The sequence below is a fragment of the Ursus arctos genome, chromosome X, assembly GCF_023065955.2.
Source record: "Ursus arctos isolate Adak ecotype North America chromosome X, UrsArc2.0, whole genome shotgun sequence".
NCBI lineage: Eukaryota > Metazoa > Chordata > Mammalia > Carnivora > Ursidae > Ursus > Ursus arctos.
The window spans coordinates 61,982,175-62,126,353 of NC_079873.1; the positions used below are offsets into that span (position 1 = coordinate 61,982,175).

The 144,179-nt window shown below is 38.3% G+C and overlaps 1 protein-coding gene across 1 annotated transcript; it reads right to left on the reverse strand.

The window, feature by feature from the left end:
- Positions 1 to 11,839: 11,839 nt before the first annotated feature.
- On the reverse strand, positions 11,840 to 68,573 carry LOC113242127 (fibronectin type III domain containing protein 3C1-like). The gene is given in 21 exon segments (XM_048213798.1): positions 11,840 to 12,181; positions 12,678 to 12,799; positions 25,766 to 25,932; positions 26,578 to 26,790; positions 27,130 to 27,404; positions 56,661 to 56,810; positions 58,604 to 58,717; positions 58,931 to 59,022; positions 59,782 to 59,887; positions 59,998 to 60,114; positions 60,676 to 60,770; positions 61,336 to 61,474; positions 61,704 to 61,790; positions 62,966 to 63,140; positions 63,226 to 63,347; positions 63,462 to 63,515; positions 64,226 to 64,364; positions 64,715 to 64,774; positions 66,819 to 66,961; positions 67,295 to 67,347; positions 67,859 to 68,573. Coding segments are annotated over 21 exon segments (3,480 nt in total).
- Positions 68,574 to 144,179: the final 75,606 nt, after the last annotated feature.

Below are 144,179 nucleotides of genomic sequence, written 5' to 3' on the forward strand. Positions count from 1 at the left end.
GTCTGTTTTTGTGCCAGTGTCATATTGTTTTGAATACTGTAGCTTTGTAGTATAGTTTGAAATCTGGGAGCTTGATACATCCAGCTTTGTTTTGTTTTGTTTTGTTTTCCCCTTCTCAAGATTGCTTTGGCTATTTGGGGTCTTTTGTGGTTCCATACAAATATTAGGATTATTTGCTCTAGTTCTGTGTAAAATTCTCTTGCTATTTTGATAGGGATTGCATTAGATCTGTAGATTGCTTTGGGTGGTATGAACATTTTAACAATATTGGACCTTCCAGTCCATGAGCATGGAATGCCTTTCCATTTCTTTCATCAATTTATCAATGTTTTATAGTTTTCAGAGTACAGGTCTTTCACCTCTTTGGTTAGGTTTATTCCTAGGTATCTTGTTATTTTGGGTGCAGTTGTACATGGGATTGTTTCCTTAATTTCTCTTTTTACAACTTCATTATTGGTGTATAGAAATGCAACAGATTTCTAAAAAAAAAAAAAAAAGAAAGAAATGCAACAGATTTCTGTACATTGATTTTGTATACTGCAAATTTACTGAGTTTGTTTATCAGTTCTAGTGGGTTTTTGGTAGTCTTCCAGGTTTTCTGTATATAGTATGTCATCTGCAAATAGTGCAAGTTTACTTCTTTCTTACTGATTTGGATGCCTTTTATTTCTTACTGTTGTTCAATTGCTGTGACTAGGACTTCCAGTACTATGTTAAATAAAAGTGGTGAGAGTGGATATTATTGTCTGGTTCCTGACTTTAGGGAAAGGCTCTCAGTTTTTCCCCATTGAGGATGATATTAGCTGTGGGTTTTTTATATATGGCCTTTATTGTGTTGAAGTAAGTTCCCTCTAAACCTACTTTGTTGAGGGTTTTTATCATGAATGGAAGTTGTACTTTGTCAAATGCTTTTTCTCCATCTATTGAAATGATCATGTGGTTCTTATCCTTTCTTTTAATGATGTGATGTGTCAGGTTGATTGATATGCAGATATCGAACAATCCACAAATAAGTCTCATTTGATTGTGGTGAATGATTTTTTTAATGTACTGTTCAATTCATCTTGCTAGTATTTTGTTGAGAATCTTCTCATCCATCTTCATCAGGAATATTTTTTTACTGGTGTCTTTATTTGGTTTTGGTATCAGGGTGATGCTGGCCTCATAGAATGAATTTGGCAGTTTTTGTTCCTTTTTCATTTTTTGGAATAATTTGAGAAGAATAGGTATTAACTCTTCTTTAAATGTGTGGTAGAATTTGCCTGTGAAGCCATCTTTCATTTGTTGGTGTTTTTTTTGATTACTGATTCAATTTCTTTGCTGGTTATTGGTCTTTCAAATTTTCTATTTCTTCCTGTTTCAGTTTTGGTAGTTTATGTTTCTAGGAATTTATCCATTTCTTCCAGGTTGTTCAATTTGTTGGCATATAGTTTTTCATAACAATCTCTTAAAATTGTTTGTGTTTCTGTGGTATTCTTTATTTTTCCTCTCTCATTTGTGATTTTATTTACTTGGGTCCTTTCTTTTTTTCTTGATACATATAGCTAGAGGTTTATGAATTTTATTGATTTTTTTCCAGAGAACCAGTTCCTGGTTTCATTGATCAACAGATCAATTGTTTTTTAAGTTTCTATATCATTTATTTCTGCTCTAATCTTTATTATTTCCTTCCTTCTGCTGGTTTTAGGGTATCTTTGTTGCTCTTTTTCTAGCTTCTTTAGGTTGTATATTTGAGATTTTTCTTGCTTCTTGAGGTAGGCCTGTAATGCTATATACTTCCCTCTTATGATTGCTTTTGCTGCATCCCAAAAGTTTTGGACCATTGTGTTTGGACCATTTTCATTTATTCTTGCATTTATTTCTATGTATTTTTTTAATTTCTTCTTTTATTTCCTGGTTGACCCATTCATTCTTTAGTAGCATGTTGCTTAACCTCCATGTATTTGTGGTCTTTCCAAATTTTTTCTTGTGATTGACTTCTAGTTTCATAGTGTTGTAGTAGGAAAGGTGCATGGTACAACTTCAATCTTCTTGAATTTGTTGAGGCTTTTTTGTGTGGCTGATATATGGTCTATTCTGGAGAATGTTCCATGTGTACTTGAAAAGAATGTGTATTCTACTGTTTTAGGATGGAATGTTCTGAATGTATGTGTTAAATCCATTTGGTCCAGTGTGTCATTCAAAGCCATTATTTTCTTGTTGATTTTCTGCTTAGATGATCTGTCCATTGATGTAAGTGGGGTATTAAAGTCCCCTACTATTACTGTATTAATACCAATGAGTTTCTTTATGTTTATTATTAATTAATGTATATATTTAGGTGTTTCCAAGTTGGGGGCATAAATATTTACAGTTGTTCTTGATGGATAGACCCCTTAATTATGATAGAAATGCAATAGATTTCTGTATATTGATTTTGTTTCCTGTGACATTGCTGAATTTTGTATCAGTTCTAGCAATTTTTTGGTGGCGCCTTTAAGGTTTTTTTATATAGAGTATCATGTCTTCTACAAATAGTGAAAGTGACTTCTTCCTTGCCGATTTGGATGCCTTTTATTTCTTTGTGTTGTCTGATTGCTGTGGCTAGGACTTCCAGTATTATGTTAAAGAACAGTGGTGAGAGTGGACATCTCTGTCTTGTTCCTGACTGTAGAGGAAAAGCTTCAGTTTTTCCGCATTGAGGATGATATTAGCTGTGGGCCTTTCATATATGGCCTTTATTATGTTGAGGCCTGTTCCCTCTAAGCCTACTTTGTTGAGGGTTTTTATCCTGAATGGATGTTGTACTTTGTGAAATGTTCTTTCTGCATCTTTTGAGGGGATCATAGGGTTCTTATCCTTTCTTTCATTGACATGGTGTATTACGTTGATTGATTCGTGAATATTAAACTATGCTTGCAGCCCAGGAATAAATCCCATTTGATAGTGGTGAATGATTCTTTTAATGAATTGTTGGATTTGATTGGCTAGTGTTCTGTTGAGAATTTTTGCATCTGTGTTCATTAGGGATATTGTCCCGTGTTCTCTTCTGTAGTGGAGTCTTTATCTGGATTTGGTATCATGGTAATGTTTCCCTTGTAGAATGAATTTGGTAGTTTTCCTTTCATTTCCATTTTTTGGAATAGTTTGAGAAGAATAGGTATTCTTCTTTAAATGTTTGGTAGAATTCACCTGTGAAGCCATCTGGCCCTGGACTTTTATTTGTTGGGAGGTTTTTGATTACTGATTCAATTTTGTTGCTGGTTATCAGTCTGTTGAGGCTTTGTATTTCATCCTGTTTCAGTTTTGGTAGTTTATATGTTTCTAAAAATTTCTCTATTTCTTCCAGGTTGTCCAACTTGTTGTCATATAGTTTTTCAAAATATTCTCTTATAATTGTTTCTATTTTTGTGGTTATGTTTGTTATTTCCCCAGTCTCCTTTGTGGTTTTATTTATTTTGTCCTTTCTCTTTTCTTTTTGATGAGTCCGGCTAGGGGTTTATCAATTTTTTTAAAGCACTGACTCCTGGCTCCATTGATCAGTTCTATTTTTTTTTTTAGTTTCTATATCATTTATTTCTGTTGTAATCTTTATTATTCCCCTTTTTCTGTTGGCATTAGTCTTATTTTGTTATTCTTTTTCTAGTTCCTTTAGGCGTAAGGTTAGGTTGTGTATTTGAGATTTTTTGTACTGTTTGAGGTGGGCCTGTATTACTATATACTTCCCCCTTAGGACCGCTTTTGCTGCATCCCAAAGGTTTTGAACCACTGTGTTTTCAATTTCATTTTTTTCCATGTATTTTTATTTCTTTGATTTCCTGCTTGACCCATTCATTGTTTAGTTGCATGTTGTTTAACTTCATGTATTTGTGGCCTTTCCAGATTTTTTCTTGTGGTTGACTTCAAGTTACATAGTATTGTGGTCAGAAAATATGCATGCTTTGATCTCAGTCTTTTTGTACTTGTTCAGTCCTGATTTATGACCTAGCAGTACCTTTAGGGATTTACCTCAGCCAAGCCCACTGACCTTTAAAACTCCAGGCTTTAAGACACGCTGGTTGCAAGAACTCATGAAAATCAGTCCTTCTCATTTTCCCAGCCAATGACTTTGGGGAAGTGTTTCCCTTATGCATTCCCATTTGTTCCTCTCTCCTGCCTTTCTCCATGACCATGGCTCCCTCCCCTACATAGTACCTGTGATCCATTTCTCCCCCAAACCACATCTCTACACTTCCTACCTTCTTCACTGTGGCTTCCCCCCCTCCCCTTTAGTTCTGGAGTTTGTTCTGTCAGTCTTCAGGTTGATTTCTGGGGTATTTAGAATGATTGGATAGTTATCTAGTTGTGTTTGAGGGATGAGATGAGCCTAGGGTCCTCCTACTATGCCACCATCTTAGCTCCTTCCCTTAATGCAGCTATTAAATTAAATTAGTTATACCATTACTTTTATAATTATTCATATTATTCAATAAAAGAAGACTAGAAAGCCATCACCAAATTGCTAATTATAATTATTTTTATTTTTTATTTTAGTTTATTTTTAAAGAGTTTTATTTATTTGAGACAGAGCACAAGTGGGGGTTGGGAGGAGCAGAGGGAGAGGGAGAAGCAGACTCCCTGCTGAGCAGGGAGCCTGGTGCGGGGCTCAGCCCCAGGACCTTGAGATCATGACCTGAGCCTAAGGCAGACGCTTAACCAACTGAGCCACCCAGGCATCCCTAATTATAATTATTTTTATATGATAGTTCTACAAGTGATTTTTATGTTTTTGTAGTGGTGTATTTAAATTTTTCATATAAACACACATTCCTTATGTAACAATAAAACACAATGCTTATAACTTATAAGTGGTGTGCTACAACTTTCTATCTCCTCATTTTTCTGGGAAAGTAAGAGGGTCATCTCTGGTCCTTCCATGGGATTGCTAGCTTAGTGGATAAATAATATGTGGAAGAACTGGTGCCCAGATTACCCTCTTGGGCCTACAGTCATGATTATTAAGGAAACAGGAATTTATTTTCTGGAACGTCTAGCTATTTAATAATTTTACCCATTTTTTGCACATCTAGTGTTCACCAGAGTGTCACTTCTCTCACAGTATTTGAGAGTAGAATCGTATAATCATAACTTTCATAGAATTTTAGATATTACAACAATGGAAGAATCCTTTCTATTACATTCCTGACAGATGTAGCTCTCAAACTTGTAATGATGAGAAGTTGAATTCAAGAATCCTTGGAGCAGCCAACTCCATTGTTGGACCTTTACTTGTTAGGAAAACGTTTCTATTGCGAATTGAAACTGGCTCCTGTTACTTTTACGTTGTTGATTCTAGTTCTACTTCAGGGAGCTAGAATCATTGCCTTCACTCTGCAATAGACAGCCTTGCTTGCTTATTTTTCTTCCTTTCCAAAGGATAGTTTTAGACCAGGTACTACCATTGACCACACAAAGATCAGTTTGCCAATCTGTACAATAAGAATAATCATAAGGATGGAGTAAGGATGAATGAGATAGTATCTAATGACCCCTAAAAGAAATTATGAATCCATTAGAAGAAAGGAGCTTCACCAAAGCAATTTAATATCATATGTGATTATTCAACATTTAGGTTGAATCTTGACGTTGAAGAATATTACTAACAAAGCAAGCATCCAATGAGATTACACAAACTTCTTATTCTTTTTCCTGCTGTTGCTGCTCAACTCATCACTCAACTGTTAGAATCATATTCTTTTACTCAGAATTCCTCTGATTTTGCTCTCTAGGGCATAATTCAATTTGCTTATAATACAATTAGACCCCATTGTCACTTCAGAGTAGATGACTATAACATCAAATGAAAGTCAAGGTTTGCCAGAAACTGTTAACTCACCTCTAGATAATAATATATTTTTTAACTTTTGGAAGCATGATAAAGATTTTTGTAGATGAGCTCAAAAAGACTACATTTTAATTCAGATTAAAACATCTGATTGTCTCCTTTATGTGTAGAAATTATATTGGTTAGATTGTCCTCAGCTTCAAGTAACAGAAACTCTGACTCAAATTGTCTTTTTTTTGACCAGTCATTATCTTTTTAATTTTCATGATAGCTTTCCCTTTTTAAAAATATTAAGCACTGGAGGAGATAATGCTAAGTGAAATAAGTCAAACAGAGAAAGACAATTATCATATGGTTTCTCTCATCTATGGAACATAAGAACTAGGAAGATCGGTAGGAGAAGAAAGGAATAAAGAAAGGGGGGTAATCAGAGGGGGGAATGAACCATGAGAGACTATGGACTCTGAGAAACAAACTGCGGGCTTCAGAGGGGAAAGGGGTGGGGGAATGGGATAGACTGCTGATGGGTAGTAAGGAGGGCACGTATTGTATGGTGCACTGGGTGTTATATGCAACTAATGAATCATCGAACTTTACATAAAAAACCAGAGATGTACTGTATGGTGCCTAACATAATGTAATAAAAAAAATTAAGTATTTAAGGGATGCCTGGGTGGCTCAGTCAGTTAAGCATCTGCCTTTGACTTCGGTCATGATTTCAGGGTCCTGGGATCAAGTCCCACATCGGGCTCCTTGCTCTGAGGGGAGCCTGCTTCTCCCTCTGCCTGCCACTCCCTCTGCTTGTGTGCTCTCTCTCTCTGTCAAATAAATAAATAATCTTTTTAAAAATATTAAATATTTAATATGTAGCTATTAAAAACAGACTCCTGCACAAGCAGTGGGCCAAATAAGAAATCAAATGGCAAATCAAAATATGTCTCAAAACAAAAGAAAAACATAATATTCCAAAACCTATAGAATGCGGTAAAAGTAGATGTTAGAGTGAAATTTATGCTCTAAGTGCTAGTATTAAGAAAAAAACAACATTACACCACAAGGAACTAGAAAAAGAAGAAAGGTAGCTGAAATTTAGTAGAGGAAGGAAGTAACAAAGAAAAACCAGAAATAAATAAAATACAGACCAGAGTAAACAATAACATAACATTGAAAGCAAGGACCAGTTTTTCCAAAAAATAAACAAATTTGGCAATGCTTTAACTACATTAACTGATGAAAAATAGAGAAGACTCAAAAACCAAAATGAGAAATGGAAGAGAAAACAATACAACAGATAATCACAGAAATACATAGTGAGATAAGAGATTACTATAAATAATTATATACTAACAAATCAGATAACTTAGAAAAAAACCAGATAATTCCTAAAAATGCACAAGTTATCAAGATGGAATCATGAATCTTGAATCTAAGAAATGGGAAATCGTCTTCGACCAATAACAAGAATGAAAGTTGACTTAGGAGTCAAAAATCTCCCAGCACAGAAAAGCCTAAGACTACATGGTTTCATTGAAGAATTCTATCAAACATTTCAAAAAAATAATTATAATCTTTATCAAAATCTTACAAATAGTAGAATAGAGGGAACACACTCAAACTCATTCTATGAGGCCAGTATTTTTTTAAATCTTTTTAAGAGATTTTATTTATTTGAGAGCGAGCGACATAGCAAGAGAGAGTACAAGGGGAGAGGAGAGGGAGAAGCGGGCTTCCCTCTGAGTAGGGAGCCCAATGTGGGGCTCAATCCCAGGACCCTGGGACTATGACCTGATCCGAAGGCAGAAGCTTAACTGATTGAACCACCCAGGGGCCCCCAGAACGTACTTTTTGATAAAAGTCTGCCTTCTTTTGTTCAGTGTATCTGTGGGATTCATCTGTATCACCAGTGTATCAGCAGTTCATTCTTTTTCACTGCTAAGTAGGATTCTATTATATTTTTGTGTATGCTTTTGTTTGGACTGTCACCATCCTCTGCTCTTACCTGGCAAGTTCCAAGAGCCAATGGACCACAGTAACTCCTGCCACAACCACGTTCTGCTCTCAGAGCTCCTTCTCTTTGATCCAAGGGAGAAAAAGCTTGATGCCTCACTTAGTACTTACTTCAAGGCATGGGTAGGATACAATTTCAGAATAAAAAGGAGTTTTTTTCTGGATTTACCTGCATTGATCTGCTCTGTCAATATATTTACTAACCACATGTTCAGACCAAAGTATTCAAAAACAGTCATTCTCTTAGCAGGGAGTTTTAGGGGGCTTGTAGTTTTGGTCTTATATTGCTGTGTCCTTTGCATTAGTAACAGGAGTATGGACATGCTTTTCATTTTATGCAAGCATAACTATCAGATCGCAGTGATGCGTAACTAACGCCATCCCTCCATGTTGAATTCCTGGTGGCTTGTGATGAATTGCGTACCTCACCAAACACTCTTATCCACATCCAGTGAGGCCAGTATTATCCTGACACCAAAGCAGGATAAAAATAACGCAAGAACAAAAAGTCTAGTTTGTCCAGTACAACCTTTGCTACTCCAGCTTTCTTTTGACATTCATCTGCATGATAAATGTTTCTCCACCCCCTCACTTTCAATCTAGAGGTGTCTTTACATCTAAAATGAGTCTCTTGTAGGCTGCATATAGATGGGCCTTGTTTTTTTAATCCATTCTGACACCCTTTGTCTTTTGATTGGAGTGTTTAGTCCATTTACATTCAAAGTAATTATTAATAGGTATGTATTCATTGCCATTTTATTACTTGTTTTGTCTTTGTTTCTGGAGATCTCTGATCCTTTCTTTTTTTATGATTTGTGGATTTTCTTTGGCGATATATTTGGATTTCTTTCTCTGGATTTATTTGCATATTTATTTGTGGTTTTTGATATATGGTTACTATTAGGTTTGTATATAACGTCTTCTGCATATAGCACTCTATGTTAGGTTGATGGTCATTTAAGTTTGAACCCATTCTTTACTCCTCCTCACGTTTTAGCTATATGTTGTTATATTTTATATCCTTTTACTTTGTGAGTTCCTTGGCTGATTTTTAAAAGAAATACTCATTTTCACTACCTTTGTATTTCCTACCTTTATACTGTTAGTTTTGTTCTCTCCTTTCCACTCAAAAAATCACCTTTAATATTTTCTGCAGGGCTGTATTAGTAGTCATGAACTTTTTAAGTTTTTGTTTGTCTGAGAAAGTCTTTCTCTCTCTTTCTATTCTGAATGATAGCCTTGCTGTATAGAGTATTCTTGGCTGCGCATTTTTCCGACTCAGCACTTTGACCTATCATGCCACTCCCTTCTGATTTGGAAATTTTCTGCTGAGAAATCCCTTGCTAGCCTTATGGGTTTTCTTTTGTAACTCACTGTCTTTTATCTTCCTCTTTTAAATTTTTTTCTTTATCACTATATTTTGCTAATTTATTACAAAATATCTTGGCAGGCATCTTTTGTTGAGTTTGTTGGGAGTTCTTTGTGCTTCCTGGATCTGGATATGTTACCTTCCCCAGATGAGGGACGTTTTCAGCTATTGTTTCTTCAAATAAATTTTCTGTGCCCCTTTCTCTTTCTTCTTCTGGGACTCCTAAAATGTGAGTGTTGTCATGTTTCATGGAGTCACTGAGTACCCTGTCTGTTTTCATGTTGTATAATTGCTTTTTCTCTCTTGTTCAGCTTGATTACTTTCCATTACTCTGTCTCCTAGGTTATTAATTTCTTCCTCTGTTTCTTGCATCCTGCTGTTCATTACATCAAGTGTATTTCCCATCTTTTTTTAAATTTATTTTTTTAAATTTAAATTCAGTTAATGTTGAATGTATTATTAGTTTCAGAGGTAGAGTTCAGTGATTCATCAGTCTTATATAACACCCAGTGTTCATTACATCACGTGCCCTCTTTAATGTTCATCATCCAGTTACCCCATCCTTCCACTCCCTCCCCTCCAGTAACCTTCAGTTTGTTTCCTATGATTAGGAGTCTCTTACGGTATGTCTAGTGTATGTTTCTCATCTTGTTTATTGAGCCCTTTATCTCTGCCATGTTATTTCTTTTTTTAAAAAAAAGATTTTATTTATTAGTTTTAGAGTGAGAGCGAGAGAGTGTGAGCAGGGCGGGGAGGGGCAGAGGGAGAGGGAGAGAGAGAGAAGCAGACTCACCACTGAGCAGGGAACCCGATACGGGGCTCCATCCCAGGACCCCGGGATCATGTCCTGAGCTGAAGGCAGATGCCCAACTGACTGAGCCACCTAGGCACCCCTGCCATGTTATTTCTTATCTCTGTGTTAAGGGTCTCACTCATGTCTTCCACTCTTTTCTCAAGTCCAGTGAGTATCCTTAAGATCATTACTTTAAATTCTCTATCAGGCATGTCATTTAAATCTGCTTCATTTAGATCACTGGCCATGGCCTTGTCCTCTTCTTTCATTTGGGATAAATTTCTCTGTCTTCTCATTTTGTTTAAGTTTTTGTGCCTTTTTCTCTGTGTTAGGAAAGTCAGCTGTATCTCCTGTTCTTGGAGGGTAATAGCCTTATGAAGAAGAGTTCCTATAGTACCCTGCTGTGTAGTGTCTGCTGTCCCCCAGGGCCTCGTGCTTTTGGGAGTGTCTCCAGTGGGTACTGTGTTTGCTCTGCTGTTCTGTCTTGGCTGCTTTATCCTTTGGGCTAGTCATCTGCAGAGTCTCTCTTTGCCTATTGTGGGCAGCATATTTGGTCCCTGGCCTGAATGTGGCACATTTTAACTAGGTGCGCTTTGGTCTTTTTGTGAAATGAGATGTCACCTGGCTCTGCAAAACTCCTATGTTGGGAGCTGTGGCATGAGCAGAGGTTTGGCTGGTCTTCTAGGGGATGGGGCCTACTGTGCTGGGATTGAGGCACACATGACTAGGAAGGGGGATTCCATGGGAGTGTGAGGGGGGCAGGGCTCAGTGTAAGCAAGTTAGGTAGCAAGTTTCAGTGCTGTGCTGGTTCCCACAGGTGGCCCCGTGCTTATGCTGAGGGGCAGGTATAGGAAAATGATGCCTGACAGTCCCTTTTTCGGGGTCTCTCTGTGAACATTCTCTTGAATGGGCTCTGAGATGAGTGCATAACCTCCCCACTGTGTGCCCTAGGCACTCTTCAGATTGCTGTTTCCACGCTGTGTATCCATAGGTTGTTTGCCTGCCTTTTTTTCCAGAGCAGTACACTGCGCTATGGGCTCTATCCCAGCCAAGCCCACTGACCTTTAACACTCTAGGCTTTAAGCCCTGCTGGTTGCAACAAACCACAAAATTTGGCCCCTCTCACTATCCAAGCCAGTTGCTATGGGGATTCATTTTCCCCACCAGCTCCCCTGTGTGCTAGTCTGTCTCTCACCAGAAGAAATCATTTTAATATAATATGTACAAATATGAGTTATTACATGTATGTTTAATCATTCTGATTACAGGGTAACCACCACTGGGAATATTTTAAAGAGTTTATAATAGTATAAAATGGCTCTCCACTTTCCAACTTCTACTCACAAAGTGCCAACAAGTTACTATTTACCCACTATCAAAGTAATTATCAGGGTACAAGCCAAACAGCTGAATATGTTACTTTGAAAAAATTACAGTACAGACAGTTGGTAGATATGTTTTTATTATTTCATATGAATGTAAGTTGACATATAGAATTGATTTTTCCCACTTAAAATTCCAAAATGCTCTCATAATTATCAAAATTTTGCAAAATATTACTTAGAAAAATTAAGGCAGAGAATAGTTTTCATGAGAGGTTTTAGATAGTTTTACATAATAGTGGAAGTGTTTTTGTTGCTAACGTTCTCAAATTTAAAATAGACCTATTTCCTCATAAAATCTCTTCTATTGTCACAATGAATTTCTTGAGTGTAAGGCAGTTCTTTTACTGTCAGATAAATGTTTACAAGGGTTTCTACCAAATGAGATTTACATTTAAATAAGAATTGAGATGCATCTAGCAATTTCTATATTTGATGTAATTTGTTTTAGAAATTCCTAAAAAGGTAAAATGCATAAAAATACATTAGTTGATTAGAAAATGTTGAATTGTAACAGCACACAGAAGAGCAACTAGTGCAAATCCTATCACAAGGATTAGAACAAACGTATCATCAGTCATTTCTATCGTGGGCTTTTCATCTTTCTCTTCACCAGTGCTGCTTCCCCCCTTTCCTCCACCACCTTTTCCAGGCCCTGGATGTTGCTTGTGTGTTGAGAAAAGAACACTGGGGCTATATGGTCCCCAGAGCTCTTCTTGTATTCCAGCAGAATTCTGATATTGGCGTCCAGCACAGACCTTGAAGCGATAATGTGAATTTGTCACAAAGTTGGAAAAGGAGAATGAAGTGTTTGGTCCTTGGTATATCTAAGGAAAAATGAGACAAAATGCAAATTATATTGTCTTACCAAATAAAAAAGTACGGTATAGTTTTTGGCAACAAGAAAACTATGAATTAACCCATTCACCTCATAAATATGTTCAAAGCAAAACTAAAAGTTTATGCTTACAGTCTCTAATATCATGAGGACCCAGTACTGTTCAGGTAATTTTGTCCAGTTTAAGAAATAACAAAGACTTAAAATTGTTAAACTTTAATTGTGTTTGGTTTGGAATGAGTTGTGCATGTGATCAGTGAAACCTAGAAATATCAAATCATTCAATAGTAATATTTTAATTGAATGAATAAGGCAATTGTCCCCAAATAATATGTACATAAAGCTTTAGGGAGAAGGTAGGACTTTTGAGTAAGATTTCATTACTTTAAATATTCTAAAAGGATATCTTACTCCTCAACAAGAGCTCAATTCCCAGTAGAATATAAAATTATAAAATTTTGAAGACTGAATTTGCAAGAATTTACCAGGTCAGTTCCTTTTTGACTGATGAGTTGAAGATTGTAAACAATGGGATCTCCTTTTATTGGCTCCAAAGACTCCCATTTGATCTCACAAATATTGCTATTCACATGCTGTAATTTAGGTGCTAGAAAAAGAGAATTTCAGTTTAGAGGGTTTCATTTTTCCTAGATAATCTTGAATATGTTGAATTCTGATACAGTTTTCCATGATGATTAAAAGGCAGTCCATGTAGTCTTAATCTAAGAAATATATAGTTATAGTTCTTATTATAAAGCCTTTTGCAATACCATAAGGCATCTGAATGATTGTACTAAAAACTTTTAGAACTTAAAACTGTCAATAATGCATGTTTTGTTTGTTAGTAAGACCTTATTACAAGTTTTATTACTGTTGTTTAATTCCTACTGGTATAATCTTTTGCATTGTATTTTTATGGTGCGTCATACATTTGGAAGCATTTCACATACATTAACCATTTTTTAAAAGATTTAATTTATAAGAGAGAGAGAGTGGGGTGAGGGGCAGAGGGAGAGAATCTTTTTTTTAAAATAATTTTTATTGTTATATTAGTCACCATACCGTACATCCCCAGTTTTTGATGCAATGTTCCATGATTCATTATTTGTGTATAACACCCAGTGCACCATGCAATATGTGCCCTCCTTAATACCCATCACCGGCCTATCCCAATCCCCCACCCCCCTCCCTTCTGAAGCTCTCAGTTTGTTTCTCAGAGTCCACAGTCTCTCATGGTTCATTCCCTCTTCTGTTTACCCGCCCTTCATTCTTCCCTTCCTTCTCCTACTGATCTTCCTATTTCCCATGTTCCATAAAAGGGTGAAACCATATGATAATTGTCTTTCTCTGCTTGACTTATTTCACTTAGCATAATCTCCTCCAGTCCCGTCCATGTTGCTGCAAACGTGTAATCGTTCTTTCTGATGGCTGAGTACTATTCCATTGTATATATGGACCACATCTTCTTAATCCAGTCATCTGTTGAAGGGCATCTCGGCTTCTTCCACAATTTAGCTATTGTGGACAATGCTGCTATGAACATTGGGGTGCACATGGCCCTTCTCTTCACTATGTCTGGAGAGGGAGAGAATCTTAAGCAGACTCTGGGCTAGGCGTGGAGCCTGATATAGGGCTCAATCCCATGACCCTGAAATCATGACCTGAGCTGAAACCAAGAGTCCAGTGCTCAACTGACTGCACCACCCAGGTCCCCCACATACATTAATAATTTTATTTTAGGATCATAGCAACTGTGTGAGGAAAGGAGGGCAGGATCTTTATTTATGTTATTAGTCTCTGTACATTTCAGGAAAATGGGTCTTAAATATATATATAAGATGAGAATAAGGCATTATTGTGGTCTAAGTCATGTTTAATTCCAGTATGTTCCAGTTAGCTTTTCACTGAAAACAAACTACTTCATAATAGTGATTGGAAGTGTATGGAAAGATTGGAACAGCTGAATTTCACAACTGAGAAGGAAAAAACCGCTCAAAGCTTGAGCTTTCATGACTGCAAATTGACCTTGTTATGTATTATAGAAAGCAGTTTATTTCACTGTTCAAATAGGGAGATGAAATTCAGAGTTTCAGAAAATACCAAATATATACTAATTACCAAATATGAGGTTACAAATTTGTACTCAATATGTACGAATATGTACCATATACTAAGTATATTTTTTTAACATCAGTATAATTATACCTGTCAGTTGATGTTTTTTTGTGTTTTAATCTATTTGAGAAAATGTGAGATGTAGCAAGGAATGGATATCATGACAAAGTAGAAGGAGAACTATGATGGGGATCAGGAGCCTACCATTCCAATTTTGGCTCTGCTACTGGCCCACAGTGTTCTTTAGTTAGGTTACTTACCTTTCAGGGAATTCGCTTCTTTCTCTTAAAAAGTGGCTGTGGTGGCTGGATTAGTTGATTTCAAAGTTATTTTTAACATATTATTATTTTTAGGGGTAGAGTAGTAGGACCCTAGGCTTGTCATGACCCACTAACACTACTGATAACTATCAGATCACCCTAAATACCCCAGAAGTCGACCTGAAGACTGACAACAAACTCCACGACTAAAGGGAGAGAAGAGGCCACATTGAAGAAGGTAGGAAGTGTGGAGACATGATTTAGGGGAGATATGGATCCAGGATGCCGTGGAGAGAAGGGAGCCCTGGTTATAGAGAAGAGTGAGAGAGAGAGGAACACACAGGGGAATGCACAAGGAAAATGTTTCCTCATAACCATATGGTTGGAAAAGAGGAGGGCCTGAATTTCATGAGTTCTTGCAACCAGTGAGTCTTAAATCCTGGAGTTTTAAAGGTCGGTGGGCTTGGCTGGGATAGAGCCCGGCTCTTGGAGAGAATGCAGGCAAACCACCCAGGGGCATACAGTGAGGAAACAGGGATCTGAAGAATGCTTGGGGCACATGGAGGGGGGATTATTCACTCTTCTTGGAGTGCTTCTTAGAGAGGCATAGTTTATGGAGATACCTCTCAGTGAACAAAGCAGATGGCTGGCACCATTTCTCTCCCTGGGCACTCAGCATAAACACAGAGCCACTTATACTGGCTGCCTAACTTTTTTTTTTTTAAAGATTTTATTTATTTATTTGACACAGAGAGAGAGACAGCCAGCGAGAGAGGGAACACAAGCAGGGGGAGTGGGAGAGGAAGAAGCAGGCTCCCAGCCGAGGAGTCTGATGTGGGGCTCGATCCCAGAACGCTGGGATCACGCCCTGAGCCGAAGGCAGATGCTTAACCACTGAGCCACCCAGGCGCCCCAGTGGCTGCCTAACTTGCTTACACCAAGTCCCACACCCCTGTGCTCTGGCAGTTCTGCCCTTCTCAAGCAAGCTTGTTTTGTCCTAGTGCAGCAGCCCCCTCCCCTAGAATAGCAGCACTAAACCTCTACCCACACTGTGTCTCCCAACCAGAGAGTTCTGCAGGGCCTCAGTTCTAGTGGAAGTTAGTATCAGGTCTCATTTCACAAGAAGATCGGAGCACACCTAGTTAACACTCACCACATTCAAGCCATAGCCCAAACACTGCCCAGAGAAGGCAAGGAGATCCTCTACAGATGACTGGCCCAAAGGATAGAGTGGACAAAATACAACAGCAGAACACACACAGCACACAGCATAGACACTTCCTGAATTGCAAGGTCTTGGATACCACATGACCTCTTCCTCATAAAGCCATTACTTTCAGGAGCAGGAAACATAAGTGGTTTCTCTAACACAGAGAAGAAGGAAGAGACTTAGACAAAATGCCATGATGGAGGAATTTATCCCAAGTGAAAGAACAAGGTAAGGCCACGTCAAGAGATCTAAGGGAAACAGATATAAGTAACATGCTTGATAGAGAATTTAAAGAAACAATAAAAAAATTTTAAAAAGCAACCATCAGGGGTACTTACTGGGCTTGGGAAAACAGTAGAAGCCATCAGGGAGACCCTTACCCCAGAGATAAAAGAGTTAAAAAAGAATAAATCAGAGATGAAGAATGCAATAAGTGAGATTGGAAAGAGGCTCGATGCAATGAATAGCAGGCTGCAAGAAGCACAGGAATGAATTAATGACCATGAAGACAAAGTAATGGAAAATAATGAAACTGAACAAAAGAGAGAAGAATTATAGAACAAGAGAATAGACTTAGGGAACTCACTGACTCCATCAAATGTAGTAACATATGTATGATAGGAGTCCCAGAAGAAGAGAGAGAAAATGGGGCAGAAAATTTAAGAAAATAAATAATAGCTAAAAACTAAGGGAGTTCATGACCACTAATCAGCCCTGTAAGAAATATTAAATATTAAATATTTTCCACTCATTGAGTGGAAAGGAAAGACCAAAAGTGACAAAGATAGGAAAGGACCAGAGAAAATCTCCAGAAACAGCAAAAAAACAAGTAATAAAATGGCAATACATATCTATCAATAATTGCTTTGAATGTGAATGGATTAAATGCTCCAATCAAAAGACATAGGGTGTCAGAATGGATAAAAAACACAAGACCCATTGATATGTTACTTATAAGAGACTCTTATTTTTAAAAAATTTTAAAAAATTTACTTATTTATTAGAGCACGAGCCAGGGGGAGGGGCAGAGGGAGAGGGAGAAGCAGGCTCCCGGCTGAGCAGGGAACCCAACACGGGGCTTGATCCCAGGACACCAGGATCATGACCTGAGCCAAAGGCAGATGCTTAACCAACTGAGCCACCCAGGCATTCCAAGAGACTCAGTTTATTTTATTTTATTTATTTAATGAATTTATTTTATTATATTCAGTTAGCCACTGTATAGTACATCACTAGTTTTTGATGTAGTGTTCAGTGATTCATTAGTTGCATATAACACCCAGTGCGCATCACAACACGTGCCCTCCTTAATACCTATCACCCTGTTACCCTGTCCGCCCACCCCCTCCCCTCTGAAACCCTCAGTTTGTTTCCAAGAGACTCATTTTAGACATAAACACACCTGCAGATTGAAAGCGAAGGGATGGAGAAATATTTATCGTGCAAATATATGTCAAAGGAAAGCCAGAGTTGCAATAATTATATTGGATAAACTAGACGTTAAAATAAAAGATTGTAAGAAGTGATTAAGAAGGGGGGGTGGGGGAATGGGATAGGCTGGTGATGGGTAGTAAGGAAGGCACGTATTGCATGGTGCACTGGGTGTTATATGCAACTAATGAATCATCGAACTTTACATCAAAAACCAGGAATGTACTGTATGGTGACTAACATAATATAATAAAAAAATATTAATAAAGAAAGAAGGGCAGTATATCATAATAAAGGGGACAATCCAACAAAAGATCTAATAATTGAAAATATTTATGCCCCCAACATGGGATCATCCAAATATACAAAACAATAACAAACATAAAAGACCTAATTGATAATAATACAATCATAGTAGGGGACTTTAACACCCCACATACATCAATGGGCAGATCGTCTGGGCAGAAAATCAATAAGGAAAAAATGGCTTCAAATGACACACTGGACCAGATGGTCTTAACAGATATATTCAGAACATTCCACCCTAAAGCCACAGAACACACATTCTTTTCAAGTGCAAATGGGACATTAGCCGGAATAGATTAGATACTGGGTCACAAATCAGGCCTCAACAAGATCATACTATACATTTTTTTCTGACCACAATGCTAAGAAACTTTAAGTCAACCACAAGAAAAAAATTTGGAAAGATCACAGATACATAGAGGTTAAACAAAGGGCCAAACAGGAAATCAAAGAAGAAATAATACATGGAAACAAATGAAAATGGAAACACAGTGGTCCAAAACCTTTGGGATGCAGCAAAAGTGGTAACGAGAGGGAAGTATATAACAATAAGGCCTGCTGCAAGAAGCAAATAAACAACGTAACCTTACATCTAAAGGAACCAGAAAAAGAAAAACACACAAAGCCTAAAGTCAGCAGAAGGAAGGAAATAATAAAGATTAGAGCAAAAATAAATGATACAGAATCTAAAAAGCCCCCAGCCAGATTTGTCAAAAAGAAAAGAGAAAGACCCAACTACCTAAAATCACAAATGAGAAATAACCAACACTACAGAAATACAAACAACTGTAAGACAATATTGTGAGAAACTATATTCCAGCACATTGGACAACCTGGATCAAATGGATAAATCCTAGAGACATAAACTACCAAAACTCAATCAGGAAGAAATAGAGAACTTGAGCAGACCAATAACCAGCAATAAAATTGAATCAGTAATCAAAAAACTCCCAGCAAACATCCAGGCCAGATGGCTTCACAGATGAATTCTATCAAACATTTAGGGAAGAGTTAATATCCCTTTGTCTTAAACTATTCTAAAAACAAACAAACAAACAAACAAACAAACAAACAAAAAAGGAAGGAAAACTTCCAAACTCATTCTTTGAAGCCAGCAGTACCCTGAAACCAAAACCAGAGAAAGACTGCATTAAAAAAAAGAACTATAGGCCAATATCCCTCATGAACATGTATGCAAAAATTCTCAAAGAATGCTAGGAAAGAGAGTCCAAGTACACATTAAAAATCATTTAGTACAGTCAAGTGGGATTTACTCCTGGGCTGAAGTGGTTCAATATTCCCGAATCAATCATTGTGATACACCACATTAATCAAAGAAAGGATAAGAACTATAAGATTATTTCAATGTATGTATAAAAAGCATTTGACAGAATACATCTATTTGTGATAAAAGCCCTGAATAAAGTAGATTTAGAAGGAACATTCCTTGACATAATAAAGGTTATATATGAAAAACCCAGAGCTAATACTCTCCTCAATGGGGAAAAACAGAGCTTTTCCTCTATGGTCAGGAAAAAGCAATGTCCATTCTCACCACTGTTATTTCACATAGTACTGGAAATCCCAGCCTCAGCAGTCAGAAAACAGAAAGAAATAAAAGGCATCCAAATCAGCAAGGAAAAAGTCAAACACTCTTTGCACATGACATGATACTTTATATGTAAAATTCAGAAGAATCCACCAAAAAATTGCTAGAACTAATACACAGATTCAGAAAAGTTACAGGATACAAAATCAATGTATAGAAATCTGTTGCATTTCTGTACACCAATAATGAAGCAGCAGAAAGAGAAATTAAGGAATCAGTTCCATTTATAATTTCACCAAAAACCATCAGATACCTAGGAATAAACCTAATGAAAGAGATGAAAGACCTGCACTCTCAACTATGAAACATTGATGAAAGTAACTGAAGAGGACACAAAGGAATGGAAAGACATTCCATGCTCATGTGTTGGAAGAACAAATATTGTTAAAATGTCTATATTACCCAAAGCAATCTACACATTTAATGCAATCCCTACCACCAGCATTTTTCACAGAGCTAGAACAAACAATCCTAAAATTTGTATGGAACCATAAAAGACCCTGAATTGCCAAAACAATTTTGAAAAAGAAAAGCAATGCTGGAGGTATCACAATCCCAGATTTGAAATTACACTACAAAGCTGTAGTGATTAAAACAGTATGGTACTAGCGCAAATATAAACACATAGATAAATGGAACAGAATAGAATATCCAGAAATGAAAATTGGTCGATGACTGAATGGTCAATTAATCTTTGACAAAGCAGGAAAGAATATCCAGTGGGAAAAAGTCTCTTCAACAAATGGTGTTGGGACAAATAGCCCTTTAATTTGTATGGAATCAGAAAAGGCCCCAAATCGCCAAGGAATTGTTGAAAAGGAAAAACAAAGCTGGGGGCATCACAATGCCGGATTTCAAGCTGTACTACAAAGCTGTGATCACAAAGACAACATGGTACTGGCACAAAAACAGACACATAGACCAATGGAACAGAATAGAGAACCCAGAAATGGACCCTCGGCTCTTTGGGCAACTAATTTTTTTAATGTTTTTTTTATTATATTATGTTAGTCACCATACAGTACATCCCTGGTTTCTGCTGTAAAGTTCGATGATTCATTAGTTGCGTATAACACCCAGTGCACAATGCAATACGTGCCCTCCTTACTACCCATCACCAGTCTATCCCATTCCCCCAACCCCCTCCCCTCTGAAGCCCTCAGTTTGTTTCTCATAGTCCATAGTCTCACATGCTTCATTCCTCCTTCTGATTATCCCCCCTTTCTTTATCCCTTTCTTCCCATGCCGATCTTCCTAGTTCTTCTGTTCCATAGATTAGAGAAATCATATGATAATTGTCTTTTTCTGCTTGACTTATTTCACTTAGCATTATCTCCTCCAGTGCCATCCATGTGGCAGCAAATGTTGAGAAATCGTTCTTTCTGATAGCTGAGTACTATTCCATTCTAAATATGGACCACATCTTCTTTTTTTTCTGTATTATTTATTTATTTATTTATTTATTTATTTTTAAATGATTTTTTATTATATTATGTTAGTCACCATACAGTACATCCCCAGTTTCCGATGTAAAGCTCGATGATTCATTAGTTGCGTCTAACACCCAGTGCACATGCAATACATGCCCTCCTTACTACCCATCACCGGTCTATCCCATTCCCCCACCCCCCTCCCCTCTGAGACCCTCAGTTTGTTTCTCATAGTCCATAGTCTCTCATGTTTCATTCCCCCTTCTGATTACCCCCTTTCTTTATCCCTTTCTTCTCCTACTGATCTTCCTAGTTCTTATGTTCCATAGATGAGAGAAACCATATGATAGTTGTCTTTCTCTGCTTGACTTATTTCACTTAGCATTATCTCCTCCAGTCCCGTCCATGTTGCAGCAAGTGTTGAGAACTCGTTCTTTCTGATAGCTGAATAATATTCCATTGTATATATGGACCACAACTTCTTAATCCAGTCATCTGTTGAAGGGCATCTCGGCTCCTTCCACGATTTAGCTCTTGTGGACATTGCTGCTATGAACATTGGGGTGCATATGGCCCTTCTCTTTACTACGTCTGTATCTTTGGGGTAAACACCCAGTAGTGCAATGGCTGGATCATAGGGTAGCTCAATTTTTAACTTTTTAAGGGACCTCCACACTGTTTTCCAGAGTGGCTGTACCAACTTGCATTCCCACCAACAATGTAGGAGGGATCCCCTTTCTCCACATCCTCTCCAACAATTGTTGTTTCTTGCCTTGTCTATTTTTGCCATTCTAACTGGCGTAAGGTGGTATCTCAGTGTGGTTTTGATTTGAATTTTCTTGATGGCTAATGATTTTGAACATTTTTTCATGTGTCTGTTAGCCATTTGTATGTCTTCATTGGAAAAGTGTCTGTTCATATCTTCTGCCCATTTTTTGATTTGTTTATTTGTTTCTCGTGTATTGAGTTTGAGAAGTTCTTTGTAGATCTTGGATACCAGTCCTTTATCTGTAGTGTCATTTGCAAATGTATTCTCCCATTCCGTGGGCTGTCTCTTAGTTTTTCTGACTCTTTCCTTGGCTGTGCAGAAACTTTTAATCTTGATGAAGTCCCATAAATTCATTTTATCTTTTGTTTCTCTTGCCTTTGGGGATGTATCATGAAAAACGTTGCTTTGGCCGATTGGACCACATCTTCTTAATCAGTCATCTGTTGAAGGGCATCTCAGTTCCTTCCACGATTTAGCTATTGTGGACAAAGCTGCTATGAACGTTGGGGTGCATATGGCCCTTCTCTTCACTACATCTGTATCTTTGGGGAAAATACCCAGTAGTGCAATGGCTGGATCATAGGGTAGCTCAATTTTTAACTTTTTAAGGGACCTCCACACTGTTTTCTGGGCAACTAATTTTTGACAAAGCAGGAAAAAACATCCAGTGGAAAAAAGGCAGTCTCTTCAATAAATGGTGCTGGGAAAATTGGACAGCTACATGCAAAAGAATGAAACTTGACCACTCTCTCACACCATACACAAAAATAAACTCTAAATGGATAAAAGACCTCAATGTGAGACAGGAATCCATCAAAATCCTAGAGGAGAACATAGGCAGCAACCTCTACGACATCGGCCAAAGCAACCTTTTTCGTGACACATCTCCAAAGGCAAGAGAAACAAAAGAAAAAAATGAACTTGTGGGACTTCATCAAGATAAAAAGCTTCTGCACAGCCAAGGAAACAGTCAAAAAAACTAAGAGGCAGCCCACGGAATGGGAGAATATATTTGCAAATGATACTACAGATAAAAGACTGGTATCCAAGATCTATAAAGAACTTCTCAAACTCAATACACGAGAAACAAATAAACAAATCAAAAAATGGGCAGAAGATATGAACAGACACTTTTCCAATGAAGACATACAAATGGCTAACAGACACACGAAAAAGTGTTCAAAATCATTAGCCATCAAGGAAATTCAAACCAAAACCACACTGAGATACCACCTTACGCCAGTTAGAATGGCAAAAATAGACAAGGCAAGAAACAACAATTGTTGGAGAGGATGTGGAGAAAGGGGATCCCTCCTACATTGTTGGTGGGAATGCAAGTTGGTACAGCCACTCTGGAAAACAGTGTGGAGGTCCCTTAAAAAGTTAAAAATTGAGCTACCCTATGATCCAGCCATTGCACTACTGGGTGTTTACCCCAAAGATACAGACGTAGTAAAGAGAAGGGTCATATGCACCCCAATGTTCATAGGAGCAATGTCCACAAGAGCTAAATCGTGGAAGGAGCCGAGATGCCCTTCAACAGATGACTGGATTAAGAAGTTGTGGTCCATATATACAATGGAATATTACTCAGCTATCAGAAAGAACGAGTTCTCAACATTTGCTGCAACATGGACGGCACTGGAGGAGATAATGCTAAGTGCAATAAGTCAGGCAGTGAAAGACAATTATATGGTTTCTCTCATCTGTGGAACATAAGAACTAGGAAGATCGGTAAGAGAAGAAAGGGATAAAGAAAGGGGGGTAATCAGAAGGGGGAATGAAGCATGAGAGACTATGTACTCTGAGAAAGAAACTGAGGGCTTCAGAGGGGAGGGGGTGGGGGAATGGGATACGCTGGTGATGGGTGGTGGGGAGGGCACATATTGCATGGTGCACTGGGTGTTTTACGCAAGTAATGAATCATCGAACTTTACCTCAAAAACCAGGGATGTACTGTATGGTGACTAAAATAATATAATAAGAAAATATTTAAAAAATGGTGTTGGGAAAACTGGACAGCAGCATGCAAAAGAATGAAACTGAGCCACTTTCTTATACCATACACAAAAATGAATTCAAAATGGTTTAAAGACCTAAAGGTGAGAGAGGAAATTATAAAAATCCTAGAGGAAAAAACAGGCAGTAAATTGTTTGACATCAGCTGTGGCAACTTCTTTCTAGACATGTCTCCTGAGGCTAGTGAAACAAAATTAAAAATAAGCTATTTGGACTTCATCAAGAATAAAAGCTCCTGCACAGTAAAGGAAAAAACAAAACTAAAAGGCACCTTACTGAATGGGAGATGATATCTGCAAATGACATATTCGATAAAGGGTTAATATCCAAAACGTATAAATAACCTTATGAAACTCAACATATATTAAAATGAATAATCTAATTAAAAATGGGAGAAATGGGTAGACATTTTTCCAAAGAAGACATACAGATAGCCAACAGGCATATGAAAAGTTGCTCAACATCACTGATCATCAGGGAAATTCAAATCAAAACTGCAATGAGATATCACACCATATCTGACAGAATGGCTAAAATCAACAACACAAGAAACAACTGGTCAGATTGTCTGAAATTAACACAAGAAACAATAAGTGTTGGTGAGGATGTGGAGAAAGGGGAACACTCTTATACTGTTGGTTGGAATGGAAACTGGTGCAACTATTCTGGAGAACAGTTTGCAGGTTCCTCAAAAAGTTAGAAAATAGAACTACTCTACAATCCAGCAATTTCACTAGTAGGTATTTACCCAAAGGTTACAAAAAATACAGATTTGAAGGGGTACAGGCAACCCACGGTTTATAGCAGCATTATCAACAGTAGCCAAACTGTGGAGAGAGCCCAAAGGTCCATTGACTGATAAATGGATAAATAAGAAGTTGTATATTATACAATGGAATATTATTCCACCCTCAAAAAGAATGAAATCTTCCCATTTGTAATGACGTGGATGAAGCTAAAGTGTATTACGCTTAGTGAAATAAGTCAGTCAGAGAAAGGGGCACCTGGGTGGCACAGCGGTTAAGCATCTGCCTTCGGCTCAGGGCGTGATCCCGGCATTATGGGATCGAATAAATAAATATAATCTTTAAAAAAAAAAGTCAGAGAAAGACAAATACCACGTGATATCACTCATGTAGAATTTAAGACAGAAAACATGAACACATGGGAAGGGGAAAAAGAAAAAAAAAAGGAGAGAGGAAAACAAGCCATAAGTGACTCTTAATGATAGAGAACAAACTCAGGGTTGATGGAGGGAGGAGGGTAGAGGATGGGCTAGTTGGATGATGGGTATTAAAGAGGGCACTTGTTGTGATGAGCACTGGGTGTTGTATGTAAGTAATGAATTACTGAACTCTACTGCAGAAACCAATATATTTTTTAAAGATTTTATTTATTCAACAGAGATAGAGACAGCCAGCGAGAGAGGGAACACAAGCAGGGGGAGTGGGAGAGGAAGAAGCAGGCTCATAGCGGAGGAGCCTGATGTGGGGCTCGATCCCATAACGCCGGGATCACGCCCTGAGCCGAAGGCAGACGCTTAACCGCTGTGCCACCCAGGCGCCCCTGCAGAAACCAATATTGTACTGTATGTTAACTAACAGAATTTAAATAAAGTGAAAAAAACCCTGCATTATAATGCAGCATTTGTAGTACTAGGTATTTACCTAAGGAATACAAAAATACTAATTAAAAGGGATACAGACACCCTGATGTGTATAGCAGCATTATCTACAGTAGCCTAATTATGGAAACAACCCAAATGTCCATCAATTGATGAATCGCTAGGAAACAACCCAAATGTCCAGTTGATGAATGGATAAAGTAGTGGTATATATTTACAGTGAAATATTATTCAGCCACAAAAAGAATGAAATCTTGCCATTTGCAAGGATGTGGGTGGAGTTATAGAGTATTACGTTACATGAAATAAGTCAGTCAGAAAGGCAAATACCATACTTCACTCATATGTGTAGTTTAAGAAACAGAACAAATGAGCAAAGGAAAAAAAAGGAGTGAGAATTAAACGAAGAAACAGACTTAACAATAGAGAACAAACTGATGGTTACCAGAGGGAAGGTGGATGGGGTGATGGATTAAATAGGTGATGGGATTAAGGAGTGCACTTGTGATGAGCACCAGGTGTTGTATGGAAGTGTTGAATCACTATATTGTATGCCTGAAACTAACAGTATACTGAACGTTAACTAATGGATTTAAATAAAAACTTTCAAAAAAGTAAAACATTATAATTTATGGAGTCTTATCAAATTCTAAATTGGACCTTGAATCCATAATTAAGTACTAGAGGCTTTTGCTATTATATTGTTCAACATTTAAAATAGACTATACTGCAGAACGTTATATATGAGCTAGTGGAACTCATATTAATGCAACCTTCATTGTCTGGCTTATAATACTTACCTTTAAGTGTGGCTGGTGGAGTTTTGGATGTAGTGAAAGTATAGATACCAGACAGTGGTCCCTCACCAGCTTCATTACATGCTTGGATTTTAAATTTGTATTGTGTATATTCACTCAGTCTGTGCACTTTGTGAGTCTGACAAGGTCCATGGTAAATGATAGAAAATCTGGGAGTGGGAATCAAGATGGGAGAAGCAGTATTATTAATCAAAGGTCATTTAAATACAAGTAACTCTACATAACTGACTTGAAACTGGGTCCTCAATAAAGCCTAAATAAATCAACATGAAGCCGGGTGGGTACAACACAAAAGGAAAAAAAAAAATCAGGTTGTAATATCATAATGGCAAGATGCTGGCTTTCGTATTCCTCTGGTAACTTCTATTCCTTGGTATTAATGTGTGTTATATAAAGGAAGAAGTGTTTTGAAAGAGCAAAAACACCTAAATTATCAGTAGAAATTTAAGAAAGTATATATAGGGGTGTCTGGGTGGTTGAGTTGGTTAAGCATCTGCCTTCAGCTTAGGTCATGATCTCAGGGTCCTGGGTTGAATCCCTCGTTGGACTCCCTGCTCAGTGGGGAGTCTGCTTCTCCCTCTCCTCCCCGCTCATGCTCACTCATCTTGCTCTTGCTCTCTGTCGCTATCTTTGTCTCTCTCTCAAATAAATAAATAAATAAGAAAGTATATCTAACATAATATACTGCTTTCACATCTATCAGTTCATTGAAACCACTTTGGATTATACATTTAAGATAGGAAATTTTAAAACATTTTTATTAGAATACATGTTAAATAGTACAAATAGCTTACCTTCCAGATTGATTTCCTATTAACAAATTGTAACTTATAGGGTTGGAAAGTACTCCTTTGCTTGAAGAGCTACACCATTTCAGTTTGAGGCTCTGGTGTCCATAGACCACACAATCAAGATGTGGAGGATCAGGTGGTAGTGGCTTGGTTTTGGTTCTTATTGATTGGCTAAAAGGGCTTAGTCCATAATGATTGATAGCTTGGATTCTGATTCTAGTGGTAAGAAAAAAATTGAACTATTAATTTGGATTTAGAAAGGAAAATAAATTTCTACATTTAAACTATGCCTCTAGCCACCCTGTGAAAAGATATTGACCATGCTATTATACTGATTATTATAGACAATTTTTTGAGGCCAAAATCTTGAATTTGCATAATCAGTACTGACAATTTTTGATGAGGAGAAACTGGCTCTTAGTAATGCCAAATTTTTCTAAAACAGTAATATTCTCTTTCAAAAAAATGTGTAGATTATATAAAACAAAGAAATGTAGATTTGTTCAAAATTCTCAAAAAACTTCATCTACCCAGAGTAAGATACAAGCAACTTACTTGTATGTGGTATCAGGCTGTAGATTTTTCAGAAGACACTCTGTTACTCTTTCAACAGTTATAATTTTTCTGTCTCCATATTCAATGTTATATCCAGTGATTGGAGAGCCATGACAATCTGGTTCCTCCCATTGAATAGCAATGCAAGATGATGCCAATTTGGGAGGAACTTTGTTTTCAACTTCATGTAGCATTAGTACTACTGCTGGTACAGTTGCTGGTGTGGTTACTGTGCCAGTTTCTCCGAACAGTCCAACTCCAGCTACATTTGCAGCCTGAAAAAGTATATTCTGTTAGAGCTTCATTATTTTGTTTTGTGCATAAACCATTTTGTTGTATAAAAACAAGACAAAAATTTTAACCTCAAATTCTAAGAAAATGTTTTTTTTAAAAAATTGAGATAGAATTGCTCTATAACATTGTGTAAGTTTTAAGTGTATAACATGTTGATTTGATACTTTTTTGTTTTTTTAGAGAGAGAGAGCATGCAAGTGGTGGGAAGGGGGAGAGGGAGAGGGAGAGAGAGAATCGTAAGCAGGCTCCATGCCCAGCACAGAGCCTGATGTGCGGCTTGATCTCATGACTCTGAGATCATGACCTGAGCTGAAATCAGGAGTAGGAGGCTTAACCGACTGAGCCATAGGCACCTCTGATTTGATATTTATATATTGCAATATAAAACAAAAATGATTTGAAGATGCTCACAGAGACGCCAAAATCTTTAGGTTGCATACTTAGGAAGGGGAAAAGTCCAAATATGTGAAGGTAAGTGAAGAGTGCTAATATGGATATTTCAGAAAAAATATACCTGAGCTGAACTCATCACTTAGCCAACCAAAGTTTCTTTCTTTCCTTTATTTTCTAGTTACTATCTCTGTTGGTGGTAGCCTGAATTTCACATCAGTTCTCTAAGTTTTATTGATTTTGTAATTTTTTAAAATTTCGAGATCATTGTGGACTTAAATGTATAATTTACACACTTTACCCCAAAAGGAACACTTTGCATAACTATAGTACAATATATAATCTGGAAATTGACATTGATAAAATCCATTGACATTATTCAGATTTCACCAGTTTTACATGCACTCATTTGTATAATGTTATATGTAGTTTTATTACACGTATAGCTTAATATGACGACCAACAGTTAAGATATCCCATTGCAATATCCCTTGTACTACACTTTTATACTCACAGCAACTTCCTTCCCTCTTTTTCTAATCCTTGACAACTAGTAGTTTATTCTTTAACCTATATTTTTGCTATTTCAAGAATGTAATATAAGTAGAATAATGCAATATGTAAATTTTTCAGATAGACTTTTTCAGTCAGCATAATTCCCCCGAGAGATCCATTGAAGCTGTTGTGTGAATCAATAATTTGATTCTTTTTATTTCCAAATAATGAACCATGGTATGAATGTACTGCAGTTTTTAAAACTATTTACATGTTGAAGGACATCTGAGTCATTTCTAGTTTTTGGCTTTTACAAATAAGAAGTTATGTTTTTATTGTAGACATAAGTTTTCATTTCTCTGGGGTAAGTGCCCCAAGGTGCTGGACATATTAGTAAGTGCATGTTAGTTTTGTAAGAAACTCCCATACTATTTTGCAGAGTGGATATAATTCACACCAGAAATGTATGATTAGTCCAGTTTCTTTACATCTTTGCCAGCATTTAGTGTTTTTACTATTTCTTATTAGCCATTCTGATAGGTGTGTCATGTTATCTCATTGTGCATTTCCCTAATGACTAATAATGTAGATATTTTCATGTGTTTACTTGCCATCTGTATATCCTTTTCTGTGAATGGTCTGTTCATGTCTTTTGCCTGTTTTGTAATTGGGTTGTTTGGGTTTTTAATGGTTGACTTTCAAGAGTTCTTTATATATTTTAGGTATTAGTCCATTGTCAGTTGTGTGTTTTCTAAAGATTTTTGTCCAGGCTGTTCTTGTCTTTTTTGTCCTCCTCACAGGGTCTTATGCAGAGTAAAACTTTTTAAGTTTGAAGAGGTCAGGGGCACCTGGGTGGCTCAGTTGGTTAAGCGTCTGTCTTTGGCTCAGGTCATGATCCCAGGGTCTTGGGATCGAGCCCCATGTCGGGCTCCCTGCTCATTGGGGAGCCTGCTTCTCCCTCTCCCTCTGCTGCTCCCCCTGCTTGTGCTCTCTCTCACTCTCTCTCTCTCTCCAATAAATAAAGAAAATCTTTAAAAGTTTGAGGAGGTCAAATTTATCAATTTTTCATTTTATGGATTGTGCTTTTGGTATGAAGTTTAAGAACTCATTGCCTACATTAGATCCTGAAGATCTTCTGTGATTTTTTTCTAAAAGTTTTATAGTTTTATGTTTTAATTTTCAGTTTTCTATGGTCCATTTTGAGTTAGTTTTTATATAAGGTACGAAGTTTATGTTGATTACTCCAAAGAAGACATTCACATGGATTACAGACACACAAAAGGATGCTCAACATCACTAGTCATCAGGGAAATGCAGATCAAAACTATAATGAGATATCACCTCACACCTGTCAGAATGGCTAAAATAAAAAAAAACACAATAAACAACAAACATTGGCTAGGATGTGGAACAAAAGGACTCCTCTTTTTTTTTTAAGATTTATTTATTTATTTATTTAATTTTTTAAAATCCTTTGAGACTTTATCGAACTGTTACAGTACATCATTGGTTTTTGATGTAGTGTTCCATGATTCATTGTTTGTGTATAACACCCAGTGTTCCGTGCAATACATGCCCTCCTTAATACCCATCACCAGGCTAGCCCATCCCCCTCCTCCCTCCCCCCTAAAGCCCTCAGTTTGTTTCCCAGAGCAAAAGGACCCCTCTTGTTCTATTGGTGGGAATGCAAACTGGTGCAGCCACTGTGGAAAGTGGTATGGAGGTTCCTCATAATGTTAAAAACAGGACTCCCCTACAGTCTAGTAATCACACTATTTACCCCCAAATACAAAAACACTAATTCAAAGGGATACATGTACCCCCTTTGTGTGTTGCAGCATTATTTACAATAGTCAAATCGTGGAAGCAGCCCAAGTATACATCAATAGATGAATGAGTAAAGGTGTGGTATATATGTATGATAGAATATTATTCAGCCATAAAAAGGAATGAAATCTTGCTATTCGTAATGACATGGGTGGAGCTAGAGAGTATAATGCTAAGTGAAATAAGTCAGAGAAAGACAAATACCATATGATTTCATTCATATGTAGAATTTAAGGAACAAAAGAAATTAGGAAAGGAAAAAGAGAGAGAGAAACCAAGAAACCAAACTCTAAATATAGAAAAGAAACTTTTGGTTACCAAATGGGAAGGGGGTGGGGGGATGAGGTAAATAGGTGATAGGGATTAAACAGTGCACTTGTCATGATCACGGGGTGATGTATGGAATTGTTGAATCACTATATTGTACAGCTGAAACTAATGTAACACTGTATTTTAGCTATATTGGAATTAAAATACAAAAAGTGTGATAGCTATTCTGACAGGTGTGGAGTAATATCTTATGTAGTTTTGCTTCGTATTTCTCTGATGTTTATTAATGTTCATCTTTTTATGTACCTGTTGGACATTTGTATGTTTTCTTTGGAAATATGTCTATTCAGTTGCTCTGCTCATTTTTATTTTTATTTTTTATAATAATTTTTTATTACGTTAGTCACCATACAATATATCCTTAGTTTTTGATGCTCATTTTTAAATTGAATGATTAGTATTTTGCTATTGAATTATATGAGTCCCTCATATATTTTAACCTTTTATCAGATATATGATTTCCAAATATTTTCTCCCATTCCATAGGTTTCCTTCTAACTTTTTAAAAAATATTGTATTTATTTATTTGAAAGAGAGAGAGAGACTGAATGAGAGGGAGAGGGAGAGAGAATCTGAAGCGGACTCCACAGTATCACAGCCTGACACAGGGCTCAGTCCCACAACTGCAAGATCATGAGCTGAGCTGAAACCAAGAGTCAGAGGCCTAATTGACTGAGCCACCCAGGCACCCCACCTTTTAACTTTTTTAATGTTTAATTTGCTGTGCTGAAGGATTTTAGTTTGATGTAGTACCACTTATTTATTTTTACTTTTGGTGCCTATGCTGTTGGTGTCAAATCCAAAATATCATTGCCACAACTATGTCAAGAGGCTTACCCCCTATGTTTTCTCCTAGGATTTTTATGATTTCAGTTTTTTTTTGTTGAAGTCATTAACTCATTTTTGATTGATTTTTGTGTATGGTGTAAGATAGTGGTTCAGTTTCATTCTTTTGCACATGGCTGTCCACTTCATTATTTAGAAGAGGTAATCCATTTCCTCTTGTATTATATTCCACTTGTATTCCTCTATTCTTGGTTCCTGTGATATAAATTAATTGACCATATGTCCTGTTTATTTCTGGGATCTGTATTCTGTTCCATTGATTTATGTATTGGTTTCTGTGCTAAAACCATAGTGTTTAGAGGAGGAGTTAAGATGGCGGAGGAGTAGGAGACACCTTTTTCAGCTGGTCCCCCGAGCCGAGCTGGATAGGTACCAGACCAGCCTAAACAACCACGGAACCAGCCTGATACGCAGGAAGATGCATCTGGATCTCTACAAATGAACATCTCCAGTGCTGAGTATTGAGGTACGAAGCGGGGAGCCATGAAACCGTGCACAGATATTGGAAGATAAATGGAAGGGAGAGGGAGCTGCCGCGTTCGGGCGCTGGGAAGCGGCAGCCGCTTGCACGGGGGAGCGGGCGGGGCTTGCGGACGGCACCCGAAAAACAGCAGATTGAGACCGTGAGCCAGAAGCGCGCGCCACCAGGCATCTCACGGAACACCGGAACCCAGGTGTGCTCACTGGATCCAGACTGAGACCGGGAGCTTCCACACATGAGGAGCATGTGCGGGGCGGCTGGCGGCTGGCAGCGTTAGAAACACAAAGGACAGAGACGCGCCGGCCCTGGAAGTGAGGGCTAGGACGCTGGGTGTGGGGCGCACATCCCGGGACGCTGCAGGGTTGAGCAGCACCAACAATAACAGAGTTAAAGTGGCTAGAACATTAGTAGAGAATGAGCCGCAATCCCTCTGTTCTGTGACAGAGGCTGAAATTTGGCCGCGGCTGCTCTGACTCTCAGAAAAGGCACAGCAAACCACCAGGGAAAGCCGCCAGAGAACGAAAGCCTGGAAATACCGGCTCAGAGAGTGCCCATCCCCATCCCCCCTCGCAGGGGACACGGAGACTCTACCCAAACAGGGTTGCCTGAGTATCGGAGCGGCAGGCCCCTCCCCCAGAACACAGAAGGCAGGCTGAAAAATCAAGAAGCCCACAACCCGGGCGCCTGGGTGGCGCAGTCATGGAGCGCCTGTCTTCGGCTTAGGGCGTGATCCCCGCATTCGGAAAGGAGTCCCTCATCAGGCTCCTCCACTGGGAGCCTGCTTCTTCCTCTCCCACTCCCCTGCTTCTGTTCCCTCTCTCGCTGGTTGGCTGCCACATAAATAAATAAATAAAATCTTTAAAGAAGAAGCCCACATCCCTAAGATCCCTATAAAACAAGGGGCACGGCCTGGGACCCAGTCAATAATTTGGGCTCTGGAAAACCACGCAACCTCTCCTCATCAGAATGACAAGAAGGAGAAGCCCCCCCCCCCCAGCAAACAAAAGACAGTGAGTCTGTGGCCTCTGCCACTGAAATAATGGATATGGATGTAACCAAAGTATCAGAAATGGAATTCAGAGTAACGATGGTCAAAATGATGAGTAGAATTGAAAAAAGTATTAACGAAAAGGTTACTGAGAATATAGAATCCCTAAGACAGAAATGAGAGCAAATCTGACAGAAATTAAAAATTCTATGAGCCAAATGCAGGCAAAACTAGAGGCTCTGAGGGCCAGGGTCACCGAAGCAGAGGAACGGGTTAGTGAATTGGAGGATGGGTTAATAGAGGAAAAAACCAAAATAGAAGCTGCTCTTAAAAAAATCCAAGCCCACGAATGTAGGTTACGGGAGATTACTGACCCAATGAAACGATCCAATGTTAGAATCATCGGCATTCCCGAGGGGGTGGAGAAAAACAGAGGTCTAGAAGAGATATTTGAACAAATTGTAGCTGAAAACTTCCCTAATCTAGTGAGGGAAACAAACATTCATGTCCAAGAGGCAGAGAGGACCCCTCCCAAGCTCAACCACGACAAACCTACACCACGTCACGTCATAGTGCAATTCGCAAATATTAGATCCAAGGATACAGTATTGAAAGTGGCCAGGGCAAAGAAATTTCTCACGTACCAAGGCAAAGGCATCAGAATTACGTCAGACCTGTCTACTCAGACCTAGAATGAGAGAAAGGGTTGGGGGAGCATATTTAAAGCTCTTTCAGAGAAAAACATGCAGCCAAGGATCCTTTATCCAGCAAGGCTGTCCATCAGAATTGATGGAGAAATAAAGACATTTCAGAATCGCCAGTCACTAACCAATTTCGTAACCACGAAACCAGCCCTACAGGAGATATTACGTGGGGTTCTATAAAGGTAAAAAGGCCCCAAGAGTGATACAGAACAGAAAGTCACAGCCAATACAAACAAAGACTTTACTGGCAACATGGCATCATTAAAATCATATCTCTCAGTACTAGGTCTTAATGTTAATGGCTTAAATGCTCCCATAAAGTGCCACAGGGTTGCAGATTGGATAAAAAGAAATGACCCATCCATTTGCTGTCTACAAGAGACTCATTTCAAACCCAAAGATGCATTCAGACTGAGAGTAAGGGGATGGAGTACCATCTTTCATGCAAATGGACCTCAAAAGAAAGCTGGGGTAGCAATTCTCATATCAGATAAATTGGATTTTAAACTACAGACTATAGTTAGAGACGCAGAAGGGCACTATATTATTCTTAAAGGAAGTATTCAACAAGTGGATATGACAATTATAAATATATATGCCCCCAACAGGGGAGCAGCAAGATACACAAGCCAACTCTTAACCAGAATAAAGAGACATATAAATAAAAATACATTAATAGTAGGGGACCTCAACACTCCACTATCAGAAATAGACAGAACACCCTGGCAAAAACTAAGCGAAGAATCAAAGTCTTTGAATGCCATACTCGACGAGTTGGACCTCATAGACATATATAGAACACTACACCCCAGAACCAAAGAACACTCATTCTATTCTAATGCCCATGGAACATTCTCAAGAATAGACCATGTTCTGGGACACAAAACAGATCTCAACCAATACCAAAAGATTGAAATTATCCCCTGCATATTCTCAGACCACAATGCATTGAAATTGGAACTCAACCACAAGGAAAAATTTGGAAGAAACTCAAACACTTGGAGACTAAGAACCATCCTGCTCAGGAATGACTTGATAAACCAGGAAATCAAAAACCAAATTAAACAATTTATGGAGACCAATGAGAATGAAAATACAACAGTCCAAAACCTATGGGATACTGCAAAGGCAGTCCTAAGAGGGAAATACATAGCCGTCCAAGCCTCACTCAAAAGAATAGAAAAATCTAAAATGCAGTTTTTATATTCTCACCTCAAGAAGCTGGAACAGCAACAGAGGGACAGGCCTAATCCACACACGAGGAAGCAGTTGACCAAAATTAGAGCTGAAATCAATCAATCAGAAACCAGAAGTACAGTAGAGCAGATCAACAGGACTAGATGCTGGTTCTTTGAGAGAATCAATAAAATAGACAGACCACTGGCAAGACTTATCCAAAAGAAAAGAGAAAGGACCCAGATTATTAAAATTATGAATGAAAAAGGAGAGGTCACGACGAACACCATTGAAATTGGAAGGATTATTAGAAATTTTTATCAACAGCTATATGCCAATAAACTAAGCAATCTGGAAGAGATGAAATCCTTCCTGGAAACGATAAACTACCAAGATTGAAACAGGAAGAAATTGATTTCTTAAACAGGCCAATTAATTATGAAGAAATTGAGTCAGTGATAAACAACCTTCCAAATAACAAAACTCCAGGCCCGGACGGTTTTCCTGGGGAATTCTACCAAACATTCAAAAAAGAAATAATACCTATTCTCCTAAAGCTATTTCAAAAAATAGAAACAGAAGGAAAGCTACCAAACTCATTCTATGAGGCCAATATTACCTTGATCCCCAAACCAGGCAAAGACCTCCTCAAAAAGGAGAATTACAGACCGATCTCCCTAATGAATATGGACGCCAAAATCCTCAACAAGATCCTTGCTAATAGAATCCAACAGTACATTAAAAGGATTATCCATTACGATCAAGTGGGATTCATACCTGGGATGCAAGCGTGGTTCAATATTCACAAATCAATCAGCGTGATACATCATATCAACAAGAAAAGACTCAGGAACCATATGTTCCTCTCAATTGATGCTGAAAAAGCATTTGACAAAATACAGCATCCTTTCCTGATTAAAACCCTTCAGAGTGTAGGAATAGAAGGTACATTTCTCAATCTCATAAAAGCCATCTATGAAAAGCCTACTGCAAATATTATTCTCAATGGGGAAAAGCTGGAAGCCTTTCCCTTAAGATCAGGAACTCGACAAGGATGCCCACTCTCGCCACTATTATTCAGCATAGTACTAGAAGTCCTTGCAACAGCAATCAGACGACAAAAAGGGATCAAAGGTATTCAAATCGGCAGAGAAGAAGTCAAAATGTCTCTCTTCGCAGATGACATGATACTCTATATGGAAAACCCAAAAGAAGCCACTCCCAAACTATTAGAAGTTATAGAGCAATTCAGTATCGTGGCGGGATACAAAATCAATGCTCAGAAATCAGTTGCATTTCTATACACGAATAACGAGACTGACGAAAGAGAAATTAGGGAATCCATCCATTTACAAAGGCACCAGGAACCATACGTTACCTTGGAATTAACTTAACCAGAGACGTAAAGGACCTATATTCTAGAAACTATAAATCACTCTTGAAAGACATTGAGGAAGACATAAAAAGATGGAACGATATTCCATGCTCATGGATCGGAAGAATTAACATAGTTAAAATGTCCATGCTACCCAGAGCAATCTACACTTTTAATGGTATCCTGATCAAAATACCGAGGACATTTTTCAAAGAACTGGAACAAACAGTCCTTAGATTTGTATGGAAACAGAAAAGGCCCCGAATCTCCAAGGAACTGTTGAAAAGGAAAAACAAAGCTGGGGGCATCACAATGCCGGATTTCAAGCTGTACTACAAAGCTGTGATCACAAAGACAGCATGGTACTGGCACAAAAACAGACACATAGACCAATGGAACAGAATAGAGAGCCCAGAAATGGACCCTAGGCTCTTTGGGCAACTAATATTTGATAAAGCAGGAAAAAACATCCGGTGGGAAAAAGACAGTCTCTTCAATAAATGGTGCTGGGAAAATTGGACAGCTACATGCAAAAGAATGAAACTTGACCACTCTCTCACACCATACACAAAACTAAACTCCAAATGGATGAAAGACCTCAATGTGAGACAGGAATCCATCAAAATCCTAGAGGAGAACATAGGCAGCAACCTCTACGACATTGGCCAAAGCAACCTTTTTCATGACACATTCCCAAAGGCAAGAGAAACAAAAGATAAAATGAATTTATGGGACTTCATCAAGATTAAAAGTTTCTGCACAGCCAAGGAAAGAGTCAGAAAAACTAAGAGACAGCCCACGGAATGGGAGAATATATTTGCAAATGACACTACAGATAAAGGACTGGTATCCAAGATCTACAAAGAACTTCTCAAACTCAATACACGAGAAACAAATAAATCAAAAAATGGGCAGAAGATATGAACAGACACTTTTCCAATGAAGACATACAAATGGCTAACAGACACATGAAAAAATGTTCAAAATCATTAGCCATCAAGGAAATTCAAATCAAAACCACACTGAGATACCACCTTACGCCAGTTAGAATGGCAAAAATAGACAAGGCAAGAAACAACAATTGTTGGAGAGGATGTGGAGAAAGGGGATCCCTCCTACATTGTTGGTGGGAATGCAAGTTGGTACAGCCACTCTGGAAAACAGTGTGGAGGTCCCTTAAAAAGTTAAAAATTGAGCTACCCTATGATCCAGCCATTGCACTACTGGGTGTTTACCCCAAAGATACAGACGTAGTGAAGAGAAGGGCCATATGCACCCCAATGTTCATAGCAGCAATGTCCACAAGAGCTAAATCGTGGAAGGAGCCGAGATGCCCTTCAACAGATGACTGGATTAAGAAGTTGTGGTCCATATATACAATGGAATATTACTCAGCTATCAGAAAGAACGAGTTCTCAACATTTGCTACAACATGGACGGGACTGGAGGAGATAATGCTAAGTGAAATAAGTCAAGCAGAGAAAGACAACTATCATATGATTTCTCTCATCTATGGAACATAAGAACTAGGATGATCGGTAGGGGAAGAAAGGGATAAAGAAAGGGGGGGTAATCAGAAGGGGGAATGAAACAAGAGAGACTATGGACTATGAGAAACAAAGTGAGGGCCTCAGAGGGGAGGGGGGTGGGGGAAGGGATAGACCGGTGATGGATAGTAAGGAGGGCACGTATTGCTAGTGCACTGGGTGTTATACACAACTAATGAATTATCGAGCCTTACATCGTAAACCGGGGATATAATGTATGGTGACTAACATAAAATAATAAAAAATCATTAAAAAAATAATAAAACCGTAGTGTTTAGGTTACTATAGTGTTGTAATACGGTTTGAAAGGAGGAAGTGTTATGCATCTCGTTTTTTCTTTGTCAGGACTTCTTTGGCTATTTGGTCTTTTGTGGTTCCATAGAAATTTTAGAATTGTTTGCTTTATTAATGTGACAAATGTTACTAGAATTTTTATAGGGGTTGCATTGAATCTGTAGATTCTGTGATAGTTATAGATATTTTAACAACATTAATTATTCCAGTCCATGGGCACAGAATATCTTTCCATTTATATGTGCCTTCCTCAGTTTCTTTCAACAATGTCTTACAGTTTCAGTAAACAGATCCTTCACCTTGGTCAAATTTATTCCTTAGTATTTTATTCTTTTTGATGCAGTCATAAATGGAATTGTCTACTTAGTTCCTCTTTCAGTTTGTTATTAGTGTATATAAACACAACTTATTTTTTTAAAGGTTTATTTATTTATTTGAGGGGGAAGGGGCAGAGAGAGAGGGAGAAAGAGAATCCCAAGCAGAGTCCCCAGTGAACACGGAACCCAACACAGGGCTCAATTCCACGACCCTGAGATTATGACCCAAGCCAAACCTGAGTCGGATGCTCAACCAACTGAGCCACCCAGGTGCCCCACACAGCTTAGTTTTGTATATTGATTTTGTATGCTGTAACTTTACTAAATTCAATAATGATTTCTTTTTTTTAAGATTTTATTTATTAATTTGACACACACTCTCTCTCTCTCTCTCTCTCTCACACAGCACAAGTAAGGGGGAGTGGCAGGCAGAGGGAGAGGGAGAAGCAGGCTCCCCAATGAGCAGGTATTCCCAATGTGGGGCTTGATCCCTCTGGGATCATGACTTGAACTGAAGGCAGACACTTAACTGACTGAGCCACCCAGGCACCCTCAATTATGATTTCTAACAATTTTTTTGGTGGAGTCTTAGAATGTTTTACATATAATGTATCATATGAAAATAGGAATGTTTTACTTCTTTATGATTTGGATGCCTTTTCTTTTTCTTCTATAATTACTCTGGCTAGTAGACCATGGACTATGTTGACTAAAAGTGGCAAGAGTTGAGATCCTTGTCTTGTTACTGATCTTGGTAGAAAAACTTTCAGTGTTTTACTGTTGAGAGTAGTGTTAGCTGTGAGTATGTTATATATGGCCTTTATTATGTCAGGGTATGTTCACTTTCTAACCAGTTTGTTGACAGTTTTTTTTTTTTCTGTGAATGGATGTCTAAATTTGTCAAATGCTTTTTCTATATCTATTTAGAGGATCATATGGTTTTTTATTATATGATTTTTATCTTTCATTTCATTAATGTGGTGTATCACACAGATTGAGTTGCAGATGTTGAACCATCCTTGCTTTCCTGGACTAAATTCCACTTGATCATAGTGTGTGATCCTTTTAATGTATTGTTGAATTTGGTTTGCTAATGTTTTGTTGAGGATATTTCTTGGGGATATTTGCCTGTAATTTTCTTTTCTTGTACTATATTTGTCTGGTGTAGTATTATAATGTTGGTCTCATAAAACGAATTTTGAAGTATTCTCTTCTATTTTTTGAAAGAGTTTGAGGATTGCTATTAATTCTTTAAATATTTGGTATAATTCACCAGTAAATCTGATAGGTCCTGGACTTCTCTTTATTGGAAAGTTTTTTATTACTGATTCAGTTTCCTTACTCATTATTGATCTGTTCATATTCTCTATTTATTCATGATTCAGTCTGTGTAGGTTGTATATTTCTAGGCATATATTCATTTCTCCTACCTTTTTCAACTTGGCATATAGTTGTTCATAGTACTCTCTTATGGTGTTTTGTATTTCTGGGACATCAGTTTTTGTATTTCTGGGACATCCTTTTTCATTTCTAATTTTGTTTATTAGAATCCTTATTTCTTGGGATGTCTGGGTAGCTCAGTCAGTTAGGCATCTGACTCTTGGTTTCAGCTCAGGTCATGATCTTGGGGTCATGAGATCAAGCACTGTATCAGGTTCCCTGCTCAGTGGGGAGTCTGCTTCCCCTCTCTCATCCTCTGCCCCTCTCCCAGCTCATGTATTCTCTCTCTCTTTCTCTAAAATAAATAAATAAATCTTTTAAAAAAGAGAATCCTCATTCTTATTTTCTTGGTAAGTCTAGATAAGGGTTTGTCTGTTTTGTTTATCTTTAACTAAAAACACCCATGTCTTAGTTTTGTTGATCTCTATTTTTTTAGTCACCATTTGTTTCCACTCTGCTCTTTATTTCATTTCTTTAACTAGTTTATTGTTAGTTCATTGTGTTATTTCCTTCATTCTACTAGGCTTAGGTTTTTTTTTCTTTTTCTAGTTCCTTAAGGTATAAATTTAGTTTGAGTACTTTCTTTTTCATTATTGTAGCCCATTTATCATTATGAAGTTCCCTCTTAGAACTGCTTTGGCTGTGTTCCATTAAGTTTTGTATGTTGTATTTACATATTCATTTGTCTCAAGATACTTTTTTTTTCTCTTTTGATTCCTTATTTGATCCATTGACTATTCAGTAGCATGTTGTTTAATCTCCACATATTTGTGAATTTTCCAGTTTTCTTCTTAATAATTAATTTCTAGTTTCATACCGTTGTGGTTGGAAAAGATACTTGGTATCATTTCAATCTTCTCAAATTTATTAAGGCTTTTTTTTGTGACATAACGTATGATCTATCCTGGAGAGTATTCCATAAAGAATGTGTATGCTGCTGTTGGATGGAATGTTCTGTAAATATCTGTTAAGTCCATCTGGTGCTCCTATGTTGGGTTCATCAGTATTTACAAATAGTATGTCCTCTTGGGTTAGGCCATTTTTTACTGTATAGTAACCTTATTTGTCTCTTATTGCAGTCTTTGGCTGAAAGTCTGTTTTGTCAAATATAAGTAGATCTAACCCCTACCTTCTTTTGGTTTCCTTTTGCATGGAATATCTTTTCTTATTGCTTCACTTTTAGGTTGTGTGTGTGTGTCCTTAGAGCTGAAGTTAATCACTTTTAGACATTATATATAGTTGGGTCTTGTCATTTTATCAGCCACTGTGTGCCTTTTGACTGTAGAATTGAATCCATTTACATTTGAAGTAATTATTGATAGGTTTAGAATTCCTACTACAATTTTAAATGTTTTCTGGCTGTTTTTCCAGAATTCTCATTTCCTTTTTCTTCTCTTGCTCTTTGTGATTTAATAATTTTCTACGGTGGTATCCTTAGATTCCTCTCTCTTTCTCTTGTGTATGTATTATAGGTTCTTGCTTTGTGATTACCTTGAGGCTTGTAAAAAACATATTTATAATAGTCTATTTTAAGCTGATAGCAACTTAAGTTTGAAAGTGTCCTAAAGGTCTGTATTTTTACTCTACCCTCCATTTTATGTCTTCAAAGGCACAATTTATATCTTTTTTTTAATTTAATGATTTTTTGTTATATTATGTTAGTCGCCATACAGTACATCCCCGGTTTCCGATGTAAGGCCATACAGTACATCCCCGGTTTCCGATGTAAGGCTCGATGATTCATTAGTTGCGTCTAACACCCAGTGCACCATGCAATACATGCCTTCCTTACTACCCATCACCGGTCTATCCCATTCCCCCACCCCCCTCCTCTCTGAGGCCCTCAGTTTGTTTCTCATAGTCCATAGGCTCTCATGTTTCATTCCCCCTTCTGATTACCCCCCCTTTCTTTATCCCTTTCTTCCCCTACTGATCATCCTAGTTCTTATGTTCCATAGATGAGAGAAATCATATGATAGTTGTCTTTCTCTGCTTGACTTATTTCACTTAGCATTATCTCCTCCAGTCCCGTCCATGTTGTAGCAAATGTTGAGAACTCGTTCTTTCTGATAGCTGAGTAATATTCCATTGTATATATGGACCACAACTTCTTAATCCAGTCATCTGTTGAAGGGTATCTCGGCTCCTTCCACGATTTAGCTATTGTGGACATTGCTGCTATGAACGTTGGGGTGCATATGGCCCTTCTCTTTACTACGTCTGTATCTTTGGGGTAAACACCCAGTAGTGCAATGGCTGGATCATAGGGTAGCTCAATTTTTAACTTTTTAAGGGACCTCCACACTGTTTTCCAGAGTGGCTGTACCAACTTGCATTCCCACCAACAATGTAGGAGGGTTCCCCTTTCTCCACATCCTCTCCAACAATTGTTGTTTCTTGCCTTGTCTATTTTTGCCATTCTAACTGGCGTAAGGTGGTATCTCAGTGTGGTTTTGATTTGAATTTCCTTGATGGCTAATGATTTTGAACATTTTTTCATGTGTCTGTTAGCCATTTGTATGTCTTCATTAGAAAAGTGTCTGTTCATATCTTCTGCCCATTTTTTGATTTGTTTATTTGTTTCTCGTGTATTGAGTTTGAGAAGTTCTTTGTAGATCTTGGATACCAGTCCTTTATCTGTAGTGTCATTTGCAAATATATTCTTCCATTCCGTGGGCTGCCTCTTAGTTTTTCTGACTATTTCCTTGGCTGTGCAGAAACTTTTAATCTTGATGAAGTCCCATAAATTCATTTTATCTTTTATTTCTCTTGCCTTTGGGGATGTATCCTGAAAAAGGCTGCTTTGGCCGATGTAGAGGTTGCTGCCTATGTTCTCCTCTAGAATTTTGATGGATTCCTGTCTCACATTGAGGTCTTTCATCCATTTGGAGTTTAGTTTTGTGTACGGCGTGAGAGAGTGGTCAAGTTTCATTCTTTTGCATGTAGCTGTCCAATTTTCCCAGCACCATTTATTGAAGAGACTGTCTTTACGACCAGATGTTTTTTCCTGCTTTATCAAATATTAGTTGCCCAAAGAGCCGAGGGTCCATTTCTGGGTTCTCTATTCTGTTCCACTGATCTATGTGTCTGTTTTTGTGCCAGTACCATGCTGTCTTTGTGATCACAGCTTTGTAGTACAGCTTGAAATCCGGCATTGTGATGCCCCCAGCTTTGTTTTTCCTTTTCAACAGTTCCTTGGAGATTCAGGGCCTTTTCTGTTTCCATACAAATTTAAGGACTATTTGTTCCAGTTCTTTGAAAAATGTCCTCGGTATTTTGATCGGGATAGCATTGAAAGTGTTGATTGCTCTGGGTAGCATGGACATTTTAACTATGTTAATTCTTCTGATCCATGAGCATGGAATATCGTTCCATCTTTTTATGTCTTCCTCAATGTCTTTCAAGAGTGATTTATAGTTTCTAGAATATAGGTCCTTTACGTCTCTGGTTAAGTTAATTCCAAGGTAACGTATGGTTTTTGGTGCTATTGTAAATGGAATGGATTCCCAAATTTCTCTTTCTTCGGTCTTGTTATTCGTGTATAGAAATGCAACTGGTTTCTGAACATTGATTTTGTATCCCGCCACATTACTGAATTGCTCTATAACTTCTAATAGTTTGGGAGTGGCTTCTTTTGGGTTTTCCATATAGAGTATCATGTCATCTGCAAAGAGAGACATTTTGACTTCTTCTCTGCCGATTTGAATACCTTTGATCCGTTTTTGTCGTCTGTTTGCTGTTGCAAGGACTTCTAGTACTATGTTGAAAAATAGTGGCGAGAGTGGGCATCCTTGTCGAGTTCCTGATCTTAAGGGAAAGGCTTCCAGCTTTTCCCCATTGAGAATAATATTTGCAGTAGGCTTTTCATAGATGGCTTTTATGAGATTGAGAAATGTACCTTCTATTCCTACACTCTGAAGGGTTTTAATCAGGAAATGATGCTGTGTTTTGTCAAATGCTTTTTCGGCATCGATTGAGAGGATCATATGGTTCCTGAGTCTTTTCTTGTTGATATGATGTATCACGCTGATTAATTTGCGAATATTGAACCACGCTTGCATCCCAGGTATGAATCCCACTTGATCGTAATGGATAATCCTTTTAATGTACTGTTGGATTCTATTAGCAAGTATCTTGTTGAGGATTTTGGTGTCCATATTCATTAGGGAGATCGGTCTGTAATTCTCCTTTTTGAGGAGGTCTTTGCCTGGTTTGGGGATCAAGGTAATATTGGCCTCATAGAATGAGTTTGGTAGCTTTCCTTCTGTTTCTATTTTTTGAAATAGCTTTAGGAGAATAGGTATTATTTCTTCTTTGAATGTTTGGTAGAATTCCCCAGGAAAACCGTCCGGGCCTGGAGTTTTGTTATTTGGAAGGTTGTTTATCACTGACTCAATTTCTTCATAATTAATTGGCCTGTTTAAGACATCAATTTCTTCCTGTTTCAATCTTGGTAGGTTATAGGTTTCCAGGAAGGATTCCATGTCTTCCAGATTGCTTAGTTTATTGGCATATAGCTGTTGATAAAAATTTCTAATAATCCTTCCAATTTCAATGGTGTTCGTCGTGACCTCTCCTTTTTCATTCATAATTTTAATAATCTGGGTCCTTTCTCTTTTCTTTTGGATAAGTCTTGCCAGTGGTCTGTCTATTTTATTGATTCTCTCAAAGAACCAGCATCTAGTCCTGTTGATCTGCTCTACTGTACTTCTGGTTTCTGATTGATTGATTTCAGCTCTAATTTTGGTCAACTGCTTCCTCGTGTGTGGATTAGGCCTGTCCCTCTGTTGCTGTTCCAGCTTCTTGAGGTGAGAATATAAAAACTGCATTTTAGATTTTTCTATTCTTTTGAGTGAGGCTTGGACGGCTATGTATTTCCCTCTTAGGACTGCCTTTGCAGTATCCCATAGGTTTTGGACTGTTGTATTTTCATTCTCATTGGTCTCCATAAATTGTTTAATTTGGTTTTTGATTTCCTGGTTTATCAAGTCATTCCTGAGCAGGATGGTTCTTAGTCTCCAAGTGTTTGAGTTTCTTCCAAATTTTTCCTTGTGGTTGAGTTCCAATTTCAATGCATTGTGGTCTGAGAATATGCAGGGGATAATTTCAATCTTTTGGTATCGGTTGAGATCTGTTTTGTGTCCCAGAACATGGTCTATTCTTGAGAATGTTCCATGGGCATTAGAATAGAATGAGTGTTCTTTGGTTCTGGGGTGTAGTGTTCTATATATGTCTATGAGGTCCAACTCGTCGAGTATGGCATTCAAAGACTTTGATTCTTCGCTTAGTTTTTGCCAGGGTGTTCTGTCTATTTCTGATAGTGGAGTGTTGAGGTCCCCTACTATTAATGTATTTTTATTTATATGTCTCTTTATTCTGGTTAAGAGTTGGCTTGTGTATCTTGCTGCTCCCCTGTTGGGGGCATATATATTTATAATTGTCATATCCACTTGTTGAATACTTCCTTTAAGAATAATATAGTGCCCTTCTGCGTCTCTAACTATAGTCTGTAGTTTAAAATCCAATTTATCTGATATGAGAATTGCTACCCCAGCTTTCTTTTGAGGTCCATTTGCATGAAAGATGGTACTCCATCCCCTTACTCTCAGTCTGAATGCATCTTTGGGTTTGAAATGAGTCTCTTGTAGACAGCAAATGGATGGGTCATTTCTTTTTATCCAATCTGCAACCCTGTGGCACTTTATGGGAGCATTTAAGCCATTAACATTAAGACCTAGTACTGAGAGATATGATTTTAATGATGCCATGTTGCCAGTAAAGTCTTTGTTTGTATTGGCTGTGACTTTCTGTTCTGTATCACTCTTGGGGCCTTTTTACCTTTATAGAACCCCACGTAATATCTCCTGTAGGGCTGGTTTCGTGGTTACGAAATTGGTTAGTGACTGGCGATTCTGAAATGTCTTTATTTCTCCATCAATTCTGATGGACAGCCTTGCTGGATAAAGGATCCTTGGCTGCATGTTTTTCTCTGAAAGAGCTTTAAATATGCTCCCCCAACCCTTTCTCTCATTCCAGGTCTGAGTAGACAGGTCTGACATAATTCTGATGCCTTTGTCTTGGTACGTGAGAAATTTCTTTGCCCTGGCCACTTTCAATACTGTATCCTTGGATCTAATATTTGCGAATTGCACAATGACGTGACGTGGTGTAGGTTTGTCGTGGTTGAGCTTGGGAGGGGTCCTCTCTGCCTCTTGGACATGAATATTTGTTTCCCTCACTAGATTAGGGAAGTTTTCAGCTACAATTTGTTCAAATATCTCTTCTAGACCTCTGTTTTTCTCCACCCCCTCGGGGATGCTGATGATTCTAACATTGGATCGTTTCATTGAGTCAGTAGTCTCCCGTAACCTACATTCGTGGGCGTGGATTTTTTTAAGAGCAGCTTCTTTTTTTTTTTTAAAGATTTTATTTATTTATGTGACAGAGAGACAGCCAGCGAGAGAGGGAACACAGCAGGGGAGAGTGAGAGGAAGAAGCAGGCTCCCAGCCGAGGAGCCCGATGTGGGACTCGATCCCAGAATGCCAGGATCATGCCCTGGGCCGAAGGCAGACGCTTAATGACTGCGCTACCGAGGCGCCCCCTTAGGAGCAGCTTCTATCTTCGTTTTTTCCTCTATTAACCCATCCTCCAATTCACTAACCCGTTCCTCTGCTTCGGTGACCCTGGCCCTCAGAGCCTCTAGTTTTGTCTGCATTTGGCTCATAGAGTTTTTAATTTCTGTCATATTTGCTCTCATTTCTGTCCTTAGGGATTCTATATTCTCAGTAACCTTTTCATTAATACTTTTTTCAATTCTACTCATCATTTTGACCATCATTACTCTGAATTCCATTTCTGATACTTTGGTTACATCCATATCCATTATTTCAGTGGCAGAGGCCACAGACTCACTGTCTTTTGTTTGCTGGGGGCGGCTTCTCCTTCTTGTCATTCTGATGAGGAGAGGTTGCGTGGTTTTCCAGAGCCCAAATTATTGACTGGGTCCCAGGCCGTGCCCCTTGTTTTATAGGGATCTTAGGGATGTGGGCTTCTTTAAAGATTTTATTTATTTATTTATCTGAGAGACAGAGACAGTCAGCAAGAACACGAACAGAAGCAGGGGAGTGGGAGAGGAAGAAGCAGGCTCCCAGCGGAGGAGCCCGATGAGGGACTCCTTTCCGGAACGCCGGGATCACGCCCTAAGCGGGAGACAGGCGCTCAATGACTGTGCCACCCAGGCGCCCCGGGTTGTGGGCTCCTTGATTTTTCAGCCTGCCTTCTGTGTTCTGGGGGAGGGGCCTGCCGCGCCGATACTCAGGCAACCCTGTTTGGGTAGCGTCTCCGTGTCCCCTGCGAGGGGGGATGGGGATGGGCACGCTGTCAGCCGGTATTTCCAGGCTTTTATTCTCTGGCGGCTTTCACTGGTGGTTTGCTGTGCCTCTTCTGAGAGTCAGAGCAGCAGTGGCTGAATTGTCACAGAACAGAGGGATTGCAGCCCATTCTCCACTGATGTTCTGGCCACTTTAACTCCATTACTGTTGGTGCTGTTCAACCCTGCAGCGTCCCGGGATGTGCGCCCCACACCCGGCATCCCTACCCTCACTTCCAGGGCCGGCGCGTCTCTGTCCTTTGTGTTTCTAACGCCGCCAGCCGCCAGCCTCCCCGTGCGCTCCCGGATCTCCCGGTCTCAGTCTATGCCCGGTGAGCACACCGGGATTCCGGAGTTCCGTGAGCAGCCTGGTGGTGAGCACCCAGTTCAGGGTCTCAGTCTGCTGTTTCACGGGTGCCGACCACGAGTTCGCCCGCTCCCCCGTGCAGGTGGCCCACCAGCCGCCAGCCGCCCTGCGCGCGTTCCGGGAGCTCCCGGTCTCAGTCTGGATCCAGTGAGCACACCGAGATTCTGGAGTTCCGCGGGATGCCTGGTGGCGCGCGCTCCCGGCTCACCGGTCTCAGCCCGCTCTCTCAGTCCGCTCTCTCGTGGGTGCCGTCCGTGAGTCCGCCTTCTCCCCCGTGTGGGTGGCTACTGCTTCCTGGCGCCCGAACGCGGCGGCTCCCTCCCCCTTCCATTTATCTTCCGATATCTGTGTGCGGTTTCACGGCTCCCCGCTTCGTACCTCAATACTCAGCGCTGGAGATGTTCATTTGTAGAGATCCAGATGTATCTTCCTGCGTCTCAGGCTGATTCCGTGGTTGTTTAGGCTGGTCTGGTACCTATCCAGCTTGACTCAGGGGACCGGCTGAAAAAGGGTCCCCTACTCCTCCGACATTTTAACTCCCCCTCTCACAATTTATATCTTTTTATCTTATGTATACATTAAACTGTTGTAGTTGTTTTTAGTACTTTAACTTTTAACCTTCATAATACATTTATAATTATATTACCCACCAATGTTACATTATAGTATTCAGAATTTAGCTATATAATTACTTTTACCACTGTGATTTATACTTTAATGTTTTCCTGTTACTAATTAGTATCCTTACATTCAGCTTTAAAAGTCCCTTTAACATTTTTTGTAAGGCCAGTGTGTTGGTGATGAACTCCTTCAGGTTTTGCTTTTCTGGCAAATGCTTGATCTCTCCTTTAATTCCGAAGGACAACTTTTCTGGGTAGAGTGTTCCTTGTTGGCAGTTTTTTCTTTCAGCTCTTTGAATATATTATGCTGCTGCCTTCTTGCAAATTTTCTGCTGAAAAATCTGCTGATATTGTTATGGGGGTTCTCTTGCATATAACAAGTTGTTTTTCTTTTGTTGTTTTTAAGACTCTTTCCTTGTCTTTAACTTTCGACAATTATGTGTCTGGGTAATGGGTCTTTTTGAATCATCTTAGTTGGACTTTCTGGGCTTCGTGGATCTAGGTGGCTGTTTCCTTCCCTAGTTTAGGGAATATTTTAGCCACTGTTTCATTGAATAAACTTTCTTCCCCTTTCTCTCTGTCCTTCTTCTGGGATCCCTATAATGCATGTATTGGTTTCCTTTATTGTATCCCATAAGTCCCCTGCTTTTTATTTTTTGTTTTGTTCCTATGATTGTATGAGTTTCACTGCCCTGTCTTCAAGTTTGCTGATCCTTTCTCTTCCACTTGCTCTTGTCTACTGTTCAATCCTTTTATCAAATTTTTCAGTTCAGTTGTTATATTTGTTACCTATGTGATTTCTGTTTGGTACTTTTTAACTTTCTATCTCTTCGTTGAAATTTTCATTTTGTTCATGCATTGTTCTCCTGACCTTGGTGAGTATCTTTATGACCACTACCATCTGGTCCCAGGAATTCAGCTAGATAGCTAACAAACCATTCTGAACAGCTGCAAACTCAACTGGAGGTTGAAGAAAAGAATAGCTGCAACTCTACAAATAGACAAGCGACCATTTACCGCAAGGTAAGAGGTGCAGAGAAGTGAATCCAAGGTGATATATGGGAAGATAGACTGCAGGGAGAGGGAGCCTCTGTCATTCAGCTACCGGCAAGTGGTAGAGCAGAGGAGCACAAAATTAGAACTTTTAGAAGTCTGCTCTGGTAAGGGACATCGCTCAGGCAGCTCAACCAGGAGGGGGTGTGTGGAACCCTAGCTGAGACAGTGTGGTCTCGGGATCCTCGGGGTCACAGGAAGACTGGGGGTGTCTGAGTGTGGCAGAGCTCCCAGGTATCAGAGGAGAGAAGCCGACCACAAAAAGTGAGCCCAGTAGTGGGCTCTCAGCTCGGGGTTGCCATAAACTGTGATCCGCAGCACAGTTGGGCCCCTGTGCTTCAAGCAGGGGCCCAACAAGTGGCAGAACCAGGGAGAGCCCCCTTCCTCACCCGGGAGGAGTGGCGCAGAGTGTGTAGCAGGAATCTGCTGGGTTTGGAGGCTCCAAATGGGGTTGTGTGCCAGAGGTCACAGGCCGTGTGAACATGGAGTGCTGGAGACTAGGGAGGCTAGGAGTGACAGGAATGATTGACTGCTTTTTTCTGAGGGCTCACTGAGGAGTGGGGCCCTGAGCTCCCAACTCCTCCAGGGCCAGAGATTGGGAGGCCGCCATTTTCTTTCTCATCCTCGAAAGCTGTGTGGAAAGCCTTCAGGGAACAAAAGCTACAGAGAGCAAACCAGAGCCGATTACTTAGCCTGGCCCCAAGGGTGGAAAATTCCGCCTGGGCCAAAGACATTTGAGAATCAGTGCAATAGGCCCCTCCCCCAGAAGATGCAAGAGTCTGTGGAGTTTGGTATAGGCAGAGGTGGAGATGGATTGAATTCTGAAGGATCTGTTGAGGGGTCTGGCCTGCGGCATTGCGGCTCTGGGCCAGAGATTCCCCCAGGGCCATGTTTGCTCTGACCCTCTAAAGAGAAGTGGAAAGATGCCAGGGAACAAAAGCCATGCAGCCAACCAGCTCACCTTAAGCCCATCCCCCTGACAAGGAGTGGGGCAACTCCACCCAGGCAAAGACCTGAGAAGCTGAGCAGCTGGCCCCTCCCCCACAAGACGGAATGGAAGAATAGGTGAATAAGCTTAAGCTTAATTCCCACAGGACTGTAAAACTCCAGTGCCAGGGGAAAATAATATAGGGAGCTCCAGGTGTTCCCTCATGACTTGCTTATACTTCAGGCTCAAATTTTAATTTCTTTTTTAGTTTCTTTTCTTACTCATTTTCTTTTCTTTTCTTTTTAACCCTGATCCCATTTCAAATAGATTCGTATTTCCCAACGTATGTTTTAAAGTTGCTTCTTAACTTTTATTTTCTTTTTCACATGTATGTTTTATAGATTTATAACTCATACTAGGCCGTTTTTCACTCTATTCAATTTTATCTTGATATATATGTAAGTTCTGATTTCTTTGCAATTTTGGGATATCATGTCTTCTGACACAGAGACCAAAAATCAAGCAGGAACAGGCAGATCACCCTGCTGTGTCCACCCTGAGAGATTATAATTTCCCTCCCTGCCCCCCTCTTTTTTCCCCTCTTTTTTCTTTCTTTTCTATTGTTTTGGATCATCTTGGCTTTGATGGCATATCTGTGGTAGTTTTTCACTACTTTGGATTTTTTTCATAGGTGCATTTTGCTTGGGTCGTGGTTGATATGTTGGACCCTGTACATTCTCTCAATCATCCCTCAAGAGAATGACTAGGAGGAGGAACTCCCAACAAAGAAAAGAACCAGAGACAATGTCCTGTGCCACAGGTCTAATGGATATGAGTATAAGCAAGATGTCAGAGATAGACTTCAGGGTAGCAATTATGACATTAATAACTAGGCTTGAGAAAAGCGTTAGTGACAGTATAGAATCTCTAAAGGCAGAAATGAGATCTAATCAGGCCAAACTTAAAAATGCTTTGAATCAAATGCAGTCTAAACTGGATACTCTAATAGCCAAGGTAAATGAGGCAGAACAATGAATCAGTGATCTAGAAGATAAGCTGATGGAAAGGAAGGAAGCCTAGGAGGATTAGGATAGGCAGCTAGAAGCCTATGAGAACAGACTTAGAGAAATCAATGACGCCATGAAACATTCCAATGTCAAAATTATTTGGATTCCTGAGGGGTGGAGAGGGAGGACTAGAAGGTATATTTGAGCAAATCATAGCTGAGAACTTCCCTAATCTGGGGAAGGAAACAAGCATTTGTGTCCAAGAGGCAGAGAGGACCCCTCCCAAGATCAACAAAAATAGACCAACACCTCGGCGTATAATAGTGAAACTTGCAAATCTTAGAGCCAAGGAAGCTACCCTGAGAGCAGGTAGGGAGAACAGATTTCTTATGTACAGAGGGAGGAATATCAGAATACCATCAGACCTATCCACAGAGACCTGGCAAGCCTGAAAGGGCTGGCAAGACATATTCAGGGTACTAAATTAGAAAAACATGCAGCCAAGGATACTTTATCCAGCAAGGCTGTCATTCAGAATGGATGGAGCAATAAAGAGCTTCCAGGAGAGGCAGAAACTGAAAGAATATGTGACCACCAAGCCAGCCCTGCAAGAAATATTAAGGGGGATTTAATAAAAGAAGAAAGACCCCAAGAGTAATATAGACCATGAATTTAAAGAGACAATCTACAAAAACAGGGACTTTACAGGAAATATGATGGCACTAAATTCATACCTTTCAATAGGTAAGAATTAATAAGATGGATAAACCCCTGGCCAGACTTATCCAAAAGAAATGGGAAAGGACCGAAATTAAAATCATGAATGAAAAGGAAGAGAACCTGACTAACGCCAAGATAATAGAAACAATTATTAGAAATTATTATCAGCAACTATTAGCCAACAAATTAAGCAACCTGGAAGAATTGGATGCCTTCCTGGAAACTTATAAACTACCAAGACTGAAACAGGAAGAAATAGACAGTCTGAATAGAACAATAACCAATAACAAAATTGAAGCAGTGATCAAAACCTCCCCCAAAACAAGAGTCCAGAGCCACATAGCTTCCCAGAGGAATTCTACCAAACTTTTAAAGAAGAAGTAATACCTATTCTGAAGCTGTTCCAAAAATAGAAATAGAAAGAAAACTTCCAAACTCGTTCTATGAGGCCAGGATTACCCTGATCCCAAAACCAGACAAAGAGTCCATCAAAAAGGAGAATTACAGACCAATATCCATGATGAACCTGGATGCCAAAATACTCAACAAGATTCTAGCCAATAGGATCCAACAGTACATTAAAGGATTAATTTCCACGACCAGGTGGGGTTTATTCCTGGGATGCAAGGGTGGTTGAACATTTGCAAATCAATCAGCGTGATAGATCACATTAAAAAAGAAGAGACAAGAACCATATGATCCTCTCAATTGATGCAGAAAAAGCATTTGACAAAATACTGCATCATTTCCTGATTAAAACTCTTCAAAATATAGGGATAGAGGGAACATACCTCAATATCATAAAAGCCATCTATGAAAAGCCCACAGCGAATACCATTCTCAATGGGGAAAAACTGCGAGCTTTTCCCTTAAGGTCAGGAACATGACAGGAATGCCTACTGTCACCACTTTTGTTCAACATAGTACTAGAAGTCCTAGCCTCAGCAATCAGACAACAAAAAGAAGTAAAACACATTCAAATTGGCAAAGAAGAAGTCAAACTCTCTCTCTTCAAAGATGACATATTATTTTATGTGGAAAACCCAAAAGAATCCACCCCAAAATAATTAGAACTGATGCAGCAATTCAGCAATGTGGCAGGATACAAATCAGTGCAGAGAAATCAGTTGCATTTCTATACACTAACAGTGTGACTGAAGAAAGAGAAATTAAGGAATCAATTCCACTTACAATAGCACCAAAACCCATGAGATACATAGGAATAAACCTAACAAAAGAGGTAAAGGATCTATACTCTAGAAACTACAGAACACTTATGAAAGAATTTGAGGAAGACACAAAGAGATAGAAAAACAATTCCACGCTCATGGATTGGAAGAAGAAACATGTGAAAATGTCTGTGCTGCCAAGAGCAATCTACACTTTCAAATCCATCCCTATCAAAATACCATCAACATTTTTCACAGAGCTGGAACAAGCAATCCTAAAATTTGTACAGAACCAGAAAAGACCCCAAATCACCAGGCGATTGTTGAAAAAAAGAACACCAAAGCTGGGGGCATCACAATGCCTGACTTCAAGCTATATTACAGAGCTGTGATCATCAAGACAGCACGGTATTGGCACAAAAAGAGACACACACATCAGTGGAAAGAATGGACATCCCAGAAATGGACCCTCAATTCTATGGTCAACTAATCTTCGACAAAGCAGGAAAGAATATCGAATACAAGAAGACAGTCTCTTCAACAAATGGTGCTGGGAAAATTGGGCAGCCACATGCAGAAGAATGAAACTGGACCACTATCTTACACCATACACAAAAATAAAATGAGTGAAAGACCTAAATATGAGACAGGAATCCATCAAAATCCTGGAGGAGAACATAGGCAGTAACTTCCTCAACATTGGCCACAGTGACCTCTTTCAAGACATGTCTCTAAAGGCAAGGGAAACAGAAGAAAAAAGGAACTTTTGGGACTTCGTCAAGATAAAAATCTTTTGCACAGCAAAGGAAACAGTCACCAAAACTGAAAGGCAACCTAAGGAATGAGAGGAGATATTTTCAAATGACATTACAGATAAAGGGCTGCTATCCAAGATCTATAAAGAACTTCTCAAACTCAACACCCAAAAAACAAATAACCCAGTGAAAAAATGGGCAGAAGACATGAACAGACACTCCTCCAAAGAAGACATACAAATGGCTAACAGACTCAGGTAACATGCTCAACATCACTAGCCATCAGGGAAATACAAATCAAAACCACAATGGGTTACCACCTTACACCAGTTAGAATGGCAAAAGTTAACAAACTAGGAAACACCAAATGTTGGTGAAGATGGGGAGAAAGGGGAACCCTCTTACATTGTTGGTGGGAATGCAAGCTCGTACAGTCACTCTGGAAAACGGGATGGGGGTTCCTCAAGACGTTAAAAATAGAAGTACCCTATGACCCAGCAATTGCACTACTAGGTATTTACCCCAAAGATACAGAGGTAGTGAAAAGAAGGGGCACATGCACCCCAGTGTTCATAGCAACAATGTCCACAATAGCCAAACTGTGGAAGAAGCTGACATGCCCTTCAACAGATGAATGGATAAAGAAGATGTGGTTCGGGGCGCCTGGGTGGCATAGCAGTTAAGCGTCTGCCTTCGGCTCAGGGCATGATCCCGGCGTTATGGGATCAAGCCCCACATCAGGCTCCTCTGATATGAGCCTGCTTCTTCCTCTCCCACTCCCCCTGCTTGTGTTCCCTCTCTCGCTGGCTGTCTCTATCTCTGTCAAATAAATAAATAAAATCTTAAAAAAAAAAGATGTGGTTCATATATATAATGGAATATTACTCAGCCATCAGAAAGGATGAATACCTACAATTTTCATGGACATGAATGGAACTGGAGGGGATTATGCTAAGTGAAATAAGTCAAGCAGAGAAAGACAATTATCATATGGTTTCACTCATATGTGGAACATAAGGAATAGTGGAGAGGACCATAAGGGAAGGGAGGGAATACTGAAGGGGAAGAAATCAGAGAGGGAGACAAATCATGAGAGACTTTGGACTCCCAGAACCAAACTGAGGGTTACAGAAGGGCAGGGGGGAGATGGGTTAACTACGTGATGGGTATTAAGGAGGGCACGTGTGGTGATGAGCACTGGGTAATATACACAACTAATGAGTCATTGAGCACTACATCAAAAAGTAATGATGTACTATATGCTGGCTAATTGACCATAATAATAAAAAAATAATATTGTATATCACTTAAACTACACTTCAATTGAAAAAAAATAAACTTCTCATTGGGCTTTAGTGACCCAGGGGTAGGAAGAATGTAGAGTGCTAACTAGCCTGAATCACACCACCTTGGTCAGTCCATTGCTGCTGGGTGAGGGTGGAAGTTGAGTTTGCCAACACTAACCCTTCAGGGGATTTAGAATGCTGCTTCCCGCTTCCATCAGAGAGGTGTGGAGGATCATAAGGTCCCTGCTTGGCCATACTGACACTGGTCGTCTGGGGAGTGGGAGCAGAGCACTGCCTGATTTTGCCAGGCAGGGAATGGAAGATTAAGTCTGTGCTTGGCCCTGCTGGAACTGAAACCTCTGGGTAGGGAAACTGGAGCATGTTCTTTGCTTCTGGGGTGGCTTGGATGGTCAGCTTCCCACTCTGCCTATTGGCATTTTAAGGGTGGGGAATAGCAGTAATGTGTGCGGTTTTTTAATTGAGATTTCAATTTCATTTGGCTAGAGTAAGGTGGGCATTCCTTAAGAGATTTTCTCTGGTTAGGCTAGCATTTTCCCAGTCATTTTGTTGGTGGGATGTAGGCTTTTCTTGAAGGTTTTTTTCCTGTCTGTCTCTGTTGGCAGAGCCCCCAGGGGGCTCACTACTGTGTTGTTTTTCAAGTTGTGAGTTCCTTAGGATCTTTTCCTTTGTACATTTTTCTTTCTTTCCATCATTCATAGTCTTTCTATGCTTGTGTGTTGTGTTGTGTGCAGAGCTTTTTTTAGTTGTAAGAAGGAGAACCTGGGAGGTATGGGGATATTCTATCTTGGCTCACATTCCATTGATTTTTACCTCTCAGATATCTTTACAATCCATTAATGTCTTAGCATTCCCACTGTAGCATCCTTAATATTCATAAACTCACCTGTCCTTTGGACAATTGTAGTGGCCTTCTCACAAATACATATTGTCAGACATTTTGCCAAAAAAAAAAAAATAGGTACCCAAAAAAGTTGACAAAGGATTTAAAAAAAATTACTTCCAGTGATGCAAGGCAATCTGGGAGTTGGAGCTTAGATTTTCAGTATTAGGGCTCCTATGATTTGATGGCTTTAGTTTATAGGGACAACATATCAGATCATTCCAAATTTGGATTGTCTTCCCAAACCTTAGAATCATGTGCCTTATAATTCTAGCAGTTCAGAGAAGAAAGATCATTTCCAGCTAAGGTTTTCAAGGAAGCATTCATGCAAATGCTTGGTTTTATGGGAGAAGATAGGCAATGAATAAAGCATGAACAAATGTGCAAAGCATACTTGGGGTGGTGGTAGAATAGACTTGTTTGTTTGAAATAGTTTCTGAAGTTTTTCCTAATTGATAATTATCACTTTGCATACTTTTTAATTTTACAGATTAACAAGTCACTGGATTAGAAATTTTGACTCAGTGGGTCTGAGTGGTGGTGCAGGAATCGGTGTTTTAAACAAGCATTTCAAGTGATTGTTAAGTTCAAGGTAATTTGGGAAACAGAAGTGTAGAGAAAAGAATGGGAGATCAAGTTGGAAAAAAAAGTAGGTTCCAGATTATGTGGGGTTTTAAATGTTAGCTGAAGGAGCTCAGAATGATGTTGCTGAACGTGAGAAATATTTAACGTTTGGAAGTCTGTGACTCCCTTCTAGTCACCACACTGGAAATGGTGCCAGTATTATGGATGTGGATAGTATAGGTTAATGACTGTCATCTTATTTACATTGGAATAACTGTTAGGATTACCTGAACTCTGCAAAAATATGTAGTTGCAGGAATGAGACCTTTAACTTCATAGCTCAGACAAGGGCCAGTGTAAATCGAGTGCATCGATTCTTCACCTTGTCGCCACTCAAGTCTATATTCAGTGATTTCAGCACCATTACACACAGGAGTCTAAAAGATGCAACGAACACAGAAATTGAGTTCTTCCTATAAATTGTTATTATACTAGATATTGTGGAGAGTTACAACATAATTCTTTCAATATCAAAACTCATAATCTATTAAATGGTATGAGACAAGTGTAGAAATAATTAAACATAAGGCAGAACACTATAACATTAAAAGGCTGAAATAAAATTCAGAGAAAGGACTAATACCACATATTTGAAAATTCTTATTTTTAATATGTTAAAATTATTCTCAAATAGGTTACTTAAAAAAGACCAAACTTAGATATATTAATGTTGCTTAATATTACTATTGATTAGTGGGGTCGAACAAATTCCAGTGTTCTCTGGATTTTGTACAGTTCTGTAATCAGACTTGTCATTTGTTATTATCAAACTAAAGCTTTTGTGTCAATGCTAAAAACCCTCTGCTAGAGTCTGGGAAGAATAGAAGAAAAATTCAAATATACATAGGTGGCTTACTAACTAAGCCAGTTTTTAATTTTTCAGCTTGTTTAAATGGGGAGCTATTCACATGGATGCAAAACATTTTTTAAAGCTTCACTAACTCATAGTCATTTGGCTACATTTTTAATGTATCAAGTTGTAGAGTTACATGTACACAAACAGTACCAGAGATTTACCAATGAAACTTTAAAAAATAAGTTCTATAAATTGATTTAATTTTATTATCTCTTGTTTTGGTTTTAAAAATTAAAATAGTCACCTATTGATCACCTATTTGGTTTTCCAAATTTATCAATCTCTATAAATATAGAGTCTGGAAAGCAGGATTACCATAGGATTACCATAGTTTTAGCCATTTATTTATTTATTTATTAAAAATTATTTCATCCATTTATTTGACAGAGTGAGAGTGAGCACAAGCAGGGGGGCAGTCAGAAGGAGATATAGGCTCCCTGCTGAGCAAGGAGCTGGACATGGGGTTCTATCCCAGGATGCTGGGATCATGACCTGAGCTGAAGGCAGATGCTTAACCCACTGAGCCACCCAGGCACCACTCTTTTTTTTTTTTTTTTAAGATTTTATTTACTTATTTATTTTAGAAAGCACGAGCAGGGGGAGGAGCAGAGTGGGAGGGAAAAATTCTCAAGCAGACTCTATGCTGAGTGTGGAGCCTGATGCAGGCTTGATCTCAAGACCCTGAGATCATGACCTCAGCCAAAACCAAGAGTCAGATGCTCAATCGACTGAGCCACCCAGGTGCTCCTGGTCTTAGTGTTTCTTTCTTTCTTTCTTTCTTTCTTTCTTTCTTTCTTTCTTTCTTTCTTTCTTTCTTTCTTTCTCTTTCTTTCTTTCTTTCTTTCTTTCTCTCTCTCTCTCTCTTTTTCTTTCTTTCTTTCTTTCTTTCTTTCTTTCTTTCTTTCTTTCTTCTTTCTTTCTTTTCTCTTCCTCTTCCTCTTTCTCTTTCTCTTTCTTTCTTTTTAAAAAGATTTTATTTATTTATTTGTCAGAGAGAGAGGTAGGCAGGGGGAGAAGCAGGCTCCCCACTGAGCAAGGAGCCCAATGCAGGACACGATCCCAGGACCCTAGGATCATGACCTGAGCTGAAGGCAGAGGCATAACCAACTGAGCCACCCAGGCATCCCTAGTCTTAGCCTCTCTAATAGTACTAGTATCAGGTCTTATGTGTGTTCTAGAACCAGGGTCCGAGATTTATGAATCCTAATCTAAACTCTGACTCCTTAGGGAGTTGTAGACTTTCAAAAAAAAATACTAAACAAATCACTGTGCTCTTATATCCACAAAATTAATAAAAATAAATTCATAACATACCTCCCAACTAACAACAACACAGGTTGGACCCATGCAGGTTAGCACAGGTATACCACATTGAGAAGGAGGGATAGGGACTGGTGCAGTTTCAGACTTCAATGGATGAGATCCAAACTACAAATAAACACAAACAAATAAGAAAACACAAAAATGATTGTGCAGGTATGGTCACTTCCCACCCTGACAGGAAGTAGAAGCATATATTCATCCAAAGTGAAATGAACCATGAATGGGTCAACTGAACGATATAACTTCCCCAGCACTATTCACTGCTTTTAACCAGAAACTGGGTTCTTCAGAAATTAATTTACTCAGTATGCATCTCACTTTGGAACTAGGGCGCCCTTGTTTGTCATCTTGGTTATCTTCTGCCTTTTTGACATCTGCAAGTGCTTCAGAGTTTCCATTAGGATGATTATCTACAAAAATGTACAGAATAAACTTTAAAAATTTGCAAATAATTTTAAGGGTGGTCCTTTAAAATAATACAAAATAATTTTAGAAGACACAATGTCAAAACAATAAAGTAACAAAACTCAAATTATATTAATTTGTGTCAATTAACTTTTAAATTTAATTTTAAAATTTAAAACACTTGTGACAAGATGGGTGGACCTAGAGGGTATTTACTAAGTGTTGTGAGTCAGACAGAGAGAGAAATACCATATGATTTCACTTATATGTGGAATCTAAAAAACAAACCAACCGAACAAAAAAAACCAAAAAACCAGACTCTGAAATACAGAGAACTGTTGGCTGCCAGAGGAGTGGTGGTTGGGGGGATGGGCAAAATAGATAAAGGGGATTAAGAGGTCCAAACTTTTAGTTATAAATAAATCATGGAGATAAAAAGTACAGCATGGGAATATAATCAGTAATATTGTAATAACATTGTATGGTGATAGATGGTGATTATACTTATTGTGGTAAGCATGACTAATGAATAGAATTATTGAATCAATGTTGTACACCTGAAGCTAATATAACATTGAATGTTAATTACACTTCAAAGATTATTGTGATTTCAATTACCAAGTAAGAAAGTTTTCTAAATATTATTTGATTTTGTAGTAAAAAAATGCATTTGCTCTGCTTTAATAACAATTAATTAATTAAAATCAGAGGTTACAAAACAAGAAATTTAGGTGATGTCATTCAAATCATACAAGAAGCCTCACCATATTTGATGTTGGTTTCTCTGGTCTTTGCTTCACCATTCAAGGGTGGAGGATGGCAAGATGCAGGAGCAAGAGTAGGTGTTTGAATAGTCAGTATATCTGAAGGCTAGGAGAAATACCAAATACCTTATGATTATCTTAAATTCAAATTCAGTTTTTTAAAACATTTAGTAATATAGGTCATTTAAATCCTCAATTCCCTCTCTGTTTCCTCACCTGGCTTTGGCCTATAGGTGATGTACAAAAGACTCTCAGTTTATATGTAGTACCAGGTTGCAGGTGATCATATAGAAATTCCTTTGTGGTTCCATTGTAGATTATGTTCCAGGAATTCTCTGAAAGGATAAAAGCAAATTTATCTAATTTATTTATAGGTAGCTTATAAATTTTATGGGTACCATTATTACCTCATGTATATACTAAGAAATAAGCATTTTGGAAATCGTGGCCCAGTTACCTATTTACAATAGTTAAATAATTATATTCCTTATAGAATTAGCCATAAAATAATAAAAGATCAGTAAATAAACATAATTTGCTACTAAAAAATGGAGAAATCCAAGTAAGTCCTGAATTAGTTAATATAGTATTTTACCAATGCCAATTTCCTGGTTTTGATAATTGTACTGTGGTTATGTAAGATATTAATTTTAGGAGAAGCTGAGAGAAGGTTATATACAGGAATTCTCTACACTATTTTGACAACTTCTGCATAAGTCTAAAACTATTTCAAAATAAAAACTTCAAAAAAAATCATGATGCACAGTTGTGATGAGCACCAGGTGTTGTACAGAAGTGTTAAATCATTATATTGTACACCTGAAACTAATATTACGCTGCATGTTAACTAACTGGAATTTAAATAAAAACTTTTTAAAAACCTTATAATTAGACTTTGAAAAAAAATCATGATGTCTTACCATCTGAATTTTCACTAACTTCTAAACTGTAACTTGAAATGTATGTCCCACCATTATCTTTGGGTGGTTCTGAAAAAAAAAAAAAAATTAAAATTATTCTTGAATAAACTTATAAGTCTTCCACTAGAGCATTATCTTATAAATTAAATTTTTTATGGAGAAAAAAATGCAAGCATGAAACTTAATAGGATATTAATATTAGACATGAAACAAGTAAGATTTTAAAGTTCTTTGGAAGAGATTAAAATGCTAACTGTTTGTACCTTGAAGTAGATTTTGCCAGTTTAGAGGCAAAATGATTTGTACGAACATAATTTCTTGTCAAGATGGCATTTATCATTGATGTGTTTTTTTAAATTGTGGCCTCTATATTAGATATAATCTTACTTGGAATAACTATAATTTTTGAGGGCTCATGTAAAATGTAGTCATTTGTTCATGTGTGAATTAATGAGATAGCAATAGAGAACTATAAAAAATGTCATTTACAACTGAACTCATTTATATGGTGAAATATTTCAAATGCAAATAATTAGGAGAGTATTTTATAGAGTGGAGGGCAATTAGAGGAAGATTTCTTCTCAATAGTTAATATTAAGACAGAAAGGGTACATTTTAAATATAAAAACATTACCCCATCCAATTTTTACTCTGTGTGCATAGATTTTTCCCTTTATATATGGTGTTTTAGGGGATCCAGGCTTATCTGGACAGGTAGTATATTTTACTTCTCCACTGGGGTTACTCCTTCCTTCCAGATTGTAGGCAAAGATCTGTTTGAGTAAAAGAGAATACCTTGGTTGACTACTGGAAATAAATATCTGATATGAGAATGTGCAGTTTGCAAATAATAGTATAAAGCAAGTTATTTGAAGATTTCTGAGAGCTAAATGCAAAATAATGTTTAATTTCAACCAAAAAAGGTATTCATTTTTTATCTCCAGTGAAGAATATAATTTAATATTAAAAATATGATACAAATTAATAAATTATACCACATACCCTACATTTGTATGTAGTACTTCTCTGAAGATTTCTTATAGTGCATGAGAGGTCTTCTCCGTTGTATTTAGGTTTAAAACCCAGCCCCTGGAAATGAAAGACAATGAACTTAGGAATTAGGTTTGGGTTCAAGTTCTAACTTCAGCTGATTTTTCCATCTGGGTGGTCCTGAGCAAGTCCCTTAGTCTCTCTGAACCTTAGTTTCTCTATGAAAAAAATGGAGACACTTTCTACTTCAAAGGGCTCCTTTTTTTCAGGATGTAATGAGATAATGTATATGAAGGCACTTAGCATATTAATCACACAGAACTCTTCTTAAATTAGTTGCTTTATATAAAATGTAAAAAATATATAACATAAAATGTACAGCTGCCTTTTAGGTTGAATAGCCTATTTAGTATAGACTTGAAAGTTCAGAATGCAATGAAAAAATTTGCCCATCCACATCAGGAATCCAGGGAGATGAGGAAAGGTTTTGCCCTAGTAGAAGTATGCAGAGGATCCGTATGACCAAGCAAGGTCATCTGGGATTGGCCCAAAGTTGAAGAACTAACACACTTCACTGTGGATCTCTTGTGTTGTTATGGCTGCTGCTGCTTTTAGCTAATCTTCCAGGACTTAGGTACCTTCAGAACTCCCTGTACTGGCTTGCCTAAACTTGGCTCAGCATTGGTTCCATCTAGAACACAGAGACTTGGGAATCACATGGTTTGATTGAGTAGAAATTAGCTTAATCATAGGGAAAAAAAGAGGAAAGCTGAGAAATAGACTCAACTATAGAGAACAAACTGATGGTTACCAGAAGGGAGGTGGGTGGGGGGATGGGTTAAATAGATGATCGGGATTAAGGAGTGCCCTTGTGATGAGCACTGGGTGTTGTATTTAAGTGTTGAGTCACTAAATTGTACGCCTGAAACTAATATTACACTGTTAACTAACTGGAATTTATTTATTTATTTTTAAAGGTTTTATTTATTTGTCAGAAAGGGAGAGAGAGCACAGGCAGGGAGAGCTGCAGGCAGAGGGAGAAGAAGGCTCTCCGCTGAGCAAGGAGCCCAATGCGGGAATCAATCCCATCATGACTTGAGCCAAAGGCAGAGGCTTAACCGACTGAGCCACCCAGGTGTCCCAACTAACTGGAATTTAAATAAACACTTTAAAGAAAGAAATTAATTTAAATGTAAAATTTTTCAGTATAAAATGCATGTAAAATGAATCTAAAACTGAAGTTGAAGATTAAAGCATGTGAAAAGAAAACTTACGGATCCTGCTTCTTCCATTTCTAGTACATAAGTAAGACTGTCATTTGGGTTTGTGTTAGTTGGGGCACACCATTCTAGTGACAAATCACAGATTCCTGCTTCTTTTAGCTTAGGAGGTGAAGGTGTTGGAGGCATAGTTCCTGATGTATGGAAAACTGCTATTTCACTGAAATCACTGAAAAGCAAATTAATATTGGAAAAGTTATTTTCAGGTTCTTATTAAAGTATAGACTTTTAAATATTGCAATAATTCAATGTACCTCAAGCCAAAGTTATTTTTGGCAGCTAGTCTGAATGAATATTTTGTAGAAGCATTCAGTTTAAGGATCTTGTGCTGTTTCATGGTACCCATATAACAACTTTTGAAGCCTTCACCTTTGCCCTTAATAATAGATGCAAAATGTTAGAATATTAAAAAATGCTGCAAATATAAAAATTCATCATAACAATAATATACATTTACAAACAAGTGCTTTTAAGAGATAAAATGGTTTACCTCATCCCATTCCAAAAGGAAGCTGTTTATTTTGGAACCATTATCATTGGAACCCTAAATATATCAGAAAGATAAAATTATGATGGTCTGTTTTTACACAGTATATGTACATACACACACTATATAATTAAAGTGATTGAATCCCTCAGTTTGTTTCCCGGGGTGGGGGGGGGAGGAATGGGATAGGCTGGTGATGGGTTTTAAGGAGGGCACGTATTGCATGGTGCACTGGGTGTTATATGCAAGTAATGAATCATGGAACTTTACATCAAAAACTAGGGATGTACTGTATGGTGACTAACATAATATAATAAAAAATATTATTATTAAAAAAAGTGATTGAAATTACTGTAAAATTAATCTGCTTACATTTTGTTTTTAAAGCCATCCAGATTTCAAAGTTAAAATGCACTTTTTTTTACAGTCTATAAGAGATACCCAAATTCTATGTCTTGTTTTGTTTCCCAAATTTTATGTAATAAAGTTAATAATTAAGAGGTAGATTTATTGGTAGGTACAATTATAAATAAATTTAGATTATAGTAATTGACACTTCAACTTTTACTAATTGAAATTATGATTGACATTTCTTAATTTACTTGATGCTTGACATAGAAAAGAAAGATGATTATGGAAAAAGGAAAAGTGCTAGGGAAATAGGTCAGATGAGGCAGGCATAATTTCATATTTAAATTCAGGACAAAGTAGAAAGAATGTTTTTAAATTAAAACATGTTGAGGAGACTTTGGCAGTAAAATACTTACTTTCCACTGTAAATTCAGGCTGCTCTTGGATCGGTTAATTAGTTTGGGTGCAAGTGGAGGGTCTGGTTCACAACCTGGAGTTGTGAAGCTAACCACTTCAGACATAGTTCTGTGTGCTGAGTTTCTTATGGTTGTAATTCTAAAAATTTAACGACAATTGTAAGTTTTCAAATATTTATCCTTACACGTACTAAACTGGATACTTGAGTTCCCTGATACATATTAGGAGCTAATTAGAAAAAATTTTCTAATAGAGCCAAGTTGGATTGTTACAGGTGATGGCTCCCAAATCACTCTCTCACCAGTACTAAGTGAAAGAAAGAGAACTAATGATGGATTTGGAGGAGGCTGTTTTAAAGCATGAAGAATAGGCCACTCTGCTGGCAAGTAGCAATGTTGACCATAGAAATCAAAAGTAGTAAACTGATATAGACCGGGGAGTCTGCCTAGCTACAGGGTGGGTGGGGTTGTGTAGGATGGAGTTCTTACCTTATAAAATAGGCCGTGGATGGTTGTAGATCAAGTAGAGTAAATATAACCCCATCACCACTGTGAACATAATATTTGTTTATAAATGATCTCACAAATATTTAATAGCTAACAGTCTTTTTTTTAATGTTTTTTATTATATTATGTTAGTCACCATACAGTACATCCCTGGTTTCCGATGTAAAGTTCGATGATAGCTAACAGTCTTAATCCTACATATTCAAATGATAAACAAAGAAACACAATTTTCCTTGAAATTTAGATAACTTTAGCCTATTTTATATGAATGCAAAAAAGCGATACTAATACTACAAGTTCTTCATTTGCATGTGAAATTAATATGGCTTTATGAAGTGAAATTTTATAATTTTTCCCACTGCAACTTCTTCACACTGTAATAATACAGATTTGTCTTTAATTAGCTTATTTAAAATAGTGTTGATATGAAAAACCTGAAAGATACTGTGCATCATGCAATTTATTCATTCAATTACAAAAGGAAATCTTTCTGGGGAGGGCACCTATTTGCTACAGTGGATTGAGTGGCTGTGCTTCCACATCTATATCTTCCTGAAACAGTCGTAAGTACCTAGGTGTACTCTACCAACTCAAAGAGTTCTTTCAGGCTCCAACCCTAGAAATTGCCTCCAGAAAGAGCTAAAAGATTATTATTTTTAAGCAAAGGCTGATACTTCTAAGCAAAGACCACTCAAGGGTATAGGGTGATAAGAGTATTTTTATAAAAAACATATTTATGAAATACATAACACCAGAAAAAGACCAGCGTGTAACCTCCTATAAAACTTAATTTTATAAGTAGCTTTTCATCACATTTTACATATTCCCATCCCTCTACCCAATGGAGAAGATTGTGTATTATAATTCTTAAATTTAAAATTTCTAGCTGCTAATTATAAAGGAAGTAAAACATTACATGATAACCAATTGCATTTAAAATTTCACTTTGAGTCTCTGAGTAAAGATGACAAATTCTAATAAATGAAGTTTAAGATGTATTATGATTTTTAAAGTGCTGTAGAGACAGCTCCAGATCTCTGACTAATTTCTTGCATAATTGTTTGGTGAGCAAAGGAATTTCTTCTTCCTCACTTGGGATTTCCTTTCTACTGTGCCTTTCTCTGTCTGTTCTCTTTCAGATTACATGTTCCTATTCAGTCGAGAAGCAGTTTATTCAGAGTGGTTGGGTATGCTCTTGCTGTGTCCTCCACTGTATCCTCCCTAGTCCTGGTTGTATTTTTTTTCCTGGTTGTATTTTCTGAGCACATTCCTAAGCTCATCCTGCTGCTAGCATAGCTCCACATTATAACTAGCTTCTGTAATGAAATTTCCAGGAGAGTCTCTCTTAAATCCAATTGCAATGGATTTGCATAGCCTACCATAAAGTGAAACTTTTTTTTTCCCCCTAAAATGACCGAAGTGAAAAAAGAGAAGGGAGAATTGGAGGGAACATTTTCTTCCCTAAGTCTAAACTTTTCAAATAGGAAAGCTGTAAACTGAAGAGAATGGATCAGTTGATATTTAAGATCCTTCTCAGCACTAACATAATTATGATTCAATGAATTTCATGGACTGACCTGGCAACCACCCACCATTTATAAAACTATTTTAGTATAAAATTGCATTCAAAGCTTGGAAAAAATGGCAGAAAAAATCTTGAGAACTCAGCCTAGATTTAAGTTGAGGTCTATAAATTATCATATGATTTCAGTCATTTATGGAACATAAGAAATAGGAAGATCGGTAGGAGAAGGAAGGGAAGAATGAAGGTGGGTAAACAGAAGGGGGAATGAACCATGAGAGACTATGGACTCTGGGAAACAAACTGAGGGCTTCAGAGGGGAGGGGGGTGGGGGATTGGGATAGGCCAGTGATGGATATTAAGGAGGGCATATCTTGCATGGTGCACTGGGTGTTATACACAAATAATGAATCATGGAACACTGCATCAAAAACTGGGGATGTACTGTATGGTGACTAACATAACATAATAAAAAATTATTATAAAAAAGTTGAGGTCTATACATTTAGATAGCATATTTGAATTAAATTATGAGAAATGAGAAATGATTAAAAAGAGACTTACATATATACATTTTTATATTTTCCATTTTTACCGCTGTTAGATACTGCCAGTTCAAATGTCACATGAGATTTGGTGTGATCACATTTCTCAGCACCACATAGTTTCCATGAAATAATAGCAGATCTTGTTTGAACATCAGAAACCTAAAATAAATAACAAAAATTCCAGTAGGGTATTTAAAAAATATAATCTGTAATTTATGATATAATCTTTCCCTAAGTCTTTTTGATGCTAAATATATTGTTCTCCTCATATTAGGTGCTTAAATACTGTGATTAAACAATGCTGTTAATATTATCTTTATATTACCATTCTGAATCTTTATGTATTAAATAGTTAATGGAGATTATGAAATTTTAATCAGGTAAAGGGTTCAAATTAAAACTTTTATAGAGAAAAATATCAGTGAACTTGCATACTTTAGAATGAAAAAGTAAATTAAAAGGAATACTTAAATATTCACTTGAGTTACTTACTACAGGTTTCTCAATGTTGAAATAGCATAACTTTCCATGTTCTGTTATGCATTCTAAAAGAAAACATCCCAAAATAAAATATTACATTGGTAAAAACAATAAAAAGAAGTTAGATGTCTATTATCCAACTACAAATACATCATCACCAGGAGAGCTACTAAACACCTAGTAGCAATTTATGTTAAAATTTTAAAAGAAGAGAGCAGTCTAAAGTGTATGTTATTAAACAAACTCTAACAAAAGACAGAGTCCCCAGTTTAAATGAAATAATGTGAATTCATTAGGACTGTAGAGTAATTTGCAATGTTTCACTGGCAGACAACTAGAAAAGAATTACGTGGTGTGCACAGAAGATACATGACACATTTTTGCATGAGGATGGTCATTTCTCCATGATTTAAAAAGGCAGCTCAACTGTGATTTCATTAAGAGTTTAGGTTTAGGGGTACAAAGAGGACAGGAGGAAATGGAAACAAAATGGCACTTAAATATTTAAGATGCACTGAGATTCCTAAACATTAGGATGTTTATTCCTTGGCAACAAAATTAAACTCCTGACCTTACCTTTTTCTGCAGCATTTGATGATGGGCTCTTGCTTTGTTTTCCACCTGGTTTCTGCTTGATGCTTCCACTACCTGCAGCACTCCATTTCTTTCCATGACTGGTCTCAACATGAGCACTGGCAGTGTTGGAATTGCTGGCAGCATTGGAAGCACTGAGAGCACCGTCAATGGCAGAAGTGCTGGGAGCACTTTCAGAGATGGGAGTTTTGGGAGCGTGGTCAGAAATGGAAGAGCTTGGAGTGCTGTCAATAGGTGATGGTCTGGGAGTACTGTCAGAAGTGGAAGTATTGGGGACATAATTAGTGCTGGAAGGGTCTGGAACACTGTCACTGGTGGAAGGAAGAGCATTGTCTGTGGTGGAAGTACTAGGGGCATGGTCAGTGGAAGAATTGCTGGGAGTATTGTCAGCAATGTAAATGTTCTGAGCATTGGTCACAGTGTAGGTACATGGAGCATTGTCCACAGTGTAAGTGCTTTTAGTGTTGTCTACAGTGTAGGTACCTGATGCGCTGTCAACAGTACAGGTGTGTGGAGCATTCTCCACAGTGTAGGTGCTCAAGGTATTGTCAACAGTGTAGCTACTTGGAGCATAGTCCACAGTGTAAGTGCTTGGAGTAGCAGGAATACTGGAAAAATCATTGGTTTCGTTCACAAGCAAAGAGGTGTTGTTAACTATATAGCTATTCTTGTCTCCGCCAAGTTGGCCTTCTCTCATTTTTTTCTTCATATGTTCTCCAAGGTTAGCAGCCCTTTCATCAAACTGGTTATAATTTGCTCTTCCGTGGGAATAAATTTCTAAAAGAGACAATGGAGTACTGCTTAATAATTATAATAACTACATATCTCAAGGTCTTTTTAATCTTTTCTTCAAACCAAAACCACTGATAAGCCATGTTTTACTTTTAAAATTTTTCTTGTTTTGCTTTAATACAGATATTTGGTGTGTATTTTTATAATGTATTGATATGTACAGAAATAAAAAACCATGACCAAATACAGATAATGTTTTCCTAGGGAGTAATTCCACTTCCAAATTTTAAGGTCCTAAGATGATTGTAATGTTGTAATGTTGACCCTTCAGTGTCTTTTATATTCCCACTGTATGGCATTAATAATCAAAACATTCTTTTATAATTTTCCAATATGATTTTATAGACCAATCAGTAAAAATATATATAAATGTTATATCAAAGTACAAAAATATATAGAAAATTATGTTTATGAGCATTTTGCCTTAAACACAAACCAGTACTTATTTTCATTAATCCTAATATACATTCATGAAATGTGATCATTCATGGAAATGTTACTACTTTCTACTTTTTTCATCATAATAATTTCCCAAAGCTGTTGATCTTAACAAACTCAAAATATTTTCTGTTTAAGAAAATTGTATACTACCATGCTGCTCTTGGTATATAAATGTTGCTGGTGGTGGCAGCAGTGGTGGCAGCTGTGGTGGCAGCTGTGGCGGTGGCAGCTGTGGTGGCAGCAGTTGTGGCAGTTGTGGTGGCAACAGTTGTGGCAGCTGTGGTGGCAGTAGTTGTGGCAGCTGTGGTGGCAGCAGTTGTGGCAGCTGTGGTGGCAGTAGTTGTGGCAGCTGTGGTGGCAGCATTTGTGGCAGCTGTGGTGGTGGCAGCAGTTGTGGCAGCTGTGGTGGCAGCTGTGGTGGTGGCAGCTGTGGTGGTAGCAGAGGTGGTGGTGGCAACAGTTGTGGCAGCTGTGGTGGTGGCAGCTGTGGTGGTGGCAGCTGTGGTGGTAGCAGAGGTGGTGGTGGCAACAGTTGTGGCAGCTGGGGTGGTGGCAGCAGTGGTGGTAGCAACAGTTGTGGCAGCTGTGGTGGTGGCAGCTGTGGTGGTGGCAGCTGTGGTGGCACCAGTTGTGGCAGTGGTGGTGGCACCAGTTGTGGCAGCGGTGGTGGTGGCAGCTGGGGTGGTGGCAGAGGTGGTGGCAACAGTTGTGGCAGCTGTGGTGGTGGCAGCTGTGGTGGCACCAGTTGTGGCAGTGGTGGTGGTGGCAGCTGCTGTGGCAAAGGCTCTTGGATGTAAGGTGGTGGAAATTCCCCTTGAACTGCAGGATACATAAGTTGAGGACCTTGTGTATACGTAGGAGCGGATGGTGCAATGAAGTGTGATACTTGTATAGGAGCAGGCACAGTTGTATTATAGTCAATTGTCTGAGGCACAATGATAATTTTGCGAATGCCATTGTCTTCCACCACCTAAGTTGGAAGACAGAACCATATAAATATATTAGAATTAATAAAAGTTGTCATTTTTTTTTACTAAGTTTAAGATTTATATCCTATGCTCTTAATTTAGAAAACCTAAGGAATCAAAAAGTAATAACCAAGTGAAACTATGTCAAGCAGAAGACAAGATAATTCTTCCTTGTCTCTATATGTATGGCTTTCAGAAAGGTAATTTTTTGACAATAGATAATATGTTGACATTGTTTAAAACAATAAAGTATAAAAAACTATACGTGTAAAATTTCCCTCCTAAATTTTATCTGCTCAGTGCCCCCAGTGTTCTTAGTTTCTTATGAATCCTTACAGAATTTGTCTGTATAAGCAAGAATACAGATTATTTTTCCTCCTTTTTATTACATAAAAAGTATAATTATTTGCACTATTACTATCTGTACCTTGCTTTTTACACTTAGCAATATATCTTAAAGATCTTTCTTTATCAGTACATAGAACTTCCCCACTTTTTTCCACAGCTGCATAGTACTCCATTATATGGATATCCTCCATTGTACACAATCCTCCGTTGACAAGCGTGTGGGTTTTTTGCAGCCTTCTATGATCACAAACACTACTGTGATGAATAATCTTGTACATTTATTATTCCAAATTTGTGAAAAACACATCTGTAGGATAAATTCCTCAAAGTGGAATTGCTAGGTGAAAAGGTACATGCATTTGTATTTTTGTTAGATATTGTTGAAATAGATAATTCCATTTAGAATCAAACCATATTATATTGACTTATTTAGCATGTTATTGATTTCCACAGCTGTGCAGTACAAAAAGACATGTTGTCAATGATAAAATTTTGAGGCCACGAAATATCTTGTTAATGTCTATAGGAGACATACTTCCCTGTCCATTTTAGGTGCTTGGTAAATATTTGAGGAATTTATAAAAAAGTGCCCTTTGTTGTCCAGCAACTGAGAATGAAATACTACTGAACTGAAAATAGTAATTTTAGGGACTAAAGCCTACACACTATTAAAAGCCATTACTGTAGCAATTGTAATAGGTAATTAAGATTGGTTAAGGTACTCAGAAACAAAAAACAATAGGGGATTAATGAATATGATGAGATGCAAATTCATTAGATGAATAAGGATTTATTTACAAGACAATCTAAGGGAGATTTGGTTAAGCTTAACTGCAATTGCTTTTTAGCAACGATGATAACAATAAAATGAACAACTAAATAGTATTTCAGAAGTTCTATCATATAGTGACATATTAACTGTTAAATGATGCCTTAGGGCTAAATACTAAATAAAACCATACTCATATACCTGAGACATGTAACCAGGAGGAAGATATATTGGTGGCAAATTACCACTTGGTGACATCAGAGGTACATCAGCGGGTCCTAAAACAGAATTATTATTAATAAATTTTTTAATAACTTTAAACAAAGTCCATTTAACTTTTCACAGTGAAAAGCCATTTTCAATGTGTCTGTTGCTTACTTGCAAAGGAAACTTAGGTATGAATGTAGATGAATCAATGCAAATTCATCACAACTGATGGAAAATAAAGCACATAATGGGAAATTGGGTAAAATTTATATTATAAAAACGTTGGCAAATTTTACTGCTAATAAAAACGAAGTCAGCTTTCCAGTAAATTCTTCTTTTACTTATGTATATATTGAGTAATAGAAGTTTTACTCTGAACCATAAAATATATTTCTTTTAGTGATGTTACATAATAAAATTTTAATTTTAAGCTTTCATTGATAATGGTAAAGTGAAATAGTTTTTAGAAAACAGAATAATATAGAGAAGGACCCAATGCTACTCATGTGATACCCTGATTTTATACTACGTATTCTTACTGTCTTAAACATACAGTTGCATAGGAACTAAAAATCCAACACAGAATGGAAACTTTTATGAGTCATCATTCTTTTATTTATCTGAAATTATTATTACTGCTTAGTTTTAAAAGTATATGTGGTTCTCAAGTCCTAGAATGGTAATTTGCCTTTAATAATGGGGAAAATAATAAATATCAGTTTACAATAAACTTTATATAGCAGCCATATGGAATCCATTGCTAAATGGTAATTTTTAAAAAAATGTTTTAAAAATTTTTGAGACATAGCTCTAGAGCACTTCAGGATACAAAATAATTGGCATAAGAACCAAAAACAATCATCACAATTTGAAATAATACAAAATCTTATAATAAGTAAATATTAATTTTATATTGCTATGGAATCAATTCTATATGCTATAAATTTGATATGTATGTATACTTATATATAGCAAAATAATATGTATATATAAATAATTTATCCCCTTCTTGTATATTGTTCTATCTTGAATACCTACTATAGTGCTAGAACACGAAAGGCACTAATAAAATACTTGAATGTATGAATGGATGAGCTCTCTGATGGCATCAGTAGTCATCTCCTACAAGCAAAGAGTCTAAAACTCTCAGTGGCTGTCATTATATCCCAAATATGAACTTTTTCCAATGAAATTCCTGAATTAATATTCAATTTTAAAAAAGTAACTTATATGAAGGTCTCTAGTAAGACTAGCAATGTGAGCCCTGGTTGTTATATTGATACTATGCTTCTATGAGGACTATATAAATTTAAGAGGATTCCATCTGGCTCAAATGGGAAGGGATACTAATGGAATAGTTTACTTGTAAAGTCATTTCATACTAATATTTAAATTTACTCACTTTGCTTTCAAGAAACACACATCTAATTATACCTCTACTGACCTTGGATATTCTGAATGTTCCCATCATCAGACTTGATAGTAAGTGTCTCCCCAGGGTTAACTTGCACCAATATAATCTAGAAATAAACCATTCTTTGATAACATACTTTTCTGTTAATTAATCTATGAAAAATCATTGTCATTTTTTAAAAGTTTTATTTAAATTCCAGTTAGTTAACATACAATGTAATATTAGTATCAGGTGTACAATTTAGTGATTCAGCACTTACATACAGCACCCCATGCTTATCACAAGTGCACTGCTTAATCCTCATCACATATTTAACCCATCCCCCTACTCCCTCCACTCTGGCAACCATAAGTTTGTTCTCTATAGTTAAGAGTCTATTTCTTGCTTTGTCTGTCTCTCTTTTTTCCTTTGCTCATTTGTTTTGTTTCTTAAATTACACATATGAGTGAAATCATATGGCATTTGTCTCTCTGTGACTTCACCTTAGCATTATGCTCTCTAGCTCCATCCATGTCATTGCAAATGGCAAGAATTCATTCTTTTTATGGCTGAATAATATTCCAGTGTGTGTGTGTGTATATATATATATATATATATATATATATATATATATATATACCACATCTTCTTTATCCATTCATGAGTCAATGCACATTTGTGCTTATTTCCATAATTTTGCTATTGTAGATAATGCAGCTATAAACATTGGGGGGCATATATCCGTTCAAATTGGTATTTTTCCTTTGGGTAAATACCAAGTAGTGCAATTGTGGATTGTAAGGTAGTTCTATTTTTAACTTTTTGAGAAACAAGACAGGGATGTCCACTCTCACCACTTTTATTTAACATAGTCTCACATGTCCTAGCCACAGCAATCAGACAACAAAAGCAATAAAAGGCATCCAACTTGGCAAGGAAAAAATTGAACTTTCACTATTTGCAGATGACATAATACTCTATATAGAAAGCCCAAAAGACTCCACCCCAAAATTGCTATAACTGATACAGGAATTAGTAAAGTTGCAGGATATAAAATCAATGCACAGAAGTCAGTTGTATTTCTATACACCAATAATGAAGCAGCAGAAAGAGAAATTAAGGAATCAATCCCATTTACAACTGCACCAAAAACCATAAGATATCTAGGAATAAACCTAACCAAAGAGGTAAACAACCTGTGATCTGAAAACTGCAAAACACTTGTGAAAGAAGTTGAAGTTGACACAAAGGAATAGAAAACCATTCCATGCTCATGGATTGGAAGAACAAATATTGTTAAAATGTCTATATTATCAAAAGCAGTCTACACCTTTAATGGTATCAAAATACCACCAGCATTTTTCACAGAGCTAGAACAAATAACCCTAAAACTTGTATGGAACTACAAGAGACCCTGAATAGCCAAAGCAATCCTAAGAAAGAAAACAAACCTGGAGGAATCACAATTCCAGACTACAAGCTATATTACAAAGTATGGTATTGGCACAAAACCGGACACACAGATCAGTGGAACAGAATAGAACATCCAGAAATGGACCCACAGCTATATGGTCAACTAATCTTTGACAAAGAGGCAAAAAAGATCCAAAGGGAAAAAGACAGTCTCTTCAACAAATGGTATTGGGGAAACTGGACAACAACATGCAGAAATATGAAACTGGACCACTTTCTTGCACCATGCACAAAAAGAAACTCAAAATGGATGAAAGACCTAAGTGTGAGACAGGAAACCATTAAAATCATAGAGGAGAACAAAGACAGCAACTTCTTTGACATTGGCTTTAGCAACATCTTACTACATATCTCCTGAGGCAGGGGAAACAAAAGCAAAAATAAACTATTGGAACTTCATCAAGATAAAAAGCTTCTGCACAGTGAAGGAAACAATCAACAAAACTAAAAGGCAACCTATGGAATGGGAGAAGATATTTGCAAATGATTTATCAGAAAAAGGGCTGGTATCCAAAATCTCTCAAGAACTAATAAAACTCAGCACCCAAAAACCAAGTAATCCAGTTAAAAAAGAAGACGTGAATAGACATTTTTTTCAAAGAAGACATCCAGATGGCCAACAGACACATGAATAGATGCTCAACATCACTGACCATCAGGGAAATGCAAATCAAAAGTACAATGAGATAGCACCTCACACCTATCAGAATGACTAAAATTAACACAAGAAACAACAGGTGTTGGTGAGGATTTGGAGAAAGGGGAACCCTCATACTCTGTTGTTGATGGGAATGCAAACTGGTGCAGCCATTCTGGAAAACAGTATGGAGGTTCATTATTGTCATTTTGAAAAATATTCAGACTCACTGAGTACTGGGGTCTTGAAATGCTCAAGAAGAATACATTTGGATCAATGGACACTTAGGAGAAATTCAATATCCCTAAATAATGGGTCCTCCCCCATCCAAGTAAAACTTAATATAATAACATCATAGAAAATAGGTGCATTGACATGGAAAAACCATTCCCACTCTCCAGGAAAAAAACCCTGCAAAAAATGAAAAACAGAAAGCAAAACTTGTCTGATGGTAAAATTCAGATGTACTTGTTGTATCCAGTATTGAGGACAAGAGGGCCATTTTGTATATTTCTTGGGATGAGCCATTTGTGAATAATTAGTAGTATACTGTGTTCCAACAGTGGTGTCCATATGATAATTCTCCATCTAGTAAGAAAAAAAAGTACATTTAATTTCAGGAAGGTCATTTTTATCTCAGTTCCTTTTGATATGGTGATGTCAAACCAAATTATAATCCAGAAGTACAGTATTTACTTATTTTTGAACTCCAAAGGAAAAAAGTTAAGTGATCTTTTCACGTTGTATATGTAGATAAGATTTTTCCTGAATAGGGATGCCTGGGTGGCTGAGTGTCAATTAAGTGGCTGACTCTTGATTTTAGCTCAGATCATGATCTTGGGGTCCTGGAATCAAGCCCGGCATCAGGCTCTGCACAACGTGAGGAGTCTGCTTCAGGATTCTCTGTCACTCTGCCCTCCCCTTGCTTTCTCTCTCTAAATAAATCAATCTTAAAAAAATACGTTTCTTGAATCGATTGCTTTAAATGCATAAATGCTAAATCTAAACCACATTCTTTCTTGAGACCAATGCTGTAGGTAGAAGTCATTGCTGCTCAAAATAATACCTTTAAATATTAGAAAATTGAACTCACAGACATGAATGAGTATGAAAGAAGTATAGTCTGCTTTAGAGTCATATTTTTAGACTATTCTTTGAAAGATACTGTCTTACGGATAGTAAAAACTTTCAACACCAGGACTTTTGAGCTGATCGAGGAAGGCTGAAAAAGCAGCTAAAGCAACCCAAAAGGAGGTTATATGTGGCCTATGCTAATGTTAAATATCTCTAATGGGATTTTAAAAAGCCTACAAGGAAGATATATCAATGTTTGTGAAAAGACTGAAAACTTCCAAACTAAGTGACCAATTATAAAAATGATACACTTTTTCTGAATAAAAGCTAATACTGGATTCAAGAAAGATTTGACCAGTTATGATGAAAAAAGATAAAGCAAAACTATCCTTACCTGATGCGTGGGGTCGCCATTGATAACTGAAGCTATAGGAGGTATTTCGGTAAGAGTAGGTGCAAGCCCATGCTCAGCCATGTCTAAAAAGATTGGCTTTCAAAGTAACTGATGTTTCTAAAAAGAGTATAACCATAAATTAAACAAATGAAGTCAAAGTGGTTATTTTAAATGACAAAATCTGATGAAACACACCTTAGAGAAGCTATTTTAAATAATTTTTCTCTCCAGAAATGCTACTTAACTGAAATTGTTTTATGGCAACATTTCAAAATAATCATTGGTCTTCATAAATAAAAATATATGAAATTTGGTGTCAAGAGATTGGAATTGTTCACTCTTCACTCATGAAAACAAGTGAAGATAGCTCCATTTCACAGCATGAAGAATTGTTTAGTTAAACAAGTCATTGGTCATTTGATCCACTCAGATCAAGTCGAATTAATTTCCAATCTATGATTTTAATTGCCAAATAAGACTTCATATTGATTAGAAGGCTGTAGGAATTAACTAGATCCCTTTAAAAAGAATGGGAACATAGACAATTACCTTAACTCAGATACTAAACCCAAATATCTTAAACATAACCCAAAGCTTCAAACCCAAACCTTTAGACTCAAAATACTTTCCAGGTTCAAATACCTCATGTGTAGATAGCACCAAGTGATGAAATATGGTAGGTTAGTCCAGATCCTTGATTCCATAAACACTGGGACAAAAATCAGAAAGAAAAATATGATTCTTTTGAAGGTGGAGAAGGAGGATATTCAAAAGAGGACCTCTTGGAGCTAGTCAAGTCCTCCAAATGAAGTGTACTGTTGTGGTTCACAGCTCCTTGGTAACACTGATGTAAAAGAATGTTCACTATGTCATAATTCTAGTCACTACTTACATCATTTCCTTACCAAGATTTTTATGTAGTCTTAGGAGACTTTTTACTTATAAATACAATTTTTCATAAGTGAGAGACTCAAATTTTTTTAAAAAGAAAACTTTTGGGAGTCATAACTATGGAGCCTATACAGCAGGAAAATGTGTATTTTCTCTTAGGTTAGGGATATAGGAAATAGATGTGTACTTAATGTTTTTTAAATTATCTACTCAGCAGTGAAAAGCACTTTAGGCTAATTTAAATCTCTCTCGTATTACCACAGAATTTGTTTCACTTATGGCAAAAGTCATTGTTCTTCAGCTCACTGGAATGACTACATTGATCAAGATTTGAAACAACCTACAATGACATTTTAAAAATAGAGACTCTGGCAACAAACTCTTTGCGTGTGTGTGTATGTGTGTGTGTGTATCCCCTCCCATCCCTTAACCTCTTGATTTTCATCAGAACTTCCAATCATTGGTGCACATGATACGTCAGTAAGTTCACTGCTGGGGTGGTGGTCCAAGATGGCAGAGGAGTAGGAGATCTAAGTTTCATCTGGTCCCAGGAATTCAGCTAGCTAGCTATCAGACCATTCTGAACACCTGCGAACTCAACAGGAGATCAAAGAAGAAAACAGCAGCAACTCTATGAACAAAAAGGTGACCACTTTCTGCAAGGTAGGACATGTGGAGAAGTGAATCTAAGGTGATGTATGGAAAGGTAGACCGCGGGGGAGGGAGCCTCCCTCAGCTGGCTACCAGCAAGTGATAGAGCAGAGGAGCACAAAATTGGAACTTTTAGAAGTCTGCTCTGCTGAGGGACATTGTTCTGGTGGCTAAGCATGGGGTGGAGCCCTAGCTGGGGCAGTGTGGCCTCAGGATCCTCAGGGTCACGGAAAGACTGGGCAAGTGGCAGAGCTCCCATGTATTGGAGCAGGGAAGCTGGCCGCAAAGAGTGAGCCCAGGAGTGGGCTCTCAGCTTGGGGTTGCCATAAGCCATGATCCATGGCACAGTCAGGCCTCTGCTCTTTGAGCAGGGGCCCAACAAGTGGCAGATCCGGGGAGACTCCCCTTCCTCCCCTGGGAGGAGTGGCTCAGGAGCACACTACAGGAATCTGCTGGGTTTGGAGACTCCAAACGGGGTCATGTGCCTGCGATAAAAATGTTTGGTCACAGGCCGGGTGAGCATGGAGTGTGGCCAGACACCAGGGAGACAGGAGTGATTGAATGCTTTTCTCTGAGGGCTCACTGAGGAGTGGGGCCCTGAGCTCTCAGCAACTCCAGGGCCAGAGATTGGGAGGGCGCCATTTTCATTCTCATCCTCAAAAGCTGTGGGGAAAGCCCTCAGGCACAAAAGCTACACAGAGCAAACCAGAGCCGATTACTTAGCCTGGCCCCTGAGAAGGGTGGTTCAATTCCACCTGGGGCAAATACATTTGAGAATCAATGCAACAGGCCCCTTCCCCAGAAGATTAGCAAGAACATCCAGCCAAGACCAAGTTTACTGATCAATGAGAATTGCAGAACTCCAGCGCTAAGGGAATACATCACATAGAATTCATGGCTTTTTCCCCATGATTCTTTAGATGTTCAACTTTAATTTTTAAAATTCTCTTTATTTTTCTTCTTTTTTTTGAATTTTTCTTTGTTCCCTTTTCAACTAAGCTATCAATTCCTTTATAAAAATCATTTTAATTTTTATTTTTACAGTCATTATCCATCCCTTCATTGTATTTAACCTTTTTTTACTAATAATTTTTTATTATGTAATGTTAGTCACCATACAGTATATCCTTAGTTTTTGATGTAGTGTTCCATGATTCATTATTTGCATATAACACCCAGTGCACCATGCAATATGTGCCCTCCTTAATACCCAGCACCGGCCTATCCCAGTCCCCCACCCGGCTCCCCTCTGAAGCCCTCAGTTTGTTTCCCAGAGTCCATAGTCTCTCATGGTTCATTCCCCCTTCTGTTTACCCCCCCTTCGTGCTTCCCTTCCTTCTCCTACTGATCTCCCTGCTATTTCTTATGTTCCATAAATGAGTGAAACCATATGATAATTGTCTTTCTCTGCTTGACTTATTTCACTTAGCATAATCTCCTCCAGTCCCATGCATGTTGCTGCAAATGTTGTGTAATCGTTCTTTCTGATGGCTGAGTACTATTCCATTGTATATATGGACAACATCTTCTTAATCCAGTCATCTGTTGAAGGGCATCTCGGCTCCTTCCATGATTTAGCTATTGTAGACAATGCTGCCATGAACATTGAGGTGTATATGGCCCTTCTCTTCACTATGTCTGTAACTTTGGGGTAAATACCCAGTAGTGCAATTGCTGGATCATAGAGTAGCTCAATTTTTAACTTTTTAAGGGACCTCCACACTGTTTTCCAAAGTGGCTCTACCAACTTGCATTCCCACCAGCAGCGTAAGAGGGATCCCCTTTCTCCACATCCTCTCCAACATTTGTTGTTTTTGTAGATCTTGGATACCAGTCTTTTATCTGTAGTGTCACTTGCAAATATCTTCTCCCATTCCGTGGACTGCCTCTTAGTTTTTTTGACTGTTTCCTTGGCTGTGCAGAAGCTTTTTATCTTCAATAAGTCCCACAAGTTCATTTTTTCTTTTGCCTTTGGAGATGTGTCATGAATAAAGTTGCCATGGCTGATGTCAAAGAGGTTGCAGCCTATGTTCTCCTCTATGATGTTGATGGATTCCTGTCTCACATCGAGGTCTTTCATCCATTTGGAGTTTATCTTTGTGTATGGTGTAAGAGAGTGGTCAAGTTTCATTCTTTTGCATATAGCTGTCCAATTTTCCCAGCACCATTTGTTGAAGAGACTGTCTTTTTTCCACTGGATGCTTTTTCCTGCTTTATCAAAGATTAGCTGCCCAAAGAGCCGAGAGTCTATTTCTGGGTTCTCTATTCTGTTCCATTGGTCTATGTTTCTGTTTTTGTGCCACTACCATGCTGTCTTGCTGATGAGAGCTTTGTAGTATAGCCTGGAATCTGGCAACGTGATGCCCCCAGCTTTGTTTTTTCTTTTCTTTTTCTTTTTTTAATTTTTTTTATTGTAATATGTTAGTCACCATATAGTACATCCCTGGTTTCTGATGCAAATCTCGATGATTCATTAGTTGCGTATAACACCCAGTGCACAATGCAATACATGCCCTCCTTACTACCCATCACCAGTTTATCCCATTCCTCCACCCCCTCCCCTCTGAAGCCCTCAGTCTGTTTCCCAGAGTCCATAGTCTCTCATTTTCATTCCCCCTTCTGATTACCCCCCTTCCTTTATCCCTTCCTTCTCCTACCGATCTTCCTAGTTCTTATGTTCCATAGATGAAAGAAATCATATGATAATTGTCTTTCTCTGCTTGATTTATTTCACTTAGCATTATCTCCTCCAGTGCCGTCCATGTTGCAGCAAATGTTGAGAACTCATTCTTTCTGATAGCTGAGTACTATTCCATTGTATATATGGACCACAGCTTCTTAATCCAGTCATCTGTTGAAGGGCATCTCGGTTCCTTCCACGATTTGGCTATTGTGGACAATGCTGCTATGAACATTGGGGTGCATATGGCCCTTCTCTTTACTACGTCTGTATCTTTGGGGTAAATACCCAGTATTGCAATGGCTGGAGCATAGGGTAACTCAATTTTTAACTTTTTAAGGGCCCTCCACACTGTTTTCCAGAGTGGCTGCACCAACCTGCATTCCCACCAACAATATAGGAGGGATCCCCTTTCTCCACATCCTCTCCAGCAAATGCTGTTTCCTGCCTTGTTGATTTTTACCATTCTAACTGGTGTAAGGTGGTATCTTAGTGTGGTTTTGATTTGAATTTCCCTGATGGCTAATGATTTTGAACATTTTTTCATGTGTCTGTTGGCCATTTGTATGTCCTCATTGGAAAAGTGTCTGTTCATATCTTCTGCCCATTTTTTGATTTGTTTATTTGTTTCTCGTGTATTGAGTTTGAGAAGCTCTTTGTAGATCTTGGATACCAGTCTTTTATCTGTAGCATCATTTGCAAATATATTCTCCTATTCCGTGGGCTGCCTCTTAGTTTTTTTGATTGTTTCCTTTGCTGTGCAGAAGCTTTTTATTTTGATGAAGTCCCAGATGTTCATTTTATCTTTTGTTTCTCTTGCCTTTGCAGATGTGTCATGAAAAAGGTTGCTTTGGCTAATGTCGTAGAGGTTGTTGCCTATGTTGTCCTCCAGGATTCTGATGGATTCCTGTCTCACATCGAGGTCTTTCATCCATTTGGAGTTTATCTTTGTGTATGGTGTGAGAGAGTGGTCAAGTTTTATTCTTCTGCATGTAGCTTTCCAATTTTCCCAGCACCATTTATTGAACAGACTGCCTTTTTTCCACTGGATGTTTTTTTCCTGCTTTATCAAAGATTAGTTGCCCAAAGAGCTGAGGGTCCATTTCTGGGTTCTCTATTCTGTTCCATTGGTCTATGTGTCTGTTTTTGTGCCAGTACCATGCTGTCTTTGTGATCACAGCTTTGTAGTACAGCTCGAAATCCGGCATTGTGATGCCCCCAGCTTTGATTTTCCTTTTCAACAATTCCTTGGCCATTCGGGGCCTGTTCTGGCTCCACAAAAATTTAAGAGCTGTTTGTTCCAGTTCTTTGAAAAATGTCATTGGTATTTTGATCGGGATGGCATTGAAAGTGTAGATTGCTCTGGGTAGTGTAGACATTTTAACTATGTTTATTCTTCTAATCCATGAGCATGGAATATTTTTCCATCTTTTTGTGTCTTCAATGTGTTTCATGAGTGATCTATAGTTTGTAGAATATAGATCCTTTATGCATCTGGCTAAGTTAATTCTGAGATAACATATGATCTTTGATGCTATTGTAAATGGAATGGATTCCCTAATTTCTCTTTCTTCAGTCTCATTGTTTGTATAGAAATGCAAACTGATTGCTGAGCATTGATTTTGTATCCCACCACATTACTGAATTACTGTATAAGTTCTAGTAATTTGGGGGTGGAGTCTTTTGGGTTTTCCATATGGAGTATCATGTCATCTGCGAAGAGAGACAGTTTGACTTCTTCTTTGACGATTTGGATACCTTTTATCCCTTTTTGTTGTCTGATTGCTGTTGCAAGGTCTTCCAGTACTATGTTGAATATGAATGGCGAGAGTGGGCATCCTGTCGTGTTCCTGATCTTAAGGGAAAGCCTTTCAGCTTTTCCCCATTGAGAATGGTATTTGCTGTAGGCTTTTTATAGATGGTTTTTATGAAATTGAGGAATGTACCCTCTATCTCTACACTCTGAAGGGTTTTAATCAGGAAAGGATGCTGTATTTTGTCAAATGCTTTTTCTGCATCAATTGAGAAGATCATATGGTTCTTGACTCCTTTCTTGTTGATATGATGTACCACACTGATAATTTTGTGAATGTTGAACCACCCTTGCATCCCAGGGATGAATCCCACTTGGTCTTGGTGGATAATCCTTTTAATGTACTGTTGGATCCTATTAGCTAGGATCTTGTTGAGAATTTTGGCATCCATATTCATCAGGGATATCAGTCTGTAATTCCCCTTTTTGATGGGGTCTCTGCCTGGTTTGGGGATCAAGGTAATACTGGCCTCATAGAATGAGTTTGGTAGTTTTCCTCTATTTCTCTTTTTTGAAACAGCTTCAGGAGAATAGGTATTATTTCTTCTTTGAATGTTTGGTAGAATTCCCCAGGGAATCCGTCAGACCCTGAACTCTTGTTTTTTCAGGAGGTTTTTGATCACTGCTTCAAACTCTTCATAATTAATCAGTCAGTTTAAATAATCAATTCTTCCTGTTTCAGTCTTGGTAGTTTATAGGTTTCCAGGAAGGCATCCATTTCCTCCAGGTTGTTTAATTTATTTGCATAAAGCTGTTGATAAAAGTTTCTAATCATTCTTCCTATTTCATTGGTGTTGGTTGTGATCTCTCCCCTTTCTTTCATAATTTTATTAATCTGGGTCCTTTCTCTATTCTTTTGAATAAGTCTGGCCAGTGGCTTGTCTATCTTCTTTATTCTTTCAAAGAACCAGCTTGTAGTTCTGTTGATCTGCTCTACTGTGCTCCTGGTTTCTAATTCATTGATCTCTGCTCTAATCTTGATCTACTGCTTTCTCGTGCATGGATTATTCCTGTTCTTCTGTTGCTGTTCCAGCTTCGTGAGGTGAGAATATAAAAACTGCATTTTAGATTTTTCTATTCTTTTGAGTGAGGTCTGGATGCTTATGTATTTTCCCCGTAGGACTGCCTTTGCAGTGTCCCATAGGTTTTGGACTGATGTGTTTTCATTTTCCTTGGTCTCCAAAATTGTTTAATTTCCTTCGTAATTCCCTGGTTTACACAATCATTCTTAAGCATGGTGGTTCTTAGTTTCCTCGTGTTTGAGTTTCTTCCAAATTTTTCCTTGTGATTGAGTTCCAGTTTGAAAGCATTGTGTTCTGAGAATATGCAGGGAATAATTTCAGTCTTTTGGTATCGGTTGAGACCTGTTTTGTGGCCCAGTATATGGTCTTCTTGAGAACGTTCCATGTGCATTTGAAAAGAATGTGTATTCTGTTGTTCTAGGCTGTAGTGTTCTGTATATATCTATGAGGTCCATCTGGTCCAGTATGTCATTCAAAGCTCTTGTTTCTTCGTTGATTTTCTGCGTAGGTGATCTATCGCTGATAGTGGAGTGTTGAGGTCCCCTGCTATTAACGTATTATTTTCTATATATCTCTTTGTTCTGGTTAAGAGTTGGCTTGTGTACCTAGCTGCTCCCCTGTTGGGGGCATAGATATTTGTAATTGTCATATCCACTTGTTGGATGCATCCTTTATGAATAATATAGTATCCTTCTGTATCTGTAACTACAGTCTTGAGTTTAAAATCTAATCTGTTTGATATGAGAATTGCTACCCCAGCTTCCTTTTGAGGTCCACTGGCATTAAAAATGGTTTTCCATCCCTTCACTTTCAGTCTGGATGTATCTTTAGGTTCAAGATGAGTCTCTTGTAGACAGCAAATGGATGGGTCAAGTCTTTTTATCCAATCTTCAACCCTGTGGCGTTTATGGGAGCATTTAGGCCATTCACATTGAGAGTGATTATTGAGAGAGTATTTTAATTGATGTCATGTTGCCTGTAAAGTCTTTGTTTCTATAGATTGTAAATTTCTCTTCTGTATTACTCTTGGGGCCTTTTTACTTTTATAGACCCCCCCCTTAATATCTCATGTAGGGCTGGTTTGGTGGCGGTCACAGATTCCTTCAGTTTCTCCTGGTCTTGGAAGTTCCTTATCTCTCCATGAATTCTGAATGACAGCCTTGCTGGATAAAGTAACCGTGGCTGCATGTTCTTCTCAGATAGAGCTTTGAAAATACCCTGCCAACCCTTCCTAGCCTGCCAGGTCTGTGTAGACAGGTTTGATGTTATTCTGATATTTTTCCCTCTGTACGTAAGGATTTTCTTCCCCTGGCCACTTTCAAGACTGTATTCTTGGATCTAATATTTGCGATTTGCACTATGACGTGATGTGGTGTAGGTCTGTTCTCATTGATCTTGGGAGGTGTCCTCTCTGCCTCTTGGATACGAATGCTTGTTTCCTTTGCCAGATTAGGGAAGTTCTTAGGCTACAATTTGTTCAAATATCTCTTCTAGACCTCTCTCTTTCTCCACCCCCTCAGGGATGCAGATGATTCTGACATTGGAACGTTTCATTGAGTCAGTAATCTCCTGTAATCTACATTCTTGAGGTTAGATTTTTTTGAACCAAGTTTCCGTTTTAACTTTCTCTTCTACCATCCCTTTTTCCAATTCACTTATTCATCTTCTGCCTCATTTACCCTGTCCGTCAGAGCATCTAGTTTAGACTGCATTTGATTTGTAGCATTTTTATTTTCTGCCAGATTCACTCTCATTTCTGCCTTTAGAGATTCTATATTCTTTTTACTATTTTTGTTAATATTTTTTTCAAGCCTACACATCATCTTGACCATTGTTATTCTGAACTCCATTTCTGACAATTTGGTTATATCCATATCCATCAGTTCTGTGGTAGAGGCCATGGACTCTGTATCTTTTCTTTGTTGGGGGGGATTTCTCCTCCTCGTCATTCTGATGAGGAGAGGTTGCGGGGATGCCCAGAGCCCAAATTATTGAGCAGGACACAGGCAGTGTGCTCTTGTTTTATCGGGACCTTAGGGATGTGGGCTTCTTGATTTTTCAGCCTACCTTCTGGGGGAGGGGCCTGCAGCGCTGATACTCAGGCAACCCTGTTTGGGTAGAGTTGCCCCATCCCCTGTGAAGGTGGATGCAGATGGGCACAATGTGAACCAGTATTTCTGGGGTTTTGTTCTCCGGTGGCTTTCCCTGGCAGTTTTCTGTGACTCTTCTGAGAATCAGAGCAGCAGTGGCCATATCCTAGCCTCTGTCTCAGAACAGAAAGATCTCAGTCCCCTCTCCACTGAGCTCTCTTGGCCACTTTAACTCTGTTTCTGTCAGTGCTGCTAAAAACCCTGCAGCATCCCGGGTTGTGTGCCCCACAGCCACTCTCCCAGCCCTCGCTTCCAGGCTGGCACGTCTCTGTCCTTTGTGCTTCTAACACTGCCAGCCATCCCCAGTTCCCGTGCACCCTCCTGAGCTCCCTGTTTCAGTGTGGTTTGCACGCGCTCCGGAGTGCTGGTTTTCCGTCTGGTTGTGTGCGCGCTCCTAAGCTCCCGGTATCAGTCTGGTTCCAGTGAGTGCTCTGGAGCTCCAGTTTTCAGTTATGACATGCATGCGCTCCTGAGCTCCCGGTTTCAGTCTGGTTCCAGTGAGCGCTCGGAGCTCCAGTTTTTAGTCTGGTTGCACGTGTGTTCTTGGGGTCATGGTCTCAGTCTGCTTACTCAAGGGTGCCGGTCTGCAAGTCCAGCCCGCTCCCCAGTGCAGGTGGCTACTGCTTCCCTGCACTCGAGTGTGGTGGTTCCATGCCCCTTCCGTTTATTTTCCAATATCTGTGCGCAAATTCACAGCTCTCCGCTTCATACCTCAATACTCAGTGCTGGAGATGTTAATTTTTAAAGATCCAGATGTATCTTCCTGTGTCTCAGGCTGATTTCATGGGTGTTCAGGACGGTCTCATAGATATCTAGCTCAATTCAGGGGACCAGCTGAAAAAGGGGTCCCCTACTCCTCTGCCATCTTTTTCCCCTCCCTGGAAAAGTTTTTCTAAACTTATTTTTGTATATATATTTTTCTTTAAAATTTTGGGATGCAGTTTCTTCTAACAGACCAAGATATACCCAAAATCTAGTGTATGGGTCTGTTCTATTCACCAGCCTGTTCGTACTCTTTTCTTTCCCCCCTGGTTTCGGATCTCTTCTGATTTCTTTATTGTATGTTTCTCTGGTGCCATTGTTACCCTTTTAGCATTTTGTTCTCTTGTTCATCTATTCTTCTCTGGACAACATGACAAAACGGAAAAACTCACCACAAAAAAACCCCGAAGAGGTAGTAAAAACTGTCAGGGACCTAATCAACAGGGACATTAGTAAGATGTCAGAACTAGAGTTCAGAGTAACAATTATAAGGATACTAGCTGGGCTTGAAAAAAGCATAAAAGACACTAGAGAATCCCCTTTCTGGATAAATAAAATCTAACCAAGTAAAAATAAAAAAGATTATTAATGAGGTACAATAAAAAATGGAGCCTCTACCTGCTAGAATAAATGAGGCAGAAGAGAGAATTAGTGATATAGAAGACCAAGTGATGGAGAATAAAGAAGCTGAGGAAAGGAGAGATAACTACTGGATCATGAGGGGAAAATTTGAGAAATAAGTGAGACAATAAAAGTAAACAATATTAGAATAATTGGGAACCCAGAAGAAGAAGAAGAAAGAGAGAGGGGGGCAGAAGGTATATTGGAGCAAATTGTAATGGAGAATTTACCTAATTTGGGGAAGGAAACAGACATCAAAATCGAGGAGGCATGGAGACCCCCAAAGTCAATAAAAATAGGTAAACACCCGACCTATAATAGTAAAACTTTTACTGATGCTGAGTGATGTTGAATATTTTTTCATGTGTCAGCCATTTGTATGTCTTCTTTGGAGGAGTGTCTGTTCATGTCTTCTGCCCATTTTTTCACTGGGTTATTTGTTTTTTGGGTGTTGAGTTTGAGAAGTTCTTTATAGATCTTGGATAGCAGCCCTTTATCTGTAATGTCATTTGAAAATATCTCCTCTCATTCCTTAGGTTGCCTTTCAGTTTTGGTGACTGTTTCCTTTGCTGTGCAAAAGATTTTTATCTTGACGAAGTCCCAAAAGTTCCTTTTTTCTTCTGTTTCCCTTGCCTTTAGAGACATGTCTTGAAAGAGGTCACTGTGGCCAATGTTGAGGAGGTTACTGCCTATGTTCTCCTCCAGGATTTTGATGGATTCCTGTCTCATATTTAGGTCTTTCACTCATTTTATTTTTGTGTATGGTGTAAGATAGTGGTCCAGTTTCATTCTTCTGCATGTGGCTGCCCAATTTTCCCAGCACCATTTGTTGAAGAGACTGTCTTCTTGTATTCGATATTCTTTCCTGCTTTGTCGAAGATTAGTTGACCATAGAATTGGGGGTCCATTTCTGGGATGTCCATTCTTTCCACTGATGTGTGTGTCTCTTTTTGTGCCAATACCGTGCTGTCTTGATGATCACAGCTCTGTAATATAGCTTGAAGTCAGGCATTGTGATGCCCCCAGCTTTGGTGTTCTTTTTTTCAACAATCGCCTGGTGATTTGGGGTCTTTTCTGGTTCTGTACAAATTTTAGGATTGCTTGTTCCAGCTCTGTGAAAAATGTTGATGGTATTTTGATAGGGATGGATTTGAAAGTGTAGATTGCTCTTGGCAGCACAGACATTTTCACAATGTTTCTTCTTCCAATCCATGAGCATGGAATGTTTTTCTATCTCTTTGTGTCTTCCTCAAGTTCTTTCATAAGTATTCTGTAGTTTCTAGTGTATAGATCCTTTACGTCTTTGGTTGGGTTTATTCCTATGTACCTCATGGGTTTTGGTGCTATTGTAAATGGAATTGATTCCTTAATTTCTCTTTCTTCAGTCACACTGTTAGTGTATAGAAATGCAACTGATTTCTGTGCATTGATTTTATATCCTGCCATGTTGCTGAATTGCTCTATGAGTTCTAGTAATTTTGGAGTTAAGTCTTTTGGATTTTCCACATAAAGTATGATGTCATCAGTGAAGAGAGAGAGTTTGACTTCTTCTTTGCCAATTTGAATGCATTTTATTTCTTTTTGTTGTCTGATTGCTGAGGCTGGGACTCCTAGTACTATGTTGAACAAAAGTGGTGACAGTGGGCATTCCTGTTGTGTTCCTGATCTTAAGGGAAAAGCTCTCAGTTTTCCCCCATTGAGAATGATATTTGCTGTGGGCTTTTCATAGATGGCTTTTATGATGTATGGTTCATATGGTTCTTCTCTCTTCTTTGTTAATGTGATCTATGACTTGCAAATGTTGAACCCCACCCCCCTGCATCCCAGGAATAAACCCCGCCTGGTCATGGTGAATAATCCTTTTAATGTGCTGTTGGAGCCTATTGGCTAGGATCTTTTTGAGTATTTTGGCATCCATGTTCCTCAGAGAATTTGGTCTGTAATTCTCCTTTTTGATGGGGTCTTTGGTTTTTGATCAGGGTAATGCTGCCTCATAGAACGAGTTTGGAAGTTTTCTTTCCATTCGTATTTTTTGGAACAACTTCAGTAAAATAGGTATGATTTATTCTTTAAGTGTTTGGTAGAATTCCCCTGGGAAGCCATCCATCCCCGGATTCTTGTTTTTTGGGAGATTTTTGATTACTGTTTCAATTTCCTTGCTGGCTGTTGGTCTTTTCAGATTGTTTCTTCCTGTTTCAGTCTTGGTAGTTTATATGTGTCCAGGAATGCATCCATTTCTTCCAGATTGCCTAGTTTGTTGGCATATAGCTGCTGGTAAGTTCTAATAATTGCTTCTATTTCCTTGGTATTGGTTGTGGTTTCTCCCCTTTCATTAATGATTTAGAACTTAGTAGTTTTTATAGACATTTCAGTATTATTAAAGAAAAAGGTAGAATAAAGGCAATATAATACTTAATTTTCTTATTTAGAACCTAATTTAATATCTGTCTTAAATGTAACTCTTATCTATTATACTGGAGTAAAAAACTTGCTACATAATGACAGGACAATTCAATAAGGATTTAGTTGCCAATGGTTTTTTCCAGTGTAGTGAATTTCTAGGCTTGCTTAATCAAATATGTCCTCCGATCAAAATCTATTTTTCATTTCATTAGATAGGTCAACGAACTATAAGGTGAAGTACTTTCAGTGCAGTTTGAATGATTTTGCTTTTCAGCCTCTTGAAATCTCTTGATAAAATTCTTTTTTTTTTCAAATTTCTTAAATGTATTATTTGTTTTTTGGGTGTTGAGTTTGATATGTTCTTTATATATTTTGGATACTAGCCTTTATCAGATATGTCATTTGCAAATATTCCCATTCCATGGGCTGCCATTTAGTTTTGTTGATGGTTTCCTTTGTTGTGTAGAAGCTTTTTATTTTGATGAAATCCCAATAGTTCATTTTTGCATGTGTTTCCCTTGCTTCCAGAGACATGTCTGGTAAGAAATTACTACGGCTGAGGTCAAAGAGGTTGTTGCCTATGCTGTCTTCCAGGATTTTAATAGTTTCCTATCTCACATTAGGTCTCTCAACGATTTGAATTTATTTTTGTGTGTGATGGAAGAAAGTGGTCCAATTTCATTCTATTGTGTTCCTGTCCAGTTTTCCCAACACCACTGGTTGAAGAGACTCTATGTTTTCCATTCAATATTCTTTCCTGCTTTGTCGAAGATTAGTTGACCATATAGTTGTGGGTCCATTTCTGGTTGTTCTATTCTGTTCCATTGATCTGTGTGTCCAGTTTTGTGCCAATACCATACTGTCTTGATGAACACAGCTTTGTAATATAGCTTGTAGTCTGGAATTATGATTCCTCCAGGTTTGCTTTTCTTTCTTAGGATTGCTTTGGCTATTCAGGGTCTCTTGTGGTTCCATACAAGTTTTAGAGTTATTTGTTCTAGCTCTGTGAAAAATGCTGGTGGTATTTTGATACCATTAAAGGTGTAGACTGCTTTTGATAATATAGACATTTTAACAATATTTGTTCTTCCAATCCATGAGCATGGAATGGTTTTCTATTCCTTTGTGTCAACTTCAACTTCTTTCACAAGTGTTTTACAGTTTTCAGATCATAGGTTGTTTACCTCTTTGGTTAGGTTTATTCCTAGATATCTTATGGTTTTTGGTGCAGTTGTAAGTGGGATTGATTCCTTAATTTCTCTTTCTGCTGCTTCATTATTGGTATATAGAAATGAAACAGAATTCTGTACATTGTTTTTGTATCCTGTGACTTTGCTGAATTCATGTATTAGTTCTAGCAATTTTGTGGTGGTGTCCTTTGGGTTTTCTGTATAGAGCATCCTGTTGTCTGCAAAGAGTGAAAGTATGGGAGTCCAAGATGGTGGAGAACTAGGAGACCTTATTTTTGTTTTGTCCCAGGAATATACCTAGATAGCTATGAAATCATTCTGAACTCCTGTGAACTCAACTGGAGATCTAAGAAAACAATTGCTTCAACTCAACAGATAGAAATGCGACCATGTTCTGCAAGGTAGGAGATGGATAGAAATGAATCTGAGGCGATATATGGGAAGATAAACCACGGAGGATGGAGCCTCCATAAGCCGGCTACTAAAAAGTGATATAGCAGCAGAGCCTAAAATCAGAACTTCTAGAAATCTTCTCCAGTGAGGTACATCCCTTCCTGAAAGGTGTTCACGTGGCAAAGCAGAGCAGAATCCTAGGTGGGACAGTGTGTTCTCAGGATCTCTGGGGTCACAGGAAGACCAAGGGTCCCTGAGTGCGCTAGAGTTCTCAGGCATTGGAGTAGGGAAGCTGGCTGCAATCAGCAAGCCCAGGAGTAGACTTTCACCTCAGTGTTCCCGTAACCATGAACCATGGCATGGTTGGGCAACTGCCGAGCAGGGGCCCAGTGAACATCAGAACCTGAAGGAGAAACCCCTTCCCCCCCTGGGAGGAGCCCCACAGATGTGCACTGCAGGAGTTTGCAGGGTTTGGAGACTCAAAATGGGGTCATGTGCCTGAGATAGAAATGCTCCATCGTAGGTTGGGTGAGCACGGAGTGCGGACGGAAACCAGGGAGACCTGAGGGTGCACTGAGGAGTGGGGCCCAAGCTTTAGGCTCTGAGGCTGGATATTGGGAGCCCACCATTTTCATTCTCGACCTCTAAAGTTATACAGAAAGGCTTCAGGGAACAAAAGCCACATCGAGCAATCTGGAGCAGCTTACTTACCCTGGCCCCCTGGCAAGGGCAGTGCAGTTCCACCCGGAGTGAAGACACTTGAGAATCAGTGCAACAGGCCCTTGCCCCAGAAGATCAGCAAGAACATCCGGCTAAGACCAAATTTACTGATCATAGACAACTTCAAACTCCAGTGCTAGGGGAAAATAGTATATAGAATTCATGGTTTTTTTTCCCCCATTATTCCTTAGTCTTTCAATTTTAATTTTTTTCTCTTTCCTTTTTCAACTTATTTCTTATTTTGTCAACTCTTTTTTTAAAAATCATTTTAAATTTTCATTTTTACAGTTACATTCTATATTTAGTTTGTAATTAATTTAATTTTTAATATATATAATTTTCCTTTCAATTTTAGGATGCAGTTCTTCTAATAAAGACCAAAATACACCCAGAATCTAGTGTATGTCTCTGTTCTCTTCACCTGTCTTATCATATTCTCTCTCTATCTTTTTTCTTCTTTTTTTGTTAATCTTGTTAAATTTCCATCTTTACAGTTACATTCTATTCTTTCAATGTATTTAATTTTATTTTTGTATATATATGTTTTTCCTTCCTTAAACTTTTGAGATATAGTTTTTTTTTTCTAAAAAACCAACCAAAATACACTAAGGATATAGTACATTCTATCCTTTCATTATATTTAATTTATTTTTGTATATATATAAGTTTTTCCTTCTTTACAATTTTGGGATCTAGTTTTCTAACAAGCAGACCAAAATACACTCTGGATCCAGTTTATTGCTCTGTTCTGTTCACCTGTCTGATTATACTCTCTCTTTTTAAATTTTTTATTTATTTTCTTTTTGGTTAAAGGTCTCTTCAGATTTGCTTAGTGTATATTTCTCTGGGGTCGTTGCCATTTTAAAATTTTCTTCTTTCACTCATCTGTTCTTCTCTGGACAGAATGACAAGACTGAAAAACTCACCTCAAAAAAAGAGAACAAGAGGCAGTACTGACTGCCAGGGACCTAATCACTATGGATATAAGTAAGATGTTGGAACTAGAATCCAGAATAATGATTATAAAGATACTAGCTGGGCTTGAAAAAAGCATAGAAGACACTAGAGAATCCACTTTCTGGATAAATAAAAGAACTAAAATCTAATCAAGTCAAAATAAAAAAGGGTATTAATGAGGTACAAAAAAATGGAGGTTCTAAGTGCTAGGATAAATGAGGCAGAAGAGAGAATTAGTAATATAGAAGACCAAATGTTGGAAAATAAAGCTGAGAAAAAGAGAGATAAACAACTACTGGATCATGAGGGGAGAATTTGAGGTATAAATGATACCATAAAGCAAAACAATATCAGAATAATTGGGATCCCAGAAGAAGAGGAAAGGGGAGGGGCAGAAGTTAAGAAGTTATATTGGAGCAAATTATAGCAGAGAACTTGTCTGATATGGGGAATGAAGTAGGCAGCCAAGTATAGGAGGCACAGAGAACCCCCCCCTCAAAATCAATAAAAATAGGTCAACATCCCGACATGTAATGATGAAACTTGCAAATCTCAGAGACAAAGAGAAAATCCTGAAACCAACTCAGGATAAGAGGACTGTAAATTTCAAGTATAGAAACATTAGATTGAAAGTAGACCTATCCACAGAGACCTGGTGGGCTAGAAAGGACTGGCATGATATATTCCGGATGGTAAATGAGAAGCATATGCAGCCAAGAATACTTTATCCAGCTAGGATATCATTCAAAATAGAAGGAATGATAGAAACTTCCAGGACAAAGAGAAACTAAAAGAATCTGTGATCACCATACCAGCCCTATAAGAGACAATAAAAGGGATGCTTTAAGCAAGGAGAGAGCCCAAAAGAGACCAGAAAGGATCAGAGACAATATACAGAAACAGTGACTTTACAGGTAATGTAATGGCACTAAATTCATATCTTTCAATAGTTACACTGAATGTAAATGGGCTAAATGCCCCGATCAAAAGACACAGGGTAACAGATCAGAAAAAAGTCAAGACCCATCAATATTCTTTCTGCAAGAGACTTATTTTAGACCCAAAGACACCTCCACATTGAAAGTGAGGGGGTAGAAAACCATTTATCATGCTAAGGGACATCAAAAGAAAGCTGGGGTGGCAATCCTTATATCAGAAAAATTAGATTTTAAACCAAAGAGTAATATGAGATGAAGAAGGACACTATATCATAATTTAAGAGTCTATCCAACAAGAGGATTTAACAAATGTAAATATTGATGCCCCTAACGTGGGAGCGGCCAATCATATAAACCAATTAATATCAAAATTAAAGAAAAACATTGATAATAATACAAAAATAGTAGGGGACTTTAACACCCCCCTCACTGCAATAGACAGATCATCAAAGCCGATCAACAAGGACACAAAGGCTTTGAATGACACACTGGACCAGATGGACTTCACGGATATATTCAGAGCATTTCATCCTAAAGCAACAGAATACAGATTCTTTTTGAGTGCATATGGAACATTCTCCAGAATAAATCACATACTGGGTCACAAATCTGGTCTCAGTTGGTACCAAAAGACTGGGATTATTCCCTGCATATCTTTAGACCACAATGATTTGGAACTCAAACTCAATCACAAGAGGAAACTTGGAAAGAACTCAAATACGTGGAGGCTAAAGAGCATCCTACTAAAAATGAATGGATCAACCAGGAAATTAAAGAAGAATTAAAAAAATAATGGAGAGAAATTAAAATGAAAATACAACTGTTCAAAACGTTTATGATGCAGCAAGGCTGTCCTAAGAGGGAAGTAGATAGCAATACGAGCCTTTCTCAAGAAACAAGAAAGGTCTTAAATACACAACCTAAACTTACATGTAAAGGAGGGGGGGAAAGGAACAGCAAATGAAGCCTAAACCCAGCAGGAGAAGAGAATTAATAAAGATTAGAGCAGAAATCAATGAAATAGAAACCAAAAGAGCAGAACAGATCAAAGAAACTAGGAGCTGTTTCTTTGAAAGAATTAATAAGATTGATAAGCCCCTGGCCAGACTTATCAAAAAGAAAAGCGAAAGAACCCAAATTAATAAAATCTGAAATGAAAGAGGAGAGATCACAACAAGGAAGAATTATAAACAATTATAAGATAATATTATGAGCAAGTGTATGCCAACAAATTAGGCAATCTGAAAGAAAGTGGATGCATTCCTAGAGATGCATAAGCTAACTAAACTGAACCATGAAGAAATAGAAAACCTGAACACACCCATAACCATGAAATAAATTGAATCAGTAATCAAAAATCTCCCAATAAACAAGAGTCCAGGGCCAGATGGCCTCCCAGAGGAATCCTACCAAATATTTAAAGAAGAATTAATACCTAATACACTTCTGAAAGTGTTTCAAAAAATAGAAATGGAAGGAAAGCTTCCAAACTCATTCTATGAGGCCAGGATTACCTTGATTACAAAACCAAAGACCCACTAAAAAGAATGACAGACCAATATCCCTGATAAACATGGATGCAAAAATTCTTACCAAAATACTAGCTAATTGGATCCAACAGTACATTAAAAGGATTATTCACCATGGCCAAGTGGGATTTATTCCTGGGTACAAGGGTGGTTCAACGTCTGCAATCAATCAGTGTGATACACCACATTAATAAAAGAAAGGACAAGAACCATATGATCCTCTCAACAGATGCAGGGAAAGCATTTGACAAAGTATAGCATTCTTTTTTGATTAAAACTCTTTATAGTGTAGGGATAGAGGGAACATACCTCAATATCATAAAAGCCATATATGAAAAGCCCATAGTGAATATCATTCTCAATGGGAAAAACTGAGAGGTTTTCCCCTAAGGTCAGGAACATAGCAGGAATGTCCACTATCACCACTGTTGTTCAACATATTACTGGAAGTCCAAGCCTGAGCAAGCAGACAACAAAAAGAAATAAATGGCATCCAAATCAACAAAGAAGTCAAACATTCACTCTTCACACATGACATGATACTCTATGTTAAAAACCCAAAGACTCCACCCCAAAATTGCAAGAACTCATACAACATTTCAGCAAAGTGGCAGGATATAAAACCAATGCACAGAAGTCAATACCACATTTCTATGTGGTAGCAATGAATCAGAAGAAAGAGAAATCAAGGAATTGATCCCATTTACAGTTGCATGAAAACCCATAATATACCTAGGAATAAACCCAACAAAAGAACCTGTGTTCTGAAAACTATAAAACACTTATGAACTAAATTTAAGTCTACACAAAGAAATGGGAAATTATTCCATGCTCATGGATTGGAAGAACAAATTTTGTTAAAATGTCTATGCTACCCAGAGCAATCTACATATTCAACGCAGTCCCTACCAAACTACCATCAGCATTTTTCACAGAGCCGAAATAAACAGCCCTAAAATTTGTATGGATGAAGAAAAGACCAAAGTAATGTTGAAAAAAACAAAAACAAAACAAAACCCAAAGCTGATGACATCACAATTCCAGATTTCAACCTCTATTGCAAAGCTGTAATCATCAAGACAGCATGGTACTGGCACAAAAACAAACACACAGATCAATGGAACAGAATAGAGAACCCAGAAATGGAGCCTCAGCTCTGTGGTCAACTAATCTTCAACAGATCAGGAAAGAATATCCAATGGAAAAACGACAGTCTCTTCAACAATTAGTGTTGGGAAAATTGGGCAGCCACATGAGGAAGAATGAAACTGGACCACTTTCTTACACCACACAGAAAAATAAACTGAAAATGAATGGAAGACCTAAATGTGAGGCAGGAATCCATCCAAATCCTAGAGGATCCTCTTTGACCTCATCTGCAAAAAACAAATAAGAATAGATGCTTTATTTTGTCAAATGTATTTCTTCATCTATTGAGAGGATCATATGGTTCTTATCCTTTATTGTATTAATGTTGTGTATCCCGTTGATTGTTTTGCAAATATGAAACCACCTTTGCAGCCCAGGAGTAAATCCCACTTGATTGTGGTGAATAATTTTTTTAATGTCCTGTTAGACTCTATTTGCTAGTATCTTGTTGAGAATTTTTCCATCCATGTTCATCGGGTATATTGGCCTGTAATTTTCCTTTGTAGTGGAGTCTTTGGTTTTTAGAATCAAGGTAATACTGGCCTTGTCAAAGGAGTTTGGAAGTATTCCTGCCATTTTAATTTTTTTCAAACAGTTTGAGAAGAACTGGTATTAACTGTTCTTTAATTGTCTGGTAGAATCCCTCTGGGAATCTATCTGGCCCTAGATTCTTGTTTGTTGGGAGATTTTTTGTTAGTTTCTGTACTTCTAGGAATTTGTCAATTTCTTCCATGTTTCCCACTTTGTTGGAATATAATTTTTCATAATATTCTTTTATGATTATTTGCATTCCTGTAATGGTTATGTTCTCTCCTCTTTTATTCATGATTTTATTTGTTTTGGTACTTTCTCTTTTCTTTTTGGTATGTCTGGCTCGGGGTTTATCAGTTTTATTAATTCTTTCAAAGAACCAGCTCTTAGTTTCATTGATCTGTTCTAATGTGTTTTGGTTTTTTTTTTTTGTTTGTTTCAATATTGTTTATTTCTACTCTGATATTTATTATTTCCCTTTTTTGCTGGCTATAGGCTTTACTTCCTATTCCTTTTTGAGTTCCTTCAGGTGTCGGGTTAACTTGTATATTTGAACCTTTTCTTGCTTCTTGAGGTAGACCTGTATTGCAATATAGTTCCCTCTTAGGACCACCTTTGTTGCACTCCAAAGATTTTGGACTGTTATGTTTACATTTTCACTTGCTTCTATATACTTTTTTATTTCTTCTGTAATTTCCTGATTGACCCATTCATTCTTCTGTAGGATGTTCTTTAACCTCCATGTATTTGTGGTCTTTCCAAATTTTGTCTTCTGTTTGACTCCAAGTTTCATAGTGTTGTGGTGTGAAAATATGCATGGTATCTTATCTTGGTCTTTTGGTACCTGTTGAGGGTTGGTTTATGATACAGTATGTGATCTATTCTGAAGAATGTGCCATGTGCACCTGAAAAGAATGTGTATTCTGCTGCTTTAGGATGAAATGTTCTGAGTATATCTGTTAAGTACATTTGGTCTTGTATGTCATTTAAAACTCCATTGTTTTCTTGTTGATTTTCTGCTTAGGTGATCTTTCCATTGTAAGTTGGGTTTTAAAGTCCTCTACTATTATTGTATTATTATCAATGAGTATCTTTATGTTTTTATTAATTGATTTATTAATGAATTGATTTATATTCTTGGGTGCTTCCAAGTTGGGGCATAAATATTTACAATTGATAGATCTTCTTGATGGATATGCCCCTAAATTTTCATATAGTACCCTTCTTCATTTCTTGTTACAGTCTTTGGTTAAAAATCTATTTTGTCTGACATATGAATGGTTACTCTGGCTTTCTTTTGATGACCGTTATTATGATAGATGATTCTCCATCCACTCACTTTCCATCTGCAGGTGTCTTTAGGTCTAAAATGAGTCTCTTGTGGGAAACCTATAGATGAGTCTTGCTTTTTAAAATTCATTCTGATACCCTATATCTTTGGAGCATTTCATTCATTTACATTTAGAGTGATTATTGAAAGATATGAATGGGGGCACCTGGGTGGCTCAGTAGGTTAAGCATCTGCCTTTGACTCAGATTGTGATCCCAGGGTCCTGGGATTGAGCCCTGCATTGGGCTCCCTGCTCAGCAGAGAGCCTGCTTCTCCCTTTCCCTCTGCTGCTCCCCCTGCTTGTGCTCTCTCTCTCTGTGTCAAATAAATAAATAAAATATTTTAAAAAAGATATGAATGTAGTGCCATTGTCTTACCTCTGGAGTTGGTGTTTCTGGTGATGTTCTCTGTTCCTTTCTAGTCTTTGTTGCTTTTGGTCTTTTTTTCCCACTAAAAGAGTCCTTCTTAATATTTCTTGCAAGGCTGGTTTTATTGCCAAAAACTTCTTAATTTTTGTTTGTCTGGGAAACTTCTACTCTCTCCTATTTTGAATGCCAGTCTTGCTTGATAAAGTATTCTTGACGCATATTTTTCCCATTCAACACGTGGGATGTATTCTGCCACTTTCTACTTGCCTGCAAAGTAGTGGACAGATCTGCTGTGAACTTGATCTTTGTTCCCTTGTATGATAAGGACTTTTTTTCGCTTGCTGCTTTCAGGATTCTTTCCTTTTCTGTGTGGTTTGTGAAGGTACATATGATATGCTTTGGCAATGGCTGGCTTTTGTTGAATTTAATGGAAGTTCTCTGTGCTTCTTGGATTTTGATGTCTGTGTCCTCCCTCAGATAAGGAAAGTTTTCAGCTGTAATTTGTTTGAATAAACCTTCTGTCCCTTTGTCTCTCTTCATCTTCTGGAAGTCCTATGATACAAATGTTTTACATTATGGTGAGTTCCCTAAGTCTACCTTCATGATCCATTACTTTTCTTTCCCTCTTCTCCTCAGCTTTTTTATTTTTCATAATTTTGTCTTCTCTTTCAGTGATTTGTTCCTCTGCTTTGTCCATCAGAATTGTTATGACATCCATTTGGGTTTGCATCTTGGTTATAGAATTTTAAATTTCAGCCTGAGTAGATTTTAGTTCTTTTACCTCTGCAGTAAAGGATTCTCTAGTGTCTTCTATGCTTTTTTGAAGCCCAGCTAGTATCCTTATAATTTTTGTTTTAAATTCTAGTGTAGACATCTTATATCTGTATTGATTACTTCTCTGGCTATGAGTTATACTTCCTGTTCTTTCTTTTGGGGTGAATTCCTCCATCTTGTCATTTTGTCCGAGACAAAGCCAAAACAAAACAAAACAAAACTAGATCCTGGATGTATTTTGGTTTGCTTGTTAAAAGAAGCTAAATATATCCCACTGCCATTCATGCTCTTTCTCTCTAAAAAAAGGAAAAAAACAACAAAAAATACCCCCAAACCACTGTATCATCTATTAACTTGAGGCAAGAAACTCCACCAGGTTTCACCTGCAACACCTATTCTGTTGGGGCACCTGGGTAGCTCAGTTGGCTAATCATCCAACTGTTGGGTTTGGCTCAGGTTATGATCTCAGGGTCATGAGACTGAGCACTGCATTGGGCTCTGTGCTCAGTGCAGAGTCTGCTTGGTATTCTCTCCCTTGCCCTTCACCTCTGGCCCTCCCCCTGCTAGTACTTTCTCTTAAATAAATAAATAAATAAATAAATAAATAAAATCTTTAAAAAAGCTAGATCCAACAATAAAAATAAAATAAAATAAAATGAAAATGAAAAATTTAAAATATAAAGTACATATAAATAAAAATTTAAAAAAGAGTAAAAAATTTAAAAGGAATTAAAAAATAATGAAAAATAAGCAGTAAAAATAAAAAGGAAGTTAGATTTTATTTCTCCTAGAGCTGAAGCTTTGCAGCATTCTATGATCAGCATGTTGTGCATAGGAGGTGCTTGTGCTGGCCTTCTGGGGGAGGGGCTTGTTGCACTGATTCTCAGGTGGATTTGCCCTTATGCAGATGCACCTGCAGGGCACAGTGGGGTGGGGCACATTGTAAGCAGCTCTGGCCTCCACTCAATGGCGCTCTTCCTCCCTAAAAACTTTCAGCATTGGTTCATGGGCTCTAAATGGCAGGCATCAGCTCTCTAGCCCCGGAACTGGGAGTTCACCCCCACCACTCTTCAGGAGGCCCTCAATGAAGAGCAAACAATCACCCCTCTTGTGTCCCAGCTTCCATCAGATTCCTGCTCTCACCCTGCCTTTGTCCAAGCTCTTTTATCTCAGGCACACTTCTAGGTTTCAAAACTCCAAATTTGAGGGACTCCTGCAGTGTAGACTGGTGCTGATCCTCTGGGGAGGGTCTTGCCCTGCTTTTATCATTTGCCAGCCTATTCCAGGAATGTGGTTGCATGACTGCACAGCAGTTCAGTATTTATGGCAAGGTGGAGCAGAGAGCCGGCACTCAGGCTTGCTGTCCTCAGCTGGAGTCCCCACTCCTATGCCTGGGAACAGTGCAGTGTGTTGGCACCACCCATTCTTCTTGCAACCCAAGTGATCTTCAGATCATGCTGTCCACTCCTGGGTCTCTGCCCTCCTTCACCACCAGGTCACCTTTAATCCAGGCATGACCTCAACAGTGGTGGACTTCTAAAATGTCAGATTTTGTGCTCTGCTGCTTATAATACCTTGTGATAGTCTCTGTAAGCAGGGCTCCCTCCCCTCTGCAGCACCCACAGTTTTTATCTCCCCCACATCAATTCCTTTCACCTCCTACCTTCCAGAAGGTTGTCACTTTTCTACTTGCAGACTTATAGTTTTGTTCTCTCAGTCCTCAGATTGATTTCTCAGGTGATAATTATCTGTGTTTGAGGGATGAGGCAAGCTTAGGGTCCCCCTACTCCTCCACCGTCTTAACTCTTCCTCTTGATAAAATTCTATGAAAAACTCCATTTTGCTATTCTGTTGTTCTCAGAAATTTACCTTTATTTCCCTGCTACTTTGATGCCGTAGGACTATAAATGTAATGCTTTAACATTAAACAGCTCTACTAAGAGTAGAGTAGAGTAGTAGTACATGAGAAAAAGCAGAAAATGTTGAGTGGCATTACAACAAGTGAAGCAAAAATCCTCAAAAATTGTCATAATAAAGTCTGCATCTGAACAAAAATCATTAACTCTGGTTGAAATAAGGAACAATAGAACAGAGTAAAATAGTAATGTTAGCAGAAAAAAATCTTATTAGCTGGGTAGGAAATGTTAAAATAGATACATTTAAGTTTCGTAGTAGTTTTGATAAATTTAATTTCAAACTGAGTGTAAGTTCCTTAAGGATCCTTACTGTTCCATAAATGCAAAGGGAATGCTACAATTAAAAAACGTTGATTTGATGCCCTACTGCATGTTGCAGTAAAGGGTTTTTGTGCCCCACTCCATAAAGCCCAAGCTAAACCATATGACTATACACAAGTAATACTAAAATAAAGTATAGCAATAGGGGAAGGACTATAAGGGAGTATTCTGCTTTATGAATTTTCATAGAGTTTATTTAATTCAGTTCAGATGACAGTATTAAAAATTATACTAAAATATATAGTAAGAAAATAGACATTTTAAATGATTTCTAATGGATTATTTTGATATCTAATTTTTTATGTACTATGACAAAAGTATAACTTCAGAACCCCATTTAAGTACATTTTATACTATCCCACATGTAATCATTTTGAAGAAATTTGTGAACCTTAAACACTATGTTCAACCTCTTTTAGAGAAGGAAAATACCTCAAAAATTTAACCTGATTAGGAAGCAATGCTTACTTTCCAGAATTATGTTTTAGACTTAGAATTTCCTTATAAGCTTATAATTTGTGTATTTCAATTTAGAATGCGTAGTTTTGATCAAAAAGTGCTTGTGTTTCCTACTCTTTCCTTCAGATGTATTATTCATTAGATAAAGTTCCTTACAGCAACCTTTTATTTTGATTCCAAAGTCACAAATAATTTCTTCTAAAACTGGAAATAAATCATTAAAAAAATGTACTTTTTCCAAAGAACTGCAGTTTAAATTTCACTTCTAGTTTGATAAAAAGTCTATTCTGATACTCTGGCAATTAATGTTAATTATGTAAGCTACTGATCAGGTAAACTAAACCTTGGTGAAAGAAAACGTGATCTTTCAGAAAAGGTAAAATTGGATTGTTTTATAGTGAAAGTCTGAGAATCAAAGGCCCTGAAGTCAAATTCCTGCTTGCCCCTTATTAGGTAAGTCTCGTTTATATTTGTATTCTGCATTACCTAGCACATAGTAGACACTTAAGAAATGTGGAATAGGTGACATCACCAACATGGCAGAAGATTTTTTTTACCATCTTCTCCCCCACCCCCAAAAGCACCAGTTTTGACAATCACCCACAGACAAGAGTACCATTGTGGAAGTCTGGGAGATATCATTTCACACCTGTTAGAATGGCTATTACCAAAACCACAAGATATAACATGTGTTGGTGAGGATTTGGGAAAAAGGGAACACTTATGCACTGTTGGTGGGAATATAAATTGGTACAGCCACTATGAAAAACAGTGTGGAGGTTCCTTAAAGAATAAAAAAAGAGAACTATGTATGTTCCAACAATTCCACTTCTATGTATGTATCTGAATGAAAGGAAATCACTATCTCAAAGGGATATCTGCATCCAATGTTCATTTTAGTATTATTAACAATAGCCAAGACATGGAAACAACTTGTGTCTATTAATGGATGAACATATAAAGAAAATGTGGTATATATACTCAATGGAATATTATTCAGCCATAAAAAGAAGGAAATCTGCCATTTGTGACCACATGGTTGGACCTTGAGAACATAAAGTGAAATAAGACAGAAGAATACAAATACTGTGTGATCTCATTTATATGGGGAACCTAGAGTAGTTAGGATGCCAGAGGAGTAGGGGGACCCTAGGCTTGCCTCATCCCTTGAACACAGCTAGATAAGTATCAAATTGTTCTGAATGCACAAGAAATTGATCTGAGGACTGAGAGAACAAACTGCAAATTTAGAGAGAGAAAACTTCTCTAGGGATGAGAGAGTGGGCAATGCCATATTCTTCCTGTCCATCAGCACTCACGCCAATTTAGTGAGCAACATAACACCCCCCCCCCCCCCGTGTAGCCTGGAACAGCTTACACCAAGCCATGAACCCCTGCACCCTACAGGTTCATCTCCACTATTGCATATCCATCTGAGAATTAGTACAGCAGGCCCCTCCCCCAGAACATGAACACAAACCCCTCACACAAACCAAGTCTACTGATCATAGAGTGCTGCAAGTCTTCAGCTCTAGGGGAAGTAAGATCTAGCTTCTTTTAACAAGGAGACCAAAACACACTTAGTTAAAACTTGCCACACAGTGGACAAGGTCTAAACACCCCACACTACAGGCAAGGAGAACCTCTGCACAGGACTGACGGAAGGAAGGAGCAACCAAAACACAACAGCAGAGTGCACACTCTGAAACACCTCCTCATGCATGAGGCCCAGGACAGTATAGGACCTCTTCTTAATATAACCATTACTCTCAGGAGCAGGAATATAACAGGCTTTCTTAACAATCACACAAAAAGGACAGTGACCTAGAAAAAATGACAAGACAGAAATTCACCCCAAAGGAAAGAACGGGAAGAAGTCATGGCCAGGGATTTAATCAAAACAGATATAAGTCAGATACCAGAAGGAGACGTTAAAACAACAATCATAAGGACACTAACAGGGCTTGAGAGAAGCATAGAAGACACCAGGGAGTCCCTTACCGCAGCAACCCCCCCCCCCAAAAAAAACTAATCAGACCAAAATTTAAAAAAGCTATAACTGAGATGCAAAACTGACTGGATACAATAATAATGAAGATGGATGAAGCAGAGAAATGAATCAGTGATTTAGAAGATAAAATTATGGAAAATAATGAAGCTGAAAAGAAGAGGGAAAGAAAAATATTGGATCACAAATGTAGGCAGAGAGAACTCAGTGACTCTTTAAAGCATAGTAACATTCATATCGTAGGAGTCCCAGAAGAAGATAGGAAAAAGGGGGCAGATGGTTTATTTGAGGAAATTATAGCTGAAAACTTCCCTAATCTGGGGAAGGAAACAGACAATTGAAATCCACGAGGCACAGAGAACTCCCATCAAATTCAGCAAAAGCAGGCCTGGATATTTGCCATGTGTGGTCCTTAACCTACAAGGGAAGAAAGATCAGGTTTGCTGCAGATCTGTCTGCAGAAACTTGGCAAGCCAGAGGAAAGTGGCAGGATATATTCAATGCGCTGCATGGGAAAAATATGCAGTCATGAATACTTTATCCAGCAAGGCTGTCATTTAAAATAGGAGAGAGAGTTTCCCAGACAAAAACTGAAGGAGTTTGTGACCACTAAACCAGCCCTGCAAGAAATATTAAAGGGTACTCTTTGGGAAAGAAAGACTAAAAACAACAAAGACTAGAAAGGAACAGAGAACATCAGCAAAAACACCAACTGTAGAGGTAACACAATGGTACTAAATTAATATCAATAATCACTCTAAATGTAAATGGACTAAATGTTCCTATCAAAGACATAGGGTATCAGAATGGATAAAAAATTGTGACCCATCTATATGCTGCCTACAAGAGGCTCATTTTAGACCTAAAGACACCTGCAGATAGAAAGTCAGGGGCTGGAGAACCATCTGTCATGTTAATGGACATTAGAAGAAAGCCAGAGCGGGACATCTGGGTGGCTCAGTTGGTTGTGTCTGACTCTTGATTTTGGCTCAGGTCATGATCTTAGGGTCCTCGGATCGAGCGTGAGACAGGCTCGTCACTCAGCAGGTAGTCTGTTCGTCTTTCTCTCCCTCTTCCCCTCCCCCTGCTCACATGCTCTCTCTCTTTCTCTAAAATGAACAATTTTTTTTTTAAAGAAAGAGTAGCCATACTTATATCAGACAAGCTAGATTTTAAACCAAGGATTGTAACAAGAGATGAAGAAGGACACTATATCATAATCAAGGGGTCTATCCATCAAGAAGATCTAACAATTGTAAATATTTATGCCCCCAACTTGGGAATATCCAAATATTTAAAACTTCATAACAAACATAAACATATCATCACTGATAATAACACGATAATAGTAAGGGACTTTAACACCCCACTTACAGGAATGGACATATCATCTAAGCAGAAAGTCAACAAGGAAACAATGGCTTTGAATGACACACTGGACTAGATGGACTTAACAGATATATTCAGAACATTTCATCCTAAAGCAGCAGAATACACATTCTTTTCAAGTGCACATGGAACTGTATCCAGAATAGATCACATATTGGGTCACAGATCAATCCTCAAGTACAAAAAGATCAAGATAATACCAACTACATTTTTTAAAAGATTTTATTTGTCAGGGGAGTGGCAGGCAGAGGGAGATGCAGGCTCCCCACTGAGGAAGGAGCCTAATGCGGGTCTCGATCCCAGGACCCTGGGATCATGACCAGAGTTGAAGGCAGATGCTTAACTGAATGAACCACCCAGGCATCGCAAAACCATGCACATTTTGAGACCACAACATTATGAAACTTGAAGTCAACCACAAGAAAAAATTTGGAAAGACCACAAATACATGGAGATTAAAGAACATCCTACTGGGGATGCCTGGGTGGCTCAGGTGGTTAAGTGTCTGCCTTTGGCTCAGGTCATGATCCTGGGGTCCTGGCATCAAGCCCCACAACAGGCTCCCTGCTCAGTGGGAAGTCTGCTTCTCCCTCTCCCCCTGTGTGCTCTCTCTCTCAAATAAATAAATAAATCTTTAAAAAAAAAATTCCCAACAAACAAAAGTCCAGGGCCAGATGGTTTCCCAGGGGAATTCCACCAGACATTTAAAGAAGAACTAATACCTATTCTTCTCAAACTGTTCTAAGAAAATAGAAGTGGAAGGAAAACTCACTCTTATGTGGAATATAAAAAACTGAATTCATAAAAGAAGAGTAGGTTGGTGGTTGCTGGGTGCTGGGAGGTGAGGGAACTGGGGTGATGGTGGTCAGAGAGTAAAAATTCCACCAATAAAATGATTAAATTCTGGTGATCTAATGTACAGCATAGTGACTATAGTTAACAATACTGTATTATGGAATTTGCTAAGAGAATAAATCTTAAACATTCTTATCACACACACAAAAGGTAATTATGTGAGTAATTGGAATGTATTAACCTTATTATGGTAATAATTTCACAATATACATGTGTATCAAGTTATGCTGTACACCTTTACCCTATACAATCTTATGTGCCAATTATATCTCAGTAAGATGAAAAAGATTAATTTTGAATAAATGATGAAACTTTTAATGAAAAAAGTCTTACTCTAGTAGACAATCATTTAAAAATATTCCTACTTACACTGTTCAAAAGGAAACATTCCATTTTCAAAGAAGGGAGAACACTTTAAATAATATAGTTTAATATCTAAGGGAATAATTTCTAAAGCCTCTGATTTATTGATATCTAAGATATACTGGTGTGTGTTTCAGAGTTAGAAATGAAAAATTGCCGCTTTGGAGATAAAAGCAAGTCCATAAAAACCATTCAGTATATTTATTATGCATTTTAAAATCTACAGGTGAATCATTTCAGAGGAATTTATTTTATTTAAACCAAAAAGTAAAATTGTGGACTATTATCTATCAGAATTATATTCCCAGTCAAATTTCTCATGAATAGAATGATTGTATCAGGATCCTGGAAATGGGCTATGAGGGATGGGAATGATGCAAAATTATCAATATTTCTAGCTTTTCACTAAATAAGAGGGCACAAAGAGGTCAGTCAACATCAGATGATATAGTCAGAGCTTACCTCCATGCTCCTTTCAACCCAACCCCAGTCCCTCTTTCAAAAGACCAGTTTAATTCTGAGGCCAAGGCTGGAGTCTACATCTACTCTAAGGTAAGTTCTAATTAGTTTGGACAGTCAACTTTCATCATCTTTTTAACTCACAGGGATATATGCAAGAGGTTTAATCAAAGAAAGCTAACAATAATAGTAGTAGTAGTAGTAATATTGATAATAATGTTAATGATTAAGAGCAACACGTATTGCTCTCTTACCATGGGCCAGGCACTATTCTAAGCATTGTGCATGCATTAACTCTAATCTTCACAATAAACCTATGAAGTAGACATATTATTATGTTGTTATTATATGTTGAGCATCTTTTATGTCATTGGTTTGTGTTTTGTATGGTGTGGGATACAAAAAAAATACACTGTGAATTTCCTGATCTCAAAAGTAAGTTTTTCTTTTGTGAAAGGCCATTTGGAAACAAAGCAAATAAGACAATACAATGTAGTCATTTCCTGAGTTCTTTCTTGTCCTGCATATCCCCTCCAACCTAACTCTGGACCTGATGTCATCATCTCGTGGCCAAAATAGATAACTTACTTAAGATCATTTTCTTTCCAATTCATTCCCTAACCTAATTCACCTGTAGCTTATAGTTTTCCTACTTAGTAAATTCTACCACAGACAAGATGTTTCTCACATGATGTCTTATTTCTTTGGTCTCCCAACTCTTACACAGTCCCCCATAGAAAATTCCTCTTTAATTTGTGAGTCTAAGGAAGGAAAAAACCTTATCAGTTAGTAAAAAGTAGTGCTGGTAGTAAATCTAAAACAAAGTGTTAAGTTCGAAACTGAAATTATATGTGGCCAATAAATGCCATCAACCTGCCTCCCCAAAAGTTTCTTAAGAATTCCCATGTCTCCAGCTACTACTTTTTAAAAAGCTATGGAGTTGGCAGGTTGAGTAAAATATATTCTAAGAAAAATTAATATACATAATTAGGATGAAAATTATAAAGGGTAAATATCATTGAGATGTTTTCCTAAAAATGGACACAAGAGGTAATTTTGGAGAATAAAATATAGAAAACTTAACACAATCAAAAGTACTTTAAATTTTCAGTTGCTACATTCAATAATAAAAAAATGTAGGTTTTGGACCCTGAGGACATTATGCTAAGTGAGATAACAAGCATAAGTCAGAGATAAGAAAGGCAAGTCCTGTATGATATCACTCATATGATTAATCTAAAAAAAGCCAAACTCATAAAAACAGAGAGTAAAATGATGCAGGGACATGGCATATGTTGTTTAAGGGTACAAACTTACAACAATTAGCAAATAAATCCTAGAGATCTAATGCACAGCATAGTGAATATAGACAACAAAATTGTACAATAATCATCAAACTTGCTAGAAGATTAGAATTACTCCAACCACTAAAAAGAAATGATAATTATGTTACATAATAGGGGGGCTAATTATCACTACAATGGCAATCGTATTACAGTATATAAATGTATCAAGTTAGTATGCTATACACCTTAAATTTATATGATATCATATGTCAAATATCTTTTAATAAAAAAATAACTGTAAAGAATAGATTATTGGAGATTTATATGCTACTATTAATTTATATGAATACAAACAGAAATTTAAAGTCAAAACTCTAATAGGGGTTCTGGCTATTAATATCTGCATTTTGAAAGGTATTGAGTATAATTTTTTAAAATGCTATGTAAAATTTAAATATTTTTGGAGAACTTCCATAAATCAGGCAATGTTAAACCAAAAAAGACAAATAACTCTTGAGCAGACTGTATTACACAACAATGAAATATACAGAGAAATAATGCATCATTTGAGATTCAAAAATGATTCCAAATTTCAATAAAACTAGCATACTTAAAGATTGATTTCAGAAGTTAGAACTTCACTATAGAAGTCTCTTTTACTTTGTGAGGTTACTAGAAGTCAGCCGTCTGAAACCTGAAGTCTAGAAGAGGGATCTTACCACAGCTCTATCGTGCTGGCACCCTAATTTTGGACGTTGGATCCTCCAAAACTTTGGATAAAAGCATTTCAGGAGGACTGGATGTGTTATGTTGATAGCAAGATATAGGAAGCCGCTGCTGGAGATGATCACAATGAAAGCACCTCTTGGAGAGATTTGAAGATGTGTTTTCAAGGGTGACTGTTCCACATAGCTCAGACACCAGCCACCATATAGTTGAAGGGATGCCGTTGAGAGAGGAGCTAAGATGGTGCAGTAGTAGGAAGACCATAGGCTTGCCTCATCCCTCAAATGCAACTAAATAAATATCAGATCATTCTAAATCCCCATGAAGTCTAACTGAGGACTGACAGAACAAACCACACAACTAGGAGAGAAGAGGCCTCATCGTGGAAAGTAGGAGATGCAGATACGGTTTGGGGAGAACTGGATTGTGGGTGCTGCTGAGGGGAAGGGGTCCTCGTCACAATGAGAGGTGAGAGAGAAAAAGACAGGAGCACACAGGGGATTGCACAAGGAAAACACTTACCCAAAGCCATTGACAGAAAACAAGAGGGGCTTATTTCTGTGAGTTTTTACAACCAGCTGGGTTCAAAGACTGGAGTGTTAGAGGTCTGAGGTGCGGCTGGTGTGGAGTCCTGAGGGCACCGCACTGCTTCCGTGGAGGAGGGCAAATAGCTTGAGGGCAGATGGTGCGATCTGAAGATCACCTGGGATGCACTGGGAGAGGCAGTTCTGCCTTCTTCGAGTGCATCTGGGAGAGGTGGCACTGCCTGTCAGGGAACAAAAGATCCAGTGGGTGCCATTTCTCTCCCACCTCCAGGATAAGTGTAGAGACAACTGCTGAGGGCAGCTAATCTGGATCTTGGCTCCTTGCTGTGCTTTACTCCAAGCTCCATGCCCTTGTGCTTTGGTGTGACTGCCCTTCTGGGACAAACTTGCATCAGTCCCATTGCAGCAAGAGTCTCCCCCAGAGGACCAGCATGAGTCCACACCATGCCAGGTCCCTAAAGTTTGGAGTTTAAAAACTCAGCCAGGCTGCCTGGGATAGAATACAGGTGCACTGTGCTACCAGGCAGTCAGATGCCCTGGACACAAATAGGGTGAAGGCAATAATTTGAGGGACACCTAGGACACATGAGGGAAGACTGTTCACTCTTTTCTGAGGGCTTCCTGGACAGTGGTGGGTGAAAACTCCACTCTCCATGGATGAGAGAGGGGACTAAAACGATTTCTCACTTGTGTCTCTCAGCATAAACTAACTTTAGTAAGCAGCACAATGCCAACAGTGGTGGCCTAAACTGCTTACAGCAAGCCCCCACCCCCCTGTGTTCTGCTGGTGCTGCTTTTCTTGGGCAAGTGTACCCAAGAACCAGCCCGGTGGGCCCCTTCCCCAGAAGACCAGCACAGACCCCTGCATTCATCACTGGCCACAAAGTTCTGCAAGGCCTCAGCTCTGGTGAAATTAACATCAGGTTTCTTTTAACAAGCAGACCAGAGCACATCTAATTAAAACCCGTCACACTCTGGGTAAGTTCCAAACACTCCCCACTGCAGGCAAGGAGAAACTCTGCAGAGGACTGACCTGAGGGAAAGAGCAGCTAAAACACAGCAGCAGAGTGCACACAGCCTACACCAGAGACACATCCTGAAGCACCAAGACCTGGACCGTATATGACCTTTTCTTCATAAAGTCATTACTCTTAGGAGCAGAAAACATAACAGGCTTTCCTAACACAGAGACAGAAAAAATGCCAAGATGGAGGACTTCATCCCAAAAGAAAGAACAAGAAAAGGTCATGGCCAGGGACTAATCAAAACAGATATAAATACTTTCCTGCCCCAGAATTTAAAGCAAGAACCATAAGGATACTAGCTGGGCTTGAGAAAAGCATAGAAGACACCAGGAATCCGTTACTGCAGCAAAAAAAGATCTAAAAACTAGCCAGGCAGAAATGAAAAATGCAATAACCAAGATTCAAAACTGACTGAATGTAATGACCACAAGGATGGAAGAAGCAGAAGAATGAATAAGTGATACAGAAGATAAAATTATGGAAAATAATGGCCTGAAAATAAGAATGAAAGAAACATATAGGATCACAAATGCAGAGTTAGGGAACTCAGTGACTCCACAAAGTGTAATAACAATCATATCACAGGACTCCCAGAAGAATAGAGGGAAAAGGGGGCAGAAGTTTTAATTGGGGGAAATTACAGCTGAAAACTCCCTAATCTGGGGAAGGAAACATACATCCAAATCCAGGAGGCACAGAAAATTCCCATCAAAATCAACAAAAGCAGGCCAACACCAAGACATACTGTAGTTAAATTCACAAAATATAGAGATAAAGAAAAAAACCTAACAGTAGGAAGAGAAAAGAAGTCCTTAAATTTCAAGGGAAGAGAAGGTTAGCAGCAAATCTCTTCACAGAAACTTGGCAGGCCAGAAGAGAATGGGGAAATATGCAGCCAAGAATTCTGTATCCAGCATGGCTGTCATTCAGAATAAAAGGAGAGATAAAGAGTTTCCCAGACAAACAAAAACTAAAGGAGTTCGTGACCACTAAACCAGCCCTGCAAGAAAAATTAAAGGGGACTCTTTGGGGAAGAAAGACCAAAAGCAACAAAGACTAGGAAGGAACAGAGAGCTATGATTTAAAAAAATTTTTTTATTATGTTGTTAGTTACCATACAGTATATCCTTAGTTTTTGATGTAGTGCTCCATGATTCATTGTTTTCGTATAACACCCAGTACTCCATGCAATATGTGCCACCTTTATACCCACCACTGGCCTATCCCAATCCTCCACTCCCCTCCCCTCTGAAACCCTCAGTTTGTTTCCCAGAGTCCATCGTCTCTTGTGGTTCATTACCCCTTCTGTTTATTCCTCCTTCATTCTTCCCTTCCTTCTCCTACCAATCTCCCTGCTATTTCTTATGTTCCATAAATGAGTGAAACCATATGGTAATTGTCTTTCTCTGCTTGATTTATTTCACTTAGTATAATCACCTTCAGTCCCAGCCATGTTGCTGCAAATGTTGGGTAATCGTTCTTTCTGATGGCTGAGTACTATTCCATTGTATACAGGGACCACATCTTCTTTATCCATTTATCTGTTGAAGGGCATCTCTGCTCCTTCCACAATTTAGCTATTGTGCACAATGCTGCTATGAACATTGGGGTGCATATGGCCCTTCTCTTCACTACATCTGTATCTTTGGGGTAAATACCCAGTAGTGCAATTGCTGGATCATAGGGTAGCTATATTTTTAACTTTTTAAGGGATCTCCACACTGTTTTCCAAAGTGGTTATACCAACATGCATTTCCACCAACAGTGTAAGAGGGTTCCCCTTTCTCCACATCCTCTCCGGGATTTGTTGTTTCTTGCCTTGTCAATTTTTGCCATTCTTTCTAACTGGCTTAAGGTGGTATCTCAATGTGGTTTTGATTTGAATTTCCCTGATGGCTACTGATGTTGAACATTTTTTCATGTGTCTGTTAGCCATTTGTATGTCGTCATTGGAAAAGTGTCTGTTCATATCTTCTGCCCATTTTTGGATTTATTTATTTCTCATGTATTGAGTTTGAGAAGTTCTTTATAGATCATGGATACTAGCCTTTTATCTGTAGTTTCATTTGCAAATATCTTCTCTCATTCTGTGCATTGCCTCTTTGTTTTGATGACTGTTTCCGTTGCTGTGCAGAAATTTTTTATCTTGATGAAGTCTCACAAGTTCATTTTTGCTTTTGTTTCTCTTGCCTTTGGAGATGTGTCATGAAAGAAGTTGCCATGGCCAATGTCGAAGAGGTTACAGCCTATGTTCTCCTCTATGATGTTGATGGATTCCTGTCTCACATCGAGGTCTTTCATCCATTTGGAGTTTATCTTTGTGTATGGTGTGAGAGAGTGGTCAAGTTTCATTCTTTTGTATATAGCTGTCCAATATTCCCAGCACCACTTATTGACGAGACTGTCTTTTTTCCACTGGATGTTTTTTCCTGCTTTGTCAAAGATTAGTTGCCCAAAGAGCCGAGGGTCCATTTCTGGGTTCTCTATTCTGTTCCATTGGTCTGTGTGTCTGTTTTTGTGCCAGTACCATGCTGTCTTTGTGATCACAGCTGTGTAGTACAGCTTGAAATCAGGCAACATGATGCCCCCAGCTTGTTTTTCTTTTTCAATATTTCCTTGGTGATTCGGGGTCTTTTCTGGTTCCACACAAATTGTAGGATTGTTTGTTCCACCTCTTTGAAAAATGTCATTGGTATTTTGATCAGGATGGCATTGAAAATGTAGGTTGCTCTGGGAGGCATAGATATTTTAACTATGTTTATTCTTCCCATCCATGAACATGGAACGTTTTTCCATCTTTTTGTTTCTACTTTAATGTCTTTCATCAGTGTTCTGTAGTTTGTAGAGTATAGATCCTTTACCTCTCTGGTTAAGTTTATTCCAAGATATCTTATGATTTTGGGTGCTATTGTAAATGGAATCAAATTCCTAATTTCTCTTTCTCCAGTCTCATTGTTCGTGTATAAAAATGCAACTGATTTCTGAGCATCGATTTTGAATCCTGCCACATAACTGAATTGTTCTATGAGTTCTAGTAATTTGGGTTAGAGTCTTTTGGGTTTTCCATGTAAAAGTATCATGTCATCTGCAAAGAGAGAGCGTTTGATTTATTCTTTGCCAATTTGAATACTTTTTATTCTTTTTTGTTGTCTGATTGCTGTTGCAAGGACTTCTAGTACTATGTTGAATAATACTGGCGAGAGTGGGCATCCTTGTCATGTTCCTGATCTTAAGGGAAAGGCTTTCAGCTCTTCCCCATTGAGAATGATGTTCACTCTAGGCTTTTCATAAATGGTTTTTATGAAATTGAGGAATATACCCTCTCTCCCTACACTCTGAAGGGCTTTAATCAGGAAAGGATGATGTATTTTGTCAAATGTTTTTTCTGCATCAATTGAAAGGATCATATGGCTCTTGTCTCTTCTCTTATTAATGTGATCTATCACACTGATCGATTTGTGAATGTTGAACCACCAGTGCATCCCAGGGATGAATCCCACTTGGTTGTGACGGATAATCTTTTTAATGTACTGTTGGATCCTATTAGCTAGTATCTTGTTGAGAATTTTGGCATCCATATTAATCAGGGATATTGGTCTGTAATTCCCCTTTTTGATGGGGCCTTTGCCTGGTTTTGAGATCAAGGTATTGCTGGCCTCATAGGACAAGTATGGAAGTTTTCTTTCTGTTTCTATTTTATAGAACAGCTTCAGAAGAATAGGTTTATTTCTTCTTTAAATGGTTGTTAGAATTCCCCTGGGAATCCATCCAGCCCTGGACTCTTGTTTTTTGGGAGGTTTTTGATCACTGGTTCATTTTAGTTACTGGTTATTTCTTCCTTTTTCAGTCTTGTTAGTTTATACTTTCCAGGAAGGCATCCATTTCTTCTACATTGCTTAATTTATTGGGAAAGAGTTGTTGATAATAATTTCTATTAATTTTTTATATTTACTGGGTGTTAGTCATGATCTCTTCCCTTTCATTCATGATTTTATTAATTTGGGTCCTTTCTCTTTTCTTTTGGGTAATTCTGGCCAGTGGTTTCTCGATCTTATTAATTCTTTCAAAGAACCAGCTTCTACTTTCGTTCACCTGCTCTACGGTATTTCTGGTTTCTAATTCATTGATCTCCGCTGTAATCTTTATTATTTCTCTTCTCCTGCTTGGCTTAGGCTTTATTTGTTATTCTTTCTCCAGTTCTTTACGGTGTAACGTTAGCTTTTGTATTCAGAATTTTTCTATTTTTTTTTGAGTGACGCTTGTACTTCCCCCTTAGGACTGCCTTTGCAGTATCCCATAGGTTTTGGACTGATGTGTTTTTGTTCTCATTGGTTTCCATGAATTGTTTAAGTTCTTCTTTAGTTTCTTAGTTGACCCAAACATTCTTAAGCAGGATGGTCTTTAGCTTCCAAGTGTTTGAAATGCTTCCAAATTTTTTCTTGTGATTGAGTTCCAGTTGCAAAGCATTGTGGTCTGAGAATATGCAGGGAATAATTTCAGTCTTTTGGTATCAGTTGAGACCTGTTTTGTGACCCAGTATATTCTGGGTCTATTTTGGAGAATGTTCCATGTGCATTTGAAAAGAATGAGTATTTTGTTGTTCTGGGGTGTAGTGTTCTATATATATCTATGAGGTTCATCTGGTCCACTGTGTTATTCGAAGCTCTTGTTTCTTTTTTCACCTTCTGATTAGATGATTTGTCTATCGCTGGGAGTGGAGTGTTGATGTCTCCTACTATTAACATATTTTTATCTATATGTCTCTTTATTCTGGTTAAGAGTTGCCTTGTGTATCTTGGTGCTCCCCTGTTGGGGGTGTAGATATTTATAATTGTCATATCCACTTGTTGGATAGTCCCATTAAGAATAATATAATGTCCTTCTGTATCTGTAACTACAGTCTTGAGTTTAAAATCTAATCTGTCTGATATGAGAATTGCTACCCCAGTTTTGTTTTGAGGTCCATTGTCATGAAAAATGGTTTTCCTTCTCTTTGCTTTCAGTCTGGATATATCTTTAGGTTCAAGATGAGTCTCTTGTAGACAGCAAATGGATGGGTCATGTCTTTTTATCCAATCTGCAACCCTGTGGCACTTTAGGGGAGCATTTAGGCCATTCACATTGAGAGTGATTATTGAGAGATATGATTTTAAGGATGTCATGTTGCCTGTAAAGTCTTTGTTTCTATAGATTGTAAATTTCTGTTCTGTATCACTCTTGGGCCCTCTTTCTTTTTGTAGAACCCCCTTTAACATCTCCTGTAGGGCTGGTTTCGTGCTTATGAAATTGGTCAGTAACTGGTGATCTTGGAAGGTCCTTATCTCTCCGTCAATTCTGAATGACAGCCTTGCTGGATAAAGGATCCTCGGCTGCATGTTTTTCTCAGATAGAGCTTTAAAAACGCTCTTCCAACTCTTTCTCTCATTCCAGGTCTGTGTAGACAGGTCCGACGTAATTCTGATATTTTTGCCTTTGTATGTTAGAAATTTCTTTGCCCTGGCCGCTTTCCATACTGTATCCTTGGATCTAATATTTGTGAATTGCACTATGACGTGATGTGGCTTATGTTTGTCGTGCTTGAACTTGGGAGGGGTCCTCTCTGCCTATTGGCCATGAATGCTTGTTTTCTTTGCTAGATTAGGGAAGTTTTCAGCTACAATTTGTTCAAATATCTCTTCTAGACCTCTCTCTTTCTCCACCCCCTCAGGGATTCCAATGATTCTTACATTGGAATGTTTCATTGAGTCAGAAATCTTCCGTAACCTACATTCTTGAGATTGGACTTTTTTGAGCCAAGTTTCCATTTTAACTTTCTCTTCTACCATCCCATCCTCCGATTCACTAATTCGTTCTTCTGCCTCATTTACCCTGGCCATCAGAGTATCTAGCTTTGACTGCATTTAATTCATACCATTTTTAATTTCTGTCAGATTCGGTCTCATTTCCACCCTTAGTGATTTTATATTCTCGTTAATATTTTTGTTAATATTTTTTTCAAGTCTACACATCATCTTGACCATTTTTACTTTGAACTCCATTTCTGATAATTTGGTTATATCCATATCCATCAGTTCTGTGGGAGAGGCCACAGACTCATTATCTTTTCTTTGCTGGGGGGGATTTCTCCTTCTCATCATTCTAATGAGGAGAGGTTGTAGGATTGCCCAGAGCCCAAATTATTGACCAGTACCCAGGCGGTGTGCACTTGTTTTATCGGGACCTTAGGGATGTGGGCTTCTTGATATTTCAGCTTGCCTTCTGGGGGAGGGGCCTGCTGTGCTGATACTCTGGCAACCCTGTTTGGGTAGAGTCTCCCTGTCCCCTGCGAGGGGGGATGGGGATGGGTACAATGTGAGCTGGTATTTCTGGGCTTTTGTTCTCTGGTGGCTTTCCCTGGTGGTTTTTTGTGGCTCTTCTGAGAGTCAGAGCAGCAGTGGCCAAATCCTAGCCTCTGTCTCAGAACAGTCTGCTGTCCACTGAGCTCTCTTGCCTTGTTTAACTCTGTTTATGTTGGTGTTGCTAAAAACCCTGCAGCGTCCCAGGTTATGTGCCCCACAGCCGCTCTCCCAGCCCTTGCTTCCAGGGCAGGCGCTTCTCTGTCCTTTGTGTTTCTAACTCCGCCAGCCACCCCCAGTTCTCGCGCGTGCTCCAGAGCTTTGTTTCAGTGTGGTTTGCGCCCTCCGGAGTGCCAGTTCCAGCGAGCGCTCCAGAGCTCCGGTTGTCAGTGAAGTTGCATGAGCTCTCCCGAACTCCTGGTTGCAGTCTAGTTTGAGTGAGCGCATCAGAGCTCCCGTTTTCAGTCTGGTCCCACGTGCATTCCCAGGCTCAGAGTCTCAGTCTGCTGAGTCCGGCCTGGTCCCCAGTGCAGGTGGCTACTGCTTCCCGGTGCCCGAGCGTGGAGGCTCCCTCCCCCTTCCGTTTTTCTTCCAATATCTGTGCGCGGATTCACGGCTCCCCGCTTCATACCTCAATACTCAGTGCTGGAGATGTTCGTTTGTAGAGATTCAGATGCATCTTCCTGCGTCTCAGCCTGCTTCCGGGGGCTTTCAGGATGGTCTGGTATTTATCCAGCTCCACTCCAGGGGCCACGTGAAAAAGGGACCCCTACTCCTCCACCATCTTATCTCCTCCCCTCCTGGACTTCATTTTTTATTACAATGATGTAGTGATCAAAATAGTAAGGTACCAGCACAGAAACAGACATGTAGATCAATGGAACAGAATACAAATCCCAGAAATGAACCCACAACTATAAGGTCAACTAATCTTTGACAAAGAAAGAAAGAATATCCAATGAACAAAAGACAGTCTCTTCAACAAATATTGTGGGGGAAGCTGGACAACAACATGCAGAAGAATGAAGCTTGACCACCTTCTTCCACCATACACAAAAATAAACTCAAAATGGATCAACGACCTAAATATGAGACATGAAACCTTTAAAATTCTAGAAGAGAACACAGGCAGCAAGGGGAGCAAAATCTTACTAGAGACATCTCCAGAAATAAGGGAAACAAAAGCAAAAAGGAAGTTTTGGGACTTCATCAAGATAAAAGCTTCTGCGTGACAAAGGAAACATTCAACAAGGCTAAAAGGCAATCTTCAGAATGAGAGAAGATATTCGCAATATCATATCTGATAACAAGTTAGTAACTAAAATCTATAAAGAAATTATCAAACTCAACACCCAAAAAACAAATAATCCAGTTAAGAAATGGGCAGAAGAAATGAATAGACATTTTTTTTTCCAAAGGAGACATCCAGATGGCTAACAGACACATGAAAAGATGCTCAACATCACTCACCATCAGGGAAATATAAAACAAAACTACAATGAGATACCACTTTTCACCTGTAAAAATGGCTAAAATTAACAACACAGGAAACAACAGATGTTGGTGAGGTTACAGAGAAAAGGGAACCTCTTACACTGTTGGTGGGAATACAAACTGATGTAGCCATTCTGGAGAATAGTATGGAAGTTCCTCAAGAAGTTAAAGATAGAACTACTCTATAACTCAGCAATTGCACTACTAGGTATTTCTCCCCAAAATACAGAAGTACTCATTAAAGGGACACATGCATTTGATGTTTATAGCAGCATTATCAACAATAGCCAAATTATGGAAAGAGCCCAAATGTCCATTGAGTGATGCATGGATAAAACGTTATGATGTATATACACACAATGGAATATTACTCAGCCATAAAAAGAATGGAATCTTGCCACTTTAAATGACACGAATGGAGCTAGAGTGTATTATGCTAAGCTAAATAAGTCAGTCAGAGAAATACAAGTACCATATGATTTCACTTGTATGTGGAATTTAAGAAACAGAAGAGATGAACATAGGGGTTACAGAAAAAAATTGAGGTGACCATAAAATAGACTCTTTTTTTTTTTAAAGATTTTATTTCTTTATTTGACAGAGACAGCCAGCGAGAGAGGGAACACAAGCAGGGGGAGTGGGAGAGGAAGAAGCAGGCTTCCAGCGGAAGAGCCTGACGTGGGGCTCGATCCCAGAACTCTGGGATCACGCCCTGAGCCGAAGGCAGACGCTTAACGACTGCGCCACCCAGGCGCCCCTAAAATAGACTCTTTTTAAAAAAGATTTTATCTATTTATTTGAGAGAGACAGAGCACACAAGCAGAGGGAGAGGCAGAGGGAGAGGGAGAAGCAGACACTCCGTTGAGCAGGGAGACTGATGTGGGCCTCGATCCCAGGACCCGGAGATCATGACCTGAGCCGAAGGCAGACGCTTAACCATCTGAGCCACCCAGGCGCCCCTAAAATAGACTTTTAATGATAGAGAATAAACTGAGGGTTGCTGGAAGGGAGGTGGGTGGGGAATGGGTTAAATGGATGATGGGTATTAAGGCAGGAACTTGTGATGAGCACTGGATATTGTATGTAAGTGATGAATCACTAAATTCTACTCCTGAAACTGCTATTACACTGTATGTTAAGTAATTGGAATTTAAACAAAAACTTGAAACAAAGAAAAAGAAAAGAAAAAAAAATCAACTTCACTATAGAAATACAAGCATGAAGGGTGCCTGGGTGGCTGTTAGTTAAGTGTCTGCCTTCTGCTCAGGTCATGATCCCAGGGTCCTGGGATCAAGCCCCTTGTTGGGCTCCCTTCTCAGTGGGGAGCCTGCTTCTCCCTCTGCCCCCTGCTCTTGCTCTGCATCTCAAATAAATAAATAAAATCTTAAAAGAAAAGAAATGCAAAGATGAAAGGAAATGAATACCATCGGAGCTTAATAAATTCTGAAAACATGGAAAGATACACAAGATAAACTATTAGGTAAAATGATTAAACATAAAACGATATATAGCATACATATGAGTAATATGTTTATGCACATATATACATATATGTATAAAGAATAGATTTGTTGGGTATATACTAGGATTTTACCAGTGCCTATCTCTGGGTAGGATTACAGGTGGTATATTTTTTAAAATGTGTTTTCTCTGTTTTCCAAATTTTCTAAAATTAATCTATTTCCCTTTTAAATTTAAAACACAAGTTATTTCACAGAAAAGGAAATTAGAAGGTAAACCTAGGACAAATTTACATCTATACAACAAATATTGGAATACCATAATCAAGATCCTCCTCTCCTCAGCTTGAAGGTTGAAAAAATGGTTTTAAAGACAAATAAAAATAGAACTATTAGGGCACATCATTTAAGTAATGTTTTCAGCTGAGGTTATATATTAGAATTTGCAATGGAAAATTCATACATATGGTAGATAAATATATTTGAAAAGGGACTAGAAAAAATTCCAAATTTTCAATCAATATTGGGTTATTAACAGAAACTGAGGCTGTGTGAGATGCATATCCACTCTTCTGAGGCTATCCTAAAAGGTAGTTAGTGTCATCTCCTCCCCTGTGGATCCAAACTACCTGATGAGGGATAGAGCATCTTTGAGTACAATGATTATAAATAGTGCACCTTCTCCAAAGCAGGCACTGATACTTCATCCTTCTATTGTTACAAATGAAGGGCATGGCCTTACAGCTGCAGCTTCTGGAACAAACATCTGTTCTAGTAGCCTAAAAGATTGTCTTCCTAAATCAGCACAACTTTTGAAATCTGTTTTTGTGAAAAATGTTGGTTGGGCACACAGGTAACTAGTGGAGCTGTGTGGCTTCAGTTCGATGATGGGTCCCATTTGGTCATGCAGGCAGGAGTGTGTTCCATCAGTTATACATCACCAAATGGTCAAATAACTAGGTTTTGAGAAAATGAAAAATTACCAGAATATATCAAACAGAAATTACAGTGTCTTTCTTCCATCCTTTTGATGTTTACTAATCCAGCTTCTAGTTTTGAATGATTAAAACTCCTTTTAGATATAAGTCTAATAAATAACATTTTGTTGGCTGTCAGAAAAAAAGAAGATAAGTTCCTCATGAAGAGTTTTTTTGGCATTACCACAAGTCATGGACTATAGGAATAGAAGGTCATCAGCTGACCTAATGTGCCATTTTTAACCCTCAAGTTTCTCCATTTAGAAATACTTAGGTTATAATTTTTTTTAAAACTAAGGCCCCCAAGAAAAGCTAGAACTACAAACATCAGTTGTAATTTAAATTATGTTTAGTTCTGGCAAAGGCCTGTGGGATTGTATGTTGCATATGTTATTAATCCTAGACAGACTCTTGAGTTTCTATTTGAATGTTCTGGCCCTTTACCTTTTGATGAAACCAATGATATTTTTGGTGAAATAGATTTAAAGAATGAAGATGTTATAAATTATTGCATCACATTAATATATCAGATATCAGCATTCTTTATGCTGGTGTCATATAATCCTATTTAAAATTATTTTAATCTCTAAAAACATTTAATTTTCTGTGTTGAATGGAATACCATTTCTGTAATAGAGAAATAAGATATTATTAAAAAGGTTTATTTTAAATATCACTTATTCTTTAATTTTAGAAAGGCTATTAACTTTGTGTTCTCAGATTATCATTACAAATCAAATTATGCTGAACATTAAGGAGTGTGACAGAAATAGAGGGGAGGGGGTGGGGGAATGGGATAGGCTGGTGTTGGGTAGTAAGGAGGGCACTAATGAATCATCGAACTTTACATCAGAAACCAGGGATGTACTGTATGGTGACTAACATAATATAATAAAATATTTTAAAAAAAGAGTGGAGCGGGGTCTGGTGGGGGCAAGGTGGTGTGGGTTGGGTAGTGGTTTAGGGTGACTGGAAGGAGAAAAGGGTTGATTTCTCCCTGAAAGGTGCTGTAAATTATGAATGAATGCTGCTTATGGTCCTTGATTCCTTTGAATATTTGTGAAGATACTAATAAAATAATTGCTTTCCTAAATGAATTTGGCATCAGCCAAACTCCCTGAAAACAGTTAATTTTCCCTATTGTCGGGATTGCTTACGTAAGGACAAATTTGAGAAAGAAAAAACTTGCAAGTATACTACTGAGAGAAACCCAGACACTTTGATTCAAAGGATTTCATAAGGCACCCATTCAAGTTAGTTTTTAATAATAGTAATAATAGAAAAGCAAGGGCGTTATTACCTAGTTTTCCTTTTAGCTTTAGAAAAGTCAGCAATTCACAGAAATAATAATGGGTATGCTCAAGGTGTGATGGAAAGATAAAAAAAACCAACCCAATGATTTCCAAACAAATCAACCTCTCCACCCTAAACCACAAATACTGATCCCTTGGGTGGTTAAATTAAAAAACCCCCAGTTCTGTGCAATGCTCCAGTGTACATTCCTCAAGGAATTTGCATTTCAATAAGCACCTGGTTCACTTACCAGTCGATGTCTATGGAAAAGGGGGGGAAAAAAAAAGGCAAGATTGAAATCAACACTGGGCGGAAATAGACAAAACTTTCTTGAAAACCATCCTCCCACCCGAGCAGCTCTGTAACTAACTGCACAAAAAACTATAATTGTTGCAAAGTCCAGCATAAAAAGAAGAAAAAAAGATAACTCTCCAAAAGCAGGTCACGCTCCAGGTATTTCCCAGCTGGAATAGTGCGTTCCAAATGGGAAAAGAGACCAAACTACATTGCCCGTTCAAGATTAGGAAAGATAAGAGACCGGGCTGGAAAAAGCGGCCCCCAAATACAAAGCCAAGCGGTGAAGTGAAGCTAATCGAGGAAAGAGAGGAGTGGGCAAGACCTAGTTAGCGCCGGCGCTAGATGCTTGGCTTTGGCTTTGCGGGGAGGGGGCGATGAAGGAGGAGGTTAGTAGTGAGGGAGCTGATAAAATGTCCTTCCAGGCGGCACCCAATGGCTGGCAAAGAAATGCACCTTTTATACTGTCCCAGTCTAAATGAGGCCCCAGATGTAAAAGGAGCCCTAGATCCCTTGTTGCCCTTCCCCCACCTCGGACTCTTCTATTCAAAAATATCCCCTCACCTTCTCCAGTTGACCTCAGCAGCCTTGTAATTCTATGGATCAGCATCCCAACAACAGGAGAATTCAGCTTCGGGCCTGGCAGCCCCACCTGCATCATGCTACTTGGCGTGTTCCATCTGGTCACTACATCGTTGGCTCCCTTTCCCAATGCACAAGTTCCCACACAGAAGTCCTCACAGAGGCTGTTCATGCCCCCTTGCCATCTCTGAGCACGCCAACAGCCATTGGGGCAGAAGAAAGGCAGAAAGTTAGGAGCTACGGCAGCAGCTGTTAACCCAAAGACTGGAAGGGGAGGGTCAAGAAAGAAAAAGCGAGAGGACGAGAAAAAGAAGAGTGGCTGCCATCTCCTCAGGCCAGGCCCAGAGTGAACACTGACTGTTCACCAGGTGGGGAGGGGGTTGTGTGGCATGGGTAGGTGGGTGGGTATGGTGGTAGCTCTTCTCATGCCTCTCCTCCCTGGGTGCTGAAAGAGATCCCATTCTTTCCCATCTTTCCAGTCTCTGTGCTTTAAACATTAAGTGTCCTCCGAATCCCTGGACCTCAGCTTTATGATGTGCACACAATTTACTTCGGGAAGAACTGGGGTGGTAGATGGATCGGCTCCAAGACCTCAACATCTGCGGTCAGCAACGGGTAGGGGACAACCTCAACTTGGCACACTTCTGCTTCTGAGCTCTGGGGCAGGGCAAAATAGGCCTCCGAAGGTGCCTGGTTGGATGACAGGAGCTCCTCGAAAAGCATTGCCCACCGGGGAAGGTTATATAACTGATGGAACCTTTTCTGTGGGCCCCTCTTCAGCCCTTTCACATTCTTCTCTAGTCCTCTTAGCCAAGGAATTAGGAGTGACCGTAGAGAGGCCCCTTTCCATGTGACTAAGAGTTTGGAGGCTACCGGGACGTGGCACGTCCCCCCAGGTCCTTTCCAGATATGTCCTGCACAACTGTCAGGCGCTGCAGCCTTGCCCTTTGAAAGAAAGATAACAAAGGGCATTGACTCAGTGTGTGCCTGCCCAGGACTGGGAAGGGAGTGTCACTGCTCCGGAGTTCTTTTACAGGAGTGCCGTTACCGCATTGTATACCATGCTATTCTGTTCACTCATTTGTGCAATCGTGGGACTCGCCAAATTTTTCTTCCCTTCTCTTGAGATTAGCACTCCCAATTTGAAAACCTATCTCCCTGGCTGATTTATTGTGTGCATTCTGTTTCTTAAGGGTCTGCAGCAGCTGCAGGCCTGGCATGAAAGAGGAAACTGCTGAATCATAGAATTGGACACAAATGTTCGCTAACAAAGGATTTGTGAGGGCAAAGGTCAGGGCACTTAAAAAATAACTAAAACTCACAAGGAACGGTGTGCCAAGCTCCCTCTTTCCCACCAATCTTCCACCCTCTCCAATAAATTGATTTGAGAGACTTCCCAGCTTGGCTGAGGCCAGAGTAAACAAACTGTCTTTGAGTTGTACAGAGTTGCTAATGTTTGACAGGAGACAAATGCCAATAGCTGAGTTTGGGGAATGATGATTCTCAGAGGGGTTTTCAGTCCATTCAATTAAATCCAACTGCCTTCATTGAGAATTTACTGCTGCTGGCATGAGAGAGAGAGAGAGAGGTGCTTCTAGGGGAGGTGAGATGCTTCCCAACTGCCTAAACTGAGGCAACCTCATGAAAAAGTTTGGGAGGTTGGAGGGTATCTGTGGGGGCAACAAGATCTGGAGACATCAGCTAAGCAGGAACAGCTCTGGGTAATGAAGCTGGCTGCTGTCTGTCCCAAACAGACCAAGGCAAAACCAGTGTGAAGAGAGGATGCAGGCAGAGCGAAGGACAACGTGAGTTCACAGGTAGAGCCCTGGGCTGGAACTGTGGGAATTGGGAAGAGGGAGCTAACAAGCAAATTCAGGAAACTGCAAAACATATTGCTGAAGGAGCCATCCCATCTGATCGGGAGGAAAAGCAAGTTTTGGAAGGTCTGGAACAGACTTGAGCAGGAGAACAAGTAAAAATAAAATGAAGAATATTGACAGATCTACTTGTAACTTACTTATGGAATAAAACATGTAAACCTTTGAACCAAGAGCTGTCCAAACATTTTTATTTAAAGGGGAGAGTGAAGTCCAGCGAGGTGAAGAAACTTGCTATTTAGTGGCAAGATTGGTCTCCTGACTCTCGAACCTGTGTGCTCATCACCAGCCACATCCTCAAAGTATGGGTAAAAGAGGTCTGCACTTTGTAGCACTCCAGTTTGCTTAGTTTAAGAGAGGTTCTAGACTTGAGGAAGGCTGCCACAGTTGAAAGAAGGGAAAAGTTGTTGGTTTTCAAAGGGCAGGAACAATGTCTTCCGTTTCTACCCCTTTCTCATGATCTCCTGGGTAGTAGCCTTCAAATGACCCAAGGAATAGTAAGATCAAGCTGGTTAGTATGCTTAGGGGCTCCCTGTAAGCCGTTTTTGTCACTGAGGGTATGTTTATATGTGACTTTAGACTATGTTTTTTGGTGGAGACATTTGAAAGTGCTCACACATAGAAAACTTATTTGCCAGGCAAATGACAAGCAGCTCATAGGGATTTAGCTCTAAAAGAATTTAGTCTAGTTCTGGATAGACATGAAAACAGAGAAAATTTGGGAAAGTGAAATATGGATATGGTATACCGAAATCATCTTCTGTGAATCTTAGTGGCCAGGTTGGGCATGAATAATTCAATAGCCAAGAAATCTTAGAAGCTAGAAGTATAATCCTAGCAAATAGTAATACCATACAAGTAGATAGATGCACCCACCTTCGTTTAATAGGACTTGGGTTAGGAACTTGGAAATGTGAGTCTTATTCAAAACAATTTTATAATATGACATTATCAATAGGAATTGTGTTATAAATAAGGATTAAATTCTAAAGGAGTCCTCCAAAGCACCTGTCAAGCACAAAGAGAAGACCAGGTTAAAATAATTCTTGGTACTAAACAAAGTGCATCAAAAAAGCAAATAAACCATTTTTTATTGTGGTAAAATTCACATAATGTAAAATTAACAATTTTTATTTACCTTTGAAAATTGTGGTAAAATACACATAACATGGACTGTACGATTTTAACTACTTAAAATTTTTTAAAATTTGAGTATTGTCGACACACAATGTTACATTAGTTTCAGGTGTACAACATAGTGATTCACCTTCTCTATAAGTTATGCTATGCTCACCACAAGTGTAGCTACCATCTGTCACCTAGAGGTTATTACACTAAGTGAAATAAGACTGAGGAAGACAAATACTGTCTTAACCAATTTTAAGTGTCAGTCCAGTAGTGTTAAGTACATTCACATTATATAAACGATCTCCAGAATTCTTCTTATCTTGCAAAATTGAAACTCTATACCAATAAAACAATTCCTCATTCCCCTTTCCCTCGACCCCCTGACAATTACCTTTTATTTTCTATATCTATGAATTTGCCTCATATAAATGAATTGTACCGTATTTGTCTTTTTGTGACTGGTTTATTTCATTTAGCATAATATTTTGTAGCTTCATCCATGCTGTAACATGTGTTAGATTTCTTTCCTTTGTAAGGTTCTATAATATTTCATTGTATGTACATACCAGTTTTGTTTACCCATTCATCCACTGATGGACATGGGTAGATTCTGACTTTCAGCTACTGTGAATAATGCTGCTATGACATAAATGTGCACATATCTCTTCAAGAACTTGCTTTTCATTTGGGTATATACCTAGAAGTGGAATTGCTAGATCAAGGTAATTTTATTTTTTATTTTTATTTTTTTTAAGATTTTATTTATTTATTCGACAGAGATAGAGACAGCCAGCGAGAGAGGGAACACAAGCAGGGGGAGTGGGAGAGGAAGAAGCAGGCTCATAGCGGAGGAGCCTGATGTGGGGCTCAATCCCACAACGCCGGGATCACGCCCTGAGCCAAAGGCAGACGCTTAACCACTGTGCCACCCGGGAGCCCCAAGGTAATTTTATTTTTAATTTTTGGAGGAAATGCCATAGTGTTTTCCATAGTGGCTGCATAATTTTACATTTCTACACACAATGGAGAAAGGATGCGATTTTTCCACATTCTCACCTACACTTACTTTCTCTCTCTCTCTTTTTTTTTTTCTATAGTAGCCAGCCTAACCGGTATGAGGTGGTATCTCATTGTGATTTTGATCTTCACTTTCCTAAAGATCAGTGAAGTTGAACATATTTTCATGTACATCATCATTTGTATATCTTCTTTGGAGAAATGCATATTAAAGTCCTTTGCCCATTTTTCTATCAAGTTGTTGTTGTTGTTGAATTGTAGGAGTTCTTTTTTTTAAAGATTTATTTTAGGGGTGTCTGGGTGGCTCAGTCATTAAGCATCTGCCTTCAGCTCAGGGCCTGATCCCAGGGTCCTGGGATCGAGCCCCACATCAGGCTCCTCCGCTATGAGCCTGCTTCTTCCTCTCCCACTACCCCTGCTTGTGTTCCCTCTCTCGCTGGCTGTCTCTCTCTCTCTGTCAAATAAATAAACAAAATCTTTTAAAAAAGATTTATTTTAATTCAGTTAGTTAACAGTGAAATATTAGTTTCAGGTATACAATGTAGTGATTTTTTTGCGTGCTTTTAAAAATTTTTTTATTTAATTATTTTTAAGTTTTTATTTGACTTCCAGTTAGTTAATATAGAGTGTTATATTAGTTTCAGGTGTACAACATAGTGTTCAACACATTGTGCTCATCACAAGAAATGCACTCCTTAAACCACATCACCTATTTTGAGTGATTTTGTATCCTGTGACTTTACTAAATTTGTTTAGCAGTTCTAGTAGTTTTTGGTGGAGTCTTTCAAGTTTTCTATCTATAGGACCATGTCATCTGCAAATAGCAAAATTTTACTTCTTCCTTGCTAATTTGGATGACTTCTATTTGTTTTTGTTGTCTGATTGCTGTGGCTGGGACTTCCAGTACCATGTTAAATAATAGTGGTGAGAGGGGTCATCCCTGTCTTGTTCCTGACTATAGAGGAAAAAAAATCTCAGTTTTTTCCATATTAGATGAAATTAGCTTGAGTTTTTAATATGTGCTTGAGGTACATTCCCTCTAAACTTACTTTACTGAGGGATTTTGTCATGAATTGATTTTGAGTTGAGAATATGTGCTGTGGGTCTTCTGTAAGTGGGCTTTATGAGGTTGAGGTTATGTTTATTCTATCCCTATTTTCTTGAGGGTTTTTTTTTTTTTCAGGAAAGAATGCTATATTTTTTCAAATGCTTTTTCTGCATCTATTGAGAGGATCATATGGTTCTTATCTGTTCTTTTATTAATGTGGTGTATTACATTGATTGTCTTGTGAATATTGAACCACACTTGCAGCCCAGGAATAAAACCCACTTAATCATGGTGAATAATCCTTTTAATGTACTGTTGTATCTGATTAGCTAGTATATTGTTGAGAATTTTTGCAGCTGTGTTCATCAGGGATACTGGTGTGTAATTCTCCTTTTTAGTGGGGTCTTTGTCTGGCTTTGCGATCAAGGTAATCCTGGCCTTGTAGAAAGAGTTTGGAAGTTTACCTTCAATTTTTATTTTTTGGAACAGTTTGAGAAGAGTATGTATTAACTCCTCATCAAATGTCTGGTAGAGTTCCCCTGGGAAACCATCCAGTCCTGGACTCTTATTTGTTGGGAGATTTTTGATTACTTCTTCAATTTGTTTGCTGGTTATGGGTCTGTTCAGATTTCCTATTTCTTCCTGATTCAGTTTTAGTTGTTTATATGTTTCCAGGAATTTATCCTTTTCTTCCAGATTTTCTGATTTGTTGGCATATAATTGCTCATAATATTCTCTTATAATTGTTTGTATTTCTGTGGTGTTGATTGTGATCTCTCCTCTCTCATTTCTGATTTTATTTATTTAGGTCCTTTCTCTGTTCTTTTTGGTAAATATGCCTAGGGGTTTATCAATCTTGTTAATTCTTTCAAAGCTCCCAGTTTTGTTGATCTGTTCTACTATTTGTTTGATGATTTCTATATCTTTGATTTCTGCTCTAATCTTTAGTATTTTCTTTCTCCTGCTGGATTTAGGCTTTATTTGCTGTTCTTTTTCCAGCTCCTTTAGGTGTAACGTTGGTTGTATATTTGAGACTTTTCTTGTTTCTTAAGAAAGGCCTGTATTGCAATATACTTCCCTTTTAGTCCTGCCTTTGCTGCATCCCAATGATTTTGGACTGTTCGTGTTTTCATTTTCATTTGCTCCCATGTATTTTTTAAGTTCTTTAATTTTCTGGTTGACCCATTCATTCTTTTTTTTTAAAATTTTTTATTATGTTATGTTAGTCACTATACAGTACATCATTAGTTTTTGATGTAGTGTTCCATGATTCATTGTTTGCATATAACACCCAATGCTCCATGCAATATGTGCCCGCCTTCATACCCATCACCAGCCTAGCCCAAACCCCCACCTACCTCCCCTCTGAAACCCTCAGTTTGTTTCCCAGAGTCCATAGTCTCTTGTGGTTCATTACCCCTTCTGTTTACCCCACTTTCATTCTTCCCTTCCTTCTCCTACCGATCTCCCTGCTATTCCTTATGTTCCATAAATGAGTGAAACCATATGGTAATTGTCTTTCTCTGCTTGACTTATTTCACTTAATTGCCTCCAGTCCCGTCCACGTTGCTGCAAATGTGTTATCATTCTTTCTGATGGCTGAGTAATAGTCCATTGTATACATGGACCACATCTTCTTTATCCATTCATCTGTTGAAGAGCATCTCGGATCCTTCCACAGTTTAGGTATTGTGGACAATGCTGCTATGAACATTGGGGTGCATATGGCCCTTCTCTTCACTACATCTCTATCTTTGGGGTAAATACCCAGTAGTGCAATTGCTGTGACCCATTCATTCTTTAGTAAGATGTACTTTAACCTCAATATATTTGTGGTCCTTCCAATTTCTTTCTTCAGGTGGACTTCGAGTGTCATAGCATTGTGATTTGAAAATATGTGTGGTATGATCTAAATATTTTTGTACCAATTGAGGGCTGATTTGTGACCCAGTATGTTATTTATTCTGGAGAATGTTCCATGTGCACTCAAAAAGAATCTGTTCTGTTGCTTTAGGATGAAATGCTCTGAATATATCTGTGAAGTCCATCTCGTCCAGTGTGTCATTCAAAGCCTTTGTTTCCTTGTTGATCTTCTGCTTTGATGATCTGTCCATTGCAGTGAGGAGGGTGTTAAAGTCCCTTACTATTGTATTATTATCAATGAGTTTCTTTAAGTTTGTTATAAGTTGGTTAATATTTGGGTGCTTCCAATTTAAGGGCATAAATATTTACCATTGTTAGATCTTCTTGTTGGATGGATTGTTTTATTATGCTATACGGGCTTCCTTCATCTCTTATACAGTCTTTGGGTTAAAATCTAGTTTGTCTGATATAAGGATGGCTATTCCAGCTTTCTTTTGATGTCCATTTTCATGATAAATTGTTCTCCTCCCTCTCACTTTCAATCTGAAGGTGGCTTTGTGTCTAAAATGAGTCTCTTGTAAGCAGCATATTGATGGGTCTTTTTTTTTTTTATCTATTCTGATACACTACGTGTTTTGATTGGAGCATTTAGTCCATTTACATTCTGAGTAATTACTGAAAGACATGAAGTTAGTGCCATTGTATTACCTGTAAAGTCACTGTTCCTATAGATTGTCTCTGTTCCTATCTGGTCTTTTTACTTGTGGTCTCTCTTTCCCATTCAAAGGGTCCCCCTTAATATTTTTTGAAGAGCTGGTTTAGTGTTCACAAGCTCCTTATTTTTTCTTTGTCTTAGAAGCTATTTATCTCTCCCTCTGTTCTTAATGACACCCTTACTGGATAAAATATTCTTGGCTGCATATTTTTTTCCCATTTAGCATGTCACATATATGATACCACTACTTTCTGGCCTGTCAAGTCTCTGTGGACAGGTCTCCTGCTAGCCTTATATGTCTGCCCTTGTAGTTTAAGGACATTCTTTCCCTAGCTGCTTTTGGAATTCTCTATCTTTGTATTTTGCAAGTTTCACTATGATATGTCATGGTGTTGACCTGTTTTTGTTGATTTTAAGGGGAGTTCTCTGAGCCTCTTGAACTTGAATGCCTATTTCCTTCCCCAGATTAGGGAAGTTCTCAGCTATAATTTGTTCAAATAAACCTTCTGCCTCCTTTTCCCACTCTTCTTCTGGTACTCCTATGATATGGTATTACTTTTCTTTTTGGAATCACTGAGTTCCCTAAGTCTCCCTCTGAGCTATAATTGTTTCTTTCCCTCTTCTTTTCAGCTTCATTATTTTCTGTAATTTTATCTTCTGTATCACCTATTCTCTCCTCTGCTTCTTCAATTCTCATTGTGATTATTTCCAATCTGTTTTGCATCTCAGTTATAGCATTTTTAAAATTTCAGCCTGACTAGTTTTTAGGTCTTTTATCTCTGCAGCACAGGTTTCTCAGCTGTCTTCTAAGCTTTTTCAAGCCCATCTAGTAGTCTTATGACTGTCGTTCTAAATTCTTGTTCAGACATATTGTTTGTATTTGTTTTTAGCAAGTCCCTGTCCATGATTTCTTCCTGACCTTTCCTCTGGGGAGAATTCCTACATCTTGTCATTTTGGCTATGTTTCTATCTTTTGTGTGTTATGAAAGCTTGTTACATTTCCTGCACCTCAGAGTAATGCTCTATTAAGAAAAGAGTCACAGACTGTCTGGGGCCTGGCACATCAAGAAGTGTTTCTTATCTATGCTGTGTGCACACTGCTGTTGTGTTTTGGGTGCTCTTTTCCACTGGTCGGTCCTCTGCAGAGTTCCTCCTTGCTTGCAGTGGGGAGTGTTTGGATCTTTATCTAGGTGTGCTTTGATTTGTTTGTGGAAGAAAACCTGGGGAAAAAAAGGAAAGAAATAAAAAGAAAAAGAGAGAGGAGAAAAAAAGTCTGCTCCCCCCAAATAGAAAAGGGAATGGAGTGAAAAAAACCAAACAATCAAAAAAACTATAAGCCTGATTCCAAATAAAAAGAAAGAAAAACTAACAAGCAAACAACTATAAGCCTGATTATAAAGTAAAAAGAAAAAAAAGAATAAGAAAAAAAATACAGACTGGTACTATTTCCACCAGAACTGTTCCTTGAAGCACTCTATGATCAGCAGACTTGGTACCTACAGTGTGCTGCCTATTTTGCTCTTCTGAGTGAGAGGTCCATTGTACTGTATCAGAGTCAATCTTGCCCCAGTAAAAAATAGTAGCTGCCAAGCACAGGGGGGCAGAGTTTGATGTTAGGGGCTCCCACCTCCACTGTGGGCTGCTGTATTACTCTCTGATATTTGACCATGTAGGCAGCGGGAATGAAATGGTGACACCCCACTCTCTTGTCCCCAGATGGGATCTCACACCCCCTGCTCTTCAGGAAGCCCTCACAAAAAAGTGAGGGCCATTAGCACACCCAGTGCCCAGCTTTCCTTCATTTTATCTTTGGGCGGCTGGGATTCAAAACTCCAAATCTTAAAGGAGCTAGCATTACTCAGATCCTCTCTCTCCTTTGGATTAGAGGCTCACTGTGATCTGACTAGTGCTCTTTGTCCCAGAAAAATAGTCCCTACCTGCATGGTGTATGGAATCTGTGGCGTGTCACCATGAAAAACAGCAAACAGGTTATTCACCCTCTGCCTTTGTCCCTTGCCCATGAAAGGCCATTTGCTGGGGCCTACAGGGTCTTTTGTCCTTGGAGAGACAATATAGCCTTTTCCAAAGGTACTCCAGGAAGGGGTACTCTCCCAGTGCTATACTACTTTGTGCGAGCTCCCTGGCCAGTGCCCTCCTTCTCACCAGAAGCTCATGCTAGAGGCTCTAGTCCAGTGAAAGTTGTACACTTCCAAACCTCTAGAGCTTGAGTTCCACTCACTATTTGCAAAAAAATTGACACCACTCAGTTCCCCCGGCTCCCCAGTCTGTGGTCCAAGAGGTTTTCTTGTGTTAACCCAACACTACACTCTTTCAACCCTTCTCTCCCTCACTTCCTTTTCTATACCTGAAGAAAGGGTTCCCTCCCCTCTGTGGCACGACAGCTTTTCTCTCCCCCAATTCACTTCCGTGCACATTGCATTTGCCACACTATCTCCCTCCAACTGTTGAAATCCTTCTTCCAATTCTCAGATCCATTTCCTGGCTGTTCCAAGTGATCTGACTTCAATACAGCTGTGCACTAGGGAGGAGGAAAGCCAAGAGTCCCCCTACATATTCACCATCTTAACTTCTCCCAAATATGCAATTTTTAAATGGCTCAGTAATATTCCTATATATATATATATATATATATATATACCACATCTTCCTTATCCATTCACCAGTCGATGGACATTTAGGCTCTTTCCATAATTTGGCTATTGTTGATAATGCTGCTATAAAGATTAGGGTGTTTGTTTCCCTTTGAATTAGTATTTTTGTGTACTTTGGGCAAATACCTAGTAGTGCAATTGCCTGGATCATATGTTACTTCTATTTTTAAGCTTTTGAGAAACATCCAAACTGTTTTCCAGAGAGGCTGCACCGGTTTGCATTCCCACCAACAGTGTAAGGGGATTCCCCTTTCTCTGCATCCTGGCCAATATCTGTTGTTTCCTGAGTTGTTAATTTTAGCCATTCTGATGGTGTGAGGTGATATCTCATCCTGGTTTTGATTTGTATTTCCCTGATGCTGAGTGATGTTGAGCATTTTTTCATGTGTCTGTTGGCCATTTTTATGTCTTATTTGGAAAAATGTCTATTCATGTCTTCTGCCCATTTTTTAGGCGTGTTATATTTTGTTTGGGTGCTGAGTTTGACAAGTTGTTTGTAGACTTTGGATACTAACCCTTTATCAGATATGTCATTTGCGAATATCTTCTCCCATTCTGTAGGATGCCTTTTATTCTTGATTATTTCCTTTGCCATGCAAAAATTTTTATCTTGATGAAGTCCCAATAGTTCATTTTTGCATTTGTTTCCCTTGCCTCCAGTGACATGCAGAGTAAGAAGTTGCTATGGCTGATGTCAAAGAGGATACTTCCTGTGTTCACCTTTAGGATTTTGATTTCCTGTCTCACATTTAGGTCTTTCATCAATTTTGAATTTATTTTTGTACATGGTATAAGAAAGTGGTCCAGTTTCATTCTTCTGCATTTTGATGTCCAGTTTTCCCAACACCATTTGTTGAAGTAACTATCTTTTATTCCATTGGATATTCTTTCCTCCTTTTTTGAAGGTTAGTTGACTACATAGTTGTGGGTCCATTTCTGGGTTTTCTATTCTGTTCCTTTGATCTATGTGCCTGTTTTTGTGCCATCACCATACTGTTTGATGACTACAGCTTCGTAATACAGCTTGATGTCCAGAATGGTGATGCCTCCAGCTTTGATTTTCTTTTTGAAGATTGCTGGCTCATCAGGGTTTTTTGTGTTTCCATACAAATTTTAGGATTGTTTGTTCCAGTTCTATGAAAAACTGGTAGTGGTATTTTGATAAGGATTGTATTAAATATGTAGATTTCTTTGGATAGTGTCGAGATTCTTACAATATTTGTTCTTTCAATCCATGAGTATAGAAAGTTTCTCCATTTGTCTGTGCCATTTTCAATTTCTTTCATAAGTGTTCTATAGTTTTCAGAGTACAGATCTTTTGCCCTATTGTTTAGGTATATTCCTAAGTTTATCTTTTGTTTGTGTGTGTGTGTGTGTGTGTGTGTGTGTGTGTGTGTATTGTAAATGGTACTGATTCCTTGATTTATCTTTCTGCTGCTTCATTATTGGTGTATAGAAATGCAAGATTTCTGTATATTGATTTTTTTATCTTGTGACTTTACTGAATTCCTGTATCAGTTCTAGCAATTTTTGGTGGAGCCTTTTGGCTTTTCTACATAGATTATCATGCTCTCTGTGAATAGAGAAAGTTTGACTTATTCCTTGCATATTTTGATTGCTTTTATTTCTTTGCGTTGTCTGATTGTTGAGGCTAGGACTTTCAGCACTATGTAAAATAACAGTGGTAAGAGTGGACATGCCTGTCATGTTCCTGACCATAGAGGTAATGCTCTCATTTTTTCTTCACTGAAGATGATCTTAGCTGTGGGTCTTTCATATGTAGCATTTATGTTGTTGAGGTATGTTCCCTCTATCCCTGCTTTGTTGAAGGTTTTTATCAAAATTGAATGCTGTAGTTTTTCAAATGCTTTTTTAGCATCTATTAAGAAGATTGTATGATTCTTATCCTTCTTTTATTAATGTAGTATATCATATTGCTTGATTTGTGACTATTGAACCACACCTGCAGCTTAGGAATAAATCCCACTTGAGTGTGGTGAATGATTCCTTTATTCTACTGTTGGATTTGATTTGCTAGGATCTTTTTGAGAATTTTTGCATCCATGTTTATCAGGGATATGGGCCTGTAATTTTCTTTTTTATTGGAGTCTTTGTCTGGTTTTGGAATCAAGGTAATGCTGGCCTCATATAAGAAGTTTGGAACTTTTCCTTCCATTTCTATTTTTTGGAGCAGTTTGAGAAGAATAGGTATTAACTCTGTCTGGTAGAATTCCCCTGGGAAACCATCTGGCCCTGGACTTTGTTGGGAGATTTGTGAATACTGATTCAATTTCTTTCCTGGATATGGGTCTGTTCGAATTTTCTATATTTTCTTGTTTTTCTTTTTGTACTTTAAAAAAAATTTAAATTCAATTAGCTAAAATATAGTACAGCATTAGTTTCAGATGTAGAGTCCAGCAATTCATCAGTTGCATATAACACCCAGTACTCATCACATCACGTGCCCTCCTTAATGCCTATCACTCAATTACCCCATACCTCCCTCCAGCAACCCTCAGTTTGTGTCCTATAGTTAAGAGTCTCTCCTGGTTTTTCTTCCTCTCTGATGACTTCCCATTCAGTTTTCCCTCCCTTCCCCTATGATGCTCTGTGCTGTTTCTTATATTCCACATATGAGTGAAACCATATGATAATTGCCTTTCTCTGATTGAGTTATTTCACTCAGCATAATATCCTCCAGTTCCATCCATGTCGATGTAAATGGTAAGTATTCATCCTTTCTAATAGCTGAATAATATTGTTTTGGTACTTAATATGTTTCTAGTAATTTATCCTTTTCTTCCAGATTGCCCAAGTTGTTGGTATGTAATTTTTCATAATATTCTCTTATAATTGCTTTTTTTGTGGTTTTGGCTCTGATCTCTCCTCTTTCATTTTTGATTTTATCTATTTGGATCCCTTCTCTTTTCTTTTTGATAAGTCTGGCTAGGCGTTTATCAATTTTATTAATTCTTTCAAAGAACCAGCTCTTAGTTTCATTAATCCATTCTACTGGTTTTTTTTTGTTTCTATATTATTTATTTCTGCTCTAATTTTATTATTTCCCTTCTGTTGGATTTACACTTTATTTGTTGTTCCTTTTCTAGGTCCTTTAGGTGTAAGTTTAGGTTGTGTATTTGAGACTTTTCTTGCTTTTTGAGGTAGGCCTGTATTGCAATATACTTCCCTCTTATGCCCACCTTTGCTGTATCCCAAGTTTTCTGGACTGTCCTGTTTCCATTTTCATTTTTTTCCATGTATTTTAAAATTTCTTCCTCAATTTCTTGGTCAACACATTCATTCTTTAGTAGGATATTCATTAATCTCTTTGTATTTGTGTCTTTCTCATTTTTTTCTTGTGGTTGACTTCAAGTTTCTTAGTGCTGTGGTCTGAAAATATGCATGGTATAATATCAATCTTTTTGTACTTGTTGTGGGCTGATTTGTGATCCAGTGTGTGATCTATTCTGGAGCATGTTCCATGTGCACTCGAAAAGAACGTGTATTCTGCTACTTTAGGATGAAATGTTCTAACTCTATCTGTTAAGTCCACCTGGTCCAGCGTGTCATTCAAAGCCATGTTTCTTTGTTGTTTTTCTGCTTAGATGATCTTTCCATTGCTGAGTCGGGTGTTAAAGTACCCCAGTATTATTGTATTATTATCAATGAGTTTCTTTATGTTTGTTATGAATTGATTTATATATTTGGGTGCTCCCAAGTTAGGGGCATAAATATTTACAATTGTTAGATCTTCTTGATGAATAGACCCTCTAAGTATGATATAGTGCTCTTCTTCATCCCTTGGTACATTTTTGTTTAAAATCTGGTTTGTCTGATATAAGTATTGCTACTCCAGCTTTCTTTTGACATCCATCAGCATAATAGAGATTTCTCCATTCCATCACATTCAATCTGCTGATGTGTTTAGGCCAAAAATGAGTCTCTTATTGCCATTATATTGATGGGTTGTTTTTATATCCATTCTGATACCCTACGTCTTTTCATCGGAACATTTAGCCCATTTACATTCAGAGTGAGTAGTGATAGATACGAATTTAGTGCCATTGTGTTATCTGTAATGTTGGTGTTTCTGGTGATGTTCTCTGTTCCTCTCGAGTCTTTGTGCTTTTGGTCTTTCTTTACTACTCAAAGAGTCCCCTTTAATATTTCTTCCAGGGCTGGTTTGGTGGTTCTGAACCTTTATTTTTGCTTATCTGGGAAGCTCTTTATCTCTCCTATTTTGAATGACAGCAGTGCTGGATAACGTTTTCTTGGCTGCATATTTTACCACTCAGCATGTTAAATATATATTGCCACTCTCTTCTGGCTTGCCCAGTTTCTCTGGAGATCAGCTGCTGACCTGATTTGCCTTCACTTGTAGGCAAGGGATTTCTTTTCCCCTGTTGTTCTCAGGATTTTTTCCTTATATGTGTATTTTGCAAATTTTGCCATGATATATCTTGGTGTTGGCTGACTTTTGTTGATTTTGATGGGATTTCTCTGTGCCTCCTGGATATTGGTGTCTGTTTCTTTCCCCATGTTAAGGAAGTTTTGAGCTATAATTTTCTTAAATATACCTGTCGCCCATTTCCCCCTCTTTTCTTCTTTGGGACTCATATGATATGAATGTAATTATGCCTTATGGAGTCACTGAGTTCCCTAAGTCTACATTCACTATCCAGTATTTTTCTTTCCCTCTTCTTTTCAGCTTTGTTATTTTCTGTAATTTTATCTTCTATATCAGTTATTCATTCCTGTGCTTCCTCCATTCTTATGGTTATTACATCCAGTTGGTTTTGCATCTCAGTTTTAGTATTTTTTATTTTGGCCTGTCTAGTTTTTAGGTCTTTTATTTCTGTGGTAAGGGACTCCTGGTGTCTTCTATGATTTTCTTAAGCCCAGCTCATATCCTTATGATTATTGTTTTAAAATCTTGTTCAGGTATGTTATTTATATCTTTTTTTTTTTTATTATCTGCCTGGCCATGACCTCTTCTTGTTCTTTCTTTTGGGGTGAATTCCTCTGTCTTGTCATTTTTTTTAGGTCTCTGTCTTTTCTGTGTTGGGAATGCCTGTGCCTGGTGTATTTCCACTAAAGCTGATGCTTTGCAGCTTTCTATGATCAGTAGACTTGGTGCATGTGGGGGCTTTGTGCTGGTCTTTTGGAGGAGGGTCCTGGTGTTGCTCTGGCTCTCAGTCACACTTCCCCTAGTAAAAAAGGCTGTTCTGGTGGTTTTAGGCTTTGGTGGTTGTTCTTTTTTGAGCTCTTTTAGGTGTAGAGTTAGGTTGTTTATTTGAGATTTTTCTTACTTCTTGAGGTAGGCCTGTATTGCTATATACTTCCCTCTTATGACCACTTTTGCTGCATCCCAAAGGTTTTTGACCATTGTGTTTTCATTTGCATTTTTTCCTTGTATTTTTAAAATTTTTTTCTTTGATTTCCTGGTTGACCCTTTCATTGTTTAGTAGCATGTTGTTTAACCTCCACGTATTTGTGGTCTTTCCAGATTTTTTTAAAAGATTTTATTTATTTATTTGACAGAGAGACAGAGGGAGAGAGAGAGAGAGCACAAGCAGGGGGAGCAGCAGGCAGAGGGAGAGGGAGAGGGAGAAGCAGACTCTCTGCTGAGCAGAGAACCTGATGTGGGGCTCGAATCCAGGACCCTGGGATCATGACCTGAGCTGAAGGCAGATGCTTAACCAACTGAGCCACCCAGGTGCCCCCCAGATTTTTTTTTTTTTTGTGGTTGACTTCTAGTTTTATAATGTTGTGCTCAGAAAAGGTGCATGGTATGACTTCAGTCTTTTTGTATTTGTCAAGGCCTATTTCGTGCCTGATGTGTCATCTATGCTGTAGAATATTCCATGTGCACTTGAAAAAAAATGTATATTCTGCTGTTTTAGGATGGAATGTTCTGAATATATCTGTTAAAATAATCTGGTCCATTGTGTCATTGAAAGCTATTGTTTCCTTGTTGATTTTCTGTCTAGATGAGATGTCCATTGATGTATGAAGGCTGTTAATGTCCCCTACTATTATTGTGTTATTAAAAGTTAGTTACTTTTTATTTGTTATTTATTGTTTTATATATTTGGGTGCTGCCATGTTGGGTGCATAAATATTTACAACTGTTAGATCTTCTTGTTGGATTTTCCCCCTTTATGATTATATAGTGCCTTAATTTGTCTGTTTTTCAGTCTTTGATTTAATGTCTATTTTGTCCAATATAAGTATTGTTACTCTTGACTTTCTTTTGACAATCACTGGCTTGATAAATATTTCTTTCCCTCACTATCTGTAGGTGTCATTTAGTGTACAGTGAGTCTCCTTAGATATCATATAGATGGGCCTTGTTACTTTATCCATTCTGATACCCTATGTCTCTTGATTGGAACATTTAGTCCATTTACTTTCAGAGTGATTATTGATAGATATGTATTTATTTCCATTTTATTACTTGTTTTGTCATTGTTTCTGTAAATTTTTTGATACTTTCTTGTCTTTGTCACTTTTGGTTTCTCCTTTCCACTCAAAGTGTCCCCTTTAATATTTCTTTCAAGGCTGGTTTCATGGTCATAGACTCCTTAATTTTTTTTTTCTGGGAAAGTCTTTATTTCTCTGTGTATTCTGAATGATAGCCTTGCTATTTAGAGGATTCTTGGCTGCTGATTTTTTCCATTCAGCCCTTTGAATATATCATGCCATTCTCTTCTGGCTTGCCAAGTTTCTGTTGAGATGTCTCCAGCTAGTATTTATGGGTTTTCACATGTAAGTTAAGGACTTTTTTTTCTTGCAGCTTTTATGATTTTTTTCTTTATCATATTTTGCAAATTTAATTGTAATGTGTCTTGGTGTTGGCTTGATTTTGTTGATTTTTATGGGAATTCTCTGTGCCTCCTGGATCTGGGTGTGTTTCCTACCTCAGATTGGGAAACTTTTTAGCTATTATTTTCCCAAATAAATATTTTACCTCTTTTCTGTATCTTCTTCTGGGACTTCTGTAATACAAATTTTATTATGTTTGATGGAGTCATTGAGTTCCCTAAGTCTATTCTTGTGTTGCATAATTCTTCTGTCTCTCTTTTGTTCAAATTTATTATTTTCCATTACTTTGTCTTCTGGATCAGTAGTTCATTCCTCTACTTCTTCCAGCCTGCTGTTCTTTGCATCAAGCATATTTCCATTCTCTTTTCTTGCATTGTTCATCTTTTATTTTTTTAGATTTTATTTATTCATTTGACAGAGAGACATCCAGTGAGAGAGGGAACACAAGCGGGGGAGTGGGAGAGGAAGACGCAGGCTCCCAGAGGAGGAGCCTGATGTGGGCCTCGATCCCAGGACCCTGGGATCACACCCTGAGCCAAAGACAGATGCTTAATGACTGAGCCACCCAGGCGCCCCTGCATTGTTCATCTTTGATTGATAGTTTTTCCACTCTTTTACTCTGTGGTAATGGCATCACTAATGGTTTCTATTCTTTTTCTCAAGCCCAGTGTGTATCCTTATGATTGTTGCTTTAAATTTTCCATGAGGCATGTTACTTATATCTGTTTCACTTAGATCTCTGGCCATGGCCTTCTCCTGTTCTTTCATTTGGGACAAATTCCTCCTTCTTAACATTTTGTCTATGTTTCTGCCTTCTTCTCTGTGTTAGAAAATCCAGTTATGTCTCCTGCTTCTGAATGTAATGGCCTTATGAAGAAGAGATCATGTGGTGTCCAGGTTCTGATGCATCAGGGAGTGGCTCTGGTGTGTGCTGAGTGTGCTCTGCTATTTTATTTTGGCTGCTCTATCTTTCAGGACAGTTGTCTGCAGAGGCTCTTCTTGCATGCTGTTGCAGTGTTTGGTTTCTGGCCTGAATGGTGACTTTTTACTAGGTGTGTTGTGGCCTTCTTGTGAAATGGGACCTTTCAGCACCTCCACTGGAACTGAGGCTTTGTGAAACTCTCTTCTTGGGAGAAGTCATTTGGGCAGGGGTTTGTGTTGGTTTTCTGGGGGAGGCCTTCTTCAGATTGCTGTTTCCATGCTTTCTGCCCCCAGGTTGTTTGTCTGCCTTCTATGCAGTATCAGCACTGTGCCATCTGGGGTCTATCCCAGCCAAGCTCACTGACCTTTAACGCTCCAAGCTTTAAGCCCTAGTGGTTGCAAGACCTGATGAAATTCAGCCCCTCTCATTTTCCATACCAATGGCTGTGGGGAAATGTTCTTGTGCATTCGTCTGTGTGTTCCTTTCAATCTCATCCTTCTCCCTGACCATGGCTCCCTTCCCTTACCAGCACCCACATTCTTTTTCTCCTGTAAACCATGTCTCCACACTTTCTATTTCTTCCGTGTGGCCTCTTCTCTTCCTTAGTTGTAGCGTTTGTTCTTTCAGTCTTCAGGTTGACTTCTGGGGTATTTAAGATGATTTGATAATTATCCAGTTGTGTTCATGGGACAAGGTGGGTCTAGGGTCTTCCTACTCTGCTGCCATCTTCCTCACAACTCTGAAGTTCCTTATATATTCTGGATATTAATCCATATACAGATATAAGATTTCAAAATAGGTTCTTTCATTCTGTACATTGATTTTGTTGACCTTGTTAATTTTTATGTCCAATCTGTCTTTTTTTTTTTTTTTAATTTTGTTGCTTGTGTTTTTGGTATTATATCCTAGAAAGCATTGTCAAATTCAATGTCAATAAGTTTTCCTCTGTTTTTCCTCCTAAGAAATTTTTACTTCTGACTCCGACATTTAGGTTTTTGATTTATTTTGAGTTAATTTTTTAAATATGGTGTAAGTTAAGGTTTCATCTTCATTCTTCTGCATGTGGATATGCAGTTTTCCCAGCACCACTTGTTGAAAAGACCATTTTTCCCCATTGAATGGTTTTGGTACTCTTGTTGAAAATCATTTGACCATATATGTGATCATTTCTGGGCTCTTTGTTCTAGTCCACTGGTCTATATATCTGTGTTTACAATATTACTGCTCTGTTTTGACTATTCTAGCTTTGTAATAAGATTTGAAATAAAGAAATGTGAAAACTCCAACTTTGCTCTTTTCCAAGATTGTTTGGTTATTTAGGGTCTTTGAGATTCTATATGAATGTTAAGACAATTTTTTTTTTATTTCTGCACAAAGCACCATTGGCATTTTCATAAGGATTGCATTAAACCTACTGATTGCTTTGTGTAGTATTGACACCTTAATATTAAGTCTTCCAATCCATGGGCATGGGATGTTTTTAATTTTTTTTTAGCAATGTTTTGTAGTTTTCAGCATACAAGAATAGTGCTTCTATGAACATTTATATGCAACTTATTGCTTGAATGTCTGTTTTGAGTTCTTGTGGGTATATACCTAAGGGTGGAATAGCTGGCTCACATCGTCATTCTATGTTTATCTTTTTGAGGAACCACAAAAAATTTTCACAGCTGCCGCACTATTTTACCTTCCCACCAGAAATGTATGAAGGTCTTAATTTCTCTTCATCTTTACCAAAATGTATTTAATATTTTTATTATAGCTAGCTTTGTGGGTGTGTCTTGTGCCTCATTGTGGTTTTGAGTTGTATTTGATTTTATTGGGCATTTTACATTTTACTTTTTTTGGTCATTTGCACATTTTTTTGAGAAATGTGTATTCAAATCCTTTGCCTGTTTTTAAATTGGTTGTTTGTATTTTTGTGGTGGAATTTTATCTCTCCTTTTTCATTTATGATTTTATTTATTTAGGTTGTTTCTCTTTTCTTTTTGGTCAGTCTGGTTAGGGCTTTATCAAGCTTATTAATTCTTTTTTTTTTTTTTAAAGATTTTATTTATTTATTCGACAGAGATAGAGACAGCCAGTGAGAGAGGGAACACAAGCAGGGGGAGTGGGAGAGGAAGAAGCAGGCTCATAGCGGAGGAGCCTGATGTGGGGCTCGATCCCATAACGCTGGGATCACGCCCTGAGCCGAAGGCAGACGCTTAACCGCTGTGCCACCCAGGCGCCCCCAAGCTTATTAATTCTTTCAAAGAACCAGCTCCTAGTTTCATTGATCTGTTCTACTGTTTTTTAAAAATTTCTAGATCATTGGTTTCTGCTCTAATACTTATTATTTTTCTTCTCCAGCTGGATTTAGGCTTTATTTGCTGTTCCTTTCCAGCTCCTTTAGGTGTAATGTTAGGTTGTGTATTTGACACTTTTCTTGTTTCTTGAGAAAGGCTTGTACTGCTATAAAATTCCCTCTTAGGACCGCATTTGCTGCATCCCAAAGGTTCTGAACTTTTCTATTTTTATTTTCATTTGCTTCCATGTATTTGTTAAATGCTTTAATTTCCTGATTGACCCACTTATTCATTAGTAGGATTTTTTTTAACCTTCGTGTATTTGTGGTCCTTCCAAATTTTTTCTTGTAGTTGACTTCAAGTTTTAAAGCATTTTGGTCTGAAAATATGCAGGAAATAATATCAAACTTTTTGTACTGCTTGAGGGCTGATTTGTGACCCAGTATGTGATCTATTCTGGAGAATGTTCCATGTGCACTTGAGAAGAATGTGTATTCTGCTGCTTTAGGGTGAAATCCTCTGAATATATCTGTGAAGTCCATCTGGTCCAGTGTGTCATTCAATGCCATTGTTTTCTTGTTGATCTGCTTAGATCATCTGTGCACTGTTGTGAGTAGGGTGTTAAAGTAGCGTAGTATTATTGTATTATTATCAGTGAGTCCTTAATTTTGTTATTAAGTGGTTTATATAATTCACTGTTCCCAAGTTAGGGGCATAAATATTTACAATTGTTAGATCTTCTTGTTGGGCAGACCCTTTTATTATGGTATAGTGTCCTTCATCTCTTATTATAGTC